The sequence below is a fragment of the Panthera onca genome, chromosome C1 (genome assembly GCF_046562875.1).
Source record: "Panthera onca isolate mPanOnc1 chromosome C1, mPanOnc1 haplotype 2, whole genome shotgun sequence".
NCBI lineage: Eukaryota > Metazoa > Chordata > Mammalia > Carnivora > Felidae > Panthera > Panthera onca.
Window position 1 is genome coordinate 165,242,408 of NC_138346.1, and position 127,442 is coordinate 165,369,849.

General features: G+C 42.0%; 1 protein-coding gene across 4 annotated transcripts; it reads left to right on the forward strand.

Annotated features, from left to right (window-relative positions):
* The first annotated feature begins 4,524 nt into the window (after positions 1–4,524).
* Positions 4,525–105,064, forward strand: WLS (Wnt ligand secretion mediator). Of its 4 annotated transcripts, XR_009608182.3 has the most exons (14): positions 4,525–4,887; positions 46,683–46,955; positions 72,089–72,213; positions 77,166–77,327; positions 78,642–78,778; positions 81,684–81,852; positions 82,069–82,146; positions 83,174–83,271; positions 83,629–83,692; positions 85,648–85,791; positions 86,977–87,060; positions 93,614–93,767; positions 101,100–101,188; positions 104,209–104,318. XR_009608182.3 is itself a non-coding variant. In XM_060626529.3 (13 exons), exons 1-13 carry the CDS (start codon positions 4,782–4,784, stop codon positions 104,316–104,318), a joined length of 1,704 nt encoding a protein of 567 aa, XP_060482512.1. In that variant the 5' UTR covers positions 4,527–4,781; the 3' UTR covers positions 104,319–105,064. The 4 variants fall into 4 exon arrangements, 3 of the variants coding, with proteins under 3 accessions (XP_060482512.1, XP_060482513.1, XP_078307927.1); XM_060626529.3 differs by lacking the exon at positions 101,100–101,188 and having other exon boundaries at positions 4,527–4,887; positions 104,209–105,064; XM_078451801.2 differs by lacking the exons at positions 4,525–4,887; positions 101,100–101,188 and adding an exon at positions 4,901–5,399 and having other exon boundaries at positions 104,209–105,064.
* Positions 105,065–127,442: the final 22,378 nt, after the last annotated feature.

A 127,442-nucleotide genomic window follows, 5' to 3' on the forward strand; every position in this document is an offset into this window, starting at 1 on the left:
CATATGCCAGATAGGAATTTGTCAGTATATGCTATATAGGAATTTGGGGGGTGGGGGCAGGGCTGGTGGCAGTTAATTTACCTTCACTTACTCATTTATTCATCCATTTATTCATTCATCCATTCAATAAATATGCCTTGAACATCAGTATATCCTTCCATAAGACAAACCCTTCAAATAAAATGATGGATAAATCAGGATCTCCAACTTAAAGTCTAGTGAAATAGAATTGGAATGATCCAATGCTGTTGGAAAAGTTGGATTGCACTCTTGGATTATCCAGTGTCTGGGACGATCTACCTCAGGACCCACAACAAGTGCTTTACTGGTGATTGAAAGTATTTTTTAGAATAGAATGTTTCTATGTTTCAATTTTACCTACTGTTGTTCAGAGTTCCATACTAGATGTTAACCTTTCTAAAGCCCTTCTCAAGTAGAGTTAATCTCTCACACTGTTCCTAAAATATGCCTCGAAAAATAATGATAATGTGGTAACATTTTAGAGCTGAGGAAGAACCAATTAATGATCAGTTTTACTAGTTTTTAATGCAAGGTTATCGGTTTCCCTTAAGGGTTCTTCAGTATAATCATCATCACCATGTCTTGCAAGAATACCATGAGGCAGATGTTGCCATTATCTGCATTTTATTTATTTACTTTTATTTATTTATTTATTTTTAACGTTTATTTACTTTTTGAGACAGAGAGAGACAGAGCATGAAAGGGGGAGGGTCAGAGAGAGGGAGACACAGAATCTGAAACAGGCTCCAGGCTCTGAGCTGTCAGCACAGAGCCCAATGCAGGGCTCGAACTCACAGACTGTGAGATCATGACCTGAGCCGAAGTCGGCCGCTTAACAACTGAGCCACCCTGGTGCCCCGATTATCTGCATTTTAGAGACAAGAAAGCTAAGCTTCGGAGTGCTAGGTAACTGTAGTGGCCCATAATCACACATAACAAGCAAGGGGCAGAGCTGGGGTGTAAGCTCCATTCCAAACCCAGACAACTCAAACACTCATGATCTTTTCAACTTGTGTGTGTTATTCCCTTGGAAAATAAGGATCTGACAGTCATTTTAAATTTTTAAAAAGATATCATAGAAATTATAAATTTTTCTTGAAGCAGCTCATGGTGATAAATACTGAAAATGTCTGTTCCACACACAGTTTGGTAATATTGGTCATCTCATGAGAGTTAGAAGCATTGATTAGCAATTAGAAATATTAAAAAAAATTTTTAATGTTTGTTTATTTTTGAGAGAGAGAGAGAGAGTGACAGAGTGCGAGCAGGGGAGGGGCAGAGAGAGAGAGAGAGAGAGAGAGAGAGAGACACAGAATCCAAAGCAGGCTCCAGGCTCTGAGCTGTCAGCACGGAGCCTGACATAGAGCTCAAACTCATGAGCCATGAGATCATGACCTGAGCTGAAGTCAGACGCTCAACTCACTGAGCCACCCAGGTGCCCCAGAAATATTTCTTTTTAATTAAAATGGTCATCTAATAAGTGCCCTTTAAAAATAGGGGACCACCCTTGTGGGGAAACAGTATTTTATTCCAATAATCTCATTTTCAGATGGGGAAACTGGTACCAAAGAAGCGAGACCAGTTACTCTAAAGAGATGCACTTGTGAACCAAGGGAGTAGAGTGTGTTGTAGCAGTTAACAGAAAAATGACTTGAGGAGGGTCACCTGGGTGACTCAGTGGGTTAAGCGGCCGACATTGCCTCAGGTCATGATCTCACGGTTCGTGGGTTCGAGCCCCATGTCAGGCTCTGTGCAGACAGCTCAGAGCCTAGAGCCTGCTTCAGATTCTGTGTGTGTCTCTCTCTCTCTCTGCCCTACCCCACTCATGTTCTGTCTCTCTCTCTCTCTCCCTGTGTCTCAAAAATAAATAAACATTAAAATTTTTTTTTAAAAAAAGGAAAAATGACTGAAGGAGCTTGCTAATGTTAAACAAATATAGTACACTCCCTTATCTGGGGGATGTATGTTCCATGATCCCCAGTGGATGCCTGGAATCGCAGATAATACCAAACCCTGTATATACTATGTCTTATCCTATGTGTATATACCTATGATAAAGTTGGGTACAGTAGGAGATTAACAACAATAACTAACAATAGAATAAAACAATTATAACAATATACTGTAATTAAAGCTATGCGAATGTAGTCTCTCAAAATACCTTATTGTACTGTACTCAGCCTTCTTGTGATGACGAGAGATGATAAAATGCCTTTGTGTTGACAGGAAGTGAAGTGAATGACAAAGGCATTGTGTTGTAGCATTAGGCTACTTATTGACCTTCTGACAATAGGTCAGAAGGATCATCTGCTTTCAGACCATCAGACTGCAGTTGACTGCAGGTAACTGAAACCACAGAAAACTAAACCCTGGATAAGGGGGGATGACGATAAACCAATTCAACATTCTTGTGGCTCCACTTCATATTTGAAGTTCATAGAATACCATTTCTGTCTTCTTAAACAGAGAAACTTAATATCAAATGGAGAGTAAATCTTGATAGTGAATCCTATCAACCTTAATTAAAAAAAATTCCTTGGTATTAAAAAGAAATTCGAACCCAAAGGCATCATTATTATCCAAATGTGTGGAAGTTGGTAGCTTGCTGAGATAAGAACACAGAATGTGGAGTTAACTAGTAGCAGAGGTGAGAAAGGCATTCCTACTTCTTTTTATGGTGCCCTGGGACCTACTCCAGTCAAGGGGAAGAAAAGTGATGTAAGCTCTGAAAAGGTAAAGAAGGAAGGCAAATATCCCACACTGGTCTCTCTGTGTTTGGTACCAAACACTTCTGACCACTGCTGTTGACAGCAATTCTGTGTGCTGCTTCCCATCTGATCTGGTGTTCTCCAAAGTAAAGGTCATTAATCACTATTCAGTGAATAACAGCTGGATGTGGGCTCCTCCAGGACAGGAGTGTCTTCATACCTTGGTATCCTCAAGGGCTTAAAACAGAAAGCCTGGAACAGGTTAAGGGCTCAATATGTGAGCCCTACTGGTTAAAAGGTTGAAGGAATGAATGGATAAATAGCAACTATATCCCCAGAACTCTTAAGAACTGTTAGACTGCAAGGAGATGGGTTTTCAATACATAAAGTATGGTACCCGTCCTTGAGGAGTATCTAGTCTAGCTGGAGACTAGAAATGAATACTTCTATTAAGTGTAATTTGCATGGTATCTTCCATAAGGGCAATGCAAGTTCAAAAATAGAGCAGAGAAGAGAGGATTTGGGGTATTCCCTTGGCATAAAGAGGCTGTGGATAGAGGGAAGGGACAAGAAGCCAGGTGTCTAAGGAACGGTGGGTGGTAGAAACCTTGTTTGTGTAGGAGTGGGGGGTGACCAAACCAAGGGTCTGTTGGGCAAATGAGTTGTGCTGATCAAGTGACCTATTTATGGAACATGGAAAAACCAGGTCCAGGAATTTAGGCTTGATAGAACAGGAAATCTCTGATGAGTCTCAGCTTCCTTCTCCTCTAGAAGTTAAGTGTAAATATAAATATATCCTCACAAAGAGACAACAAACATTGCAACTAAATAAGTGTACCATCTAAATCAAATAAGGTCTCTTTCAGGCTTTTGAAATGCAAACCGTGGGCTTGCTTTCACATTCATTTATTCATTCCACAAAAGTTTATGGAGGACCTACAAGACCTAGAATTTTGTTAGGCACCACGGGGGGTGGGGGTGGGGTTCAAAGATGAATAAAACTCGGTCCCTATCCCCCAGGAGTTTACAGCTCTGTGGAGACAAACATGTACACACAGGTCCTCACAATAGGAGCTAAGAATGTAAACAGGAGTTGTAGGGGTTTAGTTCACGGAAATACTACACGGAGGTGATTTGGAAACTTAGGTGACGAGCTGGTTTTTAAATGAGGTTTAAAACTCCGACGGAGTAGAATATATATATTTAAGGGCCAGGGTCAAGGCTCTGGAAACTCATGGAATGGGGGATAATGAACAGTGGTCTGACTTGGCTGGAGCACAGGATTCCTCCAGGGGTGCAGCGGAGGAAATTTAGCTGTGTATATGCCCAATAACTAAGGCTGGGACCAGGTCGAAGGAAGCCGAAGACTATTCTGCATCTCTGTGCTTTGACTTAAGCATCTTTAGGTCCCTTTAAAAAATTCTTCTCTTTCCCAAAGAGAGTTCTAGCAGTTGCGGGTGGGGCCCGTTTCCTAAAGTCAACGCGTAAGTTAAAGGTCTGCAAAGCTGTCCATGGGTGATTTAAATCTCGCACCAGAAAAGGAAACGTGAGAGGCGGGGTAGGGGGAACCCACTTAACAACAACATCAACCCCCAAACGACACCAGCCCCAGGCGGGACAGGCTGCCAGACAGACCGGGGTCGGGACGCCAGCACCCTCCGGAGCTCGGAGCCCCGCACAGGCGGGCAACGGGGAGAGGAAGAGAGAGAGGGAGGGAGGGAGGGAGGGAGGAAGCGCGAGAGGGAGGGAGGAAGAAAGGGAGGGAGGCAGGCAGCGTCATGTGATCCGCTTCCCTGCTCCTTTAAGCGTCCACAGGCGGCGGAGCGGCCACAATCACAGCTCCGGGCATTGGGGGAGCCCGAGCCGGCTGCGCCTGGGGAATCCGTGCGGGCGCCGTGCGTCCCGGTCCCATCCTCGCCGCGCTCCCGCACCCCTGAAGTTTTGCAGCGCCCAGAAAGGAGGCGAGGGAGGAGGGAGCCTGAGAGGAGAGGGGGCAAATAGCACACCCTAAAACATTTATTTCAAGGAGGAAAGAAAAAGGGGGGCGCAAAAATGGCTGGGGCAATTATAGAAAACATGAGCACCAAGAAGCTGTGCATTGTTGGTGGGATTCTGCTCGTGTTCCAAATCATCGCCTTTCTGGTGGGAGGCTTGATTGGTAAGTGCGAGAGCTGCAAACTTTTCCCCCTTTCTCTCTTTTCGGGCCCCTTCCCTCTTTGCCTCTCGGGCTACTTGTTACAGTATCACTGCCTTGCTTCTATGATCTAATTAGTCCGGCTATTGTGCTTAAGAAAGCAGAGCTCCATGGGGCTCCGTGGGGCACAATCCAGTCTAGTGGCTAAGAGAAAAGGAGGGGAAAAAGTTTTGGCCTAGTTTCAGTATCCACTTGAAAGGAAGGAGGGGGGTGGCGGGGGTGGGAATCTTAAGCATGGCGACGGATCGCGCGAGGAAGCGCTGGGTTACAAAGTTGATTGCTGCTCCCCCCGCTTTTTCCCGCGTTCCCCCTTTTTCCTCTCCGTTCCCTCCCAATCAGCTCCCGGAGGGCAACGTAATCGACTTTAATGGGAACAACAGAAGAGTCAGGGAACTGCGCCCGGCGCTAACCCGGAGTCCTGCTACAGGGCTGTGATCGTTGCCTGTGTAAACCCATTTGGTCGTCTCAGCTAGGGGGTGAGAGTTTGCGTTTTGGGGTCCCAGCCTTCGCGCCCGCTGCTTCCTCACCGCACCCCCCCACCCCCACCCCCCGCCGCGGCCGCGGACGGGTCTGCGAGGTGGGCCCGGAGGCGAGATGCCGTGGGGTGCGGTGGGAGAAAGTCCTTGGCTGGCGCTGCGGGAAGTTGGAGAGGTCGGAAGGGAAAAGCGTATCCGTAAGGTGTTGCTCTTGGCCTCCTGCCCTCTCGCGAATCTCCCCTCCCCCACTTCTCAGAGCCCGGAGAGCTGGGGATTCTGAAGCCCCCAGTCCTCCCAGGGCGCCTAGCAGAGCGCCTCCCGCCTCCCGCCCCCGCCGCGGCTCCCCGCAGGTGACAGCTCTCCGGCCCCCGGCGACGGCGCCTCCCCTGGCGAGCGCGGCCCGGACCTCTGGGAGCCAAACAGGCTTCCGAGTGAAGAAGATGGTCTCACGGATCTTCCACTCGGAAAAACTCCCTCTTGGCTGTCTCTCCTTCTTCATCCATCCTCCAGCCTCGCCGCACACTCGCGTCCCCTTCCCCCTTGGGATTTAGGACATCCCGGTACAAACTTCAGTGCCAACTTTGCAACGGGCGCGGATGGGGTGGTTTTGCTTTCTTCGCGGACCTGCGAAACTTTGCGGAGTGGAGAGTCCGCGGAGGGGCTTTCTCCGCCCGTCCCTTTGCGAGAGTCAGCGCCGCGCGGGCGCCGTCGTCGGCGTGGTGGTGAGAGCCGCACAGGCTTGGGCACCTCGAGCCCTGTGTGTGCCGTTTTGTCTCCAGACTCGGGTTTGATGCGAACAAATTAAAGGGAGTCTGGTTCTGTAAATCACTGTAACATCCAAGCTAATTGTTTTAAACAAAGGAGAGTGGGTGAAGCTTCACCGAGGCAGAAATTTCTGGAGGAGATCATGCCTTTCTCTCTGCGTATGTATCCTCAAAGCAGAAAGGGGTTCGGAGTTTTACAAGCCCATATTCTCAATTTGGGCCAAACAGCTTAATCTTTTTGTTCCTGGAACCCTCACCTCTCAAACACATACACGCGCGCGCGCACACACACAACGGGGTTTGGCTTTCCTGTTAAGAGCTCCTGTTTGGCTACGTACAATCTCCATGTTTCCCTGTATTGGATTTTTCGAGGCTCTTAATACATTCTCTGCTGGGAGCTGAAGGCAGCCTTCCCTGTGCCCTCACAGTGATTATGCAGCGGTTACAATTACACCTCTTGTCTCCCTTGATGAGCAGTTGCAGTTAGATGCCATTGGATCTTGTGTGATTTCAGTGGCAGACCATAATTAAAATTTCTTGCACCTTGTGCTTTCAGAATTAAATTGGCCTATTATCCCTGTCTGACCTTCATCCTCTTTGAGGTTTTTGCACAAGCAGCGAACCATTACACATAGTTCCCCGGTGTTTGTTGGTGTGGGTTTCTTTTTCTTTTCCTAAGAAGCTGATCTCCTAGCCTCGAAGAGCCCATTATCCACTGTTGTGGGTTTCTTAGGGCGCTTCCGGAACTAGTATAATTTCTGGGATCTTAGTACTGTGGAGCAAAGGTGCAAAGACACTGGTGAGTGGCTGCTGGACATTAACGTTGCTGTAGGATCAGAACAGTTTTATATTCAAAGGGGTTTGCCTAGAGTAAGTGGTGCCAGGAGTTGTTTTGCCCAGAGAATTTGGTTGGTGACCATACTCGATAATCATCGCAAAAAGTTAGTGATAGGTCCTAACTCCAACTAGATTCTTCTCAATAGGTAAACTGTTGCAGTTCCAATTTCCTTGGAAAAGAAAAAAACATCTATAACACTTCTTGGGGGGGAGTTGTGTAAGTTTACTCCTTAGCTCCCCTCCTTCCTCAGTTGCCAAGACGATGTCCCCTGCTCTGGCCATAGTAGACTGCAAAGATCAGATTCAGTTCACCTTAAACACTAAATAGTGACTTAGCCTTTGTCTCAACTGTTTAGACAGTATTTATGTTTGTTTGTTTGTTTTTGCTGTTAAACAAATCAAGGAACTTGGGTACACTACAAGACCCCCAAATGGGAAATAAATATCAACAAAGGGTAAGTGCAGTGTTTTCCCACCAGACTTCCCTAAAATGAAAAGCAGGTGAAACCGAGCAAAGCCTGGAACTTCAACAAAGTGGCAAGTGGAATCAGTAGTTGAAGCAGTTTGTAGGCTGGAAAGTTGAAGTAAAGTTCAGAAACCTCTTCTCCGCTCTTCTCAGTGAGAAGAGTACTCCACTGATAAGTAGGAAGTCAGGGGTGTGTGTGTGTGTGTGTGTGTGTGTGTATGTATGTGTGTGTGTTGAGTGTGTGTGTGAGATGGGGGGATGACTTCACTTCTTTTTAATGCGTCTGCAGAGGCTAATTGAGAAAGTGATATCAACATAATTTACATTTCTTTTTGATCATTGTTGGTTCCCATGAAAGGAAACATGGCAACCTAGAAAGGGGAGGCTCTGAATGGCAAAGTTCCTGATTATAAAAGTACTCCATACACGTATATACAAAACAAAAACAACCATCCATTCCCCCCTCCACCAAACAGTCATGACAAACCATGCACCCCAAAGTGACCAAATCAGTTAACCAACAAGTTTCATTTTCTTCATTGGTAGATCAATGAGTTCAGTCTCTAGTTACAAAATTGTACGAATGTTTCAATACTTGGAGAATTTTATATGCTGTTTTTACACTGGCATTTGGTTGCAGCCTTCTAGAATTGGTGGGGGAAATTTAGACATCAGATAAAAAGCAAATAGGAGGGATTGGGTTTTGGTTTAGCCAGCTTACACACTTCCCTACCCCAATGGCCTTTCGAGAACCAAGTTTTTGTTTTGTTTCCTGCTTGTTTTGTTTGTTAGTTTTTCTTGTGCCAGTGTCTATATACTGCAAACCTTTAATGGTATTTTGTAAAAAGGCTCTAGAACACAATATTTTATAAGGTGGAATTTGGGGTATTTAAAATTTCGCTGAATTATGCCATGCTTTTATAAAAACTTTGAACCAGTATAAAATGATGCATCTTATTGTTTTCTTATGTGTTGAGAAGGTTTCTTAAGTAGCTAGCTTCTTTAGAATTTAGAATGTATTTAAAAACTTAAGAACCCCTAAAGGAAAAGAAAATATTTTTAAAGATGTAGCCTAATCTTTATCCTCCTTGAAAATAAGCCTGCAGAAAATGCAAAAAATAATTTCCCTTTGATTTCATGTTTGGTGAATTTAGTTCATGGAGAGGCAGCTGCAGGGGTGGTGGAAGGGGGGAAGGGAAGGAGAACCATGTGCCCTGAAACAAGAGTGCAGCCTACTAAAAATTGTGAACTTGAATCCCTGGCCCATTATGTGCAATTTGCTCAGCTTCAAATTAGTCATGTCTGGGGGATATAATGGTTGAAAAAAGCAGGTCACTGTTCCCACCTGTTCTAAAACTGTTAAGAGTATGAAGATCAGAACTGAATGAATAAAAAATGATTGCATTGTTTTAAGCATAGCATAAATGAGAATATTCCAAACTTAAACTCCAAAGAAGTATCAACAAATTGCCAATATTGTATCTTCAGGGAGAATTGCTTTCTTTGAAAAGCTTACCATACCAGTAGTCTTTTTTGTTTTGTTTTTTAATGCTGAGAATGTTATGTGTACATATAAGCATATATAATCACTTAATTTTTACATGGACTTCTCTACTGCTTTTCAGTGATACAACCCATATTATTGTGCTACTACTATTTAAATGGGAACTATTGATAATCTTGTTTGTGATCCATTCTTGTGAATTTTTGTTTCTGCTATTATTTGGAAGTTCAAGGATTTTAAGAAATAAAATTACGCAGAATTAATATAAAGGCTAGGCAGAGCATGTAAAGGTTTGCTTCCCAGTACATTAGGTTTTAAGCTCGTGGTATTTATTATATTTTAGCATATTTTAATAATGTGATGCCAGTAACCCTGCAGTGTTTGGGTGTCTGGTGAAAATCTCAAAAAGAACTAATCACTTGGCTTTTGGTTGATGTTAGCCCACATTACTTTCTGTATTTGATTCTCCTTTTTTATTTTGTAAAATTTCGTATCTGACTGAACCATGTCATTTTTTTTTCTTTGTTAAACTACCCGAGTGTCTAATGTGGTTTGTAGGAGTACTGTGCAATCTCAAAAATTCTTCTTGTAAGAGGTGGGAAATTTTTTATAGCTGATATTACATTACTTTACTTTTAAACTTAACTACCTACTTGGTTATTACAACAAAATCATGCTTGTTCTAACAATCTCAAACCAAGCTTTCATCTAATCCTTCCATAGAGCCTGTCTGGCCTTCTTTTGGTACTTTCCCTTTTTATTATTCAAAGTGAGAAACATTTCCTTGAGATAATCATGCAGAGTATGGCTTTGTAAGGTTTTCAAATCTCCTGCCTGGAACTCAGATCTAGACTCAAAGCCTTTCCTAGCTAGTTGACATTTCGCAATAATTTGGCATTAAAAAAAATTTTTTTTAATCCATATAGACTGAGGAAAGAATCTTACCTTATCTTCCTCATAAAGGTGTTTCTATGGAGATTTGGAATTTGAGATTGTATGAAAGTTCTTAGGTAGAGTTCATACCTAACATGTAAAATATTGATTTGAGCCTGCTGTGTGCCCAGGATAGGGCTGCAGTGCTGATTGGGGGTTAGGAAAGAGGGAACTTGAAGTCTGAGTAACCTAGGAGAGCTAGAGGTAGAAGAGAGCCCTTCTTAATCCAAGTCCACCAGCAAAGGATTTCCTGTGATGACGTTTGTAGCATCAAGATAATTCTCACTTACTGGGAATCTGAGAACACATGAAATGAGAAACACTGTTAATTATACTATCAAATAATTTTATTAATATTTCATCTTGAAATAAATTTATTACTAAAATAATTTAACAGATGTTCAACATTAGTTAAGGTCTGGCACACAGTGCACATTTATCTAATTTAATCCATGCAAAGCCTTGCCAGATTGGTGGTGGTGTACCTATTTTACATGTAAGTAATTTGGGATTACCTAGCTAGTCAGGGTCAAAGTTCTGAATGGGCTCCAGTGGATCTGACATCAGAGCCACAGTCCTCCACCATCAGGTTATCCTGCCCCCACCTCTCAAAGCCTTGACTTTTAAGATTGAATAAATGTGGTTTAAAGCCAGAAAGATGATGAGTAACATTACAAATGCAACTGCTGTCTCATTTTAATCATTAGGTAACGTAGCAAATGGAAAAAAATCAAATATGGTGAACGAAATGGAGTTCAGCTTTACATAACTGCCTGGCCAAGGCTATGGGAGGACACCTTTGGAGAAGTCTGCCTATGCCCATCTGACCAATTTCTTACAGGTTCTAACTAGTTCCTATAATTGTGTGAATCATCCATTTGGCTGAGCAGCCAAGTTCATTATCCATAAAAGCGTTTGAGTTCTGCCACTTTAAGGAAGATTAGTCGATTTTATTTTCTCAGGTTAGTGGTTTTAACATAGTTATGTAGTTATATATGTCTGGACTTTTCCAAAGGAAGCAGAGAGAAGGAAATCAGCTGTGGTTGGAGAGGATTTTCGAGGGTGTGGATTGGCAGTGATGGTCAAGCAGTTGAAAGAAGAGCCTTTTACTCAGAGTTGAAAATTCTGTTCCCCAAAGGATAATTTCTGTTTGTGTACACACCCATGCATAATAATGAGAGCATTTCAAACTAGAGGTTTCCATGCTGACACCATGAATAGGTACATTTTGTTCTTTGGGAAAACTGCTGATAGAATTTGTCTATTCAAAGATTTACTGCTCTCAATTTTGATAGAAGCTGTAACAGATGAAAAGAGACGGGAACATCAAGACGTGCGTGAAATGATCATGTCTGTTTCATTTATGTCTTGTGTCTTCTCTGGGGTGTTGTGATGGTAGCCTAATACAATACACGGATGTGCCAGAGGTGGACATTTCTGAGAGAACGTGTCTGGATAGGGAGGGGGATGGGAGTGGAGAGGAACTTGAGGTGTTGGCATTTTCAAACTGATGATGAAATGTTTTGCAATTACCATTCTCATAATAGGGCTAATCTAAAAGGATTGCTAAATAGCAGAAAAGAGCAACTCATGTTTTAGAACACAAAAATTCTTAGGCTCACCTTTTCACCTTTTACTGCTACCTCTTTTCCCCGCTTCCCCCATGTTCTACCTCTAATTAAATTTTATATGGGAGCAAAAGTAATAATCAGATTGTCATCAGACCAGTAGTGAGGGATTTGGTTTATTATGATTTGTTGCTTTTTGAGGATTTATTGGGTGGCAGTGGAAAAAGTATTTTACTTGTATTGATTCGTTTAATGATCATAGCAACCTAGAGAAGCAGATGCTTTCTCCAGTTTTCAGATAGATTAGATGCTCATTTAAGGAACTTTTCAGAGGTGACAGAGGTAGTAAAGTAGAGGGCAGGCACTCAAGTGCATGATCTTTGACTGAATTCTAAAAGATATTGTAAGTCTAATGCCACTCTCCTATTGTACCTTTTTTTTTGTTTAATTTTTTTTTTAACGTTTGTTTATTTTTGAGACAGAGAGAGACAGAGCATGAACGGGGGAGGGTCAGAGAGAGCGGGAGACACAGGATCCAGGCTCTGAGCTGTCAGCACAGAGCCCGACGTGGGGCTCGAACTCACGGACCGTGAGATCGTGACCTGAGCCGAAGTCGGACGCTTAACCGACAGAGCCACCCAGGCGCCCCTCTCCTATTGTACCTTTAATTCCTATAGGAAACAAGGTGCGGAGTGTGATAAAATTGACTCTACACAGGTTTAATAGAAGATGGAAGCTTAGTTTCCCCTTTTTCTGTTTCTGCCTCTTTCCAAAACCACATACTCCCGTCACTGCACGGGTACTAATAATCATTGTCTTGGTTACTTCCTAAACAGATGATCCTGATTTTGAATACAGCAGCCACTGTAAATGTTGACCAGTGCTTGCAGGCCATGCTGGGGGCGGGGGTGAGGGTGCAGGCCTGAGAAAATAACACCTCAGCTCCCTCCAAAGAGAAATTATTACACATAGCAAAGAGGAACTGAAAATTGTTACTGAAAATGTGTCACAATAACCAACCTCCTGAACCAACCTTCCAACCGGAAGGCTGCCTGGACTTAGCATACAGAATAGATCCTGAATATAGCTATTGACTACAGGTGAGGGGAAGGAAGATGGGGGTAGAATATGAACTCAGGAAAGAAAAACTAAGGCCTTTATAGACATACAAGGCCATCTCTTTGGGACACAGCTTGTATTTGGATTTCCAAAACCTTTTTCCGATACCACCCACTTCCCGCATACTGAGCTAGTGTTTCTGTCTCCTCTGACTTTTAAAGTCCTGGGCCTCCAAGGGCAATTTTATGCTCCCTCTTTTTCCTTCCTACTCCATTCTGTTAACATTTCCAGGTAAAGAGGTGTTCTTTCTTCACTAGCCCCTAGGAATTATAGGGCCTTCTTAAACTTCTGGTTAATTCCCTGGGTTAACTCAGCAGCTTTATCCACAAATACACGTTTCCAAGAAAGCAGAGGTAATTGAAAGAAGATGCCAAGTTATTACATTTGTTTTGGCAAAGTGTTATGATTTTTCATTAGAAAGAAGGTAATGGATCTGTAAATGGCTGGCTCAGTTTCTTTGCAAACCCCAGATTAATAAGGCTAAGCTCTTGAGAACTGGTTGGGGGGGGGGCAACTAAACTGCTGCTTTAGCCCTGGCTGAGCCCCTCCCAAAGAGAGACCTCCTGATTTTAAGGCAGTATCACACGGTGGAGAGAAACCTGACTGGAACTGCAGAACCCACCTGTGGTCTCAATGATCTCAAGTCACAAAAGCCCCTTGGCATCTCCCTCCTCAACCGTGATGTGCTTTGACTCGAGGTCTGTTCATTACTTTTACTTTACTTTATACACAGTTTAAAAAAGTATTTAAGTAATCTGTACTCCCAACTGGAAATGTGGGTCTCATACAAACAACCCCAAGATGAAGAGTTGCATGGTCCACCCACTGAGCCAGCCAGCTGTCCCTGCCTTTTTTTTTTCTTTAAGTTTATTTGTTTTGGGAGAGAAAGAGAGAGAGCACTAGAGGGTCAGAAAGAGAGGGAGTGAGAGAGAATCCCAAGCAGGTTCTGCATCACCAGCGCAGAGCCTGACGCAGGGCCTGAACTCACAAACCATGTCATAACCTGAGCCAGGATCAGGAGTCAGATGCTTAACCAACTGAGCCATCCAGGTGCCCCTGGTTTATACACAATTTTAGTAGAGATTTAGTAAGCCATTTTCTAAGTGCACAACAGTTGGCACGATTTGTTACCAAAATTCACTGGTAGCAGAGAGATGCAGGAGTGTAGTAGGTAGCATCAGGACAAAGGAAGAACGCCCAGGATTCTGGGACCCTGGGATACAGGCGAGGCATTCCATACCTCAGTAGCCCCCCTTCGTGGCATCGTTACTTTATACGCTGATATGATCATTGGTTCTGCTCTAAAGCTGTGTGCTCTTATTACTTGCCATGAGTGCCACTTGTTGGGTCCACTTTATCTGTATATATTGATGTATATTTGGCCTGAATGGAAGCTGTGGGGCTTTTGCTATTAAATTTTAAAAAGGGTCTTGGAGACCATCTTGTCCTACCTCCTTGGAAGAGGAGTCAGAGTCCCAGGAAAAGGAAGGGACTCGGTCTATACAGTTGGAGGCTGAGCCATGGCTTGGACTCAGATTCAAATGCTCATCAGCACTGTGCTTCTGAGTTTCAGCGTGAAGATCATTGGAAGGCCATAGAGCTAATGAGCAGAAAATTCCCACCTTGTGGTTCTTACAGTTCTATTGACTTTTCTGTTACTCGAAAATAAAACAGCAATAACTTTAACGTCTTCTCCCTCTTAGTCCCTCCCTCTTAATATCTGTATACTTAATATTCTTAGCAATAGAATTACATGTAGCGTTATGCTGTTCTTTTGTTTTTTAATTTTTTTTAACGTTTATTTTCTTTATTTTCAGAGAGAGAGTTATAGGGTGCGAGTAGGAGAGGCAGGGAGAGAGGGAGAGAATCCCAAGCAGGCTCCACAACAACGCAGAACCCAACATGGGGCTCTAAGTCAGATCATGACTGGAGCCAAAACCGAGTCAGATGCTTCACTGACTGCTACTCGGGCGCCCCAGTGTTACACTGTTGTGTGTGAATTTTTAAGAACACCACAGAATTTAAAACAACTAAATTCCTTCCTTGCTTGCTGAGTATGCTACATGCCCTAACTCTTACTTGAAAAATGTTGTACATTTGAAACATAAATTAAAAACAAAACAAAACGGGGGTGCCTGGGTGGCTCAGTGGGTTAAGCCTCTGGCTCTTGATCAGTTCAAGATCTCATGGTTCATGAGTTCCAGCCCGGTCTGGCTCTGTGCTGACAGCAAGAAGATTGCTTGTGATTCTCTCTCTCCCTGTTTCTCTGCCCCTCCCCTGCGCACACTCTCTCTCTCTCTCTCTTTCTCTCAAAATAAAGTAAACTTAAAAAAAACAACAACAATAAAACAAAAGACAACAACAACCCAAGACTATGGCCCTTACTAATCCAATCAAAGTACTGTCCTTGTGTTTAGTTTTAAGACTTAATCAATCTGAGGCTCCCTTGTCTAAAGTCTGTGACTAACTTTTGTGCTTTCAGGGAATGTTTGTGGCAGGTGTAATTCTGAAGTTGTAGTGAGTTTGGGGGAAGTGACATGCCCTATGTTTTTGGTCTTTTTGCATACAAAAGAGAACAAAATTGTTCATTCTTCATCTCTGCCACCTCTTGACTCTGAAGGTAATTGCAAGCAGAAAATTCAAATTGGGAAGATAGGGTTGAGAGCCCCATGATGTTATAATTGCCATCCATATTTTCGTGATTCTAGGGGTACAAGGGTTATATTGTAAATTCTTACTCCTGCCTTTTTGTTGAAAGTAAGCAGAATCACAAAGCACTGTGTGTTTTCTGCATCCTCTGCGTTAGTGGGAATGAATATGGACTTTTTAATTGAGGTGTATTTAACCTACATCATATTAGTTTCAGGTGTAACATAATGGTTCAATATTTGTATGCCCTGTGAAATAACCACAATAAGTCTGGTTACCACACAAAGTTACAAAATAGTTTTGTCTTGTGATGAGAACTTTAAAAAAAAATTTTTTTTTGAGAGAGAGAGAGAGAGAGCATCAGTGTGAATAGAAGGAGGGGCAGAGAGAGGGGGAGAGAAAGTATCCCAAGCAGGCTCCATATCATCAGCACACAGCCTGATGTGGGGCTCAAACCCATGAACCATGAGACGATGACCAGAGCCAAAGTCAAGAGTTGGACACTTAACCAGCTGAGCCACCCAGGTGCTCCAGTGATGAGAACTTTTAAAATTTACTCTTTTAGCAACTTTCAAATATGCAATACAATATTATTGACTGTAGTCACCATGCTGCACACTAATTACATCCCCATGCTTCATTTTAGAACTGGGAGTTTGTACCACTTGAACTTTTTCATCAGTTTTGCCTAGCCCCTATCGCCTTCCCCTCTGGTAACTACCAATCTATTCTCTGTGTCTGTTAGTTCTGTTTTGTTTGTTCATTGGTTTTGGAATTTAGATGCCATGTGTATGTATAAATGAAATCATACAGTATTTGTCTTTGTCTGACGTATTTTACTTAGCATAATACATTCAAGATCCACCTGTGTTGTTGCAAATGGCAAGACCTCACTCTTTTTTATGGCTCAGCAGTATTCCATTGTGTATGTACACCACACCTTTTTATCCATTCATCTATCAGTGGACACTTAGAATGTTTCCATATCTTGACTATTGTAAATAATGCTGCAATGATTATGGGGGTGAATATATTTTTTTGAATTAGTGTTTTCATTTTCTTTGGATAAATACTCAGAAGTGGAATTACTGGATCATATGGTCATTTAATTTTTAATAGTTTGAGGAACGTTCATAGGTTTTCCACTGTTTTACAGAGTGGCTGCCCTAACTTACATTGTAACAGTGCACAAGGGTTCTCTTTATTCCACATCTTTGCCAGCGCTTGTTATTTCTTGTCTTTTTGATACTAGCCATTCTAACAGGTGTGCAGTGATATCTCACTGTGGTTTTGATTTGCACCTCTGTGATGATTAGTTATGTTGAACATCTTTTCATGTGTCTGTTAGCCATCTGTATGTCTTCTTTAGAAAAGTGCCTATTCAAATGGTTCTCTGCTCATTTTAAAATCAGATTGTTTTGTGTGTGTATCTGTGTAAGTGTGTGTGTGTGTTGTTGCTGATGTTGTTGAGTTGTATGAGTTCTGGGGTTATTTTAAGATTTTTTTTTTTAAGTAGGCGCCATTCCCTGCATGGAACCGGATGTGGGGCTCGAACTGACAACTCTGAGATCAAGAGTCACATGCTCTACTGACTAAGTTAGGTGCCCTGAGTTCTTCGTGTATTTTGGATATTAACCTCTTTTTGGATATATGTTTTGCAAATAATTCAGTAGATTTCCTTTTCATTTTGTTGATGGTTTCCTTTGCTGCACAGAAGCTTTTTAGTTTGATGTAGCTCCACTTGTTTATTTTTGCTTTTGTTGCCCTTGCCTTTGAAGTCAGATCCAAAAAATCATTGCCAAGATCAATGTCAAGGAGCTTACCAACTATATTTTCTTCTAAGAGTTTTTTGGTTTCAGGTTGTACATTCAAGTCTTTAATCCATCTTGAGTTTATTTTTGTGCGTGGTGTAGGATAGTAATCTAATTTCATTCCTTTGCACGTGGCTGTCCAGTTTTCCCATTTACTGAAGAGACCGTCCTTTCCCCATTGTATATTCTTGCTTCAAATCTTAACTTTTATGTCTCTGTTTAACATGCTTGCCTTTAGGTGATCACAACCAAAAAGTTGGATTCCACATTTTATTAAATCCAGCCCTTTCTCAAGGCAAATCATGCCTTTTTGAGGCCCTGTTCTTTTTCATTCTGGGTTCTTATAGATTTTATCTGCTCTCATTTAGGTTGTAACTCGCCCGAGAACGGAATGCCTTAAATGTGGAAAAGACACGGCCCCACATTCCTTTCTTTTCTCTGTTCTGTTGAGCTAGTTCTGGCTTGTGTAAAATGGGCTCCAACTTTAGCCCCAGCTTGCCTGGGCCCAGGGAAGTTGTAGATAAGAATTTTACTGAGGGTTTGAAAAGACTGTGCCATGGGCCTCGCTGTCATTTATAGAACACACCTCTATAAGCTTGGAAGGAATCAGCTTCTTCAGAAGTGGGGGTGGTGTGGGGCGTGGCTGTGACTGGCAACCCTGGGACCTTAGACATCCTTTGAGTCACTCTTTCTCTTCATTTTACAAAGTTTGCAGAGAGCTGGTGTTAAATCCCTGGCACCATTCTTTCAACATGCCCAAACAGAAGAGAGTTTTGCGCTCTGAGAACATGATATTTCTGGATAATAGTTGATGAAAGAGAAAGAAACAGGATAATTTGTAGACACAAGATTTTTAAACTAAAAGGACACTTAAGGTCACCTTTCAATTGGCATGTTTCTTTTTTTCTAGGTGTCAGAAGAATCCCTCCCTTCCCCCTCCTCCCTACCTCACCCACCTGTTAAAAAAGGGAAAGAAAGAAAATATAGTTTGGGAGAAGGATCAGCAGTATGTGTGGGATTTGAACAAAATCTTCATGAGTATATATTTGAGACAATACTTTTTCCTGGGGGACTTGGGTTAGGTACAGATACCAGCTCCATCCAGGGAAGTCCTCTGTCTCATTGTAGAGTAAGTCTCCTGGCTAAGCAGAAATGCTGCAATAATTTTGAAAATTTCCTTTGAGGACTTGGGCTTCTTATGGCATTTCTAGGAAACACTATAAACAACATGGTGTTGGTTCGAGGTTTTCCTTATGCTGTTTCTGTTTTTGATAAATGTACTGATCCTTCCATTCAAAGTGATCAGATTTCTAACTGATGGCCTGTAGTTTTATGTTTAATCAATGGGTGTGATCTGGTTTATTATCAAACTTGCTTTGTAACTTGGACAAGCCATTTATATGCTGTGAGCCTCAATTTCCTCATCTAAAGGACACCAGGCTAGCTCAATCAGTAGAGTGTGTAACTCTTGATCTCAGGATAGTGTGTGTAAGTCCCACACTGGGTGTAGAGCTTACTTAAATAAATAAATAAAACTTTCCCCTTCATAGAAAGGTTGTAGGGTTTAATGAGAGAACATAAGTTACCTATATATATGTGTTGGATCAATCCATATATGTTAACTATTTCCCTTATTTACAAGTTGTCACTAATTAACTTCTCAAGATTCTCTTTCTTTCTTTTTCTCTCTTCTTTCTTTCTTTCTTTCTTTCTTTCTTTCTTTCTTGTCATCCTCTGTCTGGTTAGGATCATAGCAGGTCATTTCTGCTTCTTAGTGGATTATATAAAATTAAAACCCAGCAACCCTGCTTGATAGCCTATTAGGCACAATGCATGCTGCCCAACAATTTAAGAAGCATGTCATTTACCCATTTGGTGAATTAGAGCGATTAACTTTTGATCCAGTTAGTGATAGTTTTCACCAAGGTTTAATTTGAATCTTAAATTTTGCTTTTAAAATGCTGGATGAGTTTTCACGACTCTTTACAGCATGGATAAGCCCAGGTAGCAAGACTTTTAAATGGATATTACTCAATACATGGAAGAGATCTGGATTCCATCCATGCTTGCTGCAAAGTGAATCCCAGTTGTTCTGTTTTAAATTATAAAATTGAAGTCGTTATCCGTTGGGAATTTTTTTTGCTTCTAGATATAACGTAAATGACAAAGACCTTTGAAAGTCAAGCTTCGAGGAAAAAAATGATTCTTATAAAATATTAACTACTTCTGACACATTAGCTAGAATTATAATGCTATTTCATAAGAAATTATGAACAAAAAGTAAAGATAAAAATATAACCTCTGTAAGACTGTAAGCTGCATGAGAGCAAGGAATATCTAATTTGCTTGCCTTCATCTTTTTTTTCAAAGTTTATTTATTTTGAGAAGAGAAAGAGAGCATGCAGGGGAGGGGCAGAGAAAGAAGGGGAGAGAGAAGCTTAAGCAGGCTCTGCGCTGTCAGCCCAGATTCCGAAATGGGGCTTGATCTCATGAACTGTGAGGTCATGACCTGAGCTGATATCAAGAGTCGGACGCTTACCTGACTAAGCCACCCAAGTGCCCCTGCTTATTTTTCTCTTGACTGGTTACAACAGGGTAGTGCAATATAGGTGACCAGAAAAACTTCTAGAAGAAAGAAATGCCTTGCCTTTGGACTTACTGCAGAAGTAGCTAAAATGCTCCAACTTTAAGGTCTGCCCTAAGACTTTAACATTATAGTCCAAACTACTCTCTTATAATTTAAATGAGAGAAAGGTTTCTTATTATTCACTTGAACTTAAAAGATGGTGCCACCTTCATGGTTTGTATGCTTCCATTTATAAAAGTGTATAATTTTTGGAGTTCTGGAAAGGGACCTTCACCTATTATATTGTGGAAACTAAGGCCTAGAGAAGTCACAGTGACACAATAAGCTTTGAATGAAATGTCCTGACCACTAGTGGAGTGTTTCATTGCCCTAGCCTGTGGTTACACTGATTACTATTATGTCTAATCTATGTATTTGGTCTTTACTTGGCCATAAGGGTAGAAAATTGACTGTGACTGCTTGCCCTTACTGGTTGATAAAGTTTGCTGGGAGGAAGGGAACACACACTACTATCTGTATTTCCAGACTTTGAATATTCAAATGAGAATACTGAATGATAGTGGCAGTTTTGCATTTTATTGTCTTTAAGAAGTAAATGTGTTTCTTCTGCTCCATGAGGGCTGGTTTTTAGGGGCTTCTTTCAGAAGACCATGTAGTTTGTTTTATTTTTTATAAATTTTTAAAGACGGGAAATTCATCTTTCAGAGCTTTCCTCCTAAGAATTTTGTAGAAGTAGGGGCGCCTGGGTGGCTCAGTCAGTTAAGCGTCGGAATTCAGCTCAGGTCATGATCTCAAAGTCCTTAAGTTCGAGCCCTGCGTCAGGCTCTGTGCTGACAGCTCCTGGAGCCTGCTTCGGATTCTGTGTCTCTCTCTCTCTCCCTGCCCCTCCCTTGCTCATGCTCTGTCTCTCTCTGTCTCAAAAACAAATAAAAACATTAAAAAAAAAATTTGCAGGTGTTACTTGCGCCTCTTCGTAGAGATCAGTAATATATTTATTATGTCGGCTTTTCTAACTGACTGCCCTTGACAAGAAAGCCTAATACATTCCAGTAACCACCTCTGCGGGCCATTGTGTTCGGCTGGCGGACTGGTGTGTGGGAATGAATTCCTCCACGAGGTCCTCCAGGCTCCTGAAGGGTACTGAGCCGCCCTGAGCTGAATGTGTGCCTGCGGGCAAAGAGGAACTGAGCCTGTTGACTGGCTAGTGGAGCAGGTGAAGATGGGAAGAGAGATTTAGGGAGCAGATGTAAACTGAGAGGGAAGGAAGCAAAAGCCAAGGAGAAAGCCACGCGGAAGCCGGACTTGGACTTCTCTTAGAGGAGGGAGTATTGCGAGGGGAGGCTGTGCAGAGCAGCATCGAGTAAGGGGGGGAGGGAGGCAGTGGCTTTGGGAGAATGTTAGGGGCTTGAAAGAAAGGCGGCCAGGAGTGCCTCCTCAGCTGGTCATGATGTCATCCTGTACTCCCTCTAAAATAATGATACTTTTTTTTTTTCTATGGCCCCATCCAGGACTGTAAAGACTGGGTAAAACCCCACTGGCAACCGGAGTTTACTATTCTAAACATAAGAAAGAACTGGGGTTGGGAGCACTGGATGCATATCTCAGCTCTTCCACATGCTGCCTCTGTGGCCCTGAGGAAATTACTGCCTCTTAGAGCCTAAGTTTCCTTGTCTCTCAAATTGGTAAAATGGGAGCAGTAATGCTCACCTCTTGACGTTTCTGAGAGTTAAATGACACAATAAGTGAAAAGATGAAATGAGATAAGAAAGTGAAAAGTGCCCGGCACATGGTAGACCCTTACCATGTGCTAGGTACTGTTTATGCTAGGTACTCTTTTACTATCGATGTTATTCTTTTAACCCAGGAGGAAGTTTCTGTTGTTGAATCACCCATGGTCCTTTGGGAGGCTCGCATAGAAGGTTTTCTGCCTGCTCCGAACTTGGCCATCCTGGTTCAGAGAGATGTAGATGCTTCTAGAGTCAGGTTTATGTTGTGTGTGTACATTTAAAATGTACATGTGCTTTTGTTATCTCCCAATTTATTTATGTTTTTGAACAAGAATACAATGATGTGAAAGGTATTAAAAACAAAGAAAAAAAACCTCCTGACATCCATCATTTTAATACAGTTCCATGCTAATTTTTTATTCTTTCACTTCCTGTGACTGAACATCGCCAATTTTATATAAAAAAGTATAAAAGCCTACTTAGCAGAGGCTGAAAAGTTTATTGTTTACATCTCCACCAATTGTATGTTTACTTTGGAAATGCAGCAGTCAGCTCCTCCTCTCCTCCTTCTAAACTTTCCTCTGATACTTAACTCAAGATTGCTTGTTGAACCATTGAACCATGGGAAATTCATTTTCAAAATCTGCTTAATTGCTGTGAGACTTTTAATTTGTTCTGGATGATGGTGCTAATGTCTGGGAACTGGGACTGAAGCCCTCCGAAGTTGTTAATTCAATCAGCCGCTGCGCCCTTGCCATGCCTAATGAAGGGGGGGGGGGGGCATCCAGATCCTTCTCACAAAGAGGTTGGGTCCCTCCTGACCACCTTGTCAAAGATGAATAAGAGAGGCCCCACAGTTAGGTCGAACACTTGGGGCAAATTACCAGGGTGTCAGTCCACATTATCCAAAGCCCTGGGTTGTACTTCCCCAAATAATTATTAAGTAGGTTTTATGTAGGACCCCAGAGTTTTAAGGCATGGATGGGTTCCATGTGCATGTTGCTCACACCTGCTAATTTTCAAAATTCTTTAATGACTGCAATTCTGTTTTGGCTCTGTCTATAATCTGTAAGATCATAAACATCTCCCCCAGACTATTGATATTCCCGTTAACCACTGAAGTTTTCCGTGGCGAGACTGGTGAAAGCTTGCTCTGTCCTCATGATAAATTAGCTTGTTTATTCCTCTTCTGCTTATTTCTATCCTGCTGTTGATTAGTGTAATGAAGCAGAAGTCCATTGTGTATGTTCATTGGGTAGCGATCCTCTGGCACCAAAGGGGGTAATTGAGTAGAAAGGCAGAATGCTGTTGGTGCATGGGAGAAGTTAACACCACATGAGGTCACCAGGCTTCAAGCTTTAATCAATGTGGACACAATGCAATTGAGATTTTGAAAAGGGTTTGTTTATAGTGTGAGAGTAAGGGTCAGTAGTTAATTTGAAATGCTGTAGGTGTGTTTTCCTTGAACCAAGAAGGTACAGAGCATGTGTCATAGAGGATTGTAAATATCCTCAAGGGAGGGATGTAATTGCGGTAGAGGTTTAAAAAGAAGGGCATTTAAGAACTTCAGTGCACTTATTATTGATCCATCCATGCTTTATTTAAAACTTTTACCGTTCTTCAAAATGGGAAAGAGACTGTAGAAGAAACACTATGTACGTCTCTAGTACAGAGGCACAGCGCTACCAAGAAACAAGTTTTTTTTGTTTTTGTTTTAAAGCAGTGATTTCCTTTGGGACGATATTTGGAGCGCTATAACATATTGCTAGTATTAGTACTGTGTGCTAATTCTAAAAGAATTCTCACTCTCAGAAGTTTACATCTTCTGGGATTTTTAATTGCTGTGGCTTGAATGAGATAGTACGAAAACCATTAACCCCTGTACTTGTTCATGCTGCTGCCCTTTTCCATTGCAGGCTCCCATCGATACCAGGCAAGCCTGTCTGCTTCTTGGATTATCTTTGGCATTTCTCTCCATTATTTCATTACCTCAGTTTCAACAGTTAGAAACACCATAGTTTTGTGATCACTCTGGGCGATCTGAAAGTAGAGAAGGCCCTGTCCTTCTGTTGCAGGGAGACTTTGCAGGCCAACATCTGTTTTTCACAGATGACTATGGGAAAAGAACATAAAGTCGGTGGTAGAGCCAGAGGCTTGACATGGACTGTCAGGTGTTTTGCTGAATATATGTCAAATGTAGGTGATGAATTTATACTCTTACAACCTCACATTTGGATGGTGCTTTTATCCGTCTTCAAAGCACTTGCATAGACATCATCTCACTTGACCTTACCAGTGGTACTCCAAGATAGGCTGCTGGTTCACCAGGGATAGTCACATTTTAAAGTTATGGAAACTTAGAGGGAGAATAGCTGTGTTTGTGGTGAGTTTTATTTGAGAAAGTTTGACTTGGTGAGATTTGTTTGTGGTGGAATTACTCTGGGGATTTGAAGTTTAATTGCTATTGCTATTATTTCTATATGAAGTTTAATTGTCATAGAAGTCACCATATATTAGCCAAGCATTGCTTTTTGAGGTGTCGCCAAGAAAAATCAACGCCATCAGTGGTCCATCTTCTTCACCTTACCTGGTGTAACAGTTGCTCCCATAAACAACTATTAAACAAATATAGAAGGAATCTCTGTTTGAAGGAACAACAAATTTCAGCCTACTCAGAGTATTCAGATGTTTTGATCTTTTTCCTTGGCATAATCAGGGTCAACCCTGTGGTAAATCTTAAGAAGGAGGTACGGAGTGCCTAGATGAGAGTGAAACTAATTTACGAGGTTTAACTAGTGAATGGTGCTATGGTGTGGTCATTCACTGCATTAACACTTCTGTCTGCCTTCCTCCCTTATTTATGTCCTGCTAGTAAATATGCAGCAAAAGGCCATTTTTGATGTTGCTTTGATATCTGTTGGAATGGATGTACCATAATGAAGTTACCCAATTTCCTATTGGTGGACACAGATGGTATTTCCAGTGTGGGGACTGTATATTAGCAATACTGGGGAAGACTTCCTTGTAGTTAAATTCTTATTCATACCCTTAATTATTTCCTTAGAAACTTCACTTCTGTGAATTTATCTTAGGTCAAAAGGCATGGTCATTTTTAAAAATGTTTATTTATTTATTTTTGAGAGAGAGAGCGAGAGAGAGACCGCACAAGCAGGGGAGGGGCAGAGAGAGAGAGAGAGAGAGAGAGTGAGAGAGAGAGAGAGGGAATCCAAATCAGGCTCCAGGCTCTGAGCTGTCAGCACAGAGCCCAATGCGGAGCTCAAAACCACGAACTGTGAGATCATGACCTGAGCCGAAGTGAGACATTTAACTTACTGAGCCATCCAGGCACCCCAGAAGGCATGCTTATTTTTAAAGATTTTGATTGAGACTGCCAACTTGCCTTTCACAGATCAGTGATAATCACCATATCACCCATTAGTCAAATCTGGAAGTGTCCATCTCCCTGCATCTTAGCCAGTACTGGGCATTGTTTTTATTTAGAAAAAAATTCTAATGTGCCAAGAATGTCTTTTAATTTATGTGTCTTTGAGTATTGGTAAGGATGAATCTCTTTTCTTATGCTTTCTGGCTATTCTTTTGTGACCTGCCTGGTTACTTCCTTCATTTATTTCTATCCCTGTAATATAACTTCTTAGAGATTAGAGAAGGAAGGAAGACTTATTGGGGAGGATGGTTCAGCCTACTTCTGTTGATGGAAGGACCTGAGTTTCCTTGTTGCACTCATTCCTCTCCACACTGCATCTGTGGTTGAAAAGAATCTTCATCTTATAAACTTCACAGGTGAAGTTTCACTCTGATCTAGGCACTCCGTACCTCCTTCTTAAGATTTACCACAGGGTTGACCTTGATTATGCCAAGGAAAAAGATCAGTTAACCAAGCCATAATGAACACGTGGCTCAAGTTAGTCTATTCACAGTGGATTCTGAAGCTTGTTGGATGCCACAAAGAGATGTCTTCTCTTTTTCCTACTGAACTTCAATCCAGATAATATGAGCCTAGAACTGTTGGGAGTCCTTCTAATGAAGCCTGAGAATGAAGCTAATAAAATATAAGGTAGAATTCAGTGACTGTAGAGAAGCAAGATCTGTTCACATAATTTGATTTCTCAAAACAACCACTATCTAAAGACTATTCTATCTCTGGACATTTTCAGCTTCAGCTTGCTAATTGATTAATTTAATTTTTGCTAAAGCAACTTTGAGCAAGATTTCCATTTCTCTTACAGCCAAGACTCCAGACTGATGTACTTTCTGTGTCTTGGTTTAAAGATAGGTTGATGGAAACTATTACTATATTGCATAAGGTGTATCTTGAGAGTTTGCTCATGTTTCATGGAATAAGTCTTCTGTAACAATAAAAAATAAAATCAGGTGTGGAACCAACCTTTGTGAGGCATAGCTCGTCCAACCAGAGTGGTAGAGGAAATGGTGTGTGTGTGTGTGTGTGTGTGTGTGTGTGTGTGTGTATTGTACCACTGTTGGAGCATCAAGTGGCTGGTGAAGATCATTAGTGACACTTCCTGGAACTTGGCCAGGCTGTTGGCTTTGAAGTGAAGCTCATTGCAACACATGCTCCTGCTGAGCTGGATGTCTGTGTGAAATGGATGGCAACAGGATGTCCCAGCAGATAAAATGAGGTTCTTGAAGGCATAGGAAAAGCTTTAATGACTGCCCAAGCAGAGCAGTATTTCTGGGGATGGTTGGGAAACTTGAGTAGATGTTACAATGGCTTGAGGTTTCTTTAGGACATCCCAGAGTCTGTGAAGCAGAACAAAGAATGAGCCAGCATGTTACTGTAGTCCCTGAACTGGTTTAGTGATGGGCTAACAGAAGGAAGTGCACACGTGGCTCTTGCCTTCGAGCAACATAAATTTGATTGGAGAGACAGGATCAATAACATTAGACAGTTTGTCATTAAGGTCAAAGTTGGGTGAAATAGAGTGTGTTCTAAGCATTTTTTAGATCAGATAAAAAGGTTTGTTTTTTGTTTTTGTTTTTTTTTGAAGAACTAGAGAGTTTGACCTGGGCCTTTGAAGTCTGGGTGGTCATTTGAAACACAACTTTATGTGCATAATCCACAACAAGACTCACCTCGTTTAAGGCACTAAATTAAAAATGAGCTTAATAGAAAAAGGTATGAACAGAGTATCAAGAGATCTAACTCTGGCTTCTTTTGCCTCCATAGACTTATCACTCAATCCCCATGCTTCTTCTTACCTTTATTATTTGCTAATTGGACATGGTAATGCTTTCCCTTGGCAAATAGAAACATGTCTTTATAAAGCCAAATATGTTGGCCTTTCCACCCGTTTCTTTCCTTTTTATTAGAAAATCCTCAGTAAATCCTCAGAATCTTTAGGGTACCTACAGATTAGAAATTTGTTTAGATGGTGATTAAGGTCTATTTTAGTGCTTTGCTGAATTCTGAGGAATGTAAGGAGGCACAAAACATGATAATCTGTTCATCTGTGGTGTTATGGAAAGAAATCACTGGATGTGAAATGAACGAGTCTGGGAATTGACCACTTGCCAGCTGTGAGACAAGGTTTGCTTTTAGGATCCCATCTGTAACCGACCATAGATCTGTGGGATCCATGACAGTGATGTATAAGAAGATGAAGATGGTACTTATCTTTTGTAATGCACCAAAAACAAAGTGGCAGTGTTTTAGTTGATTTAAGTATGCAGGACATATATCTAAGAATATTGTTAGTAAAACAGAACAGCATATTACAAAAAGAAATATTAATTGAACATTTACTGTATGCCCGGAATATGCAAAGTGTTTTATACACGTGATCTCAACTACTGAGGTCGTTGAGTTGGAACAAGAATCTTTGTCTCACTTTTGTTTTTATGTTTAAAGATCTTAGAGACCGGAGGATCCTTAAAGCAGTGTTTTGGACTTCCTTAACTTATTAATTGTATTAAAAAAAGAACCCAAAACCTTTATTCTAAAAGCAATGGAGTTTGGGGGATAAAACCTGGAGGTGGTTGTAAATTGACCAGAAGGTTTACAAATACCCATAAGGACAGGCATTATGTTAGACATTGTGGGCAGGTCCATTCACCAGGGCCTTCCGTCGGTATTTTCCTTTGTGAACTCTTTTGCTGAATGTCCCATCATCCTTTGTTGAGATGAGGTCCTGTTCATCCTGTCTGCTTTCACGACATGAATGTTTTAGGAACTCTCCACAGACTGGCTGGATTGTCTCTCTGGGCTATGAACAGATTGTGTGGGTGATGAGACAAGTAGGTAAAGACTCAGCAGTCAACAAAGCGAGTGGAAAGCTCTTTCTCTGGCTTTCAGAATGGAGCTTGGACACAAAGGAAACTTCGTTAATCATGCCTCCTTTGTAATCAGAATGGTGGAGGCATTTTTTTCAGCCCACTATTATTTTGTCTTCTGTCTCGTCTGAGTTAGACCAATTGTTATAGCTAATTGAGGGGTTAAAAATTTCCCAGACACAGCCAGGCAGAATCAACTTCACTTGATAAAGGAGTGGGTCAGTTCTGATTGGAAAACCAATTCAGGTGTGGGCCAAGTTTCCTGCAGTCATGGCACTGGTCTGGTAGGATACCCTTGTCCAAAATCTACATGGTGGCACCTTTGTGCTTAGATGATGAAAATTTCATGTGCGTGTGAGAAATGTGGAAGAGATGGGTAAGACTTGGCGGTTTTGATGAGTTTACAAGATCCAATCACTTTTTAGTACTAAGTCCCTAAAATAAGCACTGAATGGAAAACTTCAAGCATCTCAATTTACCAAGGAACCTTAGACAACTTACTTGTTTAATCTTTCTATAGTTGCTTTCTTAGAAATCAAAGAAGGATAGTAATCTTTGGTATCCACTTAACCAGCATTGTGTAAAATAATGAGACTGTAAATGCTTTGAGTGCCCTGGAGATGAAGAGATAGGGAACATTCTCTTAAGTATTATTCATATTTAATATGCAAAGATGAATCAGAATAATTTTTTTAAACCTGTTATGCTTTCAGCACCTTTCTTTTATAAGGGAAGTTGTGTGCCTTAACAGAGGTTGACTTTGTAACAATTTAATTTTCCAAGACACGTCCTGCAAATTTATAATGTGGTTGATTTTCCAAGAGGAAAGTTTGAGGTTAGCCCTGTCCTCTCTCCATTCCCTGACTCTAGTGGTTAGATGTTTTATAATGAATTGTTGGTTGAGGGTGAATCAAGGGTAGTGAAACCAAAGACAATATTAGTGTTTTACGAGACAGCTGATCAACGATAACTCTAGCTATCCCCTAACTGTGTGTTTGCCTATTTTCTTTTTTTTTTTTAAGTTTATTTATTTATTTTTGAGAGAGAGAGAGAGAAACAAAGACAGAGACAGAGTATTCAAGCAGTCTCTGCACTGCCAGTGAAGAAACCAAAAGGGGGCTTGATCTCGTGGACCCGTGAGATCATGACCTGAGCCCAAATCAAGGGTTGGATGCTTAGCTGACTGAGCCACCCAGGCACCCCTTGCCTATTTTCTTTAAATGGAAATTTGAAACCAAAATAGTGAGAAGTGGCTGTAATTTCCAAGAAAGAGGCACCACAATGTTTTAGGGTTGGAAGAAGAAAAAGCTGCCTGATCCTTGGTCTATTTTTCTTTTTTACCCCCAATACCCCCTATCCCTTGGTTATCTGTTTAGAGCAGAAGGAGAAAAATCCCCCACAAAGTCTGATCTGATCTCACCTAAATATTTTCTTCCCAGGCATGATTGGAGTTTACCTCTCCTATTATGGTGATAAGCTACTACTGATGCTTTCTGCCCAGTGGAGACTCCACTGCCCCTATGTGCTGTTTGTGTGTTTTCAACAGGAATTGTCTATTTCACGGTTCTTCATAGAAACAGATTCTTGTTTTGTAAGGGGCCTGGGAATTTGTCTAGTCCAGCCTCACCCACACTGGGGTCTCCCAACAGGGATGGCCTCCCTCCATCACCCTCCCATTCCAGTGATGAGTTAGCTGTTCTTTAGACAGCATGTTTAATTTTTTGGTCCAGTTGAAACACTATGATGGTTCAATGTTCTTTCTTATCATTTAGTGGAAAGCTGGTTTCCATTACCACGTCGTAATTTCCACTCACAAATCCTGGATTTTCCTTTTGAAATAATCTAGAACATGTGCTTCCCTTCTGTTAGACAGTCGTCTTTGAAATCACTGAAAATGATTACCATTTCTGTCTGTTGACTTTCCGTTTTCTAGGTGAAAAACCTTTGGTGTAGACTCCTTACCATACTTGCTGTCCCTCTCTGGTGATTGTATTCCCAGTCAAGATTATCTCAGCTACTATGGCAACCAGCTACTGCTTGTTGTTTCTACTTTAGAGGAAACCACCATTTTCCTGTTTTCAGTAGAAAATCTGTAATTTAGAAGTCAACATGCTAATGTCCTTAGAACAAAAGAATTTATATTTCTGGTGGTCAGCTTATTGCAGACAACCTTGAGGTTTGCAATTCTCTGTGCACTGGCCTCACCATATTAACTCCTATACCTTATACCAAATGCATTTCCCAAATATCTCTCTGCATTGGTTTTTCTCACTAAGAGACATAGTGTGGCATGAGACAAAGAAAGACTGTAGGCTCAGATGAGTTTAGGTTCAAACCCCAGTTCAGTTGCTTACTGGCTGTGACCTTGGATGAGTTATTTACATTTCAGAGCCTCATTTTACTTATCTCTAAGTGGAGATTATATCTACCACTTCTGTATAAGAATGAAAATCAATCAAGTTAAATCCCCTAGCCCAATACGAGGTACATAAGAAATTTCCAACAAATAGTAGCTGTTGTAATAATTTATATTTTGTAGATGACAGCCTGATGCAGACAGTCCAGCAGGTAGGCAACTGCAGTGGTTGAGAACTTGATATCCCTGTAGTCGCAAATTCTGAAAAGGGAGTGTCACAGAATGGCTTGTGAGGTATAAATATTTCTTCTAAGCCTGGGTGATTGGGATAAAACAGGGGTTCTCAACTAAGAGCAATTTTGTCCACAAGGGGATATTTGGCAATGTCTGGAGACAGTTTTGATTTTCATGACTTGCTGGGGGAGGAGGGAAAATGCTACTAGCAACTAGTGGTACGAACAGCTAGCATCCTACAATGCACAGCAGCCTGCAGTGCACAAGATGGCCCCGAGTTATCCAACCCCAAATGTCAGTAGTGCCTAGGTTGAGAAACCCTGAGATAGAAGGACAGGAGCAAGACATCCAGGAATACTAAGAAGGAATTGGCAGGTGTAACTGTCTGATGACGAGGAGCCCCGGCTTCAGACAAAATACTGAAATAAGATGATGACTAGTGTAGCTATAGCTCTAACCTCATTTAGTCTAGCCCCACCATCCTAATGTGCCTTTCTAAGATGTCAATCCTTTCCAGCTTCCCAATGTCATGTGCTAGTTAAATAAATCCTGCCAAAGGTTTATATGAGGTTTTTGTGCCTGTTATCTTCTTTTCTTATGCTGACCCTACTAAAGACATGAATGACCTGATTGGTCTAGTCTTGAAGTAGTCATTCTGTCACAGAAATGGACAACCAACAGAAGTAAGTTTAATATAATGTAATAACTTCAGTTCTTTATTTCTACTGCCAAAACATGGTGAAATTCCCCTTTCCTTTCCCATCCACTTTGATGCTTCTAGCCTCTCTTCTAAAATCTCTAAAAGACTGATTCGCCTCTGATAAAACTGCTTCTCCAGCCTAAGCCTATTTCTTCTACTGGCCCCTTTCTCTTGATTGTGTATCATGAAAACCCAGAGAGTCCATCTAGTGACAGCTGAACTCTCATGGGGGCAGGGGCAGGTGAGGGTGTGCAACAGAACAGGCAAAAAGTATTCTCTGTATCTGTAGGGAAGATAGGGAAGAGGGGAAGGAGTAGAGAAGATGTGTTAACATTTCTGGCTATAATTATTTTATAATAATAACTGTTTATAAAAATAAAACAGTTTATAAAAATAACTGTGGAGAAAAGGTGTTATAGTCCCATTTCACTGTGTAGAAAACTAAGGGCTAATTTTGTGCTCCCTCAAACAACAATACTCCTAGGGTATTTCTCAGGGAATGACATCTGAAACATACAAGTTAAAGTTCTTTATGGAATCATCTCTGAGTTGGGGCCAGTCACTGAGTGACAAGGAGAACCTCTGTTTTTAATGACCCAAGATCCAGACCTTCTAGTTCTCTAAATGTTGGTTAATACATCCCTCAGGGGAAGATGACAGGCTAGAGAACGGGCAGTATGTGCCATCTCCCACCAGATTATTCTTCTCCATCTGTCGACAGCATTGTTATTCCCAAGTTAACATTTAAGTCCTCACTATGTGCAAGGTGCTGAAATAGGCTCTTCCTATTAATTATTTTATCCTCACAAGAAATCTATGGGGTGGGAACTCCTAGTAAAATTTTACAAAAAGGAAACTGGCATTCTGTAAAGCTCTGTAAGTTCCCCAACTGAATTGCTAGTAAGTAATAGAACTGGGATTTGAATCCAAGTTTTGCTTGTTTTGTTTGTTTGTTTGGTTGGTTGGTTTTGGGGTTTTTTGTTTTTGTTTTTGCATTGACAACTTTTGCTTTTAACTTCTCTTATTCTGATCTTGTAGAATATTTCATGTTTCTTCAGCAACATAAAGAACCTTCCTGTAAAAGCAGTTCCCTTGCTGCATTGTGACCATTGTTTTTCTCCTGTGGAGTAGTTTTGTGTAAAGAGTAATCTGGGTAAATTTTGAAATATATTAAGAATCCAACAGTTTAAATGGAAAATTCGAATGAATGTTAGGAGTTGATGTCTCATTAGCAAATTTTGTCAATGATCTTTTGGCTTAGGGCAGTGTGTGCCACAACTTCCATTTCTTCTGAATAATAGACCCAGCTCTGGTGAGCTTATTTCTATCATCCTGAAAAATAGAGGTTGGACATGCTCCAGATTATTTCATTGTATTGGAATGTCTTTGTGTTGTAGTATACTGTGAGTGTACGGGCCACTGGCTGGAAGCTGGAATGGAGTTTTGCTTTTTCATCCACTAAACAATTTCATTATGATTGGATTGGACCCACCTTCCCATGGTTTATATTATGGAGATACATTTCACCATGCTGAATACATCAATATGAAGTTTTACAGTTGGACCTTGTTTGCCCTTGCTTTCTAGCTCAGTTCAGTGGTCTCACCAGTAGTTGGAAGATAGAAAACACCCAGAGACCCTTCTGACCCCTAACAGCAAAAGAACAGAGTAGGATGATTAAGGTCTCTTCCTCTAACAGATGTGAACATCCAAAGGAAATGAGGGGACAAGGGGCCTAGATGGACAAGGCTTGGCAGCCTCTACTCTTGGCATATAAATTGACCCTAATTTAAAAGGATATGTTTTAACCTTAAAAGAATGACTTTTGCCATAACATAGAGTATAGAAATTCCCATAAGACTCATGGAATTTCTAAGTCAGAAGTGACTAACAGTTAAAATACCACCTTTCACAGTTGAGAGAACTGGGACCCAGTGTTGATCAAATAATTTGCCTGGTTAGTCATATATCCAGCACTAGAACTCAGCAATCCTGCTTCGTGGGATAATTCATTCTGCCAAATTTCTTCTCAAATCTGCAGTAGTTCAGGAATAGCAGACGAGTTTGTGGCCCCGAACTGGAACGGTAAATGTGTGAAGGGGTGTCATGGAATGTTAATGCTGAAGAAAGCCCTACAGGCTGTTTTTTCCTCCCCATCTAGTGCTCTAATGTTCTCTGCACGCTTTGCACTCACCAAGTGTTACCGGCAGGAACACCTGTATGCACACAGGTGTGGGCTGTTCATTGTCTTCAACTGGTGACCTTAGGATCCTCAGATTTTACTGATCTCAGATTTCCTTCCTTAGAACCTGCAACTTTGGGACTACCTAGGATAAATCTAATTTCTCTTCCAAATCTCAATCATTCACGTATTTGACCTTTTATCTGTAACCCCTTCCCTCTGGCCCCCTCTAAACTGAGCTGTTTTCTGTAACAAGATGTCAGCTTCTACATATTCTACCTGTGACAGGATTTGTTTTCCTTTGATTCCTTTCCTAGCAAATAACATTACCATCCATCTGCTACCCATGCAAGAAACGTGGGAACATCCTTGACTTCTCTTTCTCACTCACATCCCACACGGATCAATAGGGTCTGTAAATTCTTCCTCCTGAATAGTGCTTCCTTCCTACTCACGATTGCATCTACCTGTCACCATTCAGAATTCCTGTGTGTCGTCTCAAAAAGTCTGGTACCCATCCCATGCTCCACAGTTCTTTCACACCGGGTCTTCCATTGTTTTTCTTTGCTAGTTCTTTGGGAACTTCCATATATAATTCATTAGACTGGTGAGAAAAATGCCTTTAGAGATGCTGGGTAAATAAACCGTTCGTGTAGCTGAGTTTTGCCCAAATTTCTGTCTGGGCCTATTTTGTAGATTTGACCTCAAAAGTAGGATTTGATGCCTTTAGAAGGGGTGTTTGCTTTTCTCTCTAATAAGACTTGTTTGGAGGATATTAATGGCCAGAATTTTCCCTCTGTGTGTTCTTAAGAATATAGATTTTGCTATTAAATCTTCAAATATGCAGCCATGAATTCTATACATTTAAGGCAAAGGTGTGAACATTTTATCTCATTTTGTCCTCAGTTTTCTTTCTAGCATGCAGGCATTGATCTCCATAGGGCAGTACTCAAATAGGATAAATCACTCAAATAAGTTAGTCCTACTTTTGAGAACCTCAGTTTTCAGAAAAGATGCTTGAGAGTAGTTGCCTAAACATGCTCCCACAGTTTTAATGTTGGCTATAATCCCTTTGGGAGAAATTTTTCAGAAATTACCATGTTTTTCAGGGCTCCTGGGTGGCTCAGTCGGTTAAGTGTCCAACTCTCGGTTTGTCTTGGTAAGTGTCAACTCTCAGGTCATGATCTCACAGTTTCGTGAGTTCGAGTCCCACGTCAGGCTCCACACTGGCAGTGTGGAGCCTACTTGGGATTCTCTCTCTCTCTCTGTCTCTCTCTCTGTCTCTCTTTCTCTCTCTCTCTCTCTCTCTCCCCCTCTCTCTCTGCCCTGCCCCCACTCATGCTGTCTTTCTCTCAAAAAATAAACTCAAAAAAATTTTTTACTAAGAAATTACCATGTTTTTGCTTGCCTGTTGTCTGTCTCATACACATTCTTTTGATGTGTAAATTTACTTTCTTTCCTGTAGACTGGGATGATAGTATTTCAGTTTAGGAAAAGTTCATTTTGTTGTTGTTGTTGTTATTTGTTTGGGTTTTTTTAAGTTAATGTCTTTTTAGTAATCTCTATACCAAATGTGGGGCTCGAACTTACAACCCTGAGATCAAGAGTCATGTGCTCTGTCTACTGAGCCAGCCAGGTGCCCCTAAATCAGCATAATTTAATGTTAATGTGTTTGTTATGACAAAAAGACCCTTTAATTCAGGTTTGGAGGATGCACATGTTCAAATCTCTATGCTTGGTGTCACAAGGAGCAAAAATGTGGTCCCTCCTCTCAGGAGCTTGTAATTCTGTAGGGTTCAGAAGATATGTTTGCAAATAAAGTGGAATGCTATAATAAGGACATAAACCAGATGATCTTGGCATCAGAGGAAGTAAGGATCATTTGTTACTGGAGGGATATTGGTGAAGGCCTCAGGTGCTGGCACATTATAGGCATTTAACAGATTGAATGAAGGAGGTGGCACTTGAGATAGAACCTAGAACTAATGAAAATATTAAAATATTTAACAGTCGTGTGGTGATTTTACTTAATTTTGTTATTTCAGGGCTTTTAAAAAACCCAACATTTCCTAAGAGTATGACTGTTAAATTTGCAGTTTACCCTTAAAATTTACCTCTCTGCCTTCAATTCTAGGGAATTCAGAAGTTCTAAGGTCTTACCTTTTCTTTGAATAATCAGGGATTATTCCTGGCATTTGTGAAATTCCAGATAAAGCCATTAATAACCCTTGTTGACCTTAGCTTGTACTATCCAGCACTGAAGTTCTGACCCTTCAGAATGCCAATGCCCCCTTTTGTTTTTTTAATTGCTTTGCATTGTTCTGAACAATAGAATAGAGAGAAAAACAAATCAGTAAATTGCATGAAGCTTTCTATTGGGCCGTACAGCCTCCATTCCCTAGTATTTCACATGTGTGAATGGGAGACTTTATCATTTTGGTGTCACTGAGAAAACCTTCGTTAGTTCAGGCTTTTATCTATTTGGTGACTTCCTGAATGTTTCCATGGATGGAGAACTTGCCCTTTCCTGAGTCAAGTTGTGCCATTGTTTGCTTACCCAAATTGTCTAGCCTACCTCTAACTTGTATCCTTGGCCCTTATTCTGCCTACAAGATCTGTCATAGAGTCATCCATGGCAGCTCTGTCATGTGTTCCTGAGTTGGATTTTCTCTAGGCTGAAATTCTAGCCTAGAATCTGAACCCCAGTAAGTTATGGGAGAGTAGCCATTAGTTTCTGTCTGTGCTTTTTGGGAGCTTCTTTCCACCACGCCTTTATGGTACTCTCTGGAGGTACTTTGTCACTGACTGAGTCTCCCAAATGAGCTATCCTGATGGTTCCCTTTATGTGGTGCCCAGTCCAACGCTGGGTAGTGTCTTGTTGGTGGAGCTTCAGCAAGTTCCCAATGGCCCCAGTCAGTCTTTCTCATCCATCTCTTTGCTCTACACATTACCCCTCAGGTAATTTGAGAGAGCTAATTAATAGTGTGAGCTAATAATCGAGCAATGGAGAGGCAATGTGATGTAGTGGAAGGAGCGTTGGTGGTTTTAGTCTGAGCTCTGCCGCTTGCTGGTGGGACACAACCCATCAATCTTCTCCTGCGCGGTAGGGGTCATTGTAATGATTTATCTGTTTACTGTGAAGATTTGATGACCCAAGCATGTGAAAAGTGCTTTGTACGATGTAATGTGCAGTCCACATATTAGTGTTTGTGTTAGTGTTTGTGACAATATTGACAAAAGGAGAATATCTGTGATTTATGAATAATCAATTATAAGTAACAACTATGTGAAATTTATAGAGTGTGACAGGTACTCCAGAACAAAGCAGCTGTTTCTCCTACCATGTTTAATTTGGGGCTTTCCTAACCCTAAAATTTTAATGCCAAAATGTGCCGGTGGTGAGCTTGCTCATGAAGTGGGGCCGGTTGCCCACCTTTTTGTCACCCCTACGGCTGCAGCTCTGCCAGAGCAGCTTTGGGGGCCCCTCCCAGGGCTCAGAGATTTCCCACACAAGAGCTGGTTCATCCTCCATGCTGGGTTTATGAGATCATAGCCAAGGTAGTAAATTATAAGATGCTATAATTCACTTTCCATAGGTGGTCTTGGCTACATTCCACAGCCTTTTGGCTAAAAGGTGGCTGATTTTGAAGCACTGGCACAAACTCAAAAATTCAGCCCAGATGACTGGTTAGCCGAGCAGTGAGCAATAACATCAACAGATGAGCCATTTGGTTTTTCTGTGGAGGTCTTTTGTGTTTACTTCATGTGCATTTAATTTTTACTGTTTTGAGTATTTCTGGAGTGATGGAGAAATAGTAATTGCAGGCATTTTTCACAGACAGAGGTTAGAAAAAGTAATTTGATGTACTTACATTGAAGTGATTTAGTTTTTCTTTGCTGCTAGATGTTAAAGGTGGGGGTCAGGTTTTTAATCTGAATTCAGGGTTTGGGATTTCTCTCCCAATTAGCATGTCTAATGGTCAACAGATTTTATGTACCCTTTGGTGCCAGGCTGTTTATGTGCATTTTATTTTTTTCATAAAAATTTTTAACCGCCCCCCCCCCCCCAAGCCAAAACTACACCAGTCTTGAGCCTAAAGTAATCTCATGTTTACCACAGCATTTCAGATACTATGTAAGAGTTTGGCTCTGTGTCCCAAAGCACTCTAATTTTTTTCCTCTTGGTTCCAACGTTCCTCATTTCCACGGGATCCAAGCCAGGCAAATAATGGAAGCCAAGTGGTGCTGCTTGCTTGCCGCGTAGGTTCTGACAAATATAGAGTAATTCTTCTATTCTTCAAAGCTGTTACATCTTTGGCTCCAGAACAATGGAGTTTGCAGGCCAAGCATTTAAAATCCTCATCAGCCTGAGATGTAAAACATATAATATTTTTCAATATTTTTTTATCAGAATGAATTACACGAGCATGTGCTGTAATTTCTGAAACTTTGCCGTCAAAATGGCTGTGTCATTTATGCGTGAGTTTACGTGGTAGGGACCTATTAGTAAGTGCTTGACTTTTGTGCGTGCGGTACAAATTACTTTGCATGCAGCTTGGCTGTGTGGTGTGTGTGTATGTGTGTTTGTGTGTTTTGGTGGTAGTAGTTTAGAGGAATGTTCTGCTGTGTTTAAAAATTTAGCTTTCCTAGAACAGATGTTAGCATAATTAACTACTTACTGAAAATTGCTGGCAAGAACGAATTACATTTCACTTAGCATACCCCATTACATGCACTAGGGCATAGCTAGGATAATTCAGAAAATCACCTCTCCAGGTCTTGGCCCTCTAGACTCACTTTCAGCTGCCCAGTAATTGAGATTGAATTGTGAAATAATATTTCACTTAATAATCTAGTGAGATTTAATTGGTATGGTTGAAATATAGGAGAATTTCATTTTCAAAGTCAGTGGCAGAAGTGGAGTGAATGTCCTGACCATTATAACTTCAGAGCAATTTCAGTAGAGGAATTAACAGACTGAGTCAGTTAATTCCGAGGCACTAAGTCAGTTTAACACAAGTATTTACACTTTCTTTAGCTAAAACTTTTGAAACTGTCATTATAATGGGACATTCTACAACTTGGATACCTGCTGTAGCAGATACTAAGAAATCTTTTTAGGAACTGACCTGGAGGGAACGGTAAGCAGAATTGGCTCAAAGAATTGCTAGTCGTCTAAAAACCTCCCAACTCAACCAGATAATATGATCTGGCTACTTCGTTTGTACAGTATACCTACCCCACATGTTTCCTTTTAACTAGAAATAAAGCAGGAGGTTTTTGAGCTTGAGAAAGGGAGACAGAATCTCTGAGGGAACTCAATTTAACACATTTAAAAGCTAATTTCTAAATTTAGCTGAAGTTTCTTTTAGGTTAAATAAGTGCTTTTGGGGGCCTTTGAATAAAAACTGTACTTGTACAAATAACAGAAATTTATCTGGTCTCCTTGGTTTCTGCCACCTATGTTCCTTTTCCTTTCTTTTCTGCTCCTCTCCTTGAGGCACATCAAAAAAATCCTCAACACTCCCTGGAGTTATCCAAGGGCCCGAATACCCAATACATTTCATATAAGTTCTCATTAAGGCAAACATAGATATTCAGATAGGCAAAGTATAGAAGCAATTTGAGTGTCTGATATTTAATGAATTATAAATCCATTTCATTGTGAAACAGTAGAAATTCCTCTACATTACAAAGGGAAAAGTAGTTTTTAGCTACCTTTAGCTTTGTAGCTCAGGTGAATGTTGTGGAGGCTTACATTATCCAGCTACTGCTTTTGTTCTCTACTTTTCTAGATATGGACTGCAGCCAAGTAATTCTTAGTGTGCCCCCAACATTAATCCTCTCCTTTTAAATCAGCCTCAATTCTTCTTTTAAAATAAAGTCTAGGGGTGCCTGGGTGGCTCAGTTAAGCATTTGACTCTTGATTTCAGCTCAGGTCATGATCTCACGGTTAAACATTAAAAAAAAATAAAGTCTTGGGGCACTTGTGTGGCTCAATTGGTTAAACGTCCCACTTCGGCTTAGGTCATGCTCTCACAGTTCATAGGTTTGAGCCCTGCTTCAGGCTCTGTGCTGACAGCTTGGAGCCTGGAGCCTGCTATGGATTCTGTGTTTCTCTTGCCTGAGCGTGCTCTCTCTCTCTCTCTTGCCCTCTCTCTCTCTCTCTCTCTCTCTCTCTCTCTCTCTCTCTGCCCTTGCCCTGCTCACGCTCTGTCTCTCTCACTCCCTCAAAAATAAATAAACATTGGGGTGCCTGGGTGGCTCAGGCCATTAAGCGTCCAACTTTGGCTCAGATCATGATCTCACGGTTCATGAGTTTGAGCCCCACATCGGGCTCTGTGCTGACAGCTCAGAACCTGGAGCCTGCTTCAGATTCTGCGTCTCCCTCTCTCTCTCTGCCCCTCCCCCACTCTCTCTCTCTCTCTCTCTCTCTCTCTCTCAAAAATAAACATTAAAAAATTTTTTTAAAGAAACAAACATTTAAAAAGATTTTTTAAATTAAGTCTAATATCTACTTTCTATTTTCTAATATCCAAAATCTTTTAGGAATGAGGTAGAAAATAAATACATGACATTATAAAACACAGATAAATAAACCAAGCATTTGTATTTTTATGGGTGTGAAGATCATGACAGCAGATTTTTAACTGTCACTAGATTTCAAGAGTTAGAGCAACCTCCTTGAGTCACTAGAAGAAGGTATCTGTTAGCAATTATGTCTACATTGTTTAAATCAGGGTGTATAGTTTTGTTTTCATTTCTGTCAGCTAATTGCTATGGTGAAAGTAAAATTCTCTGAAATATTTCTTAAATACATTTGACCATTTTTACCTAAAATCATTACTTTTTCAAACTGAGGAGTTCTGATTATTAATGTTCATAAACATAACTTACCTTGTTTTTACATGCAGTTTTCTTTCTTTCTTTCTTTCTTTCTTTTTTTTTAAGTTTATTTACTTATTTTGAGAGAGAGCCTGAGAGAGAACAAGCGGGGAAGGGGCAGAGAGAAGGAGAGACAGAATCCCAAGAAGGCTCTGCACCATCAGCCCAGAGCCCAATGCAGGGCTCAAACTCGTGAACTGTGAGAGCATGACCTGAATTGAGATCAAGAGTCAGATGCTTAACCGACTGTGCCACCCAGGTGCCCCATGACTTACCCTTTTAACTGGTCTGTTCTGCACATTGCTTCCCCTTATAGCCCAAAGCAGATTAATCTTTAAATATCACCTTTGTTGCAGGAATATATTCTTCCTCTGGTTTAGGTGATCTAGACTTCAAAGGAGCTCCTTGAAGGCCCAGTTGCCAGGATAGAAGGCAGACCTTCTCCATTCCCTCCCCACCACCCTCCTCCTTTTCTTTCCAGGAGAGTTCATGGCTAGCCTCGTGGCTACCTACAGGACAGAGATGGTGTCTCAGAAGGAAAGAGCCCCCTAAATACAAACTCTCTGCTATTTGTGGATCTTTCTTTATTCTTCCTTACATCGCTCTGTAGAGTGGAGCAGAGCTGGTAGGGAGCAGAAGCCGAAGCACCCTAGTAGAAGGATGCCGCTAATTAGAGGAAGCACACAAAGTTAGGCTGATACTACATTTTCAACTATCAAATGATCTCTTTATAAATTTTAAGACTCAAACTCAGACATCTGCAGAACTTACTGTCATATGCTAGATATCCTGTGATCTGGCACAAGCTCTTCTCCAGTGTCTTCCCCACTCGGCTGTCCCCCTTTTCCCTCTGGCCAACTGACACGTGCTCTCTTTCAAGGCTAAGTCCAGGCCTCCTGAAGTAGTACCGCCAGCCCCACCCCTCTTTACTGCTGGTGCATCCTGCGCAAACCTCCGTCCGAGCAAGTTTCAATCAGGATGTACTTCTCTGCCAACTTCTCAGCCTCCCACACTCAACTGTGAGCAACTCGGGGTCTGGGACTGTCATTTGACTCTATCTTTAGTTAGCACAATGCCCGCATAATAATGATATTCCTAGATAATTGCTAAAGGAACCTTCTTTACTTGTAATAAAGCAAAGAAAGAAATAGTCTGTGCTGGCTTAAACGGAGACCATGTGTCATGTTAGCATGTTGTTTTAATTTTATTTTAACTTTTCTAGGAGCCAACTAAGTCTTGTATCTCTGTCCAACTCTTTAATGACAGGTTCTGGAGGGAGTAGGGGCTAATGATTTGATGTTGACTCAACTTTGAGCATGATAGCGGTAGTGGTTGGCTAGATGGTAATTTGTAAACTGGACAGCCATTTGAGATGCTATAACAGGAAGCTGGCTGGAGTCAATGAATATTGTTCCAAAAGGAGTACAGGTTTAGTCATTGTTCACTTACATTTTTACTCAAGGTTATGTTGTAATGATGACTGGAATTTTTACCTCATTCTAGCGAATTCATTTCTCTTACCTCCCAAGTATCTTTCTGTTGCCCTTTCTCAGGTAATGTCAGGATAAATGTAGCATCCGAAATTATAATTACTTTTTACTGTGAATTATTTATTGCCCGATAACCCCATCATTTGTACATTTCACATGGCTGGAAAGCTGATGTCTATTGGGTTCACTGTAGCATCGAAGAGTACCTAGTGCAAAGTAGGTACTTAAGACATATTTGGTGAATGTAGTATGAACCTTTGTAATTTATGTTAATTGAAGAGCCACTGAATTTTCAAAGAAGCTTCAAGATGAGTTTGTGCAGTTTTTCACCACCTCAAGTTAGAAGTCTTATTGATTTCATATCCCTTTAAAATTAAATGTCATATAGTATCACATTTCACAATTCCTGTACTGTAGCAGAGAGGTGGAGGAGGCCAAAAATACTGGCTGTTGAAGTCCAGATAAGGAAAGAAAAAATGGCCCATGTTTGACATAGTAAACGGAGCTGAACTCAAAACAGGTCAGAGTTTTCAATGAATAACTTGTGGTTTTATGACTTCTTTGCATGATCTAAATGCGGTCTTAAGCTACCACGAGTTAACCAATCCACAGTGCCTGGGCAAATTCACTTTTGGCCAGATTGCTCTGACTACTAAATTGCCCTGATGTTAAAGTAGCTTTTGGCCCATTTTTTTTCTCCGCAAGTAAATGCTATGGATGGGTAGAGGGGACATTTATAATGTGTGCTGAGGCAGCTGGGTGATATTGCATTACTATCCTAGGAATACTGAGGAGTGGTTATTTTTAGCTTTCACCTGAGCAAACATGACTCAGTTTGTTGACCTGAATCCATCCAGCCCCTTCTTAAATATACAAACTCTATTAATCCTTAAACCACGCTAGTGACTAAGTAGGGCCTTCGTTACATATACCTGTTAGTTGATTGTGGCTTCTTCAAAGGTTGCAGATAATTTCAACATCTTCCATTTTATTCTTTTCTCTTACAGTAATATCCTTCATACTTCTTTTTTTTTTATTTAAAGACAGAAAGTAAACTTTTTTTAAATTTTAGACACTGTTTTACGATGCATGTAGTCACAATTTTGTCTGTAGCTAGTGAAAACACTTTCTATTAGGTATTATCTTTGTTTTTAGTTCTCTGATAGGCTTTCTACCTAAAGAAACACCTGGGAATTCACTTTTAACTGTTGTAGGAGATTGTCCTAAGTTGTAAATATATTATTGCGAGAACATGAACTGTCCATGTTTGAATATCAGAATGTCTTTTTTACTTTCTCAAACAATACAAATATTTTGTGTTTTGAGCACTATTGGAAAAATTGAAGATGTTGAATTATCTTTAGGTATTTAAGGCATGTAAAAGGTTTTTGAGACTAGAGACTAGTCTCACAATTTATTTATTTATTCATGTGTAGAAAAATATTTGTGATTCCCATAGTATAACTTGAGATGCACTTGAGGCTTCTCCAAGTTCATTGCCATGAGATTTATGAAAATATTAGTATTCCTGGGATTTTTTTTCTTTATGCAAGATACACTAGACTAATGAAAGAATGAAAATAATTCAGGCCGCTACAAAGGCAGGCGTTCACTGTGTCCATTAAAAATGCAGCCTTTGTGCCCGTAAAGTGTTCAGCTTCTCTGTTATTAGGTTTGGAATGTGGTTTTGGAGCTTAGCTGAGGAACTCAGCTAGTTATTTTTCATTTTGGTCTAAGGAGGGAGAGACTTGTTTTTCAAAGTGGGGGGGGGGGGAGGGAAGAAATTAAAAAAGGTTAGGTTCATTTTAGAAGAATCGAAGTTTTAAAATGTAGTAACTATTTTCTGCAGCAAATAGTCAGTTTGAGTATGTTAGCCAAAAATAGAATTCATGACTTTTGTCTCCATGTTTATTTCTCCAGCCACATTAAGCATTCAGTTAAATGTGCCATTTAGTTTTTCTAATGTCAGAGGGCTATTTGGCTGAGTCAGCATAACCAAAGTTTGATTGATTCATATTTCTAATAAGCTAGAAGTCTGACTTTAGGTGGATTACATGTAAAATGTCTTCGTGATACAGCTTTGGGTTTTATTTTTTATTTTTTTTCAATTTTTTTTTAAACATTTTTATTTTTTGAGACAGAGAGAGACAGAGCATGAACAGGGGAGGGGCAGAGAGAGAGGGAGACACAGAATCAGAAGCAGGCTCCAGGCTCTGAGCCATCAGCCCAGAGCCCGACTTGGGGCTCGAACTCACGGACCGCGAGATCATGACCTGAGCTGAAGTCGGACGCTTAACCAATTGAGCCACCCAGGCGCCCCACAGCTTTGGGTTTTAAAGAAAACCTTCCCTTGCATGGATTTGTGGTGCTTCTGTGGTGTACTGAAAGACTTTCAGCTAGAGTTCAGTTGTGCTGTGTTTCTGGGTAAGTTTTAGTGGACATTGCCCCAACTCTCTGCAAACATAACACTTTACTACTCAAAATTTACCATTAGGACAGATATTTAGGGATAGAAAAATATGTATTTGAGCATTAGAAGCAGGGCAAATATTAATAATGTACTCTTTTGCCTCCTAAGTGACTTTCCTCTTGCTTTACATATTTCTCTAGGTGTTATCTGATCTCTATTACAAAAGAAATGATTTTTGCTCCTAAAAGGTCTGAAAGTACAGTATGCCAATTATAATATGCACAGAATTAGACATTTAAACTTGCATAATTTATAATGTTTTCCTTTCCCTGCTCATTTCCAGAGATAAGTTTTATAAATACATTTTTAAAATATATTGTAATACCAGGACCCACATGATGAAAACTGTGAAAATTTTCAAAGAAATATAAACATGAACTCTAGTTAATGGAGAAGCAATCATTGTTCTTGGATAGGAAAACTAAATGTTGAAAAAGGATGCCAATTCTGTCCACATTCATTTGTAGATTTAATGCAATTTCAGTCAAATCCCAGCGAAAGGATAAAAAGGATAAACTTGAATGGATTTGTGGAGGGGATTTACCCTACCAGATACTGATACAAACCATCATTTTATTGGATTCAAAACAATGTTGTATTGAGCCATGATGTGACAGTCCAATACATGAAATAGAGCAGATTTCCCAAAAACCTCTGTTTGGTTTACATGAGATAAAGGCGGTATCCTAAACCAACAAGAAAGGAGAGTCTGTTCAGTAAAGAATAATTTAAATATTTAGAAAAAATAAAACTTAGAACCTCACTTCATCTTTTACATCAAAACAAATTTCATATGGACCAACTATTTAAATACTTAAGAAAAAAAGAAATTGTAAAAAAAATAACTAGAAATTAATAAATGTGGCTGTTCATTGAATTTGGATATAAAGAAAGTCTAAGCACAAAATCATGAGAAAAAGCAAAACAGACATTCTACATAAAATCTGGAACTTCTCTAGATTTAAGTATGCCATAAACAAATTTAGACAGCAGATGGGAAAGTTAAGGTAAGTTACTAGCAAAAAATATTAGGCAAATAATTATTTACAGACAACCTTTATAAGCGAGGGGGATTTTGAGAAATTAAATTTGGTGTTATCATGTGACTGATTATTTTGCAAACACTGGTTGAAAATTTTTAATCATATAAAAATGTAAAAGCTAATTTTTGTACTTTTCATGTGCTCAAACACTGTTCACAGTACATACTTTTCATGTTAACTCCTTTAATATATACAGTGACTCACAGAAGTACATATTATTGTTTTTAAAAACATTTTTTTTAATGTTTATTTATTTTTGACAGAGAGAGAGAGAGAGAGAGAGAGAGAGAGAGAGAGAGAGACAGAGCATGAGCGGGGAAGGGGCAGAGAGAGAGGGAGACACAGAATCCGAAACAGGCTCCGGGCTCTGAGCCGTCAGCACAGAGCCTGACTCAGGGCTTGAACTCACAGACTGCGAGATGGTGACCTGAGCTGAAGTCGGACGCCCAACCGACTGAGCCACCCAAGTGCCCCAGAAGTACATACTATTGTTATTGCCATTTAAGAGATGAAAAAATACACATAGAGAGCTTTAGTAATTCACCCAAAAATTTCTTAGTGTGAATGAGTGGTGACACAGGTAGGAATTAGGGAATCAGGATGGGGCACCAGGCAGGTTGGCCTGGAGCTGGTGGTACTCACCACTGAACTACTCTGCTTCTTTAAGTGAATGAAAAGAAAAAGCTACAAACCTATGTATGTTGTGATCCTGTTTTATAGAAATATATGTTAATATGTATGTATTTTAAAGTCCTATAATTCGTTTATAATTTTTTATCTAATTACACACTCATAGAAAAGACAGTATTTTGATATTTTTCCAACAGTGTTACTTCCCTCTAGTGGGATTTTGGGTGAATGTTGTTTTGAACTTTAAGATTTCTGTATTTTACAGATTTTCTTTTATAATCACCTAACTGTTTTACAATCACAAAACAGTGTTTTGGTTTTTTTTTAATGTTATGTAGTTCAGGTGTGATGATGTCTTTTGAAATGCACAGATCAAAAGCATGGCTTTTCTATATCTCTGAAGTAGCAGTCAGTGTTTCAGTTTCTACCTCTGATAGGTACCATACTAAGTGAGGGCCTGAGGTCAACCTAGTTCTTTCTCTCGATCAAAAGCAGGGTTAGAACTAAGGAGAATCTTAGAAACCTACTGTCTTGGTCAATCTTAGAAACTAACCATCTTGTTTCTCAGATGAGTGTCCTGAAACCACTAGATTTAACCAATTTACCCAAGATGAACTGACAGTAAGTTGTTCAACCAGGCTTCAGACGCAGGACTTCTGACTTCAGACACTGTGCTCTGTGAAGTCCCAGAACCCTCCAAGCCCTGAGGCCTGTGGAAACTGAAGCACAGTTGATTTTTGTGACATTTGTTTGGAGTAAGGAAGTAATGGAACCAAAGTGGTTACAAATATATTCTTTCAATAAAAGTGATGGTGATTGAAGACATAATGGGAAGGCTCTTAGAGATACTTTATGACACCTGTGGAGGTCACTGAAGGATCCTCACTTGGATTTGGGGGATCCCTAGATATTACTGATCCCAATTATAGAAGGCGATATAAAAATTGGGGACAAATGTTAGCCAAAAAATGAGCACTTCAGTGGATGATTTTTCTAAATCAGAAAACATTTTCTTTCAGCTCCAGGGCCCACGACGGCAGTGTCCTACATGTCAGTGAAATGTGTGGATGTCCGTAAAAACCATCACAAGACAAAATGGTTAATGCCTTGGGGATCCAACCAATGCGACAAGATCCGAGACATCGAGGAAGCAATTCCAAGGGAAATTGAAGCCAATGACATTGTGTTTTCTGTCCACATTCCCCTTCCCTCCATGGAGATGAGTCCTTGGTTCCAATTCATGCTGTTTATCCTGCAGCTGGACATTGCATTCAAGCTGAACAACCAAATCAGTAAGTGTTCTCTCTTATCCCTTTACTACTTTGGACATTTTTCCCTTCAGGTTCTTTCAGAGCCAGTTCTAATAACAGAAAATGAAAATATTAATAGCAGAAAATTACTGACTACTTGCTAGGCACTCTTCTGAATATCCTACTTTTACTAATCCGTTTCATATTCCTAGCAATTTTGTGAGATAAGTCTTATTATTTCATTTTACAGATAGAAACCTTGGGCATCAGTGAGGTTGCTTAAGGTCAGGTGAGAGAGTAGAAGGGCTAGGATTCAAACCCATGCAGCCTGGCTTCAAAGTCTTGCCCTAAAAGCCAAGCTTTCTCACCTTTCTAGTGTTAAGAAGGAACTCATCCCAGCAGAGAGATTTGAGGATTTCTTAAAGGTCCCATGTTGAGAAAAGCCATCATATTAGTCAAGATCCCTGTCAAAATGGGAATGCCAACCCATGAGCACCCATTTTCCCATAAAACTAGGGTTTTGTTTGTTTGTTTTTTTTGTTTGTTTGTTGTGTGCGTGTGTGTGTGTGTTTAGCTTACTCAGCTGTGGTTCAAGATTCTGAGGACATGAGACATATACACATTGCATGAGCAGGAGATTACTGGATGATTTCTGGAAGACAGATCTATGTGTGGCATCTGAAAACAGTATAGGGAAACTTAAGTTGAGAAGGAAGAAAACACTTTTTTTTAATGTTTTATTTATTTTTGGGAGAGAGAGAGAGCGTGCAAGCGAGGGAGATGCAGAGAGGGAGGGGACAGAGGATCTGATGCTGGGGCTTAAACTCACAAACCTTGAGATCATGACCTGAGCCGAAGTCGGGTGCTTAAGCAACTGAGCCACCCAGGTGCCCCTAGGAAGAAAACATTTCTTACTGACACAGGATCCAGGGTGAGATGGAAAGAGGAAAAGGTGTGTTGGAGTCCTCTCTGCCTGAGGCATGTCCATGGATTAAAGCATCACTGTTTCCAATTCTTATTTTCCTGTATAGGCAATAATCTCAATATTTAATCATTAATTTCATTTTCTACAGGAGTTACCAATACATGTGCTTGATTGGCCTCTTATTGGGAACAAAAAGATATGCTAAGATGACTTTCCAGAATAGAGAGCCTCTTCCATTCATTCAGTCTTATACCCATTATTTCAAACTGTTGTGGAGTGCCTACTACCACTAGGCATTGTGCTGATGGCTAGACATATGGATACAGATACAGATGAAGACACTGTCCTTTAAGGGGTTTATAGTCAAGTGGCAATGATGAGCAAATAAACAATCATTCTAGTATGATGTGCTAGGGGCTGCAACCACGGTGTGCACAGGAGGCTGTGGAAATACAAAGAAAAGTCTTTAGAACGTGGAAAGGGAAGACTGCCTTGGCACACACGTACATGTGTGTATGTACATGCGTGTGTGTGTGTAGAAGTGAGCAAATAGATATTTAAAGTGAGTGTCAAAGAGTGAAAACCCAGATGAGGAGTTGGGGGTGAGGGTGGGGACAAATAAAAGAACATTCAATAGAAGGAATGGCTGATATGAAGGTCCAGATTTGCACAGCCTGAAGCATTCCGTGGTGTATTTTGTATTTCACATGTTCACATTCTCTTGCCTATTTGTCTTCTTCATTGTTTGTGTAACACATTTATTCATTCACTCATTCAGACTTCATTATGTCCCAACCGTATGTTAAACACTAAGTACTAAAGATACAAGACTGAACAAGAACATGTTCTTTTAAGGAGTTGGGAAAGACAGTGTTTGGGAAACATTTGACTTACCAAAAAGAAAGATATGTGCTACAATGAGAGGAATATGCAATGTTGTGACACTGTGATTTGTAAGAAATGTGTATTTGGTCATTCAGATCACCAAAATATACTTCTCATATATATTTGGTCTTTATCCAGTTCCTGGCTTACAGTTCCCACAACCCTTGGAATTTCCTGAGCGATAAGAACAATGGGAGCATCTTTTGTTATGATATTTGGTGCATCAATCCATAAAGGTGAAATGGGTGTCTTGTTCATAACAAGCCCCTTTCCACCACAACTGGGCTTATATACTGGGGTGACTTTTGGAAAGCACTAAGGGTGGGGGCTGGTTGCCAGGGGAACCAAGCATGAAAACTCTTGATTTTCAGGGAGGGGAGAGGAGCTGAAGGTCGACTCAGTCACCAATAGCCAAAGATTTAATGAGTCATGCCTATGTAATGAGACCTCCATAAAAACCCCAAAGGAAGGGATTTCAGAGAGCTCCCAGGTTGGGAAACCAGAACACCTCCTATGCTACCCTGCTGGGCCACAAGCTTTATGAGGAAACAAGGAATTCCTTCCTTCCTTCCTTCTTTCCTTCCTTCCTTCCTTCCTTCTTTTCTTTCTTTTAAATGTTCGTTTATTTTTGAGAGCGATTGGGAGGAGCAGAGAGAGACAGAGACAGAGAATCTGAAGCAAGCTCTGCGCCGGGACTTGAACTCATGAACCATGAGATCATGACCTGAACCAAAGTAGGACACTCAACCCACTGAGACACCCAGGTGCCCCCAAGAAGGAATTTCACTAGGGACCTTGCCCCATGTAACTCTGATCTGGCTGTTGATTCATATCCTTTGTAATAAATTGGTAATCTAGTGAGTTAATGGGTTTTCTGAATTCTTTGAACTGCTCTAGCAGATTAAACCCAAGTAGGGTTTTGTGGGAACCTCTAATTTTATAGCCAGTTGGTCAGAAGTACAGGTAGCACCCTGGGCCTGAGATTGGCATGTAAAGCGGAAGGTTCCCTGTGGAACTGAGCCCTTACCCTTTGGGATTAGGTGCCATCTCCAGTTAGATAGTGTCAGAATTGAGTTGTGTTGTAGGACACTCTGCTGGTGTCAGAGAATTGTTGGATATGGGAGTACCCACTCCCAATACACACGCGCGCGCGCGCGCACACACACACACACACACACACCCTATTTGGTGATCAGAACCTATTATATATATGTTAACAACTTCACAAATGAATTACTTCCCAGCAAATACTAATCCTAAATATTAAAAATGCCTTCAGTGGTGAGGCTTTAAACATTTCTATATGTAAATGAATTTCAACGTCTTCTGTTTTTTTTCTCTCTCAAGTATGTATTCTGCCTCCAAAATATATTTTATCTTCATCTAGAAAAAAGATTGTACTAAAGATTCTTAAAAAAATTGTTAAATTTCTTGTAACATGAGGGTCCATACCTGATGGGGGCAGACTAAAAAATTAAGATCAGCAACTAACAGCTCCTTCAATGAATGTATAAAGTAACTGACACCGTAGAGCCATCAAGAAAACCAGGTCAATAAAATACTTTTTTGGGGCAGTAGCTATAGGTGAGAGCTGTTAACTTTAATATGAGAAGGTTACATGTTAGGTTTGTGGGAATATTTTTTCCCTACATTTATTCTCTATACCTTTGTTTACGGACACTGAGGAAGGCATCAATTAAATAGTGATTACTTGTCTGCTTATAGAGAGATTTTTAATTGTAATAATATTTATAAGATGCTGGAGGTCTATGTTTTCCTCTGATCCTGTGTTAACACATGAGACTGCTGTCTCCTTTTTATATTTTATCATTAGTTTGGATGCCTTTCTGGCAGAAGCAGTAGGACAAGAAAGAAGGGATCAGAGGTGTGGTAAATAGGATCCTATTATATGTGAATGGCTTCCTGTTTATCAGAGATTCAGCTGTAACAATATTACCTCAAATGTAAGGAGAAGTCAGGACCAATTCTATTTTTTTCTTTAAACTTTCTTAGGCAGTCGATGAAATGAGTTCCAGATTTCAAATAAGAGATTTTACCTATTTGATATGTAAAATTTTTCTCTAATAAACATACCTTTGAAGAGTCTTTGAGCAGATAAAATAATCTAAGAATTATGTATTGTATTTTAATTTGAAAGGGAGAGCACCAGTGGGGAAGAGAGAGTGTGGGGGGTGTAGGGAGAGAAAGAGAGAATATGAATATCTTAAACAGGCTCCACACTCAGCATGGAGCCCGATGAGGGGTTCTATCCCATGACCATGACTGTGGTATCATGACCTGAGCTGAAATCAAGAGTCAGTCATTCAACCAACTGAGCCACCCAGATGCCCTAAGAATTATATATTTTAAATGACTTTTAGTCATTTGATATTAAATGTATATTCTTTTCAGACTTTTCCATTTAAGGTGATACTGGTTTTAGCTAGAATTTGAGATCTTGACAAACCCTCAGAATCTGGAAAATATTGACTTACTCTTTAAAAGACGAAGAAGATAGTCTATGTACCTTATGTAAAAAAGGTAATCCGTGTTTGAAAAAGCAACTTTAAACAGAACCCCTATTTTTCACCTTTTAAACATAAACATTTTACAACCTACAATTGTCCTTCAGTGATAAGTATGGAAAGCAGTAGGCGGTTCAGCTTTGAAGTGGTGATAGTTTTAAAACAACAGGCTGGGGGCGCCTGGGTGGCTCAGTGGGACTTTGGCTCAGGTCCTGATCTCATGGTTTGTGAGTTCAAGCTCCGCATCAGGCTCTATGCTGTCAGCTCGGAACCTGGAGCCTGCTTTGGATTCTGTGTCTCCCTCTCTCTCTGTCCCTTCCCCGCTCTCACTCTGTCTCCCTCTGTCTCAAAAATAAAGATTAAAGAAAAAAAATTAAAAAAAAAACCCCAATACGCTGTAAGAGCTGGGGAGGGGAGTCCCATTCAAGGGAATCTAGAGACCTATAGATGCTTGGAAACAGGAATAATTGACCTTTCAGTGAAATACCAATGACAAATTCCTAGCAGACCTATCTGTCAAAAATCTGTGATTGAGTTGTTGCTAACTTTTTCTGAACCTTTCAAAGCCTTGGAATTAACCTCTTTGTCAGGGCACAAACATGGTGCTTCTGTAGAGTTGTAAGGGACACAGGACTTCAGTTTCTACCACATAGAGGAAATGGAGAGAGTATGAGTATACAAAAGGGTGTCAGAGAAAAGTCAGGTGAAACATCTGGTATCTGGATATATGGTTAATCACTGCAAAAAATGAATGCTTATCTGTGTGATGGGCTTAGATTGTCTGTGACACCAAATTCTGTTATTTGAAAATACCCTCTAAAGTGGGTGTATCTCATTCTTTTTAAAGTGTATTATCAGTCACTCGATTTCTGTATGCATTTGTGAAAGACAGGTTTGGATTGGCTAAGATGGTGCCCACTTGTTAGAAGGAATTTCACTCTACTGATTACAACTGCAAGTCACATACTTAGCATAACCTCAGACTCTCCATGGGGCTTCTTTTGAGGAACCTGGGTGCAGAGATCAAAGAAACTTTTTTTTTTGGACATGCATCTACCACGCTTTCAAATCCACAGGCTGTTGAAGTAGAAGCACCGAGATTCATTGGCAGAGAGCCTTAAGATAGATTGATCTGTGTCGAGTACTAAATCTAGAATGTTAAGGGGTTTGAAAATTCCTTACACTGAAGAAATAATGGTAAATGCTGTGTGTTAAGAAAAGCCAGCACATCTATTCTGTTCTTCGGTAATGAAGTCATTGTCTTGCCTTGAGCCACTGCGATCGAGTGTTAAGTTTTATTTGCTTGTTTCATTACTGTAAATGACTGCACGAAATGATGGAATTATTTCTGTAACTGACAAGTGATTTTTCTTCTCTCAAACTGAAAACATTTCTATAAAACATATTTCTAGTCAAAAAAAATAATTAGAATGATAATATTACCCAGTTTTCAAGTTCAATAGCTGAGAGTTCTGCTTCACTTTTTACAAAGTGACCGTGCTCTTCCATTTGTACACCTGTTATGGAATGTTAGACACCACACACAAAGACAATTAGAATAAAAGAACAATCTGTTGACTGTAAAAAACAGTCATGTTATCCAGAATGATTAGGGGTGAATTTATAGGAGGAAGAAAGTCTGTGAACTCATTCTTAGCCATTAGCAAGAATCTTGGTTCTTAAGTCTAGGTTTCCAGATGCCTTTTGGGAAGATTCCACAAAGAGAGCTTAATGGGGGAGAGGATTCCATATGCCATAGAACTACAACTGCTAATGATGGATGGAACCAGGCCATTGGTAAAATGGTATTCATGCGGCTGGAGTTCTGTGCTTTATTAGATAGTCTTTTTTAACAAAATATGTTGAAGCAACTACTGAGAAGAAATGTAATTCTACCCTCCCATTACTTTCAAAAAGAGACCGTATTTGAGTCATGACCATGTGACAGTCTCTGTTTCTAAGAAACATTTCTGATTGGATAATTTTTATTACAGGCTGGTGTCATCAATATTTTTTCAGTTACCTTTTATATTTCTTTACCTACCTTACTCAGAGTCAGTGTGAACAAAAATGACTTCAGATTTTCCCTCTGCCCTCTCCTCCCCAAAAAAGATAAACTGAAAAAGCTCAAAATACATCAAAAAGATCCAGGAGACTTAAATGTGGTGGGGCTTGAGGAGGTGGGTAAAAGATAGGGAGGTTGTCAATATTTGAGATGAGCTTCTGTGACCAGTTGGCTTTCTTCATGTGGAGTTCTGTGCCCCCTTAAAACCAAGGCAAGAACCTAGAATTTTCTAGTATGAATCAGCCTTACCTACTGACTTAGGATAGAAAGAAACTAAAATCACGGGAGAAGAATATATTTTGTTGATTAACCAGAACAGTAGAGATTAGGAACATCGTGTTTGTTTGCTTTCATTTATGGATTATCTTTCCCTTTGAGGGACTCTCTTCAGCCACAACTTTGGAATTAACCATTGTGAACAGGTTTATATTGGCAGGAACATGGGAACCTGTGACTTTGTTTTATTTGGGTGTGATTATTGGTAAGCTCATTACTTGGATAGCATCACTATAAACTCTCTGGATCTCCATTATCTGGCTCAAAGGTTTTGTGTTATGTATATCCAAGAGAAGAAATACAGCCTAGAAACAGAATTGGGCTCCTCTAAAACCTTCCCATGATTTTTAAATTAATGTTTATAGTTTGGTATATCCAGTCCCTCCTATTTCCTTCCGGTTATCCATTGGCTTGCGGGTCACTTTAACATTGGAAAGTAGATTGTATCAGGTTAGTTTCTAGTCATAACAAAACATACTCATCTATGGTTTGAATAATTTATAGTAATTGTTATTAAACCTCAGCTGTGTGATTGCAGACTTTGAGCACTGCAAGGAACGTAAAATGCTGCTAGTCTAATAATCTTCAACCAAGAAGCCTTATGGGTGGACTTCAAGGGCCAGGGAAGCCCCCTGGTATTCTGTGTAAAATTCCAGTCATATTTATTGTATCTATTTTTAGACTAAGGGGGTTTGTGGCTTTTGTCAAGTTTTCAAGTTGGGTACTTGTCCCAAAAATGTTAAAGGACTAATCTTTTAATTTACTGGACGAAGAAACCTTACACCCTGAGATACTTGCCCACTGTAGCATAGCTGGCTGAATACAAAGCAGGATCTCCTAGTTGTACATCAACCATGTAGGTAGGTGGATGGTACACAGCAACAAGTACACAACTTATACAGGTCAGTGAGCCTTCTACCAAACAGCACCCAAATATTCTTGGACAGAAGTTGCACTGGTCTTTCTAAGATGGTGCATTTTCTATTTTTCTCTCTTAGATCTCCCAATCTGTAGTTCAGCGAATGTAGTGCAGTCTAGAATCTGTTTATAGTACCACAGCTGCAGATCACCCACGTGTCTGATTTCCTGCTCTGAGTTTAGAATATAAACGAGATTCTCTTTGCATCCATAACAAGTATATCCTGGTTACTAAAATAAATCCTGGTGACATCAATGAAGAATGTGAATAGCAAAGCAGCTAGCAGCAACAGATTCCTTGATGGCACCCCCACTATATATAAGGTGTTTGGTTTTTTTTTTTCTTTTTTTTTTTTTTTAACCTCCTCTTCTGACTTTGGGTATTCTTGTCAGTATTTAAATGCCAGTCAGTCATCACATAGCTAATGTGAGGTTGTTTTCCTCAGAATCATACTTCAATTTTGGTTGACTTAAGAAAATATAAAGAAAAACGATTTTCTGGATTATGCTTTTCAAAACAAAAATAAGTTAGATGGGGGAAGGAAAATCCTCTGTTCAACAAAGCAGAATTCTACTTGCAAAAGTGCCAGGGACTCTACATTTGAAAAAAAAAAAAAAAATTCCCTTAATATCTACCTGTTGTCTCCACACTGAGGCTAGATATGGTTCCAGTTCCTCTTTTGCTTTAGTAAATTAGTACTAATAGTGTTAGTTGGAGAGGTAGTAGTAATTCTTTAGAGCAAGAGGAGGTTCTGGTTTTTAAATTTTTCTGGTCGAGGTTATTTCCTAAAATAATTGTTCAAGGAATCTGTCTTTCCTGCCTTACCTGTTATTCATATTATGGCCATAAGGGAAGTTCAGACCTAACCTAACAAAGAAGGTTATATCTTCTTTATAGGTAAGGTTTGGGGGGAGGATTGAAAATATTGAAATTTTATATTTATTTTAATTTAAATATTTAAACTTAAATTTTTAAATATTCAAAATATTTAAATCCAGCATCTTAAAAAAAAAGTTGCTGCCACACAGTTGAAGTTGTCTCTTGAAGTATGGAGCAGCTTAACACTGGTAGTAATCAAGCAAAAGCTTATTGGAGTAGAGAGAATCGTAATGGTGACCACAGTGATACTTTGCACAGGGTGGTGCTGATGGTTGTCTTTGTGGCCAGCCATTCGCTTTGGCTTCATACCATTTTCTTGCAGAACTACCATATTTCCTGTCCCTCAGAGTGCGGGCTTCCACCACACCAGCTAAGTGGGCTGCTGGCCGCACGACCAGCCCCCCAGCCGCAGCTGATTGGATTAGGATGGGCCCTCAACCTAAGGAGAGCAATCAGATTCTCTCTTGTGCAACATTGGGATTCAGTATTTCTAGGCCGACCTTTACTGGCATCTAAATGAGAAGCCCTGAGGGCTCCCTGGGCAACCATCATTCACCACATGTATGAAGAAGCCACAGAGTGGGAAAACCAGGTGCAAAGAGACAAGTGGAGGTGAAGGTCTATGGGGTATAATTACAATCGACTACAAAAGATGACTTTCTTCCTGGTTCTAGTCCCTCAGGTTTGGTAGTACTTTCTGCCCTCACATTTCTTGAGATACCCTTGTCTCCATCCAGCTGATTTCTTTTCTTTTTTTTTTTTTTTTTTTTTTTTTTAAATTTTTTAATGTTTATTTATTTTTGAGAGAGAGAGAGAGCTGGGGAGGGGCAGAGAGAGAGGGAAACACAGAATCCAAAGCAGGCTCCACACTCTGAGCTGTCAGCACTGAGCCCAATGCGGTGCTCAAACCCACAAACTGTGAGATCATGACCTGAGCCAAAGTCGGATGCTTAACTGACTGAGCCACCCAGGCTCCTTCCAGCTGATTTCTTCCTACCTAGTGTGGGTGAAATCCTGCTACCTGCAACCGAATCCTCTCTGATCAAGACAACTTTACTTTTATTTCATCTGATCATATCAACAGGTCTCTCTGGCAGAGTGAGGAAATTGACATATTCAGAGTCTTACAGCTGAGAAATAGAGGGGTTATAAGCAAAAATGATCTCTGGAGTCCAGTGCCTTGACCCCACCCCCAGTCCGTCTGTAGTGCTATGGAGCATCTCCCTGTTCTGAACAGGAAATTATACCAGATGACTCCTGAGGTCCTATCACTCCAGCTCTCTTTTGCTGCTAGTCCATGACTCACTTAAGATTCTTTTGCTTTATAAAAATCTTATGAGTATCCCTTCAGCATTATAAATAGGTGACTTCACAGACCCTCAAGTATGAACCATTTTTGAAGATGCCCCTTTGCTAGTGGGTGAGCTTAGTGTTGACATGAGTGAGTTTTCTAGTATTTTATTTTGTTATGTGTTTACCTTGTGTTCATTTCTAGTCCTTGGGTAGGCAGACAGGGTTGGTGTACTGGAAGTGTATTTTTAGTCTGACATTAAAAAATGTATCATAGACACCAACACAGGAAGCAGTTTTTAGGTGAGTCAGTGTATAAATAACCTCAAAGAGTTTTCATAAAAGGAAGGTCGATCTTTTAATTCAACAGTCCGGCTTCTGAGTCCCTCTTCCCAACTTCCTTCATTCATTGAGTGGTCATTTATTGGGCTTCTACTACGTGCTGGCATTTTTTGGACTTAGGATTTAAGATACAAAGATAAGTCCTTATCCTTTATACTACAGTTTTAAAAAACCTCATGGCCCTTCTTTGTTACTTCTCTCTATCCTGCAAGACTGAATTTTGAAGGCAGGGACTGTATCTTGTTCATCTTTTTGTCTCCATACTTAGCATAGCCCCAGGCTGTGTAAATACTCAAGATGTACTCAAAATAACTAATTAGGAGCTCAGTCTAGTGCAGAGAGAAAGAAATTAAAAATTACACCAATGTGTTCAGTGCTAAGTGCCTAGAGTATTCCATAAACAAAGAAGGGGAAATGATTAACTTAACTGAGAAGGTAATTTTTTAACCAAGTCCTGAAGGGTAGAATCTTCAAGGAGATGTTGAAATTTGTGACTAATATATGATGGCAAAGAAACAGTCCAAGAGTAGCTGAATTTTGTTCTAGGAAACCAGAGTGTTTGGGCTAAGTTCTTGACCTGACACTTATAAGTTTTGTGACACCTTTGATAAGTTAATGAACTTCCTTGTACTTCATTTTCTTCATCTATAAAATAGAGGTGTGTAATTGTAGTGCCACCCTTATAAGATTGTTTTAAGGATGAAACTAGCATAATACTTATGCAGCTTTTACATAGTAAGTGCTTGGTACATGGTCAATGCTCAGTAAAGTTGAGTTCTTATTATTCTTGGACTCAAGCAGAAAGGAGTGTGAGTTCTGGAGAGAACGAAGAAGTCCAGAAAGGAAGATAGCAGGGCTGAGTGTGCAATACAAGGACCTGGGTGGTTGCTGGCAATAGGCCTTTCATTACTTCAGGACAGTGGTTCTTAACTTTGGATCAAGGACCTTGACCTTCAGAGAAAAATGTGCATAAGTCCCATTGAGACATCTTGTATTCATGTTTCAACTGAACCCCCAGAGGTTATCCATGAATCTTTAGGTAAGAGCTCCAACTTCATGATATTGGTGGACCCCATGAGTTTCAAATTACATGTTGATCAGTACTTAAGAAATCGGAGAACACCCTAAAATAGAAGATGTGGGAACTTTTCAGCATCCTTAGGAGAATATGCCCACAAGGCATGGTTTAATTACATTTGACTGTAAACGTGTGTTAACATATAAATTAAAATGTTTTGGAATAGGATAATAATTTAAGATAAGAGTAGAAGTGTATGGGACACAACCTCTCAAAGCTCTGCAGACTAAAACTATGGCAGTGACTTCTCCAGGGTCACCTCGTTAATAGGTGAGGAAGTCAGGGCCAAGATCCCTATTTTCCCACCATGAAATGCTGTGAAAGAACATGTATGTGAAGGACAGAGAGCCCATTTGTTAGCCTGGAGAAGAATTCATATTGGAGAGAAAAGATAAGCTCCTAAAAGACTGAGGGGGCAGTTAGTGAGTTGCATTGATGGCCAGGCAAAGAAATTTGGAGTTTGATCCTTAAGAAAAGGAATTTAAAATCACGTATCCAGTGCTGAAATAAAATGTGGAATTCAGGATTTGAGATTCGTAGCTTGTTCTTTGTATTATGCAGCAGCTGGAAATCGCATTTCTTTTTTTTTTTTTTTTTTTCCATTTGGACTTCTCACACGGTGGTATTCCCGACGGGAGGGCATCTGTGAACTTTTTAATGGGAGAAGTCGTAAAGCTGGGTTAGGGCTGCTCGCTCGAGGCTGGCTGCCTTCGGAGGCAGGTAAAATCTGACTCCCCTTTTGCTTTTCAGCTACAGACACAGCCATCGCTGCCACCACCAGCTGAGTGACTCGGAATCTAGGGGTTGCCAGTAATTGTGGGTTTAAGTCACAGAGGAAAAAGATAAGAGAAGAGCAAGGCTGGTTTTTCCACAATTAAATGTTGCCTCTCGGGCTTCTCTGACGGCAGGAATCCAAGAGGTCAGGAACCACCAGCCATATTATTTTTCTCCCTGGCTGCCTGCCTTCATTTGTATCCCCTCCTCATTCATGGGAACGAAGAAAAGGTGGGTTGGAAATAAAAAGCTTGTTCTAGCCTACTTTTTCCTTTACGAAACTTGTCAGAAACAAAGCTTTCCCGTGAAACAGACGGAATCCCTTCTGCTAGCTGGCTAGTCCTGCTGGCAGCAAAAAGATATTTTGGGGTGAGGGGAGACAAACACTGTTGAAATGTACTATTGTCCTTTTATAGTTAGGATGGTTGTTTCTCAAGTACTGCTGTGTACTCTGGGATTTTTGTATTTGCTACTGTTTAACTCTTACATTCGTCAGACTGGAGTTTTTATCCCTTGTCACTCTAACGCCTTTACAAGTGGCCTGAGGGCAGGGATTGTTTTATTGTTCTTTGTTTTTGCCACAATGCCGCAAGTGCAGAATGCAGCTCAGCAGCTGGTGGTGTGTTAGATTTCTACATTCGTGAAATGTTAGAACTAGATGGACCTTAGTTTGATCCAACTTCAGTAATTAATGAAAGAATACGATGCATAAAATACTCAAATGGTACAGCTATTAATTGGCTTTACCTAGATCAAGAAACAGGGCTCCTAACTCAACTGATCTGTGACATAATGGCAAACAACTTGAGCTGTGGTGTCAGGCACACTTGAGTTCATAGTTTGCCTCTCTCCCGTTCTAGCAGTATGATCACAGGCCTCATTTTCCTCGTGTTGAGACAGCAGATAATCAATCATCTGTGTCAGGCTGGCATGTATGTGTCTGAAAATGTTTACACATCTGAATATGTCTGCATGGAGTAGGCACTCAAAAGTTGGAGATTTTAAAAATCGTTGTTTTATTTCTTTTGAAAATACGATACCTTCTTGGGGCACCTGGGTGGCTCAGTCAGTTAGCCTCTGACTTCAGCTGAGGTCATGATCTTGTACTCTGTGAGTTCGGACCCCATGTCGGGCTCTGTGCTGACAGCTCAGAGCCTGGAGCTTGCTTCGGATTCTGTGTCTCCTTCTCTCTCTGCCCCTCTGCCTCTCATGCTGTGTCTCTGTCTCTGTCCCTCTCTCTCTCTCTCAAAAATAAATAAACATTAAAAAATTAAAAAAGAATACAATACCTTCTTTATGCAAAAACTCCCATTTCCATGGTCTCTTCAATATCAGAAAATATAGCCTAGTTCCTCTTGATGAGAACTTAGGAGAGAGAGCAGGTTAATATAGAGCTCTTAGGTGCATCCTGGAATGGACTAGAAATGAAAATTGTTGCCCCCCCCCCAACACAGGAAATAAGGGTCACCCCTCTGTGCAAACGACTTTGGTGGTTTGTTCAGCAGTTAGTAAAGGAGTGCCTGCCTGCTGAGCAAAGAACCTAGAGGCTGGGGTAGTGAGGGAACAAGTCAGCAGGCCCGGCTTGCCTCAGAGGTGATAGGAACATAAATGAGTGTAAGTGATGTGATGAGAGGCAGGGAGGCCACGGGCTGCCCAGACTTTGTGTTGTAGAGGCAAAGGGGGTGCCAACAACACCTGAAGGGCAAGAGAAGTTATTTCAAAGGAGAGACTGAGGGAGATGGCAGGAGGGAAAGAGAAGAAAAAGGAGCATGTTCCTGCAGGTGTCTTATATTGAGGGAGGGGCAGTGGAGGTCTTCTGGGGCTCAACCAAGGGTGGTTTTGATTTTGCTTCCTTCTTTCTCTTTCTCTCTCCCTGTCATGGACACATCACCTTCTCCCCCCCCCCCCCCCGCCCCCGCCCCTTTGTGCTGTAAGGAGTCTGTCCATCTTTTGGAAGGCTGGGTGGCAGGCAGCCCAATATCGTCTCATTGCTGTTTGGAGCCTGAGTCTGGGGAAGGCCCTTGCTGATTGATCAAGGGTAGGCCCTCATCTGCAAATAGAGCCCCAAATCCTGAATTCCCCACACAAATCCTCTGTGTGAAGAACACTGGCCTGAATCCAGCAATAACACAGCTGTTGAAACAGCTTAGTCACCAGGGCAATGGAGGCAGTGCGGCAGGGGAATGCTGGGGTACAGTGCTCCGACATTTAGCTGGCTGGGAGCCCCCCTGAGAGCCGGTGCTGCAGAGAATCTGCTTCCCGCCCACAGGCATTCCCTTGTTTCTTTGAAGCGCAACCATAATCCCCTCCCTGGGGAGGCCAGAATGAGGAGAGAAACTAAAACATTTTAGGACCCAGAAGAGGAAAAGAAACGGTCACTCCTTTTAGACACCTGGTTTTTCCCTCTTAGCGATCCTTGTTAATTTCTTGGATAACTTTTTTTTTTTCTCTGCCCCAGGCTAGGCAGTATGATTTAGATGTGGTGGTAGGAGTGGGGAATGTGTTCATTTATCTTATCCAGAAAACGTAGTGACTTACTCAGCTTGTGGGTATCCAGGTGATGCATGGAGAAGTTAAGAGGGCAAGTCTTGGCCCTTCTGCCTGATCTTGCTTGGATTCCTGTAGCAGCTTTGTCTGCCAGAGCTCTTGTCTGAAGGACTCTAGGCAGATCTGGGCAAAATACTTAGCTGATTTCATCAGGATTTGGGGAGGACTAATAAACTGCCACCAAGTGACCCCATTCCTCTTCCAGCTCTTTGAAGAGCTGACCTTTGTGTTTTCTCTTTATCCTGGACTACTTCTGCCCTGTTTGTTTTGGAAGTTGTTAAGTTAAATTAGCCATCCCTTTCCTTTCCTGGTTACTGTATGAGAATGCAGCTGTCAGTCTGTGAACTCTGCCATCTATTTTTAGATTCAGTGTGAATGAAGCTCTCTTCTCTAATTGCTTTCGGAGAGAAGGGGTGGGGGCGAGAGGAAGAAGCAGGTAGATTTCTGTAACCATCAAATCAGCTATTCTAAATGCTGTGTACGTTGACAGTGTCCTGGGGAGAAAGCAAAGAAGCCCACTGTGTGTTTTGCTCCCTTGGCTGTCAAGTTTATTTTCTCTCCGCATTTATGTTGATTATGGTCAAATGGGAAAGAGCTATTGCCATGTTTGCTTTCCAGTGTTTTAACTCTTGCCAGCTTGAATGGTTCTGATTTCTCAAGCATTCTTAGGCAAAGATCGGTTCATTGTTGAATTCAGATTACTTGGAAAACAGGGATGGTTCTTCTGGTGATAGTTTCTACGAGATTAGGTAATCTTAAGTATGCTGAGAACTGTGTCAGTGCAGTGGGCCTGAGTTTTCTCTAGATCTCTCTATGCTAATGTCCCCACCCTCTCACACAGCTGCCGGGCCTCTTTTCGTAAACATCTTTCTAAACAAAATGCTACAGCATTCAGAGCAAGCTTCTTCCCTTTGTCATCAGACCCTTCCTGCTCGCCCGCCTTACCCATTCTCTCCACTCCCATTCTCTGCCATATTGAATTAGTTGATTTCTCAATTTCTCTGACTCCATGATATTGTTTATGCTTCCATGGCTTTTTATTCATGCAGTTCCCTCTGCCTGTAAATCTTTCTCTTCATTACCTAATGAACTCTTACTCATCCTGTAAGTTACAGTTAAACATCACCTCTTATGGATGAGGTTATCCGGAAGATTATGTATTCTGTGCTATATTCTTTGACCCCCTAGCCAGCACTCTTGACATCTTTGTACTGACGGTATACTTTATATTCTAATGTAGTACTAACCACATGTGATTATACTTATTTGTGTTTATGCCTGGCTTCCCTACGCTACTGTAAACAATTAAGAGCAAACTTCACATTTTATGTCCTTTTTTTTTTTTTTTTATCCCCCACTATTGTGCATGGAAACTAGCAGGTGCTTAAAAATATTTGGTGGAAGGAAAAAATGAATTGGATGGAATGGTCTACCTAGCATTAGGGGTTTCAGAGGTGTATTGATTCCCTCTTGGCAGCACCGGGTATTATGGGTTCTCAGTTCCTCATGAACTTCCTTTCCAACTTGGCAAAGGAGGCTTGAGTAGATTACCAAAGACATGACATGTTATACCTCAGTGAGTGCCGTACAGGTTTTCTTCTCTGGAATCTCTTGCAAGTAATCCCACCTATTCCCTTATCCCTACACACTTGGGATATAGACCTCAAAGGCCAACCCTTTTATTGCTTTGCTAATCGTTAAACTCAGAGAAATTCTTTGGTTTCTAGCCCCTGAGGTTACATCTTGTTTCCTCCTTTGCCCCCACTAGCCCTCTCAGGCAGAATATTTATGCAGCTCCATATTATAATTTAGACAGACATGGGGAAAGGAGACACTACCTCCCTCAGGATGACTTCCCTTAAAAGCTCTCCTTTCACCCTGGGGAACAGGTACATTGTTCTTCAGTAGGACCATTGGGCCAACTTTGAGGAATCTTTCTGAGGGGTGTGTGTGTGTGTATGTGTACATGTATGCATATGTGTGGGAGTAGGAAAAGGGCAGCAGGCCCTGGGGAAAGAATGAATGCCACCAAAACAGAGCAAACTATAAACCACACATGTGGGGTATAGAAATGGTGGAGTAACAGAAGAAATTTTGGGTCATAGAAGTATTTGGAGAAAGAAGGGTGGTGTTAATTTGGCAGATACTTAATGAATATCTGTTCTGTAAAGACATGGGCGATAAGAGTGGTGAAAGAGACTGAGGCAGTCCCTGGCTTTCGGGAACTTCTCCGTCTTCGTGGGAAGTGGGTAGGGAGAGAAATAGTCAGGTAGTCGGACTGTAGGAGGGTAAGTGTTACAGTGATGGATGCACAGGGTGCGAGGGCCACTTCATCAAGTTTTAGTGAGTGAGGGAAGGCAGGATTAAGTCTATCAAATTTTAGAAGATGAACAGGAGTCTGGCATGAGTGGGGATGCAGAGTGCTATCCTCAGCTCAGAATAAAAGGAACCTTTTTCTAATTCATCTGCTCAGAGGCGACACCTTTTTAAAATTTGGGGTGCTGGCAGGGACCTTGAGTACAGCCAGTGTAGTTAACCTTGAATATCAGCTAGCATTTACTGAGTGTTCGCTGTATGCCAGGGCCGTGCTCAGCAATTCATGCGCATTATCTCATTTAATCGTCCCAACTGTAGGAGATGGGCATTACCGCTGTCCTCATCTGTAGATAGAAGAGTTGGGTGACTTGCCCACCATTGCACAGGCACCAAGTGGTCTAGGTGGGCTACAATTCCAGGCTGTCACCCATATTCCAAGGCTGGAGGCGGAGTGGCGGGCTACACTCAAGGTGACCTGCCACCTGGGTGACAGGAGTAGGGAGGAACTCCTAAAATATGAACCTAGAATACCAACCAGGGGCCAGAAATTAGCCTTTTATGCCATTCAGGGAGTTCCAGATCTTATTTTATTTATTTTATTTTTAGTTTTAAATGTTTATTTATTTGAGAGAGAGAGGACTCACAAGCAGGGGAGGGACGGAGAAAGGGAGACAGGGGATCCAAAGCAGGCTGTGCACTGTCAGCAGAGAGCCTGATGTGGGGCTTGAACTCACAAACCATGAAATCATGACCTGAACTGAAGTCAGACACTTAACTGACTGAGCCACCAGGGTGCCTCAAGGAGTTTCAACTTTTAAACATTTTAAGGAGGACCATGTAAAGGCATTGAAAGTATTTCAGAAGTCATCTCCCTGGCTGTAGTGTGGAGAACAGACAGGAATGGGGCATGTGGTTGAGTTATTTAGGCCCGAGAGCATGGTGGCCTTGAGCAAGAGGAGTGACTGTGAGGAGAGAGAGGGGAATAAATCTGCAAGACTTGATGAGCAGATTGTGTACCAGCTTTGGTTGTTTGGCTTTCTGAACCGTGGAAGTAGAGACCTCCAGTGGGAAGTGAGCCTGCAGGTTTGAAACTCCGGAGGGAAATCTGAACTTGAGAGGGGCTGGTGACACACCTCTCAGGGCAAGTGAAGTGAGAAGAGAGCCCCTCTACAACCTGGCAAACACCAATGGATGTAGTTTTACTATATCCCGTGGTACTTCAGACTCATTCGTTTATGAAACAGTTATATCCCCAGCTCCTTTTCCAAATGTATAGCCTTTAAGCAGTACAGTAGGGATAAGTGGATGTTTTCTGAGTTGTCACTTTGCAAAAGGCCTGATGGGAGGAACGTTTCCCCCATTGCATATTTCAGACTGCTTACTTCAACTAGGAGAAGGTGCTTCACATTATAGCAAGGGATCATTTTGACAATGCTTAGCAAAATGGCTTCTTACACGCGGAAAATACTTCTCCAGAATGCAAATGCTTGACGTGATGGAGAAAAACGACAGAGGTAATGTGAACTAAACTGTTAGGCTGGTTTGCAAAATAATTGTACTCATTCATTTTTATAACTGTGCACACCCAGGCCTGTAGGGCATCTTAAGAAAACAGCCAGGGCCAAATTTATAATTAGCTGAGTCCATTTTTGCCTGGCTTAACCATGGATGTAGGACAGGGTTGGTTTTGTTATTTCCTTAATTGAAAGCGTCAAGAAAATACAAGCCAGGTCAGAGAGTTTTTGATTGGGGAAGGAACGCTGGCATAAATAACCCCAGATTATATGTCTGCTGGAGGCTGGGAGGAGGCTGGTCTGTGCGGCCTCCTTCTGAGGTTACCCAAACAGGCCCTGGTGACTGGCGGCTCTCCTATGGAATGTGGGAGTGCATGTGAGCATTTTGAAATTTCTTTAATTTCTTCCCAGGGCAAAGGCCCAGGAAAACCAAGGTTTCTCAGGGAACCTAAAAGCTTCTGACAACCATAATATAATTCTTTATTTCCTCTTAATGTAACTTGCCCTCCCCTTTCTCCCCTTTATTTCCTGGTAACTGGTCAACCCAACCATCCTAAACCAGGGTGGAAGGGGAACTAGTATTTTTAAGTACTTGTGTACCAAATGGTCCTGTCAACAGCCTAGGGAAGTAGGTCCCATGATTTCTATTTTGCATGTGCAAACTGAGACTCATTCAAGGTCACTCATCCAGAAAGACGTAAAGATAGAATTCCGAAACAGATCTCTTTGGCCCACAGGCTCTACTATCTTGACTGGAAAATGCCCATTTCAAGAAGTCTAAATGAGAAGCATCCTGATCACTTCCTCAATGAATCTTCATCTTTTATTGCTTCACCCCACCGGGATCCATTCTTAATGTTAAACAGCTGCCCTAGATATTCTGTGGTGCTCAGATTCTTCCTGTTTGTCTCCCCAACCATTTCTTGCTTTATGCAAAGGACTTGCTCTCCTCTCTGGCTTTCTTCTTGTCTTTGGAAAACTGATTGGCAAATGCTTTTCTCATGTAGGGCAGGGCAGGGCAGTTTAACTGAGAAGGTAACATGATTCCTAAGGATATGATTGGTCAATGCTTCCCAATATGGAAAGGCATAGATCTTTCCACCTGCAGTAATACTCTGCAGTCTGAGTCTGCACCTACAGAACCATGGAGTACAGATTTCCTCATGTCAGGGCACCACCCCCGTAACAGGATGAAAATAGTAAATGTGAAGAACCACAGTGCCTTTCCACACCTCCTTTCCCAGTATTCCAAATGAATTTTCCACCCAACTAAAATGTGTCTCCAAAGCCATTTGAGAAATGGGAAGCTTGGACAGCCCACAGAATAGCAAAGCTGCCGGTTTGGTATAGGTGTGGAAAACCATGGGTTTCAAATCTACAAATGCCCTATATTGATACCTTACCACTTTTCCCCATGGAACAGGTATAACCAGTGTCCTCGTTTTATAGGGATCGTTCTCCAGGTGCCAGGGGTAGCCTTGGCCTTCCTGCCTATTCTCCCAGGGAGTTCAAATTGGATTCTTCACTTTCATTATCTCTGGGGGTGTTGGGGGAAGGGGGGCAGTATTGCCCACGCAGTATCCCGGGAGTCATGAAACCGGTGTTTTATTACATGCAACATAGTCATTAAAGCTGAACTTTATTTCTGAGTCCATTGGAGGCAGAAGAGAAAATGATTCAGGGGGCTGACTTCACAGCTTTGCTGGGTTTCTCTGGCCAGTGCTTTCCTGTTTCTGAGTTCTGTGTTCCAGGTTTGGATAGGGGTTCATAGTGGGAAGTTTGATGTTCCTGAGACCTGGTAATGATGTTGAATTAAAGGTAGGTATTAGATTTTCAGTTCCCTAATAAAATGGTAAAAACAGTAGCCAATCCTTCATGCTTTCTGAAGTGTTCTAAGTATTTTTTTTTTCCATGTGATAACTAACTTAATGGTCACAAAATCCTAAGAGACAAGTCCTGTTCCAGCAGGGTTAGAAGCCTGAGCATATGTGCGAGGGGGTGATATCACGAAGTCCAGTAAGGGAAGGTCAGAGGGTCACTTGAACCTGCCATTCTCCCTGTGGTTTCTGTTTTTTAAGTACACTATGAAAGACAGCCAAAAGGTATAGGACTGCAGTTCATGAAACTCTAGAAGCTTGATTCTGATGTTTCTAGAAGTGGGGCTTTTGGAGTCTTGACTTCTCTAGCTCAGGAATGATGACACCTGTCTCGGACAGCACAGGAAGTAAGTGATTGTGAGGATAAGGCGAAACATGTGATACAGTTTGTGAACAGTAATAGAAAGTTTTAGAAAGAACTTCACTTGATGGTGGAACAGAAAGAAAAGAATGGTGGTGTGAAGGCAGTATGAAAAGTGTCACCTCCACAGTATCACCCAGATCACCTGATACTTCATTAGCTGAACTGCACAGAGAGTTTCATTTTGTTGTAGCTTAGTTTTTGTTTTTAGTGAATTAATTACAGACATTTAAAAATGGAGAGATGTTTCGTAACAATTTGCATTTCTGCTTTGTCTTGAAAAAAAGCAGAAGGTCTGGTGAGACTGACCTGTACTGCTTCACGATGGCTGTGGTCTGGAGCTACAAGCGGCCGCCTCCAACAGATGGGCTTAATGCCACATCCAGACCCACCCTGTCCCTGATCTCCCATGTGGTTAGGGGCAGACTACAACATGAACTTAGCTGGCCCCAGGCTTCCAGCTCCATCATGTCACGTCACATCACGTTCTTATGGCATGTCACACTTCCCCAGTCAGGTTTCTGAAATGGCGCTGTGTAGCTCAGATGAAAGAATTCCAGACACGCTGCAAGCCATGCTCATGGCCTCCAAAGCACTACATATTTCTCTCCCGTAGAAAGCTGCAAAGGCTGTTTGGTTAGCATTGAGTAGCCTGAGTTACCGCAGTGTGCTTGATTCAGGTGTCAAGTTTCATTTTGTTTGTTTTTAAAGTAAGCTCTACGCTCAACTTGGGGCTTGAACTCTGGACCCTGAGATCAAGAGTTACACCGTCTGCCAACTGAGCCAGCCATGTGCCCCCTGTTAGGTTTCTTTTGAAGTCTGCTGTTTTCTACCAACAAAGGTAGTTGAGGGTAGTGGGGTTTCGGGGTGACCCAGACCCAGGTTTAAGTCCCAACTCTGTCATTTACTAGCTATGTATTCTTGGGAAATTTCTAACCTCTTACTCACAGGATGGATGCCAGGCGTCAAGGAGAGGGTGTCTGCCTAGAGCCTGTGTTTTTGCTGAAGACTTACTTATTCATCTTTTGTGACTAGTTTGATGGGCTACTTTTAATACCAAGTAGTCAGTCTTCTCTAAGCAATGTAAAAAAAAGATAATTGTGTTTTAAGGCAATTTGAAAATGGTTGTCTCCCTCCCATTACCAACAACAGTATGATTTCAGGCAAATTACTTAATACCTGAGGACCTCAGCTAATTCACTAATCAAAAGGAAATATCTGTGCCCCACTTCATAGAGTTTGTTGGGAACATTAAATGATATCATTTAAATGAAAGCGCGGAAGTCATATGGGCTTAAATACAGAGTAATCAGACATGAAAGCAGTGTTTAAAATTTGTTTGCTTTTAACAGCGTCCTTTAAAACAGTTTTTCCTTTAGGGATTCCCAACAGATGGGAATAACTCTTAAAGCTGGGAGAAGGCCAGGAGGTGAGTCTGTCTGGCCTTCCCTCTCCCTGAGGCACCTGTTCTGATTAAGCTCACCCCTAACATTTGGGCCCAAGGCAAGAGTGCCTAAGAAAGCATAGCTGTCATATGTCTAAATACCTAAAAGTGATAAATCAGGCCAACAAATTGTTAAGCCAAGTTAAGTTCTACTATCTGATTATAACATTTGCCTTCATAATGCACTGGAAAGCCAGGTTTGAATTTCGGATTCTTCCACTTCTTGGAATTCTGTGCCAAAATGGGACTGACCAAGGAGTTGTGGGCCCCTAAATGCCTTTTCTTTCCACCCCTGGCTCCATCCCCTACAGAAAAGGAGCTTTGAGTGTTATGTGTATGGACACCCCAACCTCCTTGCTCCATCTCTGACTGTATCCTACAAAGAGTAGCCTTTGACCAGTCCTGAGCCCAGGGGGTGCGCAAGTGGTTGTATAGTACCCCTTAGGAGGCCAGATCTGGGGAAGACCCCCCCACCAAGGCCATGGAGATAGGCTCAGAGCTATCAGGGTAGGGTATTCTGGGCTCCTGAGTTCTTGGAGCATATTCTAATTTTTTTTTTAACTTTTTAAATTTATTATTGAGAGACAGACAGAGACAGAGCATGAGCATGAGAGGGGCAGAGAGAGGGAGAGACATAGAATCTGAAGCAGGCTCCAGGCTCTGAGCCATCAGCACAAAGCCCAATGTGGGGCTCGAACCCATGGAGCACGAGATCATGACCTGAGCTGAAGTCGGCTGTTTAACCGACTGAGCCACCCAGGAGCCCCAAGCATATTCTAAAAGTAGGGGTAAGGGGTTTAGGCCCTCGGTGGACATGTCCCTTTCACTTGAGGGTTTCTCTTCCTGTGAGAAAGGGAATAGTTAGAAGAGGGCCAGACAGTAGGGCCCTTTAAAATTTGGACCCAAATTAAGGGCCCTTCCTGCCAATATCTAAGGCCAGTGCTACTCTGAACCCTAGGGCCCCAAGAAGCCCAGTGTGTGGACTGATATCTTCTTTTACAGCTTTTCACATTTATACTCTTGAGTCCTGTGGTTCTGGAAGTGTTCTTTCAACACAACATAGCTGAAAGTCCCAATTGCTAATGCCAGTTTTAGAAATGAAAAGGATGTAGGGGCGCCTGGGTGGCCCAGTTGGCTAAGCGTCCGACTCTTGATTTCAGCTCAGGTCATGATCTCACAGTTCATGGGTTCGAGCCCTGCATCAGGCTCTGCATTGTCAGTGTGGAGCCTGCTTAGGATTCTGTCTCCCTCCCTCTCCGCCCCTCCCCCACTTGCTCGTGCTCTTTTTCAAAGTAAATAAATAAACTTTAGGAAAAAAAAAAAAGAAATGAAAAGGATGAAAAAGCTTGGTGTCTAATGTGAGAGCTCTGGCCAGTTCATTCTGTTGACCACTGAGGCTGTCAAGCAAGGAGCAGCTGTGGCCAGCTTGAGCCCCAACCAAGAGGACATACAAACGCTGTAAGCATTTTTTCTGTCAAGCTGGGTATCGCACAGTTTCTTATGTAGGGACTTGTACTTCCCTGTTTTCAGCCCTGAGTCTCTGCACTGCCTGGTGTCTCCAAGTCCAGAGTTTCTCCTCAAACTGTGCAGAGACAGGCAGATATAGAAGACCTGGAGATCCAATGATTTTTTGTACAAACTTTGAGCCAGTTACCCTGTTGTCAGCACCATGCCTCACCTGTCTTCTGCAACACTGGTGTTTTCAAATTTTGAGCTCCTTGGGGGTCTACTGGACATGATGGCTCACTTTCCCACAGTAGCCCTTCTGTTGCAGTTTAGGCTGTGCCCCTCTCTCTGGCTGTCAGGAAGCTCTATTTCATGTATCTTTCATTTTTTTTAAAAGTGCTGCAATCCCTGATCTGCTCGTGTCATCACCACTTTTTCCCCTTGTGATTTAATATCCTTTGAATTCCTTTACTGTTTGTTCTGTGGCATTTCAGGAGGGAGAGGAGGAAAATAGGAATGGCCAATTCACCATGTTTGAGGATTTAAATTGTACTAAGAAAGTAGCAGGACACTGGTGTTCATTGAGGGTTTCATCTACATCCAGATGGCCTCAGATCCCTCCTTTCTTGCATTCTTTCTTTCTCTTTCTGGATTTCAGAGAACTTGGGGTTCACATTGTCAGATTGGCTTCAGGTCACACTGGGCCAGTGGATGGAAAGCCCTAATTTTCCAAACAGCAGTTATCATCTGTTTCTAGAGCCTAGAATTGAACCCCATCTCATAACGCCAGTGAAAGCTGGTTCTCCAATCATTTTGGAAATGTGATCTGTGTGGGTTTTTTTCCCCAATTAAGACTCTCCTGTTCTTGAACTTGCTCGGCACAGTTTAAGACAGACATAATGGATAGATGCAATTTTTATTCATCTCGTCTCCTTAGTGAGTTCTGTGGTGAGTTAAACCCATTTATGGTTCTTACTGATATGGAAGTACATGTGAATATTCATTTGCACAATGATGTGCTTATTATTATATTCTTATCTGTGCATATATAAGTCTTTAATTTTGGAAAAACCCTTCATCTTTTACGTTAACTTTCCCCTCCATTTGCAGAAGGGGTTTTGAGTTTTTGAGAAATAAAAGATCCCATTTTTGAGAACTTCTTTGGAAGTAATTTTAAGAAAGACGACTTGAGACTAGAGTGTGTTACAAAGGCAGCACAGAGCGTACTTAAATCATGTCTCTGAGCGGTGGTTATTTTTATCAGATAGGAGAGAAAACACAGGCAGATGAAGTATGGGTTTCAGATACCTAAGGCACTTCTGTGGAAGAAGGACTTCACATTCCATGTAACTCCTCTGGGCAGGCCTAGGACCTGTGTTGCAAGTCTCAGGAAGATAAGTGCTGATCATGAGTCACAGTCTGACCACTTGAGCTGCTTCAGAGAGAGTTAGACCCCTGTCTCTGGAGGAGTTTACATGAAAGCTGTTTGACTCTTTGGCAGAGAGGTTAAGGAAGGGACCGAGCATCCAACTTCAACATTCACCCTATGACTTTTAAGTTTCAGATTTGGAGACTTGGATCTGGAGTTTGAGAGAAATGAATATATATTGTTTTGTCTTCATTTCCATGGCAGAGCCTATGAGAATTTTTGAACTGTTTCCAAAATACCTTCCCAGATGCCATTTCTGAATTGTGCATCCTTTCTCTTGCAGAAGAAAATGCAGAAGTTTCCATGGATGTTTCCCTGGCTTACCGTGATGATATGTTTGCTGAATGGACTGAAATGGCCCACGAGAGAGTGCCCCGGAAACTCAAATGTACCTTCACATCCCCCAAGGTAGGATGCCTTGGTGTCTAAGTTGATAGGGTTTTTATTTGGGTTCCAGGTATGTGGGAAGATTTACTTTACAGCTGACAGGTATGTTCTTTAGTATGAATGACCCACAAAGGTTAGTCGTCATCCTTTGTCTTAGTGGAGAAAAGGGCAATGTGGTGATTGTATGTCCCTGTTCAGGAAGAAAGAACAGAAGAAAGAATGTCTGTTTGAAGTGATGTGGTTGTTTCTCTGAAATCGCTCCATACAAATAAACCCTTGGTTCTTAAGCACTGAGAGTGTCTGAAGAATGTTGCTAAGTTATTTTGAGGTGTGAGAATCTGTTCATATTGAATCAATGCTTGTGTCTGCTTCTCTGATTCTTAGGCATTCCTTTGTTGCCAGAGTTAATGTGCAGGTACAAAGACTAAAAGTCCCAGTGAATACCACATACAAAAAAGAGGCCCTGAGGGAGGAAATCTAATTTCATTTGAGACCTGGGTCTTCTAACCCATTTTTAAGGCTCTCCCTTCTCTGGTTCATCCAGGAGGACTCTTTCAACCGCCCACAGGAGGGAGGTTACTCTCCTGCATTGAAAATAAGGAGACATTTTGTTTTGGGCAAAGGCCTTTAATTTTATGATTCCTCATAAATGAAAATGCAAAGATTGACTCAGTGACCCTCAAAGGATAGTAGGATTTGATGGTATAAGGACCAGGTCACAGTTAGCCAGGGGCCCTTTTCATTGCCAAGTGCTGTCCTCACACACACCTTCCCAGGTTCTGACTCCCCTGCCCGTACTGACTAAAGTTTCTGTGAAGATGAAATGGAGCCATGGTTATTGTCACTCATGGTTACATTCCTTAAGGGTATTGACATGGAGCACCATCAGCTAGGTGACCTCTGATGTCCCTTCGGGTACAGAAATTGTCTCATTTTTTCTGTGTGAAGTGCATGAGAGACCCAACAGCACTGAAACACATTCTTGATTATGTCATCTGGCATCTTCGGATCAGTTGCTTTTAAAGGACTTGGGCAGCTTTGTAATACCTGCTCCATCGATCAGTTTAGTACTTCTTCTCTCCTAGCATTGGCCTTTCCTGGCCTCACTTTTGGCTATCGCTGCAAAGATGGGGTGTCCGGTGGAATGAATGGTAGGAATGGTAGGTTGAAGCTTCTGGGTATCATGCCCCAGCTGCCCACCCTACACTGAAGAGGAGTAAGATGGGGAAGGGCAGGTTCATAGTATTACCATTTAGTTAAAAGTGTGGATTTGGAACAAAACACACTTGGCTTCAGTTTCAGGCTGTATCACTTACTGACTGCATGGCCTTAGGCAAACGTACTTAATCTGTCCAAGCTTAATTTTTTCATCTGCAAAGTGGGATAATAATAGCTGCTTTGGGTTTCTTTAGAAGGATTAAATGAGATGGTGGACACAAGCAGGGTGACCTTATTATTTCATATCCTCTCTGGGATATGTTTGGGAATGAAAGAGGAGGTTTCACCAGGTGGGCCACCAGGACTGTTGTGGGCAACCCACACACCCTATAATAGGGGAACCTGGTATTTATCAACTCTCCCTTCCCCAGGTTCCCTAGACCAGAACTACAGAAAGTGTGGTCTGAGGACCAGCAACACCAGTATGACCTCGGAGCTTGTAGGAAATGCAGATTCCCAGCCCTGGTTCACACCCAAAACCTAGTAAGTCAAAATCTCAGGGTATAGGACCAAGGAATCTGTGTTTTAACAGGATTTCAACTCCTGCGGTTTCATGAAGTTTAAATGTCACTGCCCTAGACCCTCTGCTGTCTGCCAAATGTAGTACCATCCCCTAAAAAAATCATCTGGAATTGTTTGGGGTAGGTACTTGGGGGTAATCTGTAGGTGAAAATGAGTGGTAGAGAGAAACCTGAGGTAGCAGGAGAGAGGACTATCTGACATTTTCAAATCTTTATATGCAGTGGGAAAAATTAATTAAAACCTTTCTGTCACTGCAAGTTGATTGCATCTTTCAGAGGTGAGACTGGTTGGATATCTAAGCTAAAGTATATGAAGCTTTGGGGTATGGAATTTCATCCTCAGAAAATGGAAAAGTCATTTCTTGCCTCACTTACACACTTGGAGGGCGCTGAGAAGCAGAGTGAGGGGGAGGTCATTAAGAAGCCTGGAACTGCTTCTTAATGATGGCTGCTTAATTATCTTTAGGATGTGTTGATCCCTTTCAAGAAAGATATTAAACCTTGAAAAGTGTGAAGGAAATGAATCATCAAATCTCTGCTTTTTGATTGCAGTGAAATTTAGTCTTGAGTCTGAAGATTAAATGAGAAATTGCTTTAAAGCTTTTTAGTCCCTGGTGGATTGTGAGTTGGGGAAAAAAAAAAAAGTCAAGTTGCCACCTGCTGTAATTTGTCCTAATTAGCCGGTCTCATGCTGGAGTTGGGGGAGGACTGAGGGGGATGGGGAAAGGAAGGGGGGAGTGCCTTTCTTCCTAAATGTCCTAAATACTGGCAGAGGCAGAACCTTGGTGCATAAGGATAAGTTCCCAACAGGAGACAGTGAATTTGTCTCGGAGACAGGTAGGCCAGGCCAAGATCCCAGAATCTGATGTGCCTAATTTGTTGAAGGTAAATTTGTCTCATGAAGTGGTAGTGTTACCCTCTCTATAAGGACGAGGAAGTGGAGGACACTGAGAGAACCGTGAATGGGGAATTAGAAGGAACCCTGGAGATCTTGTTTTACTTAGGAGGAAAGTGAGGCTGAATGAGGCAGATGACCTTCTCAAGGAATCCAGCAGGGGGCCAGATCAGGGCTAGAATAGAAGTCTCCTGACGTGACGTTCAGTGCCTTCCCTACCACAGACACATGCCTCAGTACATGTCTGGGGCAACATCACTGTTTTCTCCCTGCTGTACCTGAGGGTCTTCTTCCCCATCAGAGTTAGAGGCTGGATTTGGAAGACCTATGTCCCCCAACCCAGTACTGCTACTACTTTGGGACCTTGGGCGAGAAATACAATCAAGTCAGTGGCAATAGACTAAGTAAGTTTTGTTCCCTTCCCTCTCAAAACCTCAATTTCTAGAAATAAAACAAGACCCTGAAGGAAAGCACATAAGAAAATTCTTTCTTGCCGTTAACATAGAGGACAATTAACTTCTTCCGTGTGGATTAATCTGAGGCCAAATTTGAGGAGGGTAGTTCCTGCAGAGCCCCAATACTTGCCCTGATTTATAAGTGTAAAGGAAAGGAGTAGAGAGGAGAGAAGGAATCTACATAAGAAGAATCATCCAGTCTGCAACTGAAGTTTGGAACAGAAGCAAAAAGCTTTCGACAGAAGAATTGTTTGAAATCTCATAAGCCAAGTCTAGTCAACTAATAGTTCTGAAAGAGTCCTTCAAACCTTAGGGGATGCAAAACTATTATGATTGATTTGTAATGTCTGCTATGAGTGAGGAAGGGAAGAGTGGAAGCATAAAAGCCAGATATTAGCCTGCTGTACCTCTACTTTTGTCTCTGTCTCTATACAAAATTCTGTTTATTGCACTCTAAGCTCTGTCCAATAAAGAATTCTCTTGGGGCGCCTGGGTGGCGCAGTCGGTTAAGCGTCCGACTTCAGCCAGGTCACGATCTCGCGGTCCGTGAGTTCGAGCCCCGCGTCAGGCTCTGGGCTGATGGCTCGGAGCCTGGAGCCTGTTTCCGATTCTGTGTCTCCCTCTCTCTCTGCCCCTCCCCCGTTCATGCTCTGTCTCTCTCTGTCCCAAAAATAAATACAAAACGTTGAAAAAAAAAAAAAAAATTTAAGAATTCTCCAAGATCACCAAAGGGTGAGAGACTCTTCATACACCAGTCGGATTGTGGATTACTTGTTGTCTTCCTTCTGATTTCTCCACTGGACTTTTTACTCTAAAGATACACAAAAAAATTATGTTGGTCCTGAGAATATAGTCTTAGGAACAACGAATTAGGTCTTCCCTATCACTTGGTTAAGAGGTGTACACCAGGAAAATACTGAAGCTGGCATATAAACCCTACATCGATGGCAGACACTCATCTCTTTTATCAGGGAAAAGTCCCTAGCTACTAAAGCTGATGCCTCTACATGCCCATATTTACTCCCCTACCCTGACCCCTCAGCAGGGCCACATAGCCAGGAGTCCTGGTGAGGTAGAGCAGAATTTAGTTTTCAAAAGCAACCTGTACCCCTACTCTTTAATGTCTCACAACCATGCTTTCTGAGCAGTAGCTCTTCAATCATTGGCAGGAAGTCCAAGAGGCTTTTCTAGAAATTGGGCTAAATTTGGCTTAATTAAAATTTCTGCTCCCTTCTGCCATCTAACCTCTTGGGCAGTTAGGAAGCTTCAGAGGCAGAAAATTCCAAGTTGGCATCTCTGACAACCTAATCCCATTATTACCTTTTATCCCTTCTATCTTCCCCAAATTCTAAGTGTTCCTTGACTTGCTTCTTTTTCTATCAAATCAATAAAAAGAAGATATTTTCACCTTCTTGTAGCTTCAGGCAAAAGCCGTGAAAATTACTCTTGGCATCCAAGAGTGTGATGAATATTTCAGAAGTTGCCTGTTCCATGCAGCCAACAGTCATGGAATAGTAGTGGTCTTCCATGATGTGCTGCAAATAAAAAGCCCTTTATAGGCCTGGTAGACCAGGTTATTCTGATGTGAAGCTTAATGCGGATTGAAGAACTGAGAAAGTGTTTGCTAAGAGAGGAGATTTCTGTTTTTTATCTAAAATTTTCTGGTTCCACTTCAAATGTGGCTGGGTCTTTTTTTTGGGGGGGGGGGTGGAGGGAGCAGCCATTGGATACCATGCCTCCAGTGTGCCCTATTATCTGTAGCTCTGAGGTATACCTTTAAGCATTAGCTTTTCAGCATTGGTGATATGAGGTGAAGGTAAGACAATTTAGACATAGTCTGTTGGAAATAGTGATTCTGTCTCAAACGCTCTGCTCTTCTTCCAGACCCCAGAGTATGAGGGTCGTTACTATGAATGTGATGTCCTTCCTTTTATGGAAATCGGGTCTGTTGCTCATAAGTACTACCTTCTGAACATCCGGCTGCCTGTGAATGAGAAGAAGAAAATCAATGTTGGAATTGGGGAAATAAAGGATATTCAGTTGGTGGTAAGTGAATCTACTGGGTCCAGGCAGCATGTGACATTAGAACACCGGCTCAGAACGGTGGTTTGTGAGCATGTGTGTTGGAAAGTAACTCCATCTCACCCTTGGGATCTCCGTGTGCCCATTGCATCACCTGAGAAATAGAAATGATGGCTGAGATTTCAATTGACATGAGAGATTACAGCAATGGAAAGTAATGCAGTTATTGTACCCATTTAAGATTTTATTATAATGGTCATGATTGTGTAATAATACCAAGATAAAAGTAATTTTTATTCACATGTCTCACCTTGCAAGGACAAATGTTTCTTCTTTTTTAAGTTTATTTATTTATTTTGAGAGGGAGAGCAGTGGAGGGGCAGAGAGGGAGAAAGAGAATCCCAAACAGGCTCCACACTGTCAGCACAGCACCCTGTGTGGGGCTCAAACTCACAAACTGTGAGATCATGACCTGAGCCAAAACCAAGTCAGACGCTTAACCAACTGAGCCACCCAGGCACCACCCTCCTCTTTCTTTTCTTTTTTCTTTCTTTTTTCTTTTTTAAGTTTATTTCAAGCACAAATGTTAAAGGTAGCAATGGTGTTTTTTAGGTTCTTTCCATTTTATTTGTTTAACAGGCAAAAAAAGAAAAAAAAAAAAAAAATAGAACATGGACCGAGTCTTTTTTATCTAAAAAAGTCACATAAGAAATGCACATTTATTGTAGAAAATTAGGAAGCAAAAGTAAACGCAAAAAATAACATAAAAATTGCCCGTAATATCTAGAGAAATAATCACTGTTGAGGTTTTGATATATATATCCCTACAGACTTTTTCTATACAGATAGAAAGATACATGCATATAGTTTTTCCAAACAAAAAAAAATCATACTCAACTGACTTCTTTGTTCCTTGCTTTTTTTTTGTTTAATAGTATATTGTGAATATAATATAAATATACTTTGCAATACTGTGTAGCATTCCACTGTATAGATTTACCTTAACACATTTTACTTTCCCAACATTTTGGGAGCTATCTTAAAATAGCTCCAATTTTTCAATAAAAAAGTCTCACAGAAAAATCTTTAATCATGCTCTTAGTGATTCCCTTTGTATAGAGTGGGTCCATTTTTTTTGCCTTTTATTTAGATTTCTTACAGTGCCTGAGGAGGGGGCAGGGGAAGGGTGAAGAGGGTACATGCTATGAATATTAAAGCTCTTGATCTTGAAAGTTCAGCAGAAAAGATCTCTTTTCACTTCTCCCCAAAATGCGTTTTCTGGTAGGAAATAACACTAAGATATAGTCACCTTCAAAATTATGATTGGTCTTTGTCTAGGGAATCCATCAAAATGGAGGCTTCACCAAGGTGTGGTTTGCAATGAAGACCTTCCTTACGCCCAGCATCTTCATCATTATGGTGTGGTATTGGAGGAGGATCACTATGATGTCCCGACCCCCAGTGCTTCTAGAAAAGTAAGAACTGATTTCAGAGCACTCTTAAAGAACACTGGCATTCTAGATCTTCCTGCCATGGTCCTGGTTTTGCTGGGGTTTAGTTCAAGTGGTCATTGTGGTACTTAGGCAGGTGATTAGACCAGGAGTCATCCTGGACTCTTTTTACTCCTTCAGCTTTCACATGCAACTTATTATTAAATCCTAAGGATTAAACCTCTCTCACATTTCTGTTTCTCTATTCTGTCTTTGCTCTTCATTCCTGTGGTCTGAGTCAGATACTTCTCTCTGTCACTGTGGACAAACTGCCTTGCTCCTAAGCCCAACCCTCTCACCTCCATAAAGATGATATGCTCGTAGATATATCCCCTTTCTGTCCCACATTACTGACTTTTCCTTTCTGCTGGATTATTCCCATTAACATACAAACACACTATACCATTTCACATTCTTAGACAAAACTCTTGATTTTCCTATTTCCCCCTGAAGCCACCACACCGTCTCTCTACTCCTCTTCATATCAAAACTCCTCAAAAATTTTGTCCGTATATCTCCTCCACCTGTTCTTTCTTGGGCCCATTCCACCCCTCAATAAAACTGCTCTTGACAGGATCTCCAGTGAGCTTCACATTCTAAATCCAATGGTCACTTCTCAGTTCTCACTTGACTCATCACCAGTATTCGATGTAATTGGTCATTTCCTTTTTCTTCACAGAGCCTTCTTCACCCTTCTCATGGTTATTCTCCTCCTTTGCTGATCATCACTGTCTCCAGTGCTGTTTCCAACCATCTTTTCAACCTCTTAAACTTGGGAGCCAGTGCTCAGTCTTTGGACCTCTTCTCTTTATTAGCTATGCCTGTTCCCAGAGTGATGTCGTCTATTCTTGTGGTCTTAAAAATCACCTACACTCTGATGACTCTTAATTTATATCCTCAACCTCAGCCTCTCTCAGCCCTCAACCCAAATATTCCAGCTGTTTATTTAACATCTTCACTTGCACAAAAATGTAACACATGCAAAGAACAACATTTTATTTCCTCTGCATCAAACTTGCCCCTCTCCTAGGCATCCCCACTGAAGGAAATGGCAGCTCCATCCTTTCAGCTGCTCAGATTAGAGAAGTAGGAGTCATCCTTTACTTCTTTTTTTCACACCCCTCGTCCAACCCAGCTGGAAATCTCACCGTATCCATTGCTACCACCATAGTCTAACTCACTTTCACTTCTCATTTCTCACCTGGATGACTAGAAATAGCCTCTCAATTGCTCTTCTTGCTTCCACTCTTGTCCTTCCTATAGTCTATTCTCATAGCAGCCAGTGTTCACTTTCAAGTATAAATCAGATCTTGTCACTCCTCTGCTCAAAGCTCTCTGTTGGCTTTTCATTTCAAATCCTCTGATTTCATCTCCAATCCTCTCTACCATTCACCATCCCCCTTGATGATGCTTAGACATGCCTGGTATGCTCCCACCCCATGGCCTTTGCACTGCTGTTCTCTTCGTCTGAAATGCTCTTTCCTAGATATCTCTGTAGCCCAATTCCTCATTTTCTTCAGGCCCTGTCATAATGTCTCTTATCTTAGAGACTTTTTCCTCTCCACCTTATGTAAAGTAGTATTCCTTCTTTCTTCATTTTCTTACCTTGATTTATTTTTCTTCATTATATTCTATATTTATTTGTTATCTTTCCTCCCAGACCCATCCTCTCACCCCTGCTGAATGCAAGCATCGTTAGAGCAGGATCTTTGCCTACATTGTTTACTACTATATCCTCAGCATCTAGAATAGTGACTGGCACATAGTAGGAACTCAATAAATACAAATGTGTTGAATGAATGAATGATATCATTCCACTGTTTAACCTTCTTATTGGATCCTCAGTCCTTTTAAGACAAATTTCAAGTTCTCTGATGGGGTAGGCAAGTTTCTTCATGAACTCAGCTTTTTTTGTTTTGTTTTGTTTCGTTTTTTCCTTATTTAGTGTCATGTCCTGTCGTTTCCTGGTATGTGCTACATGCAGATCCCCAAATGCTTCAGGCTGTTCCAGGCTTCTGTGCCTCCATCCAGGCTTTTCCCTTTGCTTGAAATGTCCTTCCACCTCCCCAGTCTTGACTCCCAGCTCTTCTCAGTTTCTGTCTCTGTCAAAGTTAGAAGTCCATGTGGCAGCCTGTGCACACTTCTGTCATATCACTTGTCACACTTTATTTGGCTCAGCCACTACATATATCTCCTTGAGTAGAAGAGGGCTACTCTCTTAGGTATCTCTAGCCCTAACAAAATGCTTGGTATGTCATCCGTGCTTAATTAACCCTTGTATTTCATAGGTATGAATGGAAGTATGAATAAATCAGTGACAAAATGCATGAACTTGATAGAGCAGTGGCAATTAATAGTACAATAGGGAAAAAACAAAATAAAAACTGAACACACAGCTAAAACAAGTATTTCATGTTGTTTGGAGTGATTTATTATTGAAACAATCATGCTCGTTCATAGTTGCTGAGGATATCATAATAATGATGATAATGAGTGTTCTTAATGATCAGGTTAATGATTACCTGAATAGGTAAGCGGGGATAATTATGTTCAAAGAGGTCTGCTTAAGAAGGCAAAGGCGGGGGAAAACATTGTAGGAAGCTCTTAATCTGATTTGGTACCAAAATAAAGTTCAGGGCATTAAGGAGGTTGGGTTCAATTACATAGAAAATGTTAATGTAACACTCCTTCGTTCTGCAGTGGTGCTAACGAAATAAGACATTTTGCATCTCTGTAGAAATGAGAGCTAAGAAACTGATCATATGGCTTCAGTCCTAATATGAAACATCTCATTTCCCAAAACTGGGGGTTTTTTTGTTTTTTTTTGTTTTTTTGAAAATCTGCCTCCCAGATGAATAAAGTGGTTTTCCTGATATTCTCTCATGATCAGAGTTATCTTTGCCCTTGGGATTTCCATGACTTTTATCAACATCCCGGTGGAGTGGTTTTCCATTGGATTTGACTGGACCTGGATGCTGCTGTTTGGTGACATCCGACAGGGCATCTTCTACGCGATGCTTCTCTCCTTCTGGATCATCTTCTGTGGCGAGCACATGATGGTAAGAGCCTCCTGACGAAGGAAGGGACTAGAAGGAAGTGTCTGGAGTCAGACCAGTGGTTCAGATTCCTACTCTACCACTTACGAACTAGCCAGGTGGCCTTAGGCAAGTGATTTAATCACTCAGAATTTCAGGTTTCTTGTCTGTAAGATGGAGTTTAAAGGCCTAAAGCACAGAGTTTTGTGAGATTTAAATGAGATGATGTATTTTTTACAGAAAGTAAACACACAAATGTCAACAATTACCACCATTTCCTCTGCTTTGACTTCAGCTCTTCTTGTCCCCAGGACCAAGGTAACCCCCAGTGAATGTGGGCCTGGCTCTTTCCCACTGGCAACTTGATCAGGTGGCCTAGTAACCCCTATTACCTCCCTGGTCTCAGTTTGCACAGACATCAAATCATATTTCAGGCAGGACTGAAGGTACCATGGATAAAAATAAGAATGGTGCAGTCATCACGTTGTGGCTAAGGTGATGTGCCAGCTGGAGCTTGGTCCTCCTGTCAGGCACAATCAGCTTCGTAGTAGCGGACTGTTTTTAAATCCCATAATGGTTTGATCATTGCTTCTGAAGACTTGCAGCCCTTGTAGGAGAGCAGTGAGAAGAGAGAGAGGTGTTAGCTTACGGCTGGGGTAGCCATAAGGGCCCCTCCAGCAGTGATGCACTGAGAATGAGCCCTCACAGCAGGGACAGGATACAGGAGACTCGGGTAGAGCAGCGCAGCCTGCCATGGTGGAGTGCCCAGAGTGAGTTGTGTGCAGTGTCCCCACCTGGGCTCCAGCCTGACTGCTACAATTTGTCTTCTGCCTTTCCCTGTTTTCTCACTTTATATTCCTTCATTCTCTGTCTCTTGGTATCTCTCTGTATCTCTCAAGAGGAACCACTCTTGATTTTAATGAAGACAGGGAGAATATATGTCTATTATCCTAACCATGAGAGATATTGATATATCTCTTGACATATTTTAATGCCTTAGAGTCTTTATTTTGTCCTCTGAGCACCACGCACCTGATCAAACACAAGTGTTTAGTCACATAGGAGTTCAACTCTGAATGAGTCCTTTTACAGACCATAGATCTTCCACTGCTGAGGGTACAAGACCTTTCTTTGGGTTCCCATAGCATCCTGTTCCTATTGCTGTGAGGGCCCCTATGGGTGGGCTGATAACAATGAGCTCCTTTGGAACAAAGATTTTGGTCTTATTCTCCTCTGCCTAGAGCCTAGCATGATGCTTGATATACAACAGGTGTTTGAATGACTGACTTAACTATAGATGTGCTTTGCTTTCTCCTGTCTCATTTCTCAATTTGGTTTTCCTCAGGATCAGCATGAGCGGAATCACATAGCAGGGTATTGGAAGCAAGTTGGACCAATTGCTGTTGGCTCTTTCTGCCTCTTCATATTTGATATGTGTGAGAGGTGAGCAGGTGCCTGTGGGGTCCTGGGCTAACATGTGCATCCCTATGTCCACTCCAGCTCCTTTAGAGGTATTCAAAGAGGGGAAGGGTGGCCGGGAGCCTATGGGGTGAAAGCACTGGACATGGTCACATCCTCAGATAAAGATTGGGATTAAATCAAAGACAAAGCCCTTTATAGGTGGAAGATGTTTGTGCTGGCCCTATCCTTCAGACTCTGTTTCTCTTTAAGTCTGCCAGCCTTTCTTAGTCTAAATACAGCTCCCACCCCTCTGGCTGTGAGAAACTAAGAATGTGTAAAAAGAAAGTTCCCCTTTGCCTCTGTATTAATTGTGTCTTTCCATATCGTTTTTCTTTGTAGAGGGGTACAACTCACGAATCCCTTCTACAGTATCTGGACTACAGATGTTGGAACAGAGCTGGCTGTATCCTTCCTTGCTGGGTTCAGGGTTTCATTTCTTGTCATAGCCACCTGGTCCCTCAAGATGATTTTCTAAGTCCTGCTAATGTTCTCCATGTGTGCTCAGCCAGAGCTTTGATCCTCAGACCAATGATAACGGTGCAATTAAGGCAAATAAGAAGAAGAATGAATGCTTGCTTTTAAGCCCTGTGAGAGGAGGCAAAATGAAGAAGTTGCAGTGCGTCCTCACACCAGATGGATCAGAGTTGCTAGTCTTACCACAGCCTGTCTAAATGATCTATATGCTTGTTTACCGCAGACTCCGGCATGGCCAGCTTTTCCCTGCAGCCACAGAGGCTCATATCTGGGCCCCTGTGGGAGAGCCCGTTTCCAAAGTCATCTGTGTGCGCCACTTCTCACAGTGACCTTGGTGTGCCAGCGTACGTGCTGCTGCCATTCCTTTCTGAGACCGCATGGAGATAAGGCTAAGGTGATTAGTTCCAGGGGAGTTGCCGACGCTTCTGGTTGGTTGGTGTAAACTCTGTCTGAGTCATCTTCATGAAGCAGAAGCGACAGTCTTAGCTTATCCCCTTTAGGATGCTGGATTTAAATATTTTATCTTCCTGAATAATATGTCAAGAGCTTTGGGAGAAAAAGACTCTCCTCTGGAGTGGGGAGAAAGGCTGGAGTTGTATTATTTCCTGATGGATAATATCTTGTCACGTGCTGGTAAATAATGCTTTGTTCGGCCATGATGTTTATCTGGGCTTCTTAGTGTCACAAGAACTTTGTGAGCAAACTGATTCAGTAGTATCATTACCTTAAAGATGAGAAAGTTGATCTCACCATGACTCCCATCCTTCCTCTCCAAAATGTGAGCTGCACAACACGGGAAATACTCATAATGTTAAGTCTACTTCAACCTTTTCATTGTACAGATATGATGGAGGTCCAGGGAGGCAAATAAAATGTCAGGTTTCCTCATTCCAGGGTACTGTTAGCTTTATGGAAGAAGGAGAAACTTCATGAAATGTATTACTTAATGAAATATACATGCTGAGTTCATACTTGTTAAAATTTTTTAAAATATGCAACTTGGGGTAGAGTTGGAGCAGAAAGGACTTGCATTCAGGTCACCTGCCTCCCAAGCCAGCTCAGTGTACCCCAAGCCTTGGTGGTTCTCAAGTTGAGCTTTAAAGATAGGTCTCAGGGTTGCCCTGATCAGTTTCAACGTATATACTGCCCCCACCCTCATCTCCCAGTTTGGCCATCTGTCCTTCTGCCTCCTGTCCCATTTGACAAGATTTTTCTTGTGGTAACAGAAGATTGCAAACAGAATTTCCTCCCTGGTTTTACTTCAAGGACTTAGGTCCCATGCCCAGCATCCCTTCTAGCTGCTGTGGCTGCTTCCATCCCCCACTCCATCACTTCCTGATTCCAGGGTGTCTCAGTCTTCTTATAAAAATCCAAGGACTAACTAGCCCAGTGGTTCTTAAACTTGATCCCTGCTCTTGGTTTCCCTGCTCTTGAAAAATCTGATTTCATACATCTTCAGTGAAACCTGGGCTGCATTTTAACACTTCAGGTGATTTTAATGCAGCATTCTACCTGATCAGTAATTTGCAACTGATATCCAGTATTTTAGTGCTTTTCAAATTTATTGTACATACATATCTCCTGGGGATCTTAAGAGGCAGATTCTGATTTAGTAGGTCTAAGGTGGGCCCTGGAATCTGCATTTCTAACAAGCAAGACTCCATTCCTCTTCTTCCTTGCCTCAGAGAGCAATTTGGTTCATTCCATTCTGTTGTACTTCTGTGTCAGAAAATCTCTATCACTGGCATTAGAATACCAGTTTTAATGTTTTATCCTCCTGAAAATTGCCCAACTATTTGGAGACAGAGGGTGTTGTTGCCAACAGAGCTGAGACATGCTTGTGTCCCCAGCTAGCCTGCCATTTCCTTTACTGGAAACCATCAGATGGCCTTCATCATTGTGGCTGGCATCTGCCTCTGCCTCTACTTCCTGTTTCTGTGCTTCATGGTGTTTCAGGTGTTTCGGAACATCAGTGGGAAGCAGTCCAGCCTGCCAGCCATGAGCAAAGTCCGGCGGCTGCACTATGAGGTGAGCAAATCTCTTGGCTCATGCAGGATCTGGTTACTCAGTGTCTCCTGCTTGATATGTAAACACATACCACACACCTATACCTGGAGATTAGAAGCCTTTATTTCAAATACACATCGAGAGGTTCTCGTGTAATATAGGAGCTCTGGGCAAAATAAGAGGCTAAATCCGACCCTAAAAACACCTAGCTGGCCTGTGTGGATCTTGGAGTTTTCTGTGGTATATATGTCTTTCTGTCCTCAGTAGGGGTGAACTTGTTCAGCAGGTTCTTCAGCTTTGGGGTGGAATGTGGGTGATACTAGATGGGAGATTTGACTAGGGCAGAATCAGCCTTGAGACTGGGCTTCAGCCCAGGTGATCTGATTTTTAGACTCCCAAGAGGCTACATTTCCCCTAAAATATCCAGCAGGTGATCAGATAGAATTCGGTAATTTCTGTTTATATGTTATGCATCTCATTCAAGGGAAAACACTCAACATCCTCTAATCTCTAATACAAGCAACACATTCTTAATTTTTCAAGGATCCCTTGGACTCATGCCTAAGTGGCTGTCCTTGGAGAGACATGGGCCTAATTCCTCCGTGAAAAGAAACAGAAACTGCAGAACCCCAGGGTTTTTATATGTAGTGGATCTGCAACTAAGCACCCCTGAATAAGAGGTGTCTCTCCCTGAAACACAGGTTCCCTTAAATCCTGCTCTCAGGAAACCCTGGGCACTTGCTGAAGCTTTGCCTGTCTCTAGAGCTGGAGTGACACATGAGAAAATTCAACCAAATCCACTTCATGTTGATTAATATGCACATTTCTTTTTGTTCACTGGAGCAGAATTTTATTACAACCGCAGAAAACTTGGATTTGGTGACTTTGAACCCTTGCAGAGAAGCATAACCAGCTTAGCAGGGAAATTAGCAGCCTCACCACGTGCTGTGAATATAATTTCCCAGGCTCTGGTATCACTGTTTCATGAGAGATAAGAACATAAGAAATATTTGGCCCAATAAATTTTTCAGCCACATTCACCTCTGCAGGAGAAATGTTACTGTGTGAAATTATTTTACTAGTCACTCTTAGGGATTTGGTTTTATAGATTTCTTTAAAATTAGTTTTTTATAGATTTATATATTGAGAAAAGGATTGGTACCAGCTGGGAGAGTGTTAAGCTACTCTTTTTCTCCTTCCTAACAGGGGCTGATTTTCAGGTTCAAGTTCCTCATGCTGATAACCTTGGCCTGTGCTGCTATGACTGTCATTTTCTTCATCGTTAGTCAGGTAAGTGGATCCTGAACAGTCAGGGTGAGAATGTGCTGGAGAGGTGCCTCTACTCTGCATAGAAAATTCTAGAGAGCTGCTGAGGAAGGAGCAGGGAGGCTATAATGCTGGGCAGCTCTTCAAACCATGTTTTTTAAGGGACATTCCACCTGGCCGGAGGTGGACGGAATTTTCCCTTTCAGTACAGCCTCACGGAAAGAAGAAGTTGCTGAAGAAATTAAAAGCCTGCAGCCAGATGGAAGGGCACTTATTTCATTTAGTTGAGAATACACTTTTCAAGCCCTATAGCAGAACAGCAATAAGCAAGTATCAGTTTAATTTGATCCTTATCTGGCATTAACATAGATCCTTTTACAGTCCATCAGCCATTCTTTGCAGTAATTATATTGCCACTTAAACATGAAATATAATTCACAAGTCCCCTTGATAGAATCTTACCTTTCTGCTGGTTATTTCCAAAACTCAAACTTTTGCTCTCTTGATGACCTCAATAATGGTAATAATGTTTAAATATTGGTAACTGGTTTTGGAAAGTGGAAAGTACTGTTTAAATCTGACATGCTACCTTTCTGTCATTCATTGGAGCTTCGCAAAAATCCTGTGGGGAAGTAGGGTAAGTTTTGCTATCCCAGTTGCTAAGACATGAAATCGAATAGCCTTAGAGACATTTCCCATTTGTGCTCTTTTCCAGCCGGGTAGGATTGTGGATGGGTTATTTCACAGTTCTAAGGTTGAATTTTCTTATATGTAGAACGGATGTTCTGCAAAAGGTGGCTGTAAGGACCACGGGCAGCAATGCTTGCAAAGTAATTTGCAGAGTGCCTGGCACATCGTGGGCAGGAATAGCTGTGCTCTTGTGAATAAAAAAAAAAAGGGTAAATATTGTGCCAAAGGACATTCAGTAAGTTAGGGACCAGAACCCAGTCCTTTTGACTTTTTCTTTTCTTTTTTGCCAGCTGTTCTGTCCTCTCTGTATTTTGCCCAAACTGAGAATGTAAGTAGTGCAGATAGAGCCTTAGGATGCAGATTTGTCTTGTTCTGCTAGCTTATTTCCTCAGAGGGGCCCCTGTGCTTTTTTGTGCCATAGACCAACCCCCTTGGGCAACCTGGTGGAGGCTGAGGGCTTCTTCTTGGAATGTTTTTAAATGAGTAAAATAAAAACTTCGGACTTCAAAGGGAATCAGATATATAGGTATTTGCAATTATATATGTTACAGATATTACAGATCTATATCTATAATTGTGATTGATACGAAATTATGATTTCTATTGGTGGCAGAATTATCAGTGGTGCTAATATTAACAGGAACTTGTTTTCTACATTCATAAATGAAAGAAATGGTAACTTTCAGTTAGAAACGGGTGAAAATAAAGATATAATTGTTCTCATTCTGGTTCATGGACCTCTTGAACTTTATGGAAGGACACCCAAGGGCACCTCTGACCCAAGTTAGGAGCCCCTCGAGCCATGTGGGCTCTGCCCACTGGGCAGTGTTAGTGTTGCTGTTGAAGGCTGACGTGAATGTGGAAAAAAAAAATAAAACAAATATGCATATCTGTCTTCGTAAGTTCAGCTTACCACATCTGCTGTGACCTACACCAGTGCTGTGTTTGTATCAGACTGTTTGTTTATGAAGCCTTGGAAATTTCACTCGCCACTCCAAATGCAGTAAAAATATTTCAAATTCTGAATGAGTTTTTTATTCAACCAGCAGAGACTCAAACAAGGGTGTCTGAGGCCTGACTTATCCTTTGGCCAGTTCCCTCGTGTGACCAAAGTGTCCAGCCCTCCAGTGCCGCGGTAACGCGCTGTGGTACTTAATATGGCCAGTTGGGGGAGTCCGAGAGAGCAGGGTGTGCTTGGAGGAAAAGAGCCTCAAGTTAAGCTGGACTCAAGAATAAAAGGCAATCCCAAGATATGTTCCCAGGGAGGCAGAAAGAAAGGGCACTTTTGGTCCTAACAACATGTGTCTGCCACCTTAGAAAGCTGAAGCCACACCACCACAGTCCCCATGCTACTTACCCTCCTGCCTCTGCAGAGGGTCCTTTCCACCTGAAGTCAAGAAGGCACAACTGGCCGATCTTTGAGGTACCTATGTGTTTCCCGAATTTAGCCTTGTATATGTTAGATAGCGCACCTTTTTAAAGCAAGGTAGGCCAATTCTTCTAAGGAGCAGAGTTTGTGGCTTTTCTTTGGAGAAAAAGATTAATATTCCATTGCCCCAGTATTTTCTAACATAGCTCCAGCCTGTGGCTGGCTTTTTATATCTGCCGCGACAGTCAGCCCGGAGTGGATTTCTACTCCAAGGGGGTAGCAGCGAGTTCTTTTGGATTCCATTAGCTCCTCACATTCCTCCTGCTGGGTTATTTTTTTAAGGTTTATTTATAGATATCTAAGACGTTTTCAGGCATAACTCTCAATGTCCCAGGTACTGTACTAATATAGTCATCAGAGGATTTATTTTTTAATGTCATTTTGGAATGTCTCAGCAATGAGCTCACCTGAAAGAAAACCTATTGGGTAACTTTTTGAAATAGATCCCAGCCTTAGGTAAAAGGAATGTATTAAAACTCCCATTATACTCTCGGGCTTGCTGAGAGAGCTTGCATTTAAGCCCCATGAAATATAATGCGAGGGGATCTCGCCAGGATATTGAAGCTCTGAGGCCAGGAATGAAGGGCTAACAGGAAGCTGTGGAATGCAGTGACCTTGAGGCTTTGTAGCTGGGTCCTGAGGGGCAGTCTTTTAATGCCTGCCATTTTAATGGCCTCAGTCATAGCAACCGAGAGATGGTACATCACAGTCTGGTATTTTAGCCCCTTCCCTCTGGAAAAGAAAGAGGCGTTCCGTTTAGAGGTAGCGGACAGTAGGGAACAGAAGTGCAATGCAGGGAAGAAGGTCACCAACCTTCACTAAGGGGACCCCCAGGTGCCTGACATTCAGGTCAAGCCACATGCAGCAAACTCCCAGAGAGCCTGTCCCCGGCTCTTTTGTGTGTGTGTGTGATCACTTCATTCTGTCACTTACGGAGGAAATGTTTCCAGTAAGAGAGCCTGTGTCTGGGATTTGGAAATCTTGTTGTTAAGTGGAATGTTGGTTGTCAAGACTACTGGGTGTAAAGGGATTTGACCTTCACTTGGCTCCAGGGGTATAATTGGGTGGTTTCACACAAAAGTAAATTGTTCAAATGTTAAATCAGGAAAAACAGGGACTTTTAGAAATAAGACTTATGCAGGGGGAAGATGATTTTCTTTTCTTTTCTTTTTTTTTTCACTGGGGGCTATCTGATTTTTTTCTCCAGAAGTTAAAAGAGGGTGAGTGTCACCTCTCTGCCTTGGCGTTAATAAGATTTTGGATTTACAGGGCCTGCCTGCTCTGTTGAGGCTGCTTACTGTGGTTCACGTTGGTGGGAATGTGCTCAGAGCTCAGGAGGTCTCAGGCAGGAATAATTGAGGGAGGAGAAGGGCAGGCACACACAGTCGAGTGACACTGTGTATACAGCTCACTTATGCAAATTCAACTCTTTGCCCTCAGCAGGAAATAATACATTTAGAGATGACAAATTATGGGTATGGGTAATTCTGCAACTCCATGCTAAACAAGGTGCATGTGTCTCACAGCAGACATGAGACAGGGGCACGAATCTGCTGTGGCTCCTCAGGCCACCTGAGCGCCTGTGTACCCCTCGTGGTATGAGCATTCTCATTTCAGTGGTTCGACTGTAAAGTTGTAGTTTGCATATATATCCAGTTTATTGTACCATACATTACTATGTCTAGGATATATAGTGCGTATATATTACTATACGGATTTGAATATATGAACCTGTGTATAATAATGTGCATTATGGTTAATTAAGTGAGTTTTCAAAGGAAGTTTGGTCTTCTGCAATAGTGGCTTCATATGCCAACTTAACACACTCACCCCTGTTTACAATAATATTCCTACTGTTAAGAATACCTTCTTTTGGAGTCAGAGCCATGACTTTCTGGCTGAGCAATCTTGGGCGAGATAACGTACCTCCCTATGGCATGGTTTACCATGTGTTGAGTGGAAATATTACCTGCCTACCTCATAAAGCTGTTATTAAGACTGATCTCTTCCATGTAAAATTCTTACTGTAGTGCCTGACATATTAGCTTTGAATAAATGTCAACTATCATTATCTTTGTTATTATTTTAAAATGTCTTAGCTTTGCTAATATCTGTGTTAGAGAGCAATATTTAAGTGAAATAACACTTACCATTGACGTCTTACTTTTAAGTAAAAGTATCATTATTTACTATGGAATGCAATATTTTCTCTTTACTTTGCAATCTGATATTTTCTTAGAGTGACTGTTTCTATCCTCCCTTTCCATTTCCACGGATTTGCACTTGCATTCCTGCACATGCCAGTACTTTTGTCCATATTCATTCAACAACCGTCTGTCTGTCGAGTACCATTGTGTACCAGGAATACAGGTGACTGTTTTCTTGAGATCAGTCATGCCAGTCCTGACAAGAATCCATTTCAGCAAAATTCAGTACTGAGTATTCCCAGCGTATGTCATTGGAAGTAGGGTCTCTTGAAGGCCCTTCCCTTATTGAGGGACCCGCCGCCTTAACAGAGTAGAAGAAAATCAGAACTGTCTTACTCCATTTTACCGATAGTTCCCATCCCAGCCTCCCCTCCTCCATCACACAGAACGGTTCTCTTTGTTATGACAGCAGGTACATATATTTCCAGGAACTATCTTAAGACTTCCTCTCCTCTTCCATTATATTCACTAAAAATCATCTTAAGTATGCCCTAAGTACTGTAATTTTTATAAAGTTAGGATATTCTTCTTTAAAGTAAGAAGAGTGACATTTGGAGACATTGCTAAAAAGTCAGCCCTAAGTAGCTTGAATGCTCGTACGTTGTTCTAAAATCAATAATGGTTATGAAATTCTTCTTGGCCAAAAAATATTCCTGAGCACATCATATCAAGTGAATTATTTTTGAAAATAAATAAGAGTTTGCAATGGTGGTTTATGCATCACAAAAATGAAAAATTATGTGTCATCAAGGCCAAACTCAAACTGGTAAGTCTACAGTTAACTTAATTAACTGACACTCCAGGTATTTCAAAAGGAAACACCTGTACTTACAGCTTTATTATGCCTGGGGCCCCTGGGGTTGCGGGCTATAAAGACGGTGTCAAATGAATACAGATACCATCTGTATCAGATACAAATGAATAGATTACCATCTTACACTTTAGCTCCAAGAAGGGTCTCCTAGAGATGGTTTACATAATGCAGTCTCATTAAGTTATCACAGGAACATTTGTCCAGTATTCTTTTACTCCCATTTAAGATTTCCTGTAGCAAGCAGAAGTGGTCAGAGTCGTTTCATTGATCTCAGAGCTGGCACAAATGTCTAGTCACTCGGGTCGACAGTTCTGTTGACAGTTCTCAGTGTAATCCATATGTCATCAGACAGCCCTCAAAACAATTATCAAGTCATTAACATAGACAAAACCAGCCTCAAAACATTCTTGTAGAATTATAAAGCATATGAAAGCTTAATAATTACCTTCATGAGTGACTTACATAGAGTGACAATGTAAGACCTAAGATTTATTGTGTTTACTGTGTGTCAGGACATTTCTAGGAATATGTTTACTTAATTCTCCTCAGTAACCCTGCAAGTTTTTATATTGCCCTTAAGGTCATTGAAGTTCAGAGTCTTCATCTTAACTTCACTTACATTAAGCAGAGAATGCGTGGTGAAGTCTGCGTTGAACCCCATCTCTGACCCCAAGCCTGTGTCTCTCTGCTTCCCCACTCTGCCCCACTAAGGAAAGCAACTCACTCTCACTCACTTGCTTCTTTAATCAGCTTGTCTTCATTGAGCCACTGTGATGTGTCAGGCACCGAGGGTATGGCAGTAAACAAATCAGAAATGGTTTCTGCCTACAGGGCGTTACATCTAGCTGGGAAGACAGACAGAAGAGGAGTTATAGTTATGGATAAGTGTGAGACTCAAACACAATTTCTTTTTTTTTTTTTTTAATTTTTTTTTTTAACGTTTATTTACTTTTGAGACAGAGAGAGACAGAGCATGAACAGGGGAGGAACAGAGAGAGAGGGAGGCACAGAATCTGAAACAGGCTCCAGGCTCTGAGCTGTCAGCACAGAGCCTGACACGGGGCTCGAACTCACGGACCGTGAGATCATGACCTGAGCCAAAGTCAGACACTTATCCGACCAAGCCACCCAGGCACCCCCAAACACAATTTCTTTAAATTAAGGATAACTATGTACTGCTGTTCAAGGAAGAGATACTCTCTGGGTGATTCTGATATACAGCCAATGTGAGAACTACTGACTTTGTACCTGACACACAGTAAGCCCTCAGTGAACCTAAATCCATACTGGTACGATTTAGGTTTTAAAAGGAGTCTTACACGGCCCTTTAGTTTTCCTGGAGGTTAGAAGGCATTTGGTTTTTGTGTTGGTTGGCTCCTGTCTTGGTGTTATGTTTCTTCTTGGTTCTAATTGCATGTCACTGTCCTTTTTCCATAGGTGACTGAAGGCCACTGGAAGTGGGGCGGCGTCACAGTCCAAGTGAACAGTGCCTTTTTCACAGGCATCTATGGAATGTGGAACCTGTATGTCTTTGCTCTGATGTTCCTATATGCACCATCCCATAAGAACTACGGGGAAGACCAGTCCAATGGTGAGTTTCAGTTTCTTTAGAACAGCTGTATTCAGGATATAGGCTTCAGCCTCTACAAGGCTCACATAGCAAAGGCTCTGGGTTCCCCAGGCAAACTTTCCCTCCAAATGTCAGTGAGTGCCCCCAGGGACTGGAGAGCCATAAGATAAAAAGCCAGGACAAGGCAGGTATTTCTTTAAGTCGTCTTCTTTTTTTGTTTTTAATGTTTTATTTATTTTTGAGAGAGCACAAGCAGGGGAGGGACAGAGAGAGAGGGACCAAGGCTCTGAAGCAGGCTCTGCACTGACAGCAGAGAGCCCTATATGATGGGCTTGAACTCATGAACCACAAGATCATGACCTGAGCTGAAGTAGGATGCTCAACTGAGCCACCCAGGTGCCCATCTTCTACTTTCTTAATCTTTAAATATTAGGGATACTGCATTCTAGCCTGAAACATGTGCCAGTTTTAGTATAAAACTTAAATTTGCTTTCCTTAATTTTTTTGAGCAAAATTGACTATTGGAGATTATGCCATATTCATTTTTCTAGTTTGAGAGGCAAAATCTTAAGGTATCATGTAGAGTGGAACTAGGTCCTGAGATTTGAAGATTGAGCTGGATTCATTTTTTAATCCTGCTCATTCTTCTGCAAGGCTGTTTGTTGACCTGCATCCAGACCAATAGCTATTTACCTACCTGTGTCCATGGCCTTCTTCTTAAGGGCAGTTGGTGCTACCAGGAGCCTTAGGGAACTTAGCCAGTCCGGTTATTTTGTAAGTGATGAAACTGAGGCCCAGAGAAAGGAAGGGCTTGCCTGGGGTTTCTCTGCCAGCCATAACAGAGGGAAATGACTGTCACTGCCTAGGCCATGCTCTTAACTTGGAATAGGTGCCCTGCTAAGTGACACCTGATCTAAGAGCTCCTTTTTTTTTTTTTTTGAATACTTAGTCCTACACTGTTTGGCTGCACCCTTATTCTTCCTTCTCTTTTTCACACCTGCCTCACCTTAGCCATTTACTTGCTATTCCTCAAATATAAGGTGTTCTTTCTCAAATCAGAGCTAGTGCCCTTCACTGCCTTGGAGCAGAGATCAGGGCTTGAAGGTCTGCATGTGTGCTATGGCACCACAGGTGGGTCTTGCTCATAAGAAGTTCTTACCATGTGTGTGTTGAATGAATGGATTCATATCCTATGTCCATTTGGGCCTAATAAAACCCTACCCATCTTTTGGGCACATTCAAAATGGTTCCTTTTTCTTGAAACCTATTCCTCATCACTCCAGTTGCAGATCAGCAAACCGTGTTCAATAGAATATTGTTGCCATAGGATGTTGATAGGTTTTAGTAGTCAATTTGAGAATCATTGGGTTTTTAATCGGCATTAATGAGGTTTTTATTTAAAACATCCTCCCAGAAAAAAAAAATAAATAAAAAAAAATAAAACATCTTAATGCCTTTAGTACATTAATTTTTACTGTAAGTCATTTTAAATGGGTAGGAGGAATAGTGTTTCCCCAGATTACTTTTTTATAAAGTTTATTTATTTTGATAGAGAAAGAGAGAGAGGGAATGAGCTGGGGAGGGGCAGAGAGAGAGGGAGAGAGAGGATCGCAAGCAGCCTTAACACTGGTCAGCACAGAGCCCAATGCGGGGCTTGAATTCACGAACCATGAGATCACAACCTGAGCCCAAATCAAGATTTGGACATTTAACCGACTGAGCCACCCAGATACCCCTCCAAATTGTTAAACCGTTTGGCCCCAGACCCCTTTTTCCAGGCACTGTATTTGTTTGGAACTAGTGTTCTAAGGAACAGGCCTGGGGGAACATGATTACACATTTCATATGACACTGCATAAATGTAATAGATGAGTTTGCCTGTGCCTTCCCTTTCCTGCTGGAATATTAACTCCTTAAGAGCCAAGGACAGGTTCTTAAGGGTGGTTTGAAAGTGTTGATTGAATTAATGCTTCAGAAATAAGAGTTCTAGATTAGTTTTCATATTTCACAGATGGGCCAATGATCTTGAGAGTTGGGGTAAAAGGACGGGGTGATGACATGAGAGGAGATGATGTGGGAAGTGAAGGGCATCTGTGCTGAGGGTTGGAATAGTGACTAGTCTCAACCACCATCCACCTCCAGTACTATACCTGCCGCTTCTGTGCAAGAGCATCCTTCAGGCCAGTCTTCCTCCCTCCTCCTTGGCTGGTCACACTCAGTGTGGGAAATGGGGGCACATGGCCTCTCAAACAGTGGACCTTCATAACACCAGCAGGAAGGGACTCTGGGCTTGTGAACAAGAATCTTGATTTCATTTCATGGTCATCCTGTTGGACTTTGACAGAAATCATATGGACGTGTGTGTGACTTGAGAATATTAAGCAGGAACCCAGTAGGTGAAGTTCCTCCCTTCCAGGGAAATACCACATAAAGCAGTGGCTGGACTTCCTGGGAAGTTGGAATAATACTACTAATGGGCAATAGTTACTGAATTCTGACTGTGTGCTAGGGTGCTCTATGTAAACTATTATGGTTGTTTTTTGCTATGAGTGGCAGACTGCTTAACCTCTCCCCATTTCTCCCAACTGTAAGTGATCTCTTACCATTCTCCCAACTGTAAGTGATCTCTTAAAGTCTTTTGGAACCATAAAATTCTGTGGTTCTCTTCCTTCCCGTTGGCAAAGAAGGAGCAGAAGAGCACCTCCTGTCCTAAGGTGGCAGCCCAGAGGGTGATTCTGTCATAGGTAAGGGGTTTCCAAACACCGGTGAGAATTTGCCCATCCCGGCACTTTTAGGTACATGAGAGGCCAGAGCCATGGCCCAGCCTGCAGTGGGAGGATGACTGCCCGCCAGAGGCTTGATGTGCAAGCCAGATGTCAGGCAGCTCCCATTAGGACTTCTTACTCTGCACAACAGCCACCCCCTGAGGCTTGAAACCTTGCAGTTGAGAATAGCACTTGATCTGTTCCCCATCAGAGTTTTTTTGTTTGAAGGCAGCTTGACCTGTAATTTCACAAAAAGTTCAAAAGCTAGTTCTCAGCAGGTGGTCATATCCCCCAAATCCCTTGCCAACTGGCGTTCAGAAGTATTCATGGTTTTGTTTTGATTTTTTTTTTTTTTTTTTTTTTTTTGGATGTCACTACGACTGGGACATACCACTAGCATTTAGTGGCCAGATTCTAGGGATACTAAGTATCCTTCAACGAGCAAAACAGTCCCTTGTACTAGAGAATTACCCTGCCTCAAATGCCGATAGAATCCATGTCGAAAAACATTCTTCAAGCAGTTTCTTGGGTAGACTTTTTTGGGACCCTGTTCTGATCATAAACACAAGTCACACAGTTGAGTAGTTCTGTGATGGTGACATGATCAGCTGTGACTTCACAGCAGCCCATGAGCACCTGGCAGTTTGTTGTGCCCTTCCCTTCCCATGGTCACATGGTACTGTGACCTTGTGCATTTGGAAGGGAGTCTTCCATGTTGGGTTCTCTGATCATTTTCCTTCTCTACCCTCTTTCACTTTTCATCTCTTCATCTGTTGCCAGACCACACAATGTCTCCTAGGAACTATGGAGCATTTGCCAAAATTTTGAAGCTCCTTGGAAAGAGCTAGTTTGGAATATCACACAGAAACCTAGAAAATGAACTTCTGTATTTTAAAATTCTCTGGGTCTCTGGATGACATCCCTTCTCCTCCCCCAGCCTTCCCCTGCTCCTCTTCCTTTCTCGTGGAAAGTTTTTATTTTTAAGTTGGCTTGGGCTCCCCCACACCCCCACCACCTTGCTTTTAAGGTCTGGAGCCAAGAATTCAGTTCTCTTGCTATGGAGAATGAATCCCAGGTTTGTGGTGCTTTTTGCCTTCGTGAGACGGATCCTGGAGAGACCTCTGGAAAAAGCTCCTTTCCAGGAAGTTGGCAGGCAGTTTCTGATGCAGCCAAAGGGGATAAGGAAAGAGAAAGAACATTGAGAGGGGTTGTTTTGTTTGGACGTGGAAAGAGATGCCAAGTGTCAGGAGGGAGTGGGTAGGGAGGAAATGAAAGCAGAGAGCATAGATTTTGTTTCTCCCTTTTGGTCAAGGAATAGACTGACAGAAACAAAGCAGATGGCAAGTTCTAGAAAGGGTCAGCTTCCAAAGAGCTTGTTTTCTTATATATATATTTTCTCTTTTATTGTGTGCATCAGGAAGCGACCCTTAGAAATGAACCACTCAGTGCTTCAGTACTTAGCAGTGTGTCAGGTTTGATAAGATGGAGTGACATGAAGCCCAAAGGAGTGACTAAGACAGAGTCCCTGCTTTCATGGAGAGCTGGTAGCCTTGTCTGAGAGACCAGGCTTCCTTGACTGCCTCCTGAAACTCGGGATATGGCAGAACATCTCCAGGCCAGAATGCCCTCATGTTTTTAGCAGCTCACTGGTGCTGCAAGGATCTGAAGCTATGGGTTCCATCTTTTTGCAAGGATGTGAAGCTATGGGTTACCATAGCTGCTGGTACCAACATGTTTACATGGATCAATTTTATAGACATACATATATATATGACTCTGTATCTATGTACATATGTTTATATATAAACATTTTATGTGTATGTGTACATATATGTATACACATATACAAACATATATGTAAATTTTTTTAATTTAGCAGAGATATTTTAGAACTCTCTTTCAAGGACCATTCACATTTTCTGCCCTGCTCCTGCTGCCTTTTCATTAAAGTTGTTCTTTTTTACCTGTTTCCAATAGCAATTTGTGAATCATTCTGGATGTCTTCCCAGGCAGGAATGGATCTCAGCTAACCTTAGGTTGGAATGAAGACAGCATCTCCCAGGGGTTCAGCATCGATGTCCTGCACACACGACGAACTGTCCAAATCCTCTCAGACATCAGTTCACGTGGGAAAAAAAGTTGGAGCTGCTTATAAAGTCAGACAATTCTTTTTTTTTTTTTTTTTTTTTTTTTTTAACGTTTTTTTTATTTATTTTTGGGACAGAGAGAGACAGAGCATGAACGGGGGAGGGTCAGAGAGAGAGGGAGACACAGAATCGGAAACAGGCTCCAGGCTCCGAGCCATCAGCCCAGAGCCTGACGCGGGGCTCGAACTCACGGACCGCGAGATCGTGACCTGGCTGAAGTCGGATGCTTAACCGACTGCGCCACCCAGGCGCCCCTAAAGTCAGACAATTCTTAATAATAGCTTTGATTTTTGTGTTCTTTCGTCTATAGAATTCTTGTCAGAAGGTTTTAGAAAAAAACCGAGGAACGGAATTCCTGACTGGATGACTATGACGAAGGGAACAGGAGACACTCTAATTGCCAACCGGTTCCTTTCTATTTCTATTCGCACTAAATGTCTTCTGTCTGACACACTCATTCTGTTGGAAGCCACAGCAGCAGCCCCAGGTCCCATGTCATGGTAGCTCACTACCACACTGCGTCAATTTTACTGCCAGAGGCTTCTAAGGTCTCCTGCTGCTTGTTTCACAGAAAAGGTGGCTTTGGCTTTTGTTGCCTCAGTAAATGTTTGGTTTGAGTCATGAGGCTCTGACAGTGGCTGCCTTTTATTGAGGCCTTCCCCTTGGTTGCGTGTTAGATGACCCACCCATGGCTAGCCTGGCTTTTCGATGTCTGTGAGCAGTGATGGAAATGGTCTTACCACCAGGGCTGGGCTCAGACTTGGAAGCGGGTCTCAGTAGCCTTTTCCCATTTTCTAATGAAGTTCGCAAGCAGGTCACAAGCCATCATTAGCCTAGCACCTCTTGCTCTGTTATTTGTAGTTGGGCACTTTCTGTCTCCTGCCTCTCCCAAGGTTGCTGTCCCTCCAGTGACCTGATCTCTCCTTTCCCAGGCAAAGTAGATCATTTTTTCCAGGGCTTAGAATTACCATCACTCCACTATAATAGGAGGTACCTCAGTCACTGTTTCCCTCAGTTACTTTTGGGGGAGTAACTTTCTGCTTCCTAAATGTATCAGTTTGGCAAGGCTGCTGTTACAAATACTGCAGGCTAGGAGGCTTAAACAATAGAGATTTATTTGTTTTCTCACAATTCTGAAGGCTAGAAGTCCCAAGTTCAAGGTATCCCCAGGATTGATTTCTTCTGCAGTTTCTTTCCTTGGCTTGTAGATGGCCATCTTCTCTCTACGTCTTAATGTAGCCTTCGCTCTGTGTGTATGTGTATCCTCATCTCCTTTTCGTATGAGGACATAGGTCATATTGGATTAGAGCCCACCCCAATGACCTCATTTTAATGTAATTACCTCTTTAAAGACCCCATGTCCAAATATAGTCACATTCTGAGGTAGTGGGTGGGAATTAGGACTTTAACACATAAATTTGGGGAGGGTATAATTCAGCCTATAACATTAAGATTTCACTCACAGCTTCTAGGTTTTATTGTGTCCACCCTCTTGCAATTGCCCAGAACTTGGTATCTGGAGGCACTTTGGAGGTGGGTGGGGAATGGCTCATCCCAAGCTTGCTATAAACCACCTCATTGTTTTTCTCCTTCTGCCATGAACCAGCCTGGACTTTATTACAGAGAGTTATCTTTTGAGCTTAGCTCTGAAGAATAGGAGGTCAGTAGGTATGGGACTAGAGAAAATTCCACAAGAAAGAATGAAGTCAAGAGTGTTACAGAAAGAACATAAGGTTTGGAGGTAGACATAGGCCGTTTGGAATCCTGGCTCCAGTATGTACTGAGTATGACCTAAAGAAATATAAACTCATGGTATGGGAGCTTTCTGGCTTCTGGATCTGGGTAATGGGGTGTTCATTTGCCTTAGTGGTGGTCGTGAGGCTAGAATTAAGTAGCCCCTTTCATATTCTAAGACTGGTAGTCTCCCAGATTCTGTGAAATAATCTTGGAATTATCTTAGCAGTTTTCCTTCCTTTTATACTAAAGTAGCCACAGATAGGCAAGGGATGGGCATTAAAATGCAGCCAGTCGTAGGGAGTTGTGGTTCTTGTTGTCACGTTATAGTGCAGTTTATATAGCTTTGTGTGTCCCCAGGATGCATTCCAGCCAGTTAGAATCCAGTAGCAAGCAGCTACATACCTGTGGGTGCAATATCACAAATATGGATCTGTTGATAGTCCTCGGTGATTAAATCCAATGCCAGAGACTGGTCTCATTTTGCAACGGCTAGACACAAACAAGCCTTCATCTCCTTGTTAATTATCTGAGAGGAGCTGACACCATAACCAGGGAAAGAGACTTACTGCAAACTGAAGAATTCTTTTCTTTACCTTTCTTAATGTATTTTTTTCCCTTTTATTCTTCCCCTCCCCACTAAGTATGTAACATACTGCATTTTCGGAAAGGCTTTTTTTTTTTTTTTTTTTTTTTTTTTGTCTTAGATGGAAAGAGACTCCGAGCATGTTTGTGCACTGAGTAGCAGGAGCCAAGAAAGAAGGAGAATAACAGATGGAGCAAGACCTTGGCAGAAGTAGGAGTTGATGGAATTTGGAGGGAATGGAGGGATCCCCACTCCTGCCATGTTACTGCCATATTCCCACATTTACTCCCTAAGGCGGAGGGGGGGCGGGGTTAGCCTTCAGGGTACAATAAAAGCACATGTGAATCATAGAGTTTTCTAGCCAGAGACCCACTGGCTGGGTCCTCATCCCAGCTCTACCAGGAGCAAACTGGGCCACATTAGAGAATAATTTCTCTAATCGCCTATTTGAGCCTCAGTGTCTTCCTTCCTGTCTTACAAAGAAATACAGGGCATGCTGAGCCCCTAATAGCGCATACGATAAATACTCATAAATAACAACTCTCCGTGCACTGATATTGTGTACTATAAATTCTTGTTTATCAAACGCAAAAGTAAAATTAATATGCTGAACAATTCATCCAGATTATTGCGTGTATATATTTATGACCATAACACATTACGTGTGGACTCATACTTTGCTGGCAGACTCTTTGGCTGTTGGAAACTAGAATATTTACAAAAGAATCAACATAGCCTAAAGGTTGAGAGCCTGGATTCTGGAGCCTTATTTTTCTGGTTTGAATCCCACATAATTTACTAATCTGGCCCTTGGGCAAGTTACTTAACCTCTCTGTGCCTCAGTGTTTTCATCAGTAGAATGAGAATGATGACAGTATTTCTGTCAAAGGTCTGGTATGAGGATTAAATACATTAGTATTTAGAACAGTGTCAGGTACATGATAAAACACTATAACATGGGTACTCATTAAAATAAAGAAGCCAGGGGCGCCTGGGTGGCTCTGCTGGTTAAGCATCCGACTTTGGCTCAGGTCATGGTCTCAGGGTTCATGGGTTCGAGCCCTGCGTTGGGCTCTGTGCTAACAGCTCAGAGCCTGGAGCCTGCTTCAGATTCTGTGTGTGTGTGTGTGTCTCTCTCTCTGTTCTTCCCCCTTTCACACTCTCTCTCTCTCTCTCTCTCTCTCTCAAAAATAAACATTTAAAAAAAGTTTAAAAAAAATAAAGAAGCCAAAGTTATTTTGGCTCAAGTGATCTGTAGAATCATATACATTTTTTAGGACATGCTAATTAGAATCACATTCTAAGCTTAAAGAATTAGCATCTTGGGTTCAAAACCTCGGTAGAATTACATTCTAGTGTCTATTTTTAAGTCTTTGGTGAAAGGGATTCTTTAGGTAAACACTGGGAGATGCTAATGCATTTACCGGGGTGGGCGGGGCTCTCTTTGAAAGTTTGATGACTCACAGACATGCAGATCTGACAGTGGCTTTGAAGTTCTGATGGCTCACCCAGATATGCAAATCAAGAACTAGTTTTGACCAAGAAATTTGAGGCCTCTGCATTATGGTAGGCTGAGAAGTGGGCTAGAAGTTGCAGTAGTGAGAATGCAAGCTAGTGACCTGGGGAAATATACTTGTTGTACAAATCACGGTTCAGCATGACCCCAGGGGACCCTGTGTAAAGCGTCTGCAGCCTTTGCACCCAACTGGTCTGTGCCCTTGCCCAAAGGACGATGAAGCTGGATGTGCCGGAGGCTGGGCTGATACCCCCTTTATTACTTGCTCTGCCCCTAGTCCTGTGGATTGGACTCTTACCTCAGTAGCCCCAAATAACCATTAGCAGTCCTCTGCAACAGCTTAGGACTGCTGCTGAAAGTAGGGTCTCTTAGGTAGAGAGTCACAGACTAGCATTTAATAAGACCGATTGATCTGCACAGCTGCTGGGAAATGGGTCTACAATGAAAAACTAATACATATGGCACATGTGAAAGGTGCCATGCAGCCTGTGGGACCAGTGTGTGGGGTGACTCCTGGGGTTCTGAGACCATGAGATTCACTGATGCTCAGCAATTCTTAGACTAGTGATAAGACATTAGCTGTAAGTGTAGGGCCAAAGTCGCTTCTAAGTTTCAGTCCCAGTTGAAAACAGCACTTATTTATTTAATTCTGTGGTTTGATTTAGGAAACATTTTAGTTCCCCAAAATATGAAATCGTGCGTACATGGTATAAATATAAAAATCACAGACATAACCAGCACCCCTTTCTGTAAATACCCAAATCCACGTGTATGCCCCTCAGACAACAGTCCTTAAACAGTTAGGTCCTGATGTTTTCCATTTTCCCTTTGCCAATTATACATTCATTTAATTTGTGTCCTGGCAGGTAGGAGAACGCTTTAATTTACAGAAACTTACTTTTTCTTGCTGGTGGAGAAAACACTACATTATTCCATTTTAGCAGAGGAACACCTCTGTCACTGATGATGAGTCCAAAACACTGGTGTTGTATACGGAATCCTGGGGGCAGCAGAAAATTCAGAACACATTTCTGGTACTTTTTTCCTGGAGAAGAAAACTCTTAAATGTTTCTAAATGTGTTACGTGTATTCCCTGCCCAATCTGTTGGTAAATATAGGCAGGTCTTGTTTCCCTTCACGTGGCGTAGCTGCTTTGTCAATTACTCACATGGAGTGGGTACGTGCCTCCCTCCCCATCACTGGGGAGGCGTGCGGTGCTGGCTTAGCCCACAGCAGAGACCTTAGAGTCAGACTTTCCTTCCCTGGCCTAGTTCCCGGCTCTGTCATGTGTCTGCCCCTTTACCTGGGGCAGTTACCTTACTTCCCTCCCTGTTTCCTCGTCTGTAAAGCTGCCATGATCAGAGTGCTCACCTGGGCTGGTTCTCGTGAGGATTAAATACGATTACATATAAAACATTGCAAATAGCGTCGGGTACAAAGTAAGTTCTCATTAAATGTTAATAATTACTACAAATGATAATAAGCATTATGCTGACTCATCCATCATTCATATCTCTTCTCTGGGAGAAGAATGCTGTGAAACTACTGCAGAGTCTTGAGGAAAAAGGTTAGGAGTTAGCCCTACGCGTGGGTGCCCTGGTTGTCTCTATAAGCTCAGGATGTGAAAGAGGGCTGGGGTCAGGGCAGTTGTTACTGAGGTGCATCCTGTCTTTCTTCTTCCCTGAACACATCTAACACCAAAACCCTCTTTCAGGTGATCTGGGTGTCCACAGTGGGGAAGAACTCCAGCTCACCACCACCATCACCCATGTGGACGGACCCACTGAGATCTACAAGCTGACCCGCAAAGAGGCCCAGGAGTAAGAGGCTGCAGCACCTGGCTGGGACTGTCCCCCACATCCCAGCCCCTCTAACTAGAGCGGGGAGTGTGCCAGAGAGAGCTCAGGTGCAAAGGAATGCTTGAGGCTCTTAGCTGGGGTTTCTTCTTGGATCTGCGGCATGGACGTTTGTCAGCTTGCCTTCTGACTGTAGCTCTCACAGGAGGATTCCTGCAGCCACTAATGCATTGTGTATAACAAAACCTCTGATATGACACATTTTCTGTGATCATTGTTAATTAGTGACATAGTAACATCTGTAGCAGGTGGTTAGTAAACCTCATGTGTTGGGGGTGTTTTCCTTGGGGGATGGTTTGGGCCAGATGGGGTCTATATGGAGTGGAATTATTTGACTCTTTTTCCTGTTTTAGATTCTAGGATAGATTTTAACATTTTTGCAGCCCAGGATAGGCTGATGTCATAGTCTTCTCAATCCTAGTCTGTGACCACTTGTGTTTTTTTTTTTTTTTTCTATTTATATCACCAAGTAGCCTATTGAGTTAATATTTAAATTGTCGATAGATATGTGTCCCTATTTTTTATGGCATAATATAAAATAACTGAATCTCATGAGAAGGTCTGTTACGCCAGGGGCATTTCAGCTTTGAAACCAAATCTGTGTATCCAATACTAACCAGTCTGTTGGATGTGGGTTTTAAAAAAATGTTTGCTAAACTACCCAAGTAGGATTTACTGTATTAAATGGCCTTTGGGTCTGAAAAGCTTTTTTAACCTCTTGCTTAAAATGTGTTTTCTTTTGATAAGATGCTTCCAGCAGCCTCCAAAAGTGTAGATCTGATCATTTAAATAAACCTGTACATGTACGCACATATGTATATGCACACGTCGCCCTCCTGCCCTACCAGCACACATGCCCACAGATTCTTTTCCCTGCTGAGTCTATGGGGTGGGGAACGGGTGGGGAAATAGCTTTATGAAAAATTAAAATATTTTGCCACCAAATCAGAGTGCTTGGGGATGGTATCTGTGTCTGGAAAGAGGGTAATATTTTCTGTGCTGGGTGGTTAACCACTGTCCCCGCTCCCCCACCCCGGCGGGACAGTGAGTGGCCACAGGGGTGGGGAAGGAAAATTCTAGGACATACAAGCAGACAGCTGCCCCCACCACCTTATTCTCACTTCCCCAGTAGCCTGTTTCATTGTATTTTACCTCTGCCTTCCGAGAGACAGCGTGGTATGGCAGAGAGAAAGGATACTGGATCTGATGTTAGAAGGCTCAGTTTCCTGTCAAAGGTCTCTCATTAACAATGTGACCTGGTTGAAGCCACCTGACCTCGGTGTTCCCTCACCTACAAGCTGGAATTCATAAACTTTAACTGCTTCATGGGCTTGCGGTGCCAATTAAATGAGTTAAAGTATATGGAAATGTCTCTTAAACTCTAAGCCATATAAATGTGTTCTTCCTGGAATCCAAAAACAATTTTGTGAGTATTTTTCAGACACACACTCCTGCAGGTCTGAGGCACAGTCCATTTAATGTACCCTGATTTTGGCTAAAGTCATGCTGAGCCGCGATGGAAAGAAATATACTTTGGCTTTGGCTCTTCTCCCAGGCCTTTTCCTGTCCTGGTAAACAAGGGATGGTGTATGATCCAATGCCTTCAACATCCACTTTCTGATCAACCACTGTGGTGCCAGGAATTCAGTGTAACTTGTGCCTAGTGGTCTGGAAGGGAAGATGAACATAAAATGTGACTAGTGGTCTCCTCTCCAAAAGGATGGAGGAAGAGTTTCTTCTAAGGCCATAGGCCTTCAAGGAGTAAGATTTCACCAAGGTGAAAGGGCAGAGGGAACAGCAGTACCAAAATCCTAGAGGATGTGAAGAACAGAGAATGTTTGGATGAGGCTGGTCCTCAGGCCTGGCTGGCCCACGGAAGGAGTAAATAGCAGATGAGCCCCATGCACCTCGAGCCACAATGGGAAGGGCTTTTAGTGCTGTGGTAAGAGCTGTAGCCCTACCCTAAGGTTTTAGGCAGAAAAGTGGTAAGATCAGAATGAACACCAGAGCATGGAGAAGCTAGATAAGCCCAGCAAAGAGATCACAAAGGCCAGAACCAGGGTGATAGTAGAGGACATGGAGAGGCAGGGAATTATTTGGAGATAAAACTGACAGGGTTTGAGTGTTCCGAATGAGAGTTTCATAAAAGTTGAGAGCAGAGTCCAATCTCAAGCCCTTGCTGTGTGAGGGAATGGTAGGGCCCTTGATGGAATTGGAGATACCTAGAGATGTGTCTGTGGGTCTATTACTTAAAGGTCTATAAGTAGTAGAAGACAACTCTAGCAACCTTAGCCAAAAGAAGGACTTTACTAGCACTTTCCTAGAGTATTTCATGGATCCACGAAAAAGTGGTATTAAACAGAAAGATGAGCAACTGGGACGGCTCTAAGAGACCCAAGCACTAGGAATTCACGGACATTTCCCCTAAAGCTGTACCATTTACAACTAGTCCAAGTCTCTGTCTCACTGCAAAACTAGGAGGGAGTATGCGAGTGGCTCTGCCTCAGGCAGGTGACTGTCCTTTCGCCAATCAACTGTGTTCAGGAAGTCAAGTCAAATAGCTGCTAGTGGCTCACCCTGTGGATTGGGGTTAGTTTCCAGAGAATCCATTTTGAGCTGGACAAACAGAAAAGATGCCAAAATGAGGATGATGAGCTTGGATTTGCCTGGGCTGAGTTTTAAAAGCCATCTTCTGGAAGAATTGACAAGCCAACCATTGGAAATGAAAGGTGAAGCAGACCACCTGGGGTAGGAGGTTTGGCGGTCATTACCATCAGGAATAAGAAGTACAGGTGGGGCAGGGCATCAAAGCATTGGGGAAGACAACTGGCAAGAGTGGTGAACCAGGCACAGCTTCATTAATATAGGAAAGAAAGAAATGAGGTGGATTACCCAGAAAAATGCAAGTTGTCAAAAAAGCCAAAGAAAACCAGATTCACCGGGGAAGAAGTTAGAAATCCTGAGATTTGACAGCATTTAGGGAACGAAACCTGTTGGATTTGGTGTTTGGATGTCTGTGACTTTCTCAAATGGTTAGGACACAGGTTAGAGGTGGAGCAGAATTAATAGGTGGTCATTTTGGGAAGGAAAGAGGTAGGATTGTTGTCACAAGAGGAACCAGAATAAAGGGAGGGCTTGCATGTTTTAGTCTGAGGAGAGAACTGGACTGAGTTTGTAAACCTGAGGCTTAAGAGCCAGCCATGAAGTCAAGATGACGATGAGCTAACATAAGCCCCAAGGAAGTTCAGAGATTTGGAATCAAGGACACAAGTTCGTGGGTTAGTTTCAAAAAAGTGAAAGGTTTCATCCTGAGACAGGAGAGAAATAGCAGATGGATGTTGGAGGAGAAAGTTGAAGTCCAAAGGAGAGAAAAACTTGCAGCCTGTCTCTCTCTCTGGGTGTTCTGTCTCCTCTGCAAACATGAAATGAGTGTTGGAGTTTTACTAAAGAAGGTCTCAGTTTCAAGAATGCAGGTTTGGGGGCACCTGGGTGGCTCAGTCGGTTAAGCGTCTGACTTCGGCTCAGGTCATGATCTTACAGTTCGTGGGTTCGAGCCCCGCATCAGGCTCTGTGCTGAGCGCTCAGAGCCTGGAGCCTGCTTCAGATTCTGTGTCTCTCTCTCTCTGTCCTTCCTCTGCTTGCACTCCCTCTCTCTTTCTCTCTCTCTCAACAATAAATAAACATTTAAAAATTTAAAAAAAGAATGCAGGTTGAACACAACCATTTTCCATCAGTGGAAGTTCAAGAAACTCTTCAAGCAGTGAGAAGAAGCCTTTATTAAGGACTAGAAACCTAGAGAAAAAAATTATTTACTGGCCATGTATACCAGTTTTACAAGTTGATCTGAATTTTGCAGGTGGCTTTCAAGAGTATTATAGAAAAGAAGTATAAGCTTCTCCAATTATCTGGTTTTAAACAGTAAGAAAATTCCCCAACATTCAGCAAGCAAATAAAATACAGTTACTGTTTAATAGAGAAAACAAAATCAGTTTTATCAGTTCAGTCCCACTGAGTATTCACTAGGTGTTCCTATATTTTTCCCTTCCAGGAAGAAAATGTCCATAATAATGAAGTAAGTGCTTCCCTACATGACCTCCAGGTAGTTTTAACCTTTCTCGGAACTGAGGTAAATCACTGCAACAGTTCTGATGCCTGAGTCCCTCGGTGCATCTCTCAGATCTGCTGGGGCCCTTGAAGTCACACCCCTGGCAGGTACCTTTGAGAAGGTTGAAAGAAGTTCAGAGGGAATATTGGTCTTGGGTCTCATTCACACCTTGGCAGTTCTAGAAACTATGTTTTATCAACTCTTTCAAACTGATCAGGCTCTCAGAGACTGACCGGTCATGTTGGGGAATCTCAATAAACTACGATTCCCACGCAATCTTTTACAATGCAGCATACACACACCTTCTGTGGCTCCATCATCCCATTGTCCAGTAACCATAGCGGCTGAAAGAGGAAACAGAAGAAAGGGATAACATGTCAACCACAAGAAGTCTGAGGGATCATCCCTGAGCCTCCAAAGAAAATACAGCTCCCTCAAAAGTGCTTAGCATAATGTGGGAATTCCATCGGGGAGGGTTGGTGAACATACCTTGGCTAATCCTAATCTCGGTTTGCTGTGGAAACATGAATTCTTTAGGACCCCTATCCTTTTTTGATTCAAGCCACCTTTGCTCCTTTCAGGATATGTTGGTGCTCCTGATTTGGCCAAACTTACCGGTGCAAACTGACTTTCATGGGACTGTACCACTGTCCCCTGTATTTCAAGGTCCTTTCGTCCTGCTGGGCTACAAGAACCATTCCGATTTCTGCAAGCTTGCTCTCACCCACCATATTTTGATACATGACTGATTTGGTTGTATAGAGATAACTTGGTTTCCAAGACTACATCAGCAGTGCCTTTTCTCTGGACATCAGAAGGGTCTTCTAGGCACTCCTTGAACTGTCCAGTATACGCAGCTGCCTGTCTGTAGCAATGCACTTAGCTTTACTTGTTGAGAAGGCCCTTAAGTATTGAGACCAGCCTTTTCTTTGTGGCTTTGACCCTCTTACTGAATCCCTTCCCATAGGTCCTCTCCCACACTGGGCTGCACTTCTCCAGGTTCATGTCTCAGTTCCAAAGCTCTTCCTGCAGACGTGGTTTCGCGACCCTCCCCTTATGACCACTTGCCTGTTAACTGCACTCTAATTCCTCACTGTTCCAAAATGTGATACTCAGACTGCAGTATTTGGCACAGATTAGCGTGCCAATAATACTTCTACTGGGGTGTGACATCCTAAGAAAATGGCACTAGGTGTTTTAAAAATATCTACGTCTTACTTTTTTGCTTCTTGTGACCACGTAACCACTCAAACACTTGGTGTTTCAAAAACAAATATCACCAATACCTTCTTGTGTATTCAGCGGCATTTTTCAACTTAATTGTTGGACTTTACATGTATCCCTGTGATATTTCACTTTTCTTATACGGATTCAATAGGTAAGGCACATCTTTAAGTTTTAAAGTAAGCACAGTTCGAAATGTAAGTGCAAGTAGTAAAGTGCTTTCCAAGTGCAAAATGGGTTGGTTTCAACTGCCACAGAATTGAGAAATATATTCATCCACGACCAGAAAACCCTCCCAACAGCTTGGACCGCTCTCCCCCGTCCAGCTCTCACTCTGCTTCAGACACAACACATAAACACATATCCCATTGCTGTTGAACTCCCTTTCTTTTTGTGTGTTCTGTAATAAGGAAATTTATAATTTACATATTTCCCCCTAATATCAGTTCTTCAGAGTCACATAGTAGATAATAAAAGAATGAGGCTCTGAGAGGTAAGTGATTAATTTGGAACTAAGAAGAGATTTTCAGTCCCTGAACCTCACTGTCTTTTGAGTAGCATATTTGTAGCAGAAGCATCAAGAATTTTCTTTTGAGTTGGAATTCTCATTAGAGCAGAATGACCTTATTAGGGAGATGTTATTCCAGCCTAAAAAAATATCTGCCTGCTCTCTACCTCCATCAATGGCAAGTGTCTGCCCTCCTCTGGCCAAAGGGAGGATGACAGCTACGACTGAGCAAATCCTCAGGACAAAAGTCAGACCTTGGAATCTGGGAAATATGTAACTGCTCCAGGATATTATTGCTTTTTAGTGAATTCTGGTCTTGGCTTGGCCTACAACTTTACTCTGGGATTCCCAGGGCAGCCGAGCACCACCACCCTCTTTGACCTAGGTAATCTCTGAAGTCCTTACCAGCCCTGATTCTAAGAATCATAAAGGAGGCTGTGTGCAATGATGTCCTGTAGTAATATAGGGTGCCTGATCCAAATCCACTGGACATCGCCATGTGGGGGTGCTAATGTAAATAGACCCCAGTTTTTGGCTCTGCAGCCCCATAGACACCTGTCATTGCTCTTCTGAGCTCCCTCAGGTGGCTCCTGTATCCAGCAGCTCTTTCCATTGGGTGAGCCCAGGTGGGGATGGTCTTTACTCCCAGTTAAGCAGAATGTCTCCAGTTCAGGAACTCTTGAGAGACTAAGAACAGACAGAAGTGGCCACCACATGAAATCTTCCCACCTGACGTTTGGCTGCCATTCCTCACATGCTGACCCAATGGAAATGCTTCACTAGCTATGCAAGGTAATAGAGTGGGTTACCCCTGTTTTTTCTAGGTTTAATTTTTTTCTTTTTAGTTTTCTTTCTTCAACTCATCAATTCACGAAGAATTCGGTTTTCCGTAGGAGTCTCAATTCAATATTTTCTCCAAATAGGTATCGTGGCATAAGTTTTTTGATAATAATTGGGAAAGGCAGGATCTTAAAATGGGGAGGCCATGGCCGTGGGCCACCGGAGCTGAGACTCTGGAGCTGCCGTGAGGCTGACGCAGGGGAACCATTCCCCTGCCGGCTGTTGCTGGAGGCTGCCAGTGGGGAGTGTATTCTGGCTTCTGCTATCCAAGGGGCTACCCAGAGGCTCCCAAGAAAAGCACCTTTGATTGTGGCGGTATGGGCCCTGTCAGTGCCAAGGAAACGCACCATCTGGGGAAGATCGACTTGCTCTGGGTCACAGAGGAAATGTGGGAGCTGTAGGCAGAGGCTGAGCAAGCTGAGTGGTGAGTAGGCAGTGATGGTCTCCTGCCCACCGTCCCTGGACCTCTGAGTGAGCTGCCCTGGAGAGCAATCTGCTCCTCTGTGCTGTTGTCCAGGGCAACAGCATCTGGGGCCAGAAGCTGACAGCTGCATTGATTAGAACAGTACCCAGGGACTACTTGAGCCTCCTCTGTGGGTAAAAAAAGCCAAGTGGTGACCTGGTGCGGTGGGCAGAACACAAGGCCCTGCCTGGCTAGCCCTCTCACTCTGCGACTAATTGTTGTGCGTCCTCAGCCAAGTTACAGTACCTCTCTGGGTCGAGTTTGATCAAATCGGATGTTCTTTTTTATTATGTCACATTTAGCGTCATTAGTTGGGAAGAATTACTGCATAAGGATATGCACCCTAGATTGCATGGTTTGGAGCACAGGCTGCAGTTATACTGATAAAAATTTGGGAGTGTGCACAGTATTCTACTTGATGCAGAGGAGTGTGTGTGTGAGAAACAGATCCTTAGAGGACAACGAAGGGAAAGAAGAGACGGAGGGTGGGGGAGGAAATTGAAAATAAGTTGGGCCTGTGAGAAAAATTTGCACCAAAATTTGTTGTGAGTTGAAATTTCTGCCAATCATTCCAACTGACACAGTGCGAGTTAGAGGGGTAGGGACTATACAGGTCATATAGGTGCAATAATGACCTATTAGCCTGCCAGCCAGCTCAGGAAGGACGGTCCCATTAACCTTCAAAGTTGACATTGAAAACCACCCTCTCCCAGAATCAGTGTCAGTCATAGCTATTTGCTGACCTCTGCTGGCCAAAACAAATAATGTCTGCATTACAAAAAACCGATATTTCTGATGGCAATAATATTCATTTACCCAACAAATATTTATGGAGCTCCTATTAAGTACTAGACACCGTTCTAACACAGACCAGGGGACGCCTGGGTGGCTTAGTCGGTTAAGCGTCCTACTGTGGATTTCGGCTCAGGTTGTGAGTTCCAGCCCTGGTTGGGCTCCGTGCTGCTAGTGTGGAGCCTACTTGGGATCCTCTCTCTCTCTCTGACCTTCCCCTGCTCACGTGCACCTACATGTACACTTTCCATTTCTCTCAAAATAAATAAACATTAAAAAAAATAAAACAGACCAGTGGTCAAAATAGACAAAGATTCCTACCTTCACAGTATTTAATTCAGTAACAACAGTTATAACATCTAACGTTTAGAGTCCTGGCCATGTAGGTGCCAGGTATTTTAACTGCTTGGTTTTATCAACTCATTTTAACCCTCAAATCAATCCCATGGGTTAGGTATGACTCTTTCCCATTTGCCAATGAGGAAATTGCTGCAGAGAGAGAGGTTGACTGATTCAGCTGGGGTCGCAGAGCTGGAAGTAATTGAGCCTCATTTAAATCCATCCATCTGGCTCCAGGACCTGTTCTTAACCACTCCATACATCCTCTTTACTGTTATGTCCTAGTAATTAGGCTTTCCTTCCTGCCCCAAATATTGTATAGACAACGGTGTTATTATATGGCAAACACCGGCTCTGCTCATCTGGTTCAGCCAGTCATCAATCTCTGCCACTGTGCAGCCTCAAGCCGGTCCCTTACCCCAGGTAGTTGTGAGAAGATTAACGCATGGCAAGTGCGTGCTCCCAGCAGGGGTCTTTAGGTGTTTTCCCCATTCTCCTCCCTCCCAGAAGCTGGCCCTCAGATGGGAAGGTCAAGGAAGCTACAGGAGGAGCTGAATTTCTGACCAGCTGCTCCTGTCTTGAGGTCTTTGTGATTCTTGCTTCTGCAGTTCAGCGTTAAGAGTAGGAGGCAATTTGGAAGTTACTGATGAAACCAGAAAGTCTTCCCTGCCTGGACTAGATCTCCAGGGCAAAGAGACAGCAAGAGGGTTTCGGGTCTGCTCCGGGGAAAGCTGGCATCTACTGACCTGCCTGCACGTGGGGGGTGGAGACCTGCCAGTCTCCAGAGAGGGCTGCTGTAAACGGTAAACCGCCAGCAGCTGCTGCCAGGAGGGAGCAGGTGGAAAGTGACAGAACACAGGAAGTGTGAAGGGGTCCTAGAATTTTTATCTTTTTTTATTTTTTTTAAGTTTATTTATTTATTTTGAGAGAGAAAGACAGCACGAGCAGAGGAGGGGAAGAGAGAGAGAGAGGGAGAATCCCAAGCAGGCCTCAGGCTGTGAGCTTGAAGCCTGGTGCGGGGCTTGAACTCATGAACAATGAGATCATGACCTGAGCCAAAATCAAGAGCCAGACACTTAACCGACTGAGTCACTGAAGTGCCCCCGGAGTCCTAGAATTTTTAGAAGCCCTTGATTTTTATTTGTTTATTTTTTAAATCTTGTGTGCTCAACCTCATACAAAATATTAATTTTATAGGGAGAGAAGAACATATTTTTTAATTTCATTAAAAATTTTGTTGACTTTTTAAGACAGTTTTTAAAAGTATTCTGTTATGGTATACCCCAGAATCCTCTCTTGTCACCAGTGTCCAAATAACAGCAATAATGATAGCTGCCATTTAAGAAGCACAGATTATGTGCCAGCATCTCACAGCAGCCCCATGACATAGATACTGTTATTTACAAAACTTAGTGATGAGTACACTGAAATTCAGAGAGGTTATGTCATTTGCCTGGGGTTACACAGCCAACACTCAAAGCTGTGCCTGGATGACCCCATTACCACCACTCTATACTATGTCCCAAAATAAGGGAAGCGATATAAACTGAGTGACCCGCCTCTAGGTCTTAGAGATCTTTAAGAATCATCCCAAGAAGCAGAGAGAATTTATCCCTGGGTTTTGTCTGACCCATTGGTGTGATTTGGAGGCAACAGATCTGTGTGTCCCTGAGAGAGGGGTGGATAGGTCTGTTCTCACGTGATGCAGATCTGGCAGTGTGGAGCCACCACAAGCCCAAGAGAGCCCTGGAAGGGACCTCCTAGGAAGCAGTGAGTGGAAATATGAAGTGCCAGGACTGTCCCCTACACTAGTGAGAGGCTCTCGGTAGCCTTATGTGGGGGTGGGGGTGGAGAGTACCATTTATCCAAGCATTAAAGAGAAGGGACTGTGTCCCAGGGGAAGAAGCTTACCAGAGGCCATGTAGCACTGGGGGGCAGAGCTGGGACTACAGCCCAGGCCTTACAAGTGCAAGGTCAGTCCTACCTGCAATCCAGCACCCTGTCCTCTTCCAGGATAGCCCAGCGGCATGATAGAAATGCAGAATCTCAAACAAACCCGGCATCTCCTCCCAGCCTTGGGCTCACCACTGAGGCCACTCTAGTCTACACTTGCCCACTGAAATGGCACCCTTAAATTGGAACATGAGAGACTTTTTCTCAAAGGAGATTCAACTTTCTCGGTTTACACTATTCCAGAAGGAATGAGCTCCATAGCATGGTAACTGGCAGTTCGGCTGGGGCACAAATTTGAATCATGTTCACCTTGGGGTGGGTCTCTGGTCAAGGTTCTCAGCTCTTGGGGAGCTGGATGAGGGGGTGGGGGGACGAGGCACCACTTCATCATCTGGCAGGTTTGGTCTCCACCAGTCACTTGGCACTTAGATCTGAGAAGTCACAATTCAGCATAAAAGGAGTTAAAGTGAGGAACCAGCCCTGTTGCTCTGTTTCCTCATATGTAAAATGAATACAGCACTCCTCTCCTAGGTTGCTATAAGGAAAACATGAGTTAAGACAGTGCTTGGAGTGTAAGGAACTATCAATAAATGTTAGCTATCATCATCATCATCATCATCACCGTCATTGTCGTCGTCATCATGAATTCTTGACGCCTGTGGGCTACATATGGCTCTGGACCTTCTCAAATTCCCTCAGTGACAAACAAGAAATGCTATATTTGCCCCTGAGTTTCTCCAAATGGCATGTGCCTTCTAGAATGCGGTATTTCCCCTGTATATCCTCACAGTAAGTTAACCAGCAAAATCAGAGTGAAGGCTTATCTCTCATGGGGTGGCCAGTATTCATGGAGATTCTGTGTTGTTATTACCCCATAAGCATTGCCATAGATTCACTCAGTCATGGCAGAGACGAACCCAGCCACATGAAGGAGCGGACTCTGGGTCCCTTCCATCCCCCTAGCCTGCCCCCCAGAACTGAGACCTTTGCCCGGTGGGCATGATACAAATTTGTGCCTTGGCAAGCTGCCAGTTATCATGCTATAGACTCATTCCACCTGGTACTGTTTAAACCAAGTAAACTGAATCTATGAATGCCAGGGGGGCAATACAGTTTTTCCCAGGGTGCATTTCACAGGATACTAGTTCCATCAAATGCTTACATTTGTTGAGTCGTTATTGGGCTGTCAAATAGGTTTGAGAAGCATTGGTGTTTTAAGCAAGTTTCTTTTCTGAGGACATCCTCATCCTTCACATGCCGGCTTTCTGAGTCTGCAAGGGAGGGCCAGGGTATGCTCCTTCTCAAACTTCTTTGGCCATCCGGCTCTCTTTTGTTTGTGGGACAGCTTGGGGGACTTGGCGTTCTATGGCAGTATTTCCAAACCTTCACCTGCACATGGTTCACCTGGGAAGCTTACTGAAGTACAGTTTCCGAAAGGCAGTTTCTGCTTTAGAAGGTCTGGGAGGAGCCTGGGATTCTGCATGTCTATCACGCTCCCAGGTGGTGCTGATGCTGCCGGTCCACAGACCACAGCTTTGAACAGTGGCGTTTGAGAAAAATTTCTGAAAGTTCTGTCTGCTTGATTCCCTTCCCCAGGACTCCTGTGACATCCCTGTCACAGTCCAAATGTCTGCTGTGCTTGGATCATGTGAAAAGTGAACTGGATACTGAGCTGGAGTGGATGCTTGGGAGGACAGGGAGTTCTGTCCCTTTTGTTCCCAGCGGCGTGTCCAGAGGCTAGAACTGTGCCTGCATCACAGAGATGGTCAGGAAACACCAGCGCAATGATTGCATCGCAAGGGAAATTAGCAAAGTTGCCCTTTTCCTAGCATTTTCTGAAACATTTGCTCTGCTGAGCTGTGGTGGATCTGAGTCCTTAAGGTCCAAGACTGCTGCAAACTCACCAAAGATTATGAAAACCACCCAAAGCAAGTCTTTCTTAAACTTGCAAATCTGACTCAGCCAACTTCTATGTGAGGCCTCTGCCTGTGAAGACAGGGCTGCTTTTCTTGTTAGGGGAGCCTCAGACCTTGTGGTCTCCAAGTCTCACGGAGAGGGTGCTTCCTGGGTTGGCATTCAGGGTGCGTCACAGGCTGGCCAGTGGCTCCAGAAAGAAGCACTTTCTTTAAGATGGCACCAAAGCATTCCAAGGCAAGTCCATGGGCAACTTACTAGGTTCTCAGATTTGGCCTTATCCTTGTCCCGATGCCCTCATTGCCAGTCCAGACAGGGAGCCAATTTTCTTGCTCTTCAACAATTTGTCTGTCTGTTTGTTTTGATCAGAGAGAATAGGAAGAGAAGCTCTTTGTTGCCATGGTAACTGCTCATTGAGATTCTCTTTTGTTAATGTTTATTTATGTTTTTTGATGGGGGGAAGAGCAGACAGAGAGGGTGACAGAGGATCTGAAGTGGGCTCTGCACTGACAGCAGAAGGCCTAATGTTGGGGCTCGAACTCACGAGCCACGAGACCATGACCTGAGCCCAAGCTGGATGCTCAACCGACTGGGCCACCAGGTGCCCCTCTCATTGAGATTCTTAAGTAGGTGTGCATGGAGGCCAAGTCTCCCTCAAATCAGTTCTTTCCTTCCAGGAACTTCTAATCTTCTTGGGGAGCAAGGCTACCAATGCATGAGCTATATAGCCAGTGACCAATGGGAGGTGCAGTGGGTGCTTTTCAGTGACTCCTATGCTGGGGCAATCTCAAAAGGCTTCCCAGAGAAGCAAAAATGAGCCAAGCTTTCAAATAGTTGGATAACAGGGGAACACAAGAATGGGTGTGAGAGACTGTGAAGGTGAAATTTCATAAGCATTATTTGGGAGGCAAGGACTAAATTACCCTGCTTAGAAGAAGGTCAGGGGTATGCTGGGTAGAAAAGCAAATTGGACCTTGGAATGTCAGGTCATAGGGGCTGGACACCTGGGTCCATCTCTTTAGAACTAGAGTCTGGGAGGTATGTGCTGTTAGGTTCAGGCAGCCACAAGGCAGTCACAGAGAGGCTCCTGAGTGAAGCCAGGGGTGGATCACCAGATTGAGAGGGAATGAGAGGGTCTGGCCACTAAATATAGTTGTATAGCTCATGCACTGCACAAAAGCACCTGGCCAAGGGAGCAAGAGAGCACTGAAATCCAGTTCTCACTCCTCTGTGTTTACTAAGGCACCTGCATCGGCTGGCAGTGGTCTGATGGACTCTAGTCACAGCCACTTGGTGTTTTCTCAAATAGCCAGTCATATGCATTCCCAGTGTGTCCCAAGGAGGGCGCTGCTCAGCTTCACACAGGTGTTCTGAGAATGCAGTTAGAACTGGAGCAAACCAGTTTTCTTCTGCTGCCAACTGACCCAACAAGCCAGCATGGTCTGTAGTATCTGTATTTGTCCTCTTCGACTGAATTCAACTAAATCTTCTTCAAGAACGATTTAGCTCCTGGGCACCTGCGTGGCTCAGTCTGTTAAGCATCCGACTTCGGTTCAGGTCATGATCTCAGTGTTCATGGGTTCGAGCCCTGCATCAGGCTCTGTGCTAACAGCTCAGAGCCTAGGGCCTGCTTCAGATTCTGTGTCTTCCTCTCTCTTTGCCCTTCTCCCAGTCGTGTTCTGTCTGTCTCTCTCTCAAACATTAGAAAGAAAGAAAAGAAAAGAAAAGAAAAGAAAGGAATGATTTAGCTCCCAAGCAGGAAATGAGAACAGAGCATCTGTAGCCCTCAGGGTCGTAAAGGTAGGACCAGCAACCAACTGTCCCAAGGGGTTGGGCAGAGATGTGCACACTTGAACGTGCCCCACAGTTTCCCTGCTGGCAGCAGGGAATATCACGGATGCAGATGACACAGAGAAATGCAGATGGCTTGAAGGGCTGTAAGAACCAGTGCTTCCCATTAAGAGTACTGCTGGCATTTTGGTGACAACCAAAAAAATTCCCCCTCCAGGTTTCAAAGGCCTCTCCCGAGGGTTGAATCACCCCCAAATGAGAACAACTGGTCCCCACTCTTGACAGAAGAGAAAACAGGCGTAGTAAGGTGTCCAGCCTCTCACGGACAAGAAGATGCAAAGCAGGGTTAGCGTGCATGCTGCCTGCTCTGCACCACTTTTCACCAGCTTTCCCCACTCACCACGATTGTCTTTCTTTCCCCCCCAGTCTTATTCATTCTCTATCTAGATCTGTGAATTGAGACCACAGAACATAGTGGAGCCAACTGATCCAAGTTCACCCATGGTCCCCTCGGGCTCCCAACAGCTAAACAGAGAAAAGGTAAAGAGAAAAGTTAGGTCCCTGGCTTTGGCCCATAGCCATCTGTTTTGAGAGGTGGGCGCCCATAAGTACAGATGAGTGGGGCTGCAGGCTGGGCCTGACTTCCAAGGTCATATGTGGTCCTGCTGTGCCCTCTCTTTCCCCTGGGCCGGACCCGCATCCCCCACACAACCTTCTCAGGCTGGGTAGTAATTCACCACTTTGTTCACCCCGCTGATAAGTACTAGGTGAACCTTCCCCTCTCCTTGCCCCGTGGCTGTGCTTACAGTGAGAAGGGGAAATTCATTCTCGCTCGTCAAGGAGGTGAGGCAGAGGGCAGGCAGTGCCAGTGGCCAGCCCGGAGCTTTTGACCACATGCCTCCTCCCCGGGCCTCTACCTGGACCCAGCATGTGACCTGGGGAGGCTATATGGCTCACAACCAGTCATGGGCTTCAAACTTATGCACTGTGAACTCTAGAAACAGAACTCAGAAAAGGCCCTTTGCAGATTCCTGTGCTCCTCGCATTAATAACTGATAATAAATTATAGCCAAAAAATGTTATTATTAGAACTTTAAATATTCCTCCTTAACATTTTTTAGTATGTAATACTTAATAATAAAAAATGCGTATGTAATGTTTATATAAGCAATTAAATGAAATAAAAGCCCACCAACAATTTAAGAGTTAGACTATTACCGGGGAGCCTGGATGGCTCTGTTGGTTGAGCATCTGACTTCGGCTCAGGTCATGTTCTCATGGTTAGAGAGTTCGAGCCTCCTGTCGAGCTTTGTGCAGACAGTTCAAGAGCCTGGAGCCTGTTTTGGATTCTGTGTCTCCCTCTCTCTGTCCCTCCCCCATTTGCACTCTGTCTTTGTGTCAAAAATAAATAAACATAAAAAAAAAAGAAAAAATTAATTAAAACAACAAAAAAGAATTAGAGTATTACCAGTGGTTTTTGTATCTGTCTAGGTACTGGTGCCCTACCCCACACTTTCTTGGCCCATTCCAGGTCGTCACTTTCTGAATTTGGTTGTTTACTGTTCTTCTGTTTTATTTTTATATTTTATCACATACTTATGAATGTTTCATCTTGCTTGTTTTAAACATTAGAGAAAGATAATATGCTATATGAGGTACTTTTTTCTAGAATTCAAAACCATGTGAGATGCGTTTGACTTGGTCACATGGCTGCACTCTATGCGTTTCACACTCTTGGACGTGTCTCCAGGCACACATATGCAAGAGTGCCTCTAGGTACACATTTAGGAACGGAGTTATGGGTCATAGAAAAGGCAGGTTTTCAACTTTACGATATGGTATCACTTTACAAAGTGATTGTACGAATTTCATTGCTACTAGCTGTGTATAAACGTTCCCATTAGCCAACATCCTCATAAACACTTGCTATTGTATTAGTTTTTCCCAATAGTGTGTAATCTGGTGTGTAAAATAGCATCCCAGTGGTCATAGTTTTCATTTTCCCAATTACTGAGGTTAAGCATGTTTTTATATGTGTATTTGCTATTTGTATTGTTTCTTCTGTAAAATGCCTATTTGTATTGTTTCCATATTTTACTGAGCTGTCCTAACTGATTGGTAGAATTTTAAGAAATACAATCTGGATGTTAAATCCTTGGCAGTTATATCTGTTATATCTGTTACAAATATCTTCCACCAAGATGTTTGATATTTTTCACTTTCTTTATGGCATCTTTTGGTGGTGTCAATGCAGTCAATTTATCAGTTTTGGGAGGGGTACTTCGTGTGTCTTTTGATAAACCCCAAGGTTTATTATAAAGATATTCAAATTTTCTTCTCAAAGTTTTAAGCTTCACTTTTCATATTTAAGATTTTAGTCTATCAGAAGTTAATTTTTGGATATCTGAATAAGGATTGACTTTTATTAATTTCCCTATTGGATGGCCAGTGACCTTAGCACCATTTATTGAATGGTCCACCCATGATCTACACCATCACTTTCTTCATCTAGCAACTTATCATATATATGTAGTTCTGTTCTATAGTCTGTTTCTTAGACCAATTTGACTGTCCTGGCTATCCCGCTTTAATTACTTTAACTGTTGAGGAAGTCATGCAGTCTGGAAAGTGATGCACGTTCCTTCATCCTGTTTGTCTTCAACATAACTTGGCTCTTTTTGGACATTAGCTTTTCCATTTAATGATATAATCATATGCCCATAAAACCATCTGAACCTTCTCTTTGCGGAAAGATTTTGGGCTACTGCTTCAATTTATTTCACAATAATAAGGCTATTTATATTTTCTATTTCTTCCTTAGTTACTTTTATAAGCAATATTTTTCCAAGAATTTGTTTTTATTTCTTTGAAAGTATGGGTATAAATACTTCAGAAGATTTTATTACCACCTTTTTAAAACCTTTGTTTATCTGTGGACATGCCCTTTGTTCATATGTATTAATACCTTGTCTCTTCTCAATCTTACCAGAGATTAATTCATTTTTATAGTCTTCTAAAAGACTTTGGTAGTTTTTCTGTATTGTTTTGGTAGTTTTTCTGTATTGTGTTTTTGTCTCTTATTATACTAATTTCTCTATTATATCCTTGCTTCTACCTTCCTTTTGTTTGTTTTACCAGAAAATCAGGTTGATCCTGTACTTTCCTCACCACCAATTTAGGATTTGGCTTTCTTCGTTCTAATAAGTTTACTGTCCCTTGTTCATCTGCCTTCCATTTTCCAAAAGTTTGTTGCTATTATCTTTTCTCATGTTCTGCTCATCTTTGTGGGTTTATATCATTTTGAAAAATCATTTTGCTATAGTTTTAATGGGTTTAGGGAAAGGAATAAAATTAGATGTATGTGTTCAATCTGCTGTCTTTATCTAGAACCTATGATCATTGCTTATTAATCTATCTTATTTATCATCTATTTCTCCCTTGGATGCATCCCGTTTAATTTCTTCAACTTATTTTTCATTTCACTACGTCTTTCTTCTTCTATTTAACCCACCCGCTGGGTTTTATTTGAATAATAATAATTTTCCTTTATAAACTTTAATTATTTTTCAAATCTTCCATTTAATTTTTTATGGCATTGCATGCTTATGTCTAGGACTTCATATTCTATTTCTTTAAGGATTCAATACATAGTTATTTTGCACTTATATATGATTATTCCACTACTTAAAGTCCTTCAAGATCTAACTATGGTGTTCTTTATTTCTTCTTCCTCTTCTCTCTCACAGTGGTTTGGCTACTCATGTGTTTGGTTATATTTTCCTGAAAGCTGATAGTTATATTTTTCATCTTAATCAGTGAAAATCCTAGAGAGTCAAAGAGAGGAAGCTTTCCTCTACCAAGGATTTGCATTTGCTTTTGCTCAGAGCCAGAGGGTGCTACCCACCTATTAAAAACTTTAGCCCCCTGCTAGAATCCCAGGCTTAATCTGTCCACCTTGTTACTTAGCTTTTGACTGTGGTTTGACCATCAGCATTTGCCAGCAGGGCCAACTGCTGTGAGTTGTGGGTGAACTGCTTTCACCTTTACTCATCACTTGCTGCTGTGTCAGGGTGGGAGCAGAAGAGTCCTAGATCTCTTCCTGCAAGCCTGGAAATCAAATTAAAAGTATGTTTTATCAGGTTGTAATGGTCTTATAGTAGCAAGCACTCCATCATACATAGTTTTCCACAGTGCCAGAATGCTTTTTTTTTTTCCAGAATGCTTTTTAATACTACTGGATTCCGCTAACATGGGGATTTTGGTATAGATGTTCAAGACAGAAATTATCTGATCTTCACAATCATCTCTGCCTCTCAATCAGTGCTTGAATATCTTCAAACATTACCATTTCCTTTCTTTATAATCCTTTGGCTTTTCTCTGAACTCACAGCCTCTGGGGTGTGCTAATTATTCCCATGATACAAAATTCTCCCCTCAATTTTCCAGCCCTTCGGCTTGTTTTACCTTCTCCAGAGGATAAGCCTATAGACCTGAGCTGTTCAATATGGTAGCCACTAATTCCGTGTGGCTATTTAAATTAAAATGAAATAAAATAAAAATTTAGGTATCAGTGAAATAAAAATCTCAAAAAGGGAGATTCTAAGTGACTCAGTTCAGTATATTGATGGACACTTTTGAGTTCAGCTAACTTCTCTTTAACTTAACTGCCCACCTCGGTCCAATCAATCATAGTGGAGAAGGAAGTGGGAGGGGGGAACCTTGTCTAGACTAGAGAACATGTGGGGCTGAGTGGTAGAGGTGGGTGGGTACACTGCCTTAGAGGGAGGAGGGAGGACTGGGCCTATTGGGCCCTCCGTGAGAGCACATGTTATCATGAGCACTGGCTATTGTATGTAAGTGATGAATCACTAAATTCTACTGTTAAAACCAATATTGCACTATATGTTGACTAACTGGAATTTAAATAAAAATTTGAAGTGGAAAAAAAGAAAAATAAAGACCAGCTCCTCGTCCAGGAAGCTGGGAACATGCCCCTTTCAAATGATTTGGGAACCGGCCATCTGGAGTTTTCTCTGTCCAAATATATAGTGTCAGGTTTGAAAAGCCACTCTTGCCCTATAAGATACCTACCTCAGCCACAGCACAGAGCTATCAGTGGGACCGTAGGAGAGGATGTAAAGCAAACAGCTTTAAAGTGTACAGGTGTTGTGTACATATAAGCATTATTATACCTATTTTCAGATTGATAAAAACCCCCTTTGAGCCTAGGCTGTAGGGCTTGTCAGGACCACTTTGGCCTTAGGGTTGTTTCCACCAATGATTTCATTCATCTCCCAGAGAGCTGGGTTCTAGAGCTGACTTTCTGCAAAACTGTGGGATGGACCTTCTTCTGCATTGTGCTCACCTCAGAGCCTGGGCCTCGGGTCAGGCAAACCCAGGTCCGAGTCCCTGTTCTGCCACTCTCAGCATTGTGCCTATGATTAGGTAGATTGTGTACCTGTCCCATTTTACTCCTGTATAAAATGTGGGTAATAGAATAGTATCTGCCTTATAGGTTTGCCATGAGCATTAAATGTTCCCTCACCCAAGGTGCATCAGGAAATGAGTGAGGCTTGTTTGCTTTGTGATAATGTGTGTGTATATGTGTGTGTGTGCATGTGTGCATATGTTTGCATGGGTATAGAGGCCTCAGGCATTTAGTGCCTGAGGAACACGGAACTTTCTGCCCTGAAATCTGGCATTGTTGAACATCTGGTGATTAGTTCCTAAATTCACCATGTTTCTGGAATCAAGTTTAGATCTATTTGCCTCGGGGTGAAATCAAGTCACAGCCCAATTTCCCAGCTCTAAGGTGTGAGTCCCAGGCCAGGAGGCCATTGGGCCTGGGGTTTTACTTGCTGCCGAGAGATATCTTTATCCTCCACACTCCCTTTTGGTACAGTCAAGCTGCAGAGGTCACACAGAGACTAGGAATCCCTGAGGACACTATCTTCCAGACATACTTTCAGGGATCCCTTAGGGTTTCCTTGCAGCCAGCCCTGCCCATGCAGACTCAGCATCTTGCTGGAACACTCTCCCCTAACTCCCCTTGGGGCATGTTGCCTCACACTAGCATTTTCTCTTTATGAATAGTTCTAAGTGCCTTTTAATAAACCACTCAAGAATGTATATATTATTGATGTGTCTACATTTCAAATACAGAGCATTGCTATGGGAGTGACCATTAGTTGTTTTTAGCTGGGATTCTTCCCAGGCAAAATCTGCACCAAGGAATTCTAGAATTTCAGAGCCATATACTTGGTTTCCTATAATAAAACTTTGACTGCAATGACCAATGTTAAGTTTAAGGTTATTATTCCAAAAGAAGAGAGTAGAAAAATGATGGTATTTTACTGTCTTTTCTCTCACCCCTGGCACCTCAACACCAAGCCCATGCCCCTTCTTCTCATTAGGGGCTGAAAGCATTTTTTTCCTTTTTCCCTTTTTTGCACACTCCTCTGGCTTTCAGTGTACAGAACTAATATATTTCCACAGATGCAGCCATATATCCAAATCTATCTTTCCACTCCTATTTCCTTAGGTCAGACATATTCTGACTCCTTACTCTAAGGCTGAGATTACTCACACCTCTACATTCCAAGAAATATGTATTTTCTGGATTTTTAGTTTTGCATGGCAGCTAGTTTCCTAGTAAATATTGAGCAGAGTTCAGTGAGAAAACTAGGATTCCTTTTCCTCTGGAATTTGGATTTCCTGGAGCTCAGGACCCCTGGACAGTAGCGACTTCTGCCTTCATTTCCTTGTTTGGAATCTGCAACGTTGCCATTTATTTCTTCCTGGGTTCTTGGGGCAAACCTTGGTTATGGCTTTGTGGAATCTAAACTTGACTTTACAGAAGAGTAATTGAACTGAATGAGAATTTAGCAAATGTGTCTATTCTAACAGACCCTGGAATTCTTTGTTAAAACAATTAAGCATAGCAGTCCTAGACAATGTAAGAAGACTATGCAAAACATAGACACTCAGGTGGGAAGTCTTTTTCCCAAATCTTAAACTATTACCTCTCACAAGGACAATATATTATCAGGTAAATTAACTATGATGCTTCAACAGATTGCAGAAAGAGCAGAACTCCTCAGCTCCTGCTGTTCCTCCAACTTTTCTGTCAAGGAATTAGAAAGAGGAGACTAGAAACTGATAAAGGGCAGATTAGACATTTAGCTTCATTAAACATGCTGGTCTAGATCAATTAGAGTTGAAGAAACTGGACCATGCAGATTATCCACAGGCAGTGACCTCCTGGGGCCTTAAAAACCAGGAGAGATGCCAAAGAATCAGAGATAGGATTGCACTTCGGTTTTGGTTTTTATCACAGTGAGGTAAATAGTCTCTGCGATCCTGAATTTTAAAACACTAAAGCCGAGTGGATGAACTTGACAACAGAAGCAGCCAAGGGGCTAGAAGGGGCCCTGGACACCCACAGACCCAACAGAACTGGGGTGGGGAGCCTTATGATGTTGCACCAACAAAGGAGAGAGCCAGCCTGGGGATTTGCACTGGTTATGAAGAGTCCAACAGGAGTCACCAGTGGGATGCACCTGCCATCAGCTAATGTGTAGTTCAGCCACATTAACGAAACTGTGGTGTTTCCAAAAGAGGGCACTGTGACCCCCCTGGACTTAATGCCCCTGGCCACATCTGGAACACTGAGTCCTCCTCCATTGATCCCGATACTGTAGAAAGAAGTGTTTCATATGACATCTACCCTGGGCAACAGGATCTGCACTTTGATTTCGGTTTTTATCACAATGAGGTGAACATCACAGGGCCCTGAGAGACAGGAGTTGTTCTCTTTGCTCTTAATCAAACGTTGCATCAAGGAACATTGAGTTTTTTCCCTACTGCTTCTCCCCTCTTCCAGAAGGTAGGAGTCTCCAAGTGGCTGGGTAGTCCTGGGCCCCAGAGCCAGTGTGGCTTGCTCGGTGATGGGCACATATGACAGAGGAAGAGTATGTCTCAGGTTATAAACAAGCCTTTGAACTCAGCCAGTTAATAGCATCAAGGAATGATCCCATTTTTAAACTCAAGATAAGGCAGCTTCACTAACAATCTGGGCTGTTTTAAAACAAAATTGACTGCCTTGGGAAAGAGTTCTTCATCATTGAAAATGTCTAAGAGCAGAGTGTGGTCAACCCTCCAATCATGGATGTGAATCTAAAAAAAAGCTTGGCAGAGATGATACCAGTCTTCCTTCCAAATCTGACATGCTACATTTAGACCACCCTGGGTTTCTTTTCTGATGATGAAACTTCCCAAATAGCTTTATTCTTCCAATTTGAAGTTAGGAGAGTGTTATGAATTATAATTTTAGGATTCAGAATCCATTTTTTAAATTTATTTATTTGTTTATGCTTTATTGTTTTAGTTTCAAGTTTTTATTTAAAGTCCGGTTAACATACAGTGTAATATTAGTTTCAAGTGTACAATTTTGTGATTCAACACTTCCAGGCAGCACCCAGTGCTCATCACAAGTGCCTTCCTTAATCCCCATCACCTATTTTACTCATCCCTCACCTACCTCCCCTCTGGTAACCATCAGTTTGTTCTCTATGGTTAAGAGTCTGTTTCTTGTTTTGTCTCTTTTTTTTCTGTTTGTTTTATTTCTTAAATTCTACAAAGAAATTCTACAAAGAAGTGAACTCATATTCTCTACAAAGAATAAGCCAGTGTCTTTCTCTGGCTTATTTCGCTTAGCATAATACTGTCTAGCTCCATCCACATTGTTGCAAATGGCAAAATTTTATTCCAAATCCATTTTAAAATGAAAAGTCCTTGTAGATGTTCTTTAATCTCTCCCCATCACTTCAGGCGCTGCCCGCAATCACTCTGCTCTGACCACCCAATTCATAAGAAGAGAAGGACTGCACTATTTTGTCCCTTTCCAGGTCCACTAGAAGGACACCATGGTGTTCCCTCAAGCTCCTTCTTTAATCCCTTTGGCTTTTTGGCAAAGCAGTAGGAAAAAAAAAAAAAAACCTTTATAAGGACCATGAATATCTCACAGTGGAAGCCAACTTGTGATTGTTCCCTCCTCCTTACCTGCTTCCCAGTCAGCTCAGCCCAAACCATTTTGAAGCAAAAGCACAAATTACAGCTAACTTAGGCCAATCACAGGATTTACAAATTAAACGTGTTCCCATTG

Excerpts from the sequence above, each read along its gene's own strand:
- WLS (XM_060626529.3), top strand. The coding sequence starts at position 4,782 with ATGGCTGGGGCAATTATAGAAAACATGAGCACCAAGAAGCTGTGCATT. Across the intron at positions 46,956-72,088 it reads CAAGCTGAACAACCAAATCA|AAGAAAATGCAGAAGTTTCC; the intron begins GTAAGTGTTCTC and ends TTTCTCTTGCAG. Across the intron at positions 77,328-78,641 it reads TAAAGGATATTCAGTTGGTG|GGAATCCATCAAAATGGAGG; the intron begins GTAAGTGAATCT and ends GTCTTTGTCTAG.